Consider the following 144,179-nt stretch of genomic DNA (forward strand, 5'->3'; position numbering starts at 1 on the left):
CATCACGATCCAAGACCTGAGACGTGTAATAATGAGCAGGTTTGGAAGAACCCAAGCAGTAAGGAGGAAAGGTGGCCGAGCGGGGTTATAATGCTGCATGCCTGTAGATGGAGCAGCGCTCTAATCTTGCATGCCTGTAGAAGGAGAAAGGTTTTATTGCTGCATGCCTGTAGACAAAGGCTCAATTTGAGAGTGTATAACAGTCAAGCGAGGGGGGGAGGCTTAGCTCCTCTGTCTGAGTACAGTATAGCGAAATTGGGAGCGTATATTAGTAGGTTCACGAAATTACTGATAAACATTATGGCAGTGAACCCAGACAGAGGTGATGGAAGGCGAACGCGCAGCCAGGGGGTGAGTATGGATGCGAAAGGGAAGAATGTGGCTGAGGAACCGTCGCATCGCATTTACCTGGACATACCGGAAGATTCGGAAGAATTTGATATTCGGGATTATCTTGCCGAGGAGGAACAGCGGCCGACCTCGGGCGGAAAGGTTGGGATATGCAAGCGGAGTAATGCTCCATTGGGCGCCAGGGGAGATACAGAGGAGGATTCGGAAGAATCAGACGAGGATGAGGGTAACCGGCGTGGAAGGAGTCGCGGTCGTCGGGGTCGAGGGAGCGTCAGGAGCAGAGGGAGGCCTGCAGGTAGTGGCGGGAGCCGAACAAATAGAGCAGCGCATGAGGAAGGTTCAGCCAGTGGGGTCCGAGGTAGGAAGAGAGGAAAAAAGGATATGAGGAGGAAGTTGCAGGAGGCAGAGGAGGCCTATATTAATGAGACCAATCCTAACATTCGGAGAATTATAGATCACCTAGAAGAAGAGGCAATGCAGGAACAATCTGAACCTGAAATGGAAGATTGGGAGAGTCTTCTCCCTGATCCGGGACACACTAGAGGGAGAATGTCCCTTTATAAGCAATCATTACATGTCTACTGGGGTATGAAGAGATTACTCGCCAAGGCTATGGAACAAGTGGCAGTTGAAATGGTGGAGCTGGCTCAAGGAATGCCCACCCTTAAAAGAGAACTGAAGAATATACAAATGACTCTTCTCATGCAGGATAGGAAGATGGACAAGCTGGTCCAGCTGTTTAAAGCAAGTGGAATAGAGGTTAAAGCAGAAACTGAGGGCAAGCCTGATGCCATGAAGCAGTAGAATATGCAGATGTCGACAGGAGGTTTTTCTTTGAATCTTTTTTGTATTTTTGATATAGTAAATGGTCTGGTTTCAAGTTATGAACAGTATGTTTTTAGGACGAATAGAAGGGTTGTTAGCATGGTTAGATAGACTGAACATCTACTTTTTTTGGATGGTTGTTATATACTATCGAAGGCCACCCGGTTTCCCTTCTGGGCGGGTGGCGTCCTGCTTATGAATGTACATTCTCTTTTAGTAATAGAATCTTGCCTTAGTTTACAAAAAAAAAAATATATATAGGTAATAAATAATACAAAACTATATACTATAATATAATTGATATGTAATATAATAATAAAATTATCTTCCTATCATAAACATAGATAAATACTATAATATAATTGATATATAATATAATAATAAAATTATCTTCGGATCATAAACATAGATAATAAGTAATACAAAACTATATACTATAATATAATTGATATGTAATATAATAATAAAAATTTATTGCATGTAGATATGAAAAAAAAAAAATCAAATTGATATGTAATATAATAATAAAAATTTATTGCATGTAGATATGAAAAAAAAAAAATCAAAGATAATAAATATAGGTAATAGGTAATACAAAACTACTATAATATACTTGATATGTAATATAATAATAATAATTTATTGTATGTCGATATGTAACTCAAAAAAATTCAATGGCAGATATATATAAACCCATATTGCTTTCCAAAATTATCAGATATATAATATAATAATAAAAATTCATTCAACATATTCAATGGCAGATATATATGTAAACCCCATATTGCTTTCTAAAATTATCTTCCGATAATAAATATACCTAATAGGTAATATAAAATTATAATATAATATAATTGATATGTAATATAAAAAATTCATTCAAAACTATAATATAATATAATATCATAATATAATTGATATGTAATATAAAAAATTCATTCAAAACTATAATATAATATAATATCATAATATAATTGATATGTAATATAAAAAATTCATTCAACATTCAGTGGCATAAAACTAGCTATAAAATAATTGATATGTAATATATAAAAAAATCATTCAACATTCAATGGCAGTGGCAGATATATATGTAAACCCCTTATAAAACTATAATATAATTGATATGTAATATAAAAAAATTCATTAAATAAATCATTCAACATTCAATGGCAGTGGCAGATATATATGTAAACCCCTTATAAAACTATAATATAATTGATATGTAATATAAAAAAATATTATTGAATAAATCATTCAACATTCAATGGCAGTGGCAGATATATATGTAAACCCCTTAACCCTTATAAAACTATATAATATAATTGATATGTAATATATAAAAAAAATCATTCAACATTCAATGGCATATATATATATATATATATAAAAGTAAACCCCTTATCACAAGGATGTAAAATGTTCATTTACCTGCAAATTATACAGGTAAAAAGACCTTGACCTCAGCAGAACTATTCACAAAAATTTCAACCCACTCCCACATCAATAGAAATTCTTGGCTAGTGCTGGTGGTAACCAAGGGCATCTCTAATAGCATTTCAATCTTGTAAAATACACTTAATACTGTTATACATTTTTTACCACTTTCAATCTGGTGCAAAGAACCATACAAGTATCATTCCCTGCACCTTGAGGATAAGCGATCTAAAAAAAGATGATCCACTGTCGAACAGTGTTGCTTTGATCTGCACATGCTACACTCTTTTTCACGAGAGTGTTGATTGTAAACATAAATAGTTGATGCTACACTCTTTTTCACGAGTGTTGATTGTAAACATAAAAAGTTGATGGTTGCCCAATAATATGGCACTATTCTTATCACCGATTTTAGCTCTTCCACTTGCTGAAGATTGCAGTCTCCATGGATTGCCCACGGATCCGTCTTTGTTAAAGGATTTTTATAGAAGCCTTGTTCAGAAACCTGAAATTTAATTGCCAAACATCCATCAATTAAACTAAATATCGTGCATAACAAAGATTACTGTTTTAGTATATTCTGAGAAATTCAATGGAATGCACATCATTTCAGAAATAAATAAATAAAATGGAATGCTCATCACTGTTCTAGTATATTCTGAGAAATTCAATGAAGATTCAATGGAATGCACATCATTTCAGAAATAAATAAATAAAATGGAATGCTCATCACCTAAAGGAAAATTCATGCTTGAAGAACATGTCGGACAGCTATTTACATACCTTTGCTTGAAAATCATCGAGAGCAGCCTCAAAGAAAAGGTCTTTATCAGAATGCAAGGTATTTGCCGTAAGTGCAACAATGGCTGTCTTGACTCCCATTGATCTCAGTTGCCTTGTTGCCTGAATAAACATGTCGGACAGGTATTTACATACCTTTGCTTCAAAATCATCGACAGCAGCCTCAAAGAAAAGGTCTTTATCAGATTGCAAGGTATTTGCTGTAAGTGCAACAATGGGTGTCTTGACTCCCATTGATCTCAGTTGCCTTGTTGCCTGAATTATGGACAGGTATTTACATACCTTTGCTTGAAAATCATCCACACCAACGGATTAGTCCTGATACTAACTCTATTGATTTTTGTGTCTTCCACGAGCAAGATTCTTTTGGGGGAGCTACAAGAATCCTGAGAAATCATGGAACCTTTTGACTGGACAGTTCTAAATCTCCGACTTCTGGTTTCAGTCTGAGATGAAATGTCGAGATCATCCCATATAATGTGTGTTGATCTACAATCTGTTGCATCAATTTTAAAAACAAATTGAAATTGAAACCCATTTCAGTGTAGGGCAAACGATTTGAATGTTATCCAAATAAATGAAAACCCTTTTCAATTAAGTTAAAACAAATGACACCAATTTCAATTAAACAAAACGGACTTTAATGCAATCCAAATAAATGAAGGAATATCACTAAAATTACCTCTCGTATTGTGAAACACATTGGTCATGAATCCTTTAGAGCATTGGGCTTCCTGAGTTCTCTGGCTTGCATCCTCTTCCTGCATATTGTGAAACACATTGGTCATGAATCCTTTAGAGCATTGGGCTTCCTGAGTTCTCTGGCTTGCATCCTCTTCCTGCATAGCCCCACAATATGACCATGTCCTCCTACGTTTCCAAACCATCCCAAAAATACCCAAACAGGCCACCAGACCAACACTCATTATTTTACTTTAATGTAAATGCCCCTCAACAAAAAGGAAGTGAAAATAAAATGCTCTCTCGGAGACCGTGCTAGATGACTTCAAAACATTTTTTGAATAACCACGGTGAATTTGTGGACAACCATCTTCCAAAATATTGGTAACATAATTTCATAATCCTTAGCAGATACAAATGGTGCATGCCACCCATACAGAGGAAGAGTGAAAATTTCGAACGGGCATTTTCCCACCAAGTCCCACTCTTTCGGTTTCACTAAAAAGGTAAAAGCTCTCTCATGGTCTTCTCGTTGATTCTAGCCTCTTTCCAATGAGTATGTTTCAAACCCGCTTTGACTGGATATTGAAAAGTTGATTCCAGCCTCTTTCCAGTGAATATGGTTCACACCCGCTTTGACTGGATATTGACAAGGAACTCCTGAAATTATAACAGTTTATTAGAACTTGCTAATGCACATCAGAATACATGTCACAGGACAAATGCATTGTGAATAATTTTAAAGAGAAATCTTAATTTGCATTTTAAATCTTCCTTACGCAATATACTTTTAATTGGATTCTTATACGAGAAAATAAAATATTTAAACTATTGATGTTATATTCTGATTTTGAATTTTGTCGGTTTACCGTTGGCAAAGTCCTTCACAAAAGGTCAATTGGGATCCTTCCTACCCAAGTTCATTTTCAAATTTCTGATATTTCTGATATATTCGCTCTTTGATAGTGCTGCAACATCAACATTGACACTCATAATTGAGAAAATAATGCCTTACTTCGAATCAGTTCATACATTTTACTTCCAGCTCTAGCCTGCCTTCCCCAAGATGGAGAAAAATTCAGTGTTGATTAGGAAGATTACTGTAGTGCAAATGCCTGGAAACCCTAAAACTATGTTGCAGGAAACGTGGTATAGAGGTCCGTTTCTGTACGGAAACAGGTACGAAATGCGGAAACGCGTTTGGTACGGCCGTGAAACGCGTTTCCGGCCGTACTCCCACGTTTCCTGAAATGGAAACGTGGCCAGTACGGCGGAAACGCGTTTCAGGGCCCGTACGACCCACGTTTCCTCATTAACTTGTGTTTTTTAAATTTATTTTTTTTAATTTGTTTTTTAATTTACTTATAGGGTATGTTAGTGACTTCTTGTTGCTCCTAGATGCGTGTCTAAAGTTATAAAAATGTATTTTTGCCCTAGTGTTGATATGCAGTTCATCATGAAGTTTGAGGGATATGCAGTTCATGGTAATGTTAAATTCTTAAAGTAAAAGTGATATTCTCCTTTATTTTTCATTTTCATCCTTTTACTTAAATTTTTAACATTACCATGAAATGACTCAAGATGTTTGAGAGTGATTATTGCAGAACTTTTGACTGGACAGTTCTGAATCTCCGACTTCTGGTTTCAGTCTGAGATGAAATGTGGAGATCATCCCATATAATATGTGCTGATCTACAATCTATTGCATGAATTTCAAAAACAAATTGAAATTGAAACCCATTTCAGTTAAGTTAAAACAAATGACACCAATTTCAATCAAACAAAACGGACTTTAGTACAGTCCAAACAAATGGAATATCACTAAAATTACCTCTCCTATTGTGAAACATATTGGTCATGAATCCTTTAGAGCATTGGGCTTCCTGAGTTCTCTGGCTTGCATCCTCTTCCCGCATAGCCCCACAATATGACCATGTCCTCCTACGCTTCCAAACCATCACAAAAATACCCAAACAGGCCACCAGCCCCACAATATGACCATGTACTCCGATGCCTGAGAAGGCAACGAAAGATGGCATTTTCTTCGTGCAGCAACCAGAACTTGTGCAAAGCTAGTGAATGGATTTCCTTCTGGTGTAACACAAATGTAGAGATTTGCCCCCAGAAGGAAGATCGTGACAGAAATAAACATCAGACTGGTAGGGATACACAAACCCCAACTCCAGCTTACATCATCTTGAATGTATACTATGATCATGAGTGCCAACATCATCGCTATGGCAAATGAAAAGTAAATGCCAACTGAAGAAGCTGTGTATACTTCTCTTCCCCTTTTCGTTTGTATAATCAAATTGATTTGCTCCAAAATCTATCGAAAATGGCCTGATACCGCCTGCACCTATGGTCATCATTATAAAGGAGGAATATAGCAAAGCATTTTGGCCTCCTGATGCAAGTCAGGACGGGTTCCCTGTATTAGTGTCGCATGGAGGTGGTCTGAACTGTGGAAATATGGCCGTAAAAGAGAGAAGAGCCATTCCCTTCACAAGAAAGACCAGCATATTAGAAGGCAATTACTCAGCTGCAATATATGACTACATTTTGCTTTCGGGACACACAAAGATTTACTGGCTGAAGTCTCAGCTTGCACTATTACAATAAAAACAAAAAGTTTAAACACTAATTTATTTCGAATTGATCAATCGTTGCTAGAATGGATTTCTTGACTGTGCATTTTCAAATACTTATGACTATTGATATGAGCAGAGACAATTGAAAAAGAAGCATACAACAAGAGATGCTACGCAGCCAAGAGCAATAGTCCAGTGTCTGGCAATATAAGAATAAAAAATAAATGCCCCTAGCAGCAGGGAAAGGTTTGTCGTTCCCGTCCACAGGTTGAGTGTCCACAGGTCAAGGATGTATGAAGCGGCCACATTTGGCATGTTGAATTCTTTTGTTAGGTAGACGATCAGAACCGGTCACATTTGGCATGTTGAATTCTTTTGTTAGGTAGACGATCATGTTTGCAAGCAAACATACAGTTGCCAATTTCTCACAGGCCTCGTTTCCTGCCATTTCAGCACAAATTAATAGAATTCTTCTCTTAAAGAGACATCTACTAAGTTAGTAGTAAATATGTACGCTGCCATAATTCTATGTGAAAATAAAACATGCTCGTCTTCATCTGAGGTGAAGAAAGCAAATATGGTACTGCCCATGTTGTGTTGCCATCCTGGTTTCACTGTGTCAAAACAATCAGATCAAAATGGACTGCTAGAAAGTTTACATCTTGGGAACATGGAATGTATAAGGGCAAGCAAATATGGTACTCAAAGTGAAAGATAAACTGCCCATGTTGTGTTGCCATCCTGGTTTCACTGTGTCAAAACAATCAGATCAAAATGGACTACTAGAAAGCTTACATCTTGGGAACATGGAATGTACAAGGGCAATGAAGAATTTCACAAGATAAATAGAGGGGTGGAGACAGTGATCTGGAGGAAGATTTTCCAGTTCTGGGGAGGCAAGAGAGAAGGTTGATTTATTTTCTCTAGGAGGCAGCGCAGGGCCTACACAAAGCCTCAAAGAGGCAGTTCAATTTAGCTAGAGTGGAGGTTGTTTCAATTTCCAGAGGCCGGGAGGATATTCCTGGAAGGTAGGAGAGACACTTTCCCAGTCAGCAACAGGCAGAATGGCTTGAGTAGCATCAGTTTTGGCTTGAGCATGTGATAGGCTGCGCAGAGGATTTGGATAGCTTGCTTTTCAGTTGTCAGTTTGAGTCGGGATTGCTTGGAGACAAGGGTAAATTCTCTCAGGTGATTTTGCTTGTATTTCTCTTAGGATGGATAGCTAGTTGGGCATCCAAATTTATTGCGCTCAGAATTCACTGTTGCATAATAATAAAACCCTCAATTGTTGCACCAGTTTTCCCACATTGGGCTTTTCCGGGGACATTTGTCCAAAAATAACTATGTTAATTTTTATGTGTGTGCTAGCTTTTCTCAGTTCCTATTTTTGTTTCCGCAGTATTTTGGAAGCAATATTGCTAAACAAATACGGTATGCAGCATGTAGAAAACGTAGTTGACATACCTACAAACCCAGATCAGCTAGTGAATTACAATAAGGAGATGGCCAAGGCAAAGCGGTTGATTCTCGGTGGAGTTCAAGATCATAATGTTTCACATGTGGCAGCCAAGAATACGGCCAAAGAAACGTGGGACACTATTGCCTCACTATATCAGAATCCTTTCGAGCAGCGAAAGATGTTCCTAATGGAGAAGCTGAGGAATGTTTGAATGAGGAAGGGTGAAGGCATAGATCCCTTTCTCACCAGAATTCAAGATATCCGAGATGAGCTTGCAACCGTAGGAGAAGCGCCTCAAGCTACAGAGCTTGTGCGCTTGGTCCTGAATAGTGTCTCCGAGGAATGGGAAATCTTCGTCCAAGGCATATTGGGACGAGATACATTACCTGGGTGGGACCGAATGTGGTCAGACCTGCAACAAGAGGAGATGAGGCAATCTCTAGTAAAGAGCTACATAAGCGGCAACAGCATCAAGGGATCAAAGGGTGTGAAGGAGGAAGACAATGTGGCCCTTGCATCAAAAGGGAAAGCAAAAGGTCCCAGTCAGGGACAAGGCTCGCAGGGAGAGAAGAAGAAGAAGGATTTATCTAAGATCAAGTGCTTCAAGTGTGGCGAGTTTGACCACTACAGTATTCAGTGTCCTCAAAGGAAGAAGGACAAGAAGGAGAAGCAAGATCAGGCGGTAGCACCGTGGAGATAGATCAAGTATCCTCCCAGTTGGAGGAACAATTCGCCTTGTATGCAGCTATACCTCTAGGAGAGAGGTGGGGAGACATAGAGTTCTAGACTCCAGAGTTGCGCAGAGATTTGGGCAGGGTCCATTAAGGTGAGCATTGGATGGTGTTTCTTTATGGATCATTACCCTTGCTACAGGGGCCCGCGGTATTCAGTAGCAAGAGGATCAATGTCAGTTGATGCAGTCAGATTCCAGAGTGACAGTTGCATAATAGTAGCAATCAGATGTTGAGAGTCGCAACACAGGAGGCTCAGTGCAGAGTCAGTTGCAACGTAGATTTCCTAGTGGATAGTGCAAAGGCTAGTAACAGTTAGAGGCTCAGGAGACAGTTGCAGCACAGTGACACAGTTGATTTAGTATATTGGATGCTTCTTAGTTACTGTAGTTGCATTAGCAGCAACAACTTCAGAGGGAGTGTTAGATGGATTGCAGTGCAGATGCAAAGATGGAGCAGTACAGGATGTACAGTGCAGTGTCGGCAGCAACACAGATGCAACATGGTTCAGCTACATCAATGGCAGTTGAATCAGAGTTAGCGCAGTGGTTGGTGGACAGTGGCAAGCAACTACAGTTATCAAACATCACCAACGTGGTTAGAGGATGTTATGAAGACAGAGTTGGAGAACACCTTCCTCGCTAAGAGGGAGTGTTAGTTTTTGTAGCATCAAATTGTGTTCTAGTCTCAAAACTTTGTGGAGAGGCTAAAACACAGGAGTTCTCCATAACTCAGAAAGCGTTTCTGGAAATTCCACATAGAGATAGCTCAATTAAATTAATTGACTTAGGAAAACTAATTAATTAATAGTAATTAATTAAGAAAGGTGAGAATTCTCTAGAAATTTTCACATGGATCGACTTGGAGATGATCTCAGCCATCGATTGAGCTTTAATCTTGGACGTTGGAGACCCAACTAGAGATTATAAGAAGAGGTTTATGGGTAGATGGATAAATATAGATCAGAAACACATCACAGTAAGTGAGAGCCAGTTGTGTGAGTTCATTAGGAAGGTCGAGCTAGCCAGCAACAGAGTTCGAGCTAGAGAGGGGATGCAGGGCTAGAGAGGGGTAGAGGCAGTGATCCAGAGGAATATTTTCCAATTCCAAAGAGGCAAGAGAGAAGGCCTAATTATTTTCTCCAAGAGGCAGTGCAGGGCCTACGCAGATCCTCAAAAATGTAGTTCGATTTAGCTGGAGTGGACGTCATTTCAATTTCCAGAAGCCGGGAGGATTTTCCATAAGGCAAAAGAGACACTTCCCCAATCAACAGCAGGCAGGACGACTTGAGTAGCATCAATTTCAGGTTGAGCATGTGATAGGTTGCGCAGAGCCTACGCAGAGGGTTTGGACGACTTGATTTTCAGTCATCAGTTTGAGCCGGTATTGCTTGGAGATGAGGGTAAATTCCCTCCGGTGATTTTTCCAGTATTTCTCTCAAGTTGGATAGCTAGTTGGGCATCCAAATTTATTGTACTCAAAATTCACTGCTGCATAATAATAAAACCCTCCATCGATTAAGTTTTAATCTTGGTCGCTGGAGTCCCAACTGGAGATTATAAGAAGAGGTCAATGGGTAGATGAGAAATATAGATCAGAAACGCATCAGAGTAAGTGAGAGCCAGCAGTGTGAGTTACTTGGGCAGGTCGAGCTAGCCAGCAGCAGAGTTCAAGCTAGAGAGGGGACACAGGGCTAGAGAGGGGCAGAGACAGTGATCCGGAGGAAGATTTTCCAGTTCCAGAGAGGCAAGAGAGAAGGTTGAATTATTTTCTCCAGGAGGCAGCGCAAGGCTTATGCAGAGCCTCAAAGAGGCAATTCGATTTAGCTGGAGTGGAGATTGTTTCAGTTTCCAAAGGCTGGGAGGATTTTCCAAAAGGCAAGAGAGACACTTCCCTAGTCAACAGAAGGCAAGACAGCTTGAGTCGCATCAGTTTCGGGCTAAGAGTGTAATAGGTTGCACAGAGGTGACGCAGAGCATGTGCAAAGGGTTTGGACGGCTTGCTTTTCAGTTGTCAGTTTGAGCCAGGATTGTTTGGAGATGAGGGTAAATTCCCTCAGGTGATTTTGCCAGTATTTCTTTCAGGTTGGATAGCCAGTTGAGCATCCAAATTTATTGTACTCAGAATTCATTGTTGCATAATAATAAAACCCTCAGTTATTGCACCGATTTTCCCACATTGGGTTTTCCTAAGGACATTTGTCCAAAAATAAATGTGTCAACTTTTATGTGTGTGTGCTAGCATTTCTCAGATCCTATTTTTTCTTCCGCAGTGTTTTATTTGGTGAAGAAATTGCAGTGTGAATAACTCAATATTTTGTTGTAAACAAAATAAACTGTATAATTAATTTTCCAGTTAGAAGAATTATTTCCAGTTGTTGCATTTCAAGGAATTTTCACATAAACTGTGAAAGTCTACCCATCGTCTAAAAATGAGGAGACGTTATCCCCATCAACAGGGGATCCAATTGATGCTTTGAAACTTTGAAACCAAAGCTTCAATTAAATTCCTTGATGATGAAATCCAATTAAAGCTTTGAAATTTTGAAGGGGACCAAAGCTTCAATTGGATACCATAATGATGGGAGGGATGTCCACTCAAGACATTGGAAATGTTTCTAAATTATAGCACAGTTTAAAAACCCAAGAATTCTACTTGAATCATTTCACGGGATATTTTTTCAGTTATATGAGAAATGTAGAGATGTAATTCAAATTGTTTAACAAGAAATCAAAATCTATAATATGGACCCACAAAGACATCAACTTAAGTTCAATTAGAATTGTTGGCTTTTTAAATTGTGGAAGTCTACCAATCATCATGGGATCCAATTGAAGCTTTGAAATTTTGAAGGGGACCAAAGATTCAATTTAATTCCCTAATTATGGGTAGGGTGTCCATTCAAAATATGAGGTAATGCATTCAAACTGACCAAAGATTCAATTTAATTCCCTAATTATGGGTAGGGTGTCCATTCAAAATATGAGGTAATGCATTCAATCTTCTCATGCATTTGTTGCTTTTGTTGCTTATATATACTTACTGTCTAGTTAAAGAACATATTTCATTTTAGTGGTTGTATTCCTAGGTTGTTCTAAGGGAGGGTTGGACAAGTGGCGATCGGTAAGTGGTCACATCTATCATGGATATGGGACTTCCACCTCAAACCAAGATGATCAATTAGGTTGAAGAAATGTACTTGACAATGATGAATCTTAACCAAAAAAGAAGGATCAAAAGTTGTTTCACCCTCAGAAGCAAGAATGAGCTACTAGAAGTCCCATTATTCTGTGGAGTAGCAAGATGGAAGAACCATAGCAAGTTCCAAGTAAATAAGGTGTTGAGAATGAAGAGAAATCCATGGCTTCAATCTCCTAAGGCATTTGTTTCTTTTGAGACTCACTTTCATCTCCTTTTTGTCTAGTTAGAGACCTTTTCTTCGATAAATTTGGAGACTCGCTTTCATCTCCTTTTTGTCTAGTTAGAGACCCTGTCTTTGTTTTATCTAGTTTGTGTTCCTAGGGTTTTTTAGGCTTAGTATCAAAAAAACTTAATGTGTGGACTAAGGCCTAGCAGAATTTCACTGAATAATGGCAAAAACATGTATGTAGGATGCAGTGTGAGGCCTTGTCCCAAGACAAGGACCTTTGTGTGTGAATTAAGGCCCAACTAAAGTTGATTGAAGAATTGAAGAATAGCAAAAAGATATATGTAGGATAAGCTCTAAAGGGAGTTGTTGGAGACTGGAGTGAGGTTGAAGTCTATGCTTGTCTCTAAACCTTGCACAAACCAAAGTTGGACACACTCTTTCCCAGATTCTAGGGAGGCCAAATTTCTTCTATTCAATTTATTGCTTACAATAGTAAGTTCCTATTGCACATGCATTCCTCTAAGATAGGGAGATGGAGGGATTCCATGATGTTTTTGGCTCCTTATCCAAGATTGAAAGGTGAAGTCTGAAGAAGAGAAGTGTATTTGGGAGTTGGAGAAGGATCTAAGTAATATGAAGCAACCATCTAAGTAAGATGAAGAAAGTTGTAAATGTCATGGAGCTAAAAGGAAAAATCAAAATGCATTGTGTTTTAATGAAATTGTTGAGATTGAAAAACAAGTGAGAAACCCACACCCTCCAATGGCACAACGTGCCCAATCCCCCTCCTAGTTCTAAATGAAAACTAGTATGTTTATAACTAGGCTTGAAAAAAAAAATCTTGTTTCATCCATATCTACAAATGCTACTCAATTAGAGGCAAGTTTGGCTTATGCCCAAAGATTCCAATTAAAAAAACATAGAACCATAAAATTATGTAGCAATAAACAAGAAAATTCTCTCATACATACCTCCTTCACCTTTGCTCATTGCATCCATGAAATCTTCACCTGCCTTGATTTCCCCGTCCATTAAGTCCCAAACAAAACCATGAAACAAAAGTAAGAAATGCAAGAGAAATCAAACACAAAAAACAAAACACCAAACCACAAATTAGCATGGCCATGCTCACAATGCAACAAAAAACAACTATAATGGTAGAAAAACGAAAGAACAATATCCAATAGCAAAAGATACAAACAGCAACAGCAAAAAGAACCAAATAATAAAAAACAAAAAACCAAATAAACAAAGAGAAATAATAGACATGGACTCTCCTCTACAAGCCCAAAAAGCATCCATGGTCAATCAAGGCCATCCTGCACACCAAAAAATAGAGAAGTATTAAATTGGGACCATCAAATCTTATGAGGAATATTAAATACAACACAAATATCTTATGAGAATATGAAACAGAGGCCATCATGAGGAGAATTTCATAGAAAATCGAGTGGATTAACCGAAAGAGAACTCACCTCTACCTCTACCTCTTCATTATAATATAGTGATTCTGACATAGATATTTCAATAGTTTCATCAAATTTCCTCCATGCTACTTTCTATGCATTGTGTTGCATTCAATATTTAAGTAAATGACAAATAATCTAAGATGTTTCTAATTTAAATTAACACAAACAAAACCATACATACCACATGAGCGCCTTCACCCACTACACTTGCGGGATGTGCATTAGTCGTATATCCACAACATGGGTTATCAAGACCTGTCTTAATTTCCCCACAAACAAAACCCAACAAAAACCATATCATAAAATATTAAATAGAGAACATAAAATTTTATGAAAAAAACTATGAACATACAAAATCTCAACAGAAAAATTAAATAGATATTGAAATATGTCTTGATATCTTAAACAATAGCGAAAATTCTTATGCAAAACTAAATACACTTCATACAAAGACCAAAAATCACAAACCTTAAATAGCTAAGGAGGGAGGAGCATCATTACAATTGAAATGAACATTTCATAGTAAAGCATACATGTGTTTTGCAATGAAAGAGAACTCGCCATCTACCTGTGCTTCTACTACACTAATCTCTCTCTCTCTCTCATATTTTAGTAGTAGCTTCATTAGCTTCATCGACAATGCTCAAAGTATGAAGTATCTCTCTGGGTCTACAATGGGCCTTGTGTTCTCGAATGTTAAAAAATGGAAGATTTTGTTCATGCATCACCTCAATTGGGCAAGTTCTAGGGCATTTTGGAATTGGAACCTACAAAAATAACATAAAAAAGAAAAATCAAGATCTTGAGATATGTCATAGTTGGTAGTGGAAGAGCAGTGTTGTAAGGAACTTTCAAGAATTATGAAGGTGTTACTTCCAAATCCTCCATCATCTCAAACCCGCTTGATGAATTGAACCCGCTTGTCCCAACAAAAAGATATCCATGAATTTATGTTGGCCCTACTTGTATTCATAACTTTGAAAAGTTAGCCCTAATCTATTTTGAGGTCTCAATATAAATGAAACATTAATAGGGGCTTATTTGTGGTAAGTTTATGTTGATGGTTTTTGGAGTGTGGGAGTGCCCATGCCTATTATAGTCACAACATAGAAGATTATCTCAAAACAATCTTCCTCTTGATATCGAACATCTAAGGTTACTACAAGACGTAGAACTCTATCAAGGAATCTACACTTGTAATGCTCTACAACATTATTATTTCGAATATGCCTAGCCTTTGAACTTATCTGACTATTATTCCAATCTCAAATTTGTTTGTTCCAAGCTAGCCCTATATGCATAAAACTTGAAAGGGAGGTTACAAATCTTGTATGCAACATGTAAATGTTTCTTTTCAAGCTACACTAGTGGATATGATCTACATCAAGCATTTGTAGCATTTGGGAATCGTGTTATCCACCAAAAGGCAAGTAACCCATTGGAGAAATCTTTCTCCTCCTTGTAGAGGCGACCAGCTAGCACTTGGCATGAAGCCATGGAACCTCCACATATATGCTTTAGTTAGATTTCTCTCTCCCATCTGACATTTCTTCTTTAAGGAAGGTCGGTCATCCATCGACAGGGACTTTTACCATTTTTTAGCCATATGCTTTTGCTTATTATTTTGAGGCATACTAATATGAATCAAAGGGTGATTGGAATGATTGACCGGTCTTGACTATATTCTTGTTCCCTCACTTCACCTAGGTGGTTAGTCTTTGATCCTAATCAAGTGGGAGCTACTCTGAGGCCTTAGGATTATAAGAGGGACAATACTGGGGAGGCTTTGATTGAAGTAGTATGCCTGGGATATTCCATATTTGCCACTTTCCATCATTCCCTCTAATCCATATCCATTCTTCAAGCAAGTGGTCATTGGTCCTGGCGATTGGCACACTCATCCGCACCCTTGTGTTTGGGCTAGAGAACATTGCCCTATAGGTTGATGCAACTAAAAGAATGATGAAAGCAAAGAAAGCCACAATAAAGGAAAAATGAAAAATGCAAAAACATCTGGGACAAAAATTAGCGTGTGGGAAAAATCTTAGCATGAGCTCTAACCCCCTCATTAGCCATCACCTAATTCCCATAGCACTTCATGCTCCACACATAAAAAGGAACCATGTATTGTCCCAACCCTAATGAGCAATAAAACCACCTCATCTAAGGGATTATAAATGCTAAATCTCTCAAATGCAAGCTTGGGCTCCTAAGCCATGCACCCATATCAAAAAATTATGATAAAGATGTAAAAGGCGCACCAGATGGGTGGAGAAAGCGAGACAAGGAAAGGGATAACTCACACCTCCATGATGGCTTTCCCCCTTGCATCTATATACCCAAGATGTTTGGCCACCATTAGTTGGTCACTTGGTTATGGCCCTTGACCCTAAAGTCTTGCCCACTCCATTACCACACACCTATATGAGAAGACACACCTATATGGGACTTGGTCTAGGTCTAGTTAGATATTTGATGGTGATAGTTGCGTGAAATATTGGTTGTGCCCCTAACTTTTGTTGGAGAATGTAACTAGTGTTGATCTTCATAATGTAATGTAATCTATCATTGATGTATTTTATTATATTCATTTATTATATTTATTTTATTCAAAGCGTGTTCTTCATGCTTATTGAGTCAAAGAAAAAATGTACTTTTTTCAACTGAATCGTGCCTATAGCAGCTCTCATGCATACATAGTCTTACCCGAGATTGGACCACAAGGCCTGTGTGGACCAAACTTCCCCACCTAACCATTGGACCACATCCTCAAGACTCAAAGAAAAATGTTCATGAGTCATGTCCCATTTGGATATTTGTAACAAAAACATTCTAAATTTTATTGTGTCAAGTCCACCAAAATGGTCAAAGTCGACCCTCCTTAGGAACAAGTCAGTTTGGCCTCCAAAAGCCACCTATTTGACCTCCTAGACAACTATATATAAGAAGCTAGTTCAACCCAATTCGACCAACAAGATTCATCTGAAATTAGAGAAGAGTCAAAGCAAGTCAAAAGAGAGAGAAGGACAAACTCAAAAGCAAGAAAAAAATTTCAAGTTTGACCAAAATTTTGACCCTAGAGTAGCTCCCACATGTGACTGTGATTTCTGTGAAAAGGGTCGAATTTCGGCCTCCTACTGCAAGTCTGTAATTTTTGAACATTGACCAGATTTGGACATTTTGACTATCTTTGACTTTGAATAGAGTTGACCAGATTTGGAGGTGAAATGGAGGTCTAGGTCTTGGTCTTGGAAATCTCATTTTGATATGATTCTATAAGAGAAGGATTGTTGGGTTTTCTGCCTTGTGGAGTTTTGCCCTAGCTTGGAGCCTAATTTTTATGTCTCTTGCTTCTTTGTGATCTCTATATTTTTTCTAAAACACTGAATAATTGTATAATTTCTTGATGAAGAAGACATAACAAGTAATAAGAAGAGTGATAACATTCACAAGTAATTATCAAGAAAGAGAAATCAATCATAATCTACATCTACTTGGTTTCTCAACATAGAATTAGAGCTAATGTAAATGAAGGAAGACCACACTCTTAAAGACACCATTGAAGTAGTAGCTCTCCCTCACTTGAAGACATCTTTGAAAGGATATTCTTGTAGTAGCTCTATTTCAAATTAGCATTCCTCCAAGTGACAATGTCTAACACTTCTAATCCAATGACATCCTTTTGCAAGGAAAGCAACAAGCTTGAAGGAGAATCAAACTTCAAAGCTTGGAAAAAGAGGATTGATTTAGTTCTCATCAAAAACGAGGTCAACAATTTCTTGAAGGAAAAGTTCCAACACCAGATAAAAACAATGCTCAGGAAGTAGCCAAGTATAATAAGGGAGAAGTTAGAGCTCAAAGGATTTTATATGAGTCCATCAAAGATCATCTCATTAGCTTTGTTTCATAATTATCTACAACCAAAGAAGTTTATAATACTTTGGTGAAGTTATACTCTATAAACACAATAGGTCACAAGATAGCCTTACGAAATCAACTCTATCAATCAAAGATGACAAAAGAAGACACTATAGTTTCATGCTTCATGAAGATATCAAAGATTAAAGGCCAACTTCAAGAAGTTGGTGAGCACATATTTGATTCAGAAATGATTACCATTGTAATCAATGCTTTACCTAGAGAATGGAATGGTTTTGCTGGAGGCATTTATACTAGAAAAGAAACTCCTACTTTTGAAGAATTATGGGCTCAATGTACTCTAGAAGAAACAAGACTAAAGGCTAGAAGCAATACTCAACCTACCAATGAGGACTCTCAAGCTTTTGCAGCTAGATCAAAGAAGAAATTTGAAAAAAAGAAGAAAAACAAAAATGTTGGTAGCAGAAAGAAAGACATGTCCAAAATTCAATGCTTTGGTTGTCATGAATATGGGCACTACAAAATAGATTGTATTAAGAATCCTAAGAACAACAAGAGGAAGGAAAGACATGTAGCATCAACAGTTGAATATGAGGAAGCTTCAAAGAAATTGAAGAAGGAAGATCCCAAGGATCTCTACTATTAAAAGATCATGAGGATTATGACTGGTGTAACATGCATTAATCCTTACACCAAGTTTGAAGTTTAATTTTTCATAGAAGATAGCTAACATAATCATGAAGACTAGTATATGTCGATTTGCAATTAGAAGTTTGTTTAGAAGGAAACTCCAATAGTAGCATCGTTGAAAAAGGGACTAGCAAAAATATCATAGAAAAATTGCATGGTGGAAACCTTTGTAGAGAAGTCAGTTGATGACAGGCTATCTAGATCTTGGTAGGAATTGGAATTTACAAGTCTAGAATGAAAAAGGAGTAGGTAGGTCGCAGTATTTCTTATCCACAAGTGCATCTCATCATAGTAGATAAGCACAAGACCACAAAACACTAGGAGAAGCCGACTTTGCAAGGCAAAGACGAGTTTGGTGAAGTTTGGTTGGTCGATCTTAGTAGATTTATTCATGGTTTGTTTTGGGCACAAGTTATGCTCCAGTTTTTTATGACATTCTTTATGACAAATGAACTCTTTAATTAATTGAACGAGGAGGTTTGAGACCCTTGTCTGAAGTGGAAAGGGAGGCCTAATTGAGGCCGAGTTTCTTTGCAAGATCCGCAAAGTTCTTCTAGTTGTAGAGGAGCATGTTATAATGGTTAAAGAGTTGAACGAAGGATTAAGGTAACCCTAGGTTATTTTAGAAAATCATAAAGGCAAAAAGATTTTCTTATTCTTGATAATTACTTGCGATGTTTCTTGTTATTATGATTCTTTATATCTTCTTTCTTTTAGTTCATCAAGCAATTACCAAAGCAGCAGCACATAAAAAATAGACACCAGATGTAGGCACTATGCCAGGGCAAAACCCTCCTCGAGGGGAAAACCCAGTCAAGAATTTTTTCGTTTCAGTAGTATTCTTTGAGACTCTTCACCCTAGACCAAGACCAGACCTTCCCTCCACAGCAAGTCAGCCTCCCAGAATTTTGACCCCTTTCCAGCTACCTCGACTAGGCAGCGACTTCCGGCAATAGTGAAACTTGGAAGACTTCAATCTCCCAATCTAGGGCCAATGTTTTAAAACTCCGACTCCGACTCGGCCGAGGATCGACTCCGACTCCGACTCCGAAACGGTAATGACTCGGCCGGCTCGACTTCAATGACTCGGTCGTTGTAAAAAATACATTAAATATTTATTTCTTTTATAAAAAAAAAAACATAATTTTAAAGAAAACCATTTATAAAAGGACTTTAAAGTTAAAATGAGTATTATTTTTCAAAGGATTTTCCCAATTATACCTTCACTTTATTTACATGATGCAGGGCATGCCTAAGGATTATTATAATGGGTAAACTATAGTAGAAAATAACAGTGGAGAATGATTTTAACATGCTTTCTTCCTTTTCTTGTGAACAATTGACAAGTTAAATTTTACTTTTTGTCATAGTTTCCCATTTACACATCCAACCACCAAACGTACTTCATAAAAATAGAAAATTTGGGCCGGTTTGACATCTATCTAATTTTATTATAGTTACCTCAATCTGGCAGCAATTCATTCAGGTCAATGTGTTAGCATCTTCCCTCTCTCGAGTACTAAACATTACTGGAAAAATTCAGTGTCCTGCCTCATTGGCCCTCGTTCACCTATGATTTCTTTCCATGTGATATCTGATTCCTATCTATGTGATGTCTGATTCCTATCTATGTGATATATGCAGCTATCATGCTATGATAGCGTATACATTGATGGGATTCACTCTACATTAATACTCTCCTAACACAGTTGGCATAGGAATTGCAACTTGTTAAATTGTACCTCAGATAGTCTTCTACAGCCCAGACACATATGTGGCAGTCCAGCACACACTTATGAACAGATGTCGATACTTCAGTTACAGTAATTCGAGCTGTGCACTGCAACGATGCACTTCCTCTCTTGTTGACTGAGCACTATAATGCATTATATACGTAGGATTGATTACTGTTCTATTTCCACAAATTTTCCTCAACTATTTGCATGGTATCCTCAGAAGTTTACATGTATTAGTTCAATTTTATTCTAGCAGCTTTCTAATTTTGACTTTAGAGTTCAATCTAAGTTGAGTTAGGTAAGATGTATGCAGTCCAATTGAGAGGACAGATCTCTAGGAGAATGCATGGTTGCAAGCATCAGATCATCTACAGTAGAGATGCACTTACCTGGTTTATAACTTTATCTATGCCCTCAGGACTGACTCGGTGGAGGAAACGGCCGAGTTGGCCGAGTCAGCCATGACTCGGCCAAACGAACCGTTTCCTCCACCGAGTCAGTCCTGAGGGCATCGAATCGGACCAACTCGGTCGTTTCCGTTTCAGAACGGTCGTTTCTTAAAACAAGGTTTAGGGCACAAAATAGAGAGAGAGAGGTACCAAAATTTCAATTTTCTTCTTCTCCTTAGGCTCCACCCAACTCACACTTCCTTTGGCTTCCCGGCAACAGACTTTGCACTTTTCCCAGCTACAAGAGATATCGAACTTCTTGTGAGAGAGTGTGTTCCAAATGAATTCGATGTGCTTGTATTTATAGGCTCCATGTGAGGTCGAATTAGTGTCCTTAGGCCGACTTGATCTCTTCTAGGTCAACTTGGTGTGGAGGATACATAAATTATATTTGACTCAATACTTAACCTTTTTACATGATTCAAAAGCCCAAGAAGGGTCTCTTTAAAAGTACAATGACTCTATTGACTCAAAATAAATCCTAGAAGTCCTCAATGGGGACTTTGACCTAAAACATGGTGACCCGAGCATGAAACCCATGCTTTAATAAGTCACAATAACAATAATAATAATTCTTTTATTTATTCTTTTGAGAAGTACATTACAAGATGACTCAAATACATTAAATGAAGACTGAACCTAGCTACACTTTCCAACAAGTTAGAGGGTCGCAGAGGTCTATAGACGACGCCGAGAACTTCAGTTAAGGATGTGTCCAAGGCTGAGGATCCATTGAGAAGTTCAGCCTCGTTCTCAAGGAGGTAAGGTGTTGTCTTATGTTGGTGATTTTCTATGTGTGGAGGAGGGTTTGCCCTAGCGTTTAGGGAAGAATTTTGATGCCCTATTTTAGGGTTGCTTCAATGAAGGAACAACCACCTAAGTTCTGCCCTATACAACCATCCTCAAGACAATGTCATCCGTTGTGGAATTTTATGCAAGATTGAAGGTGGTTGAGACCTTGAAAAGGGTGACAAAAGTTTTGTTTTGTCACTGTTATGAAGACCACATACCTCAAATATCTAGCAAGCAAATTCAAGAATCGTGTATGGCTGAATGGTGTCTTTGTGTAACGACTAGTGTGAGGAGAAGGGTAGATGCAAAGGAGTTGCACCAAAGTGAAGAAGTTTGGAGTGTTTAAGGGTCATTCATAGAAGTGTTTGAACATCAGTTGTGTGTGCCCTAGTACTGTCAACAAGGAGCAGGCTTGTGACAATTAAGAGGTTACTCTTGGAAGCCCTAGATTAGTCAAGGTGTGGACTATGTGTGAGCAATTTTAAAAGGCCCTAAGAAGAGTGACAAGAGGGTTGATTTGTCACTGTGTGTGGGAAGACATATGTTTGGCTTTTGGAGGTAACCAAGAGTAGTCAATAGGGCTAGTCTTTGTGTCCTAGTTCTATGATTGATAGAGATTAACCAGAAATGTGAAAGCAACATCCAAGTCTTGAGTCTAGTCTTCTTTAGAGCAAAAGAAAGACAAAAAGATTTAGCAATTTGTGTTGTTAGATGACAAGCAGTTTTGGCTCCATCAATTGTTCAAATGAACTATTTGATGACATACTAGAATCAACCATGGTACTTTGTAGTAATCAAAGATGATTGTCAAGAACCATGTCTTCATGGAAGATTCAAGAGCATGGTGTTGATAGGAGCCGAGAAGCTATAGCAAATCTCCACGAAAGAATAGGTACCTAATGTAAGAGAAGTATGAGTACTTCTGACACAAGCTTGGGCTTGTAGATATCTCCTCGTTGTTTGAGAGGGAGTGAGGATGGATTTCTCCTCCCAAGTTAAGAGGGAGTGAGGTTCGACAAATGGTTCTCCTTGTGTCATGTACTATGACGAATACCATGATAGGAGCCGAGAAGCTATAGCAAATCTCCACGAAAGAATAGGTACCTAATGTAAGAGAAGTATGAGTACTTCTGACACAAGCTTGGGCTTGTAGATATCTCCTCGCTGTTTGAGAGGGAGCGAGGATGGATTTCTCCTCCCAAGTTAAGAGGGAGTGAGGTTCGACAAATGGTTCTCCTTGTGTCATGTACTGTGACGAATTAAGGTTAACACCCTAAGTCAAGTACATGGACAAGGAGAATGGTAGACTAGATAAGCATATTGGGCAGAAATTCCATAGTCATGTACTGTGATGGATTAGGATTAACACCCTAAGTCAAGTACATGGACTTGGATAAAGAATGGTCCAGTGGACACACATTTCCATGTAGGAGATGGTCAGGTAGAGGACACACTCTAGTGATCCTAGGTGGAGTATGGGCCTCGGAAGTGTGGTGTCATATGGAATACCTCCCAGCATTGTGCTTTGATCTAGTGGAGAGATAGAGCGGACTTTTCAAGGCCTTCGTAGTTTGACAATGATGGTTATGATGAAGTTATCATCATTGATGCTTATCAATCTAGATCCTTTCTTATATGAATATTTCAACTTGAGATTGTCCAATTGAGTCATTATGAATACCTCCCTAGTTAAGAGGGAGTGTTGGAGAATGTAGCTAGTGTCGGTCTTCATAATGTAATGTAATCTATCATTGATGTCATCTATTATATTTGTTATTAGTCAAAGCAATTTCTTCATGCTTATAGAGTCAAAAAGAAATTATTTTGAGTCAAAGAAAAATGTACTTGAGTCATGTCCCATTTGGACATTTGTAAGAACCAGCCTAAATCCATCTTAACTCTGGATCTACCAAGCGCTGAGAGGGATCAAATCTCTTTTTCCCCTAAAAGAGGTTTGCATATCAAGAGATTTGATCCCCTCCCGACGCTTGGTAGATCCAAAGTTAAGATGGATCTAGACTGGTTTAATTTCCCCCCTTAAAAAAGTTATATTCCACATGAATACCACGGGTCAATACCATGAGTTCTCAATACCATTGATTAATACCAAGGGCCATTTTTATTTTTGTTATTATTTTATTTTTAGAGGGTTATTTTTATTTGTATTTACATTAATGTTTTTATTTTATTTATTTTATTTTATTTTTATTTTTATGAAAAGTGACAAAGTCAAAACGTTAAACATTACATAACAACATCTCTACCATACTAGGCCAGAAAGCGCCTCTCAGCGCAAAAATTTTTAATTTTATTGAGTCAAAGTCCACCAAAATGGTCAAAGTCACCCTCTTTGGGAACAAGTCACCCTGGCCTCCAAGAGTCGAGCCACCTATTCAACCTCCTAGCAGCTATATATAAGAAGTTAGTTGAACCCAATTGGACATCATCCATTTGACCAACAAGACACATCTGACTTCAGCAAAGAAGAAGATTCAAAGCAAGTCAAAATAGAGAAGGACAAAGTCAAAAGCAAGAAGAAAATTTCAATTTTGACCAAAAATTTAACCTTGGAGCAGTTCGCACATATGACTATGATTTCTGTGAAAAGGGTTGAATTTTTTTGAGGTTACAACAAGATCGAATTTCAGCCTCTTACTACAGGTGTGAAATTTCTGAACATTGACTAGATTTGGATAATTTGACTTCCGTCGACTTTGACTAGAGTTGACCAGATTTGGAGGTGACTTGGAGGAGGGTTGGACTTGACATTTTGGTGGCAGTTTTGGGTCTTGGTCTTGGTCTTGGAAATCTCATTTTGATCTGATTCTATAAGAGAAGGATTGTTGGGTTTTCCCCCTTGTGGGGTTTTGCCCTGGCTTGGAGCCTAATTTTTGTGTCTCTTGCTTCTTTGCTATCTCTATATTTCTTATGGAACACTGAATAATTATATAATTTCCTTATGAAGAAGACTTAACAAGTAATAAGAAGAGTGATAACAATCACAAGTAATTATCAAGAAAGAGAAATCAATCATAATCTACATTTTACTTGGTTTCTTAACAACTTTTAAAATGGGCCACTATGATGCATCTATGGTTTTACTTACCTAATGATTGATTGATTTACACTTGATCTTGATGGGGTTTTGTCAGGTGGTCGACATTACAATAGCAAAGGCTTCTTGAGGTGATTGCCCACCTCCTCAACACAGGAGTAGAAGCTATACTATCCAGTGCAAAGAGAGAGATGAACTTTGTTTGTGCATCATTTCCTACCTAGGAAAGAGTGTTGGACTATTTGAGGACTTCACATGATGCTTGACACTTGAAAGAAACCCCAAATGTTGAAATGTTGAGCCCTTGATGCTTAGTATTGGAGACATTGTTGATGTGCATAGTGGACCCAAGATGCCCAGACACTATTTGATGGGCATCACTTGATTCAAAGCCTAGATGATGATGGTCATCCTTGAGATGACAAGGAAGGGCTTGTACATCACCTTGGAGCCCCAACGCTTTGAGATATTTTGATGTCACGTCACTCCTTTTCGTCTTGAGAGGGTGACATACGACACCTTTGGGCATGACCTATTGGCATAGAAACTATTGATGGCTTGCATATGATCCGTGAAGCACTTCATGGAGAATGGAGCACTCCTTATCCCTTACCTCACACTTGAGGGCTTATTGAGCTCATTTGGAAGGTGACATCACACTATTAGAGCATTTATTCCCACACATGTGGGATTTTATGGCACATTTGTCTTGTTTTTGAGCTATGAGGTTGGCTTGTAACCTCTTTCTTGTAGAACACTCAAAAGTGAACTTGTCATTAGTAATTTTAGTGAGTGGAGGAAGGCTCATATAAATAAAGCCTTCCCCTCACTTCTATTTTCATCATCACACATGTAAATTTGGCCTCTCTAAAAAGAGCGTGACTTGTTTTCTTATTCACTACCTGGGCATTTTATAGATGTGACTTGTTCTTGGATGTGATTTTTGCTTGGAGACGTTATTTTGGGATTGAAAGAAGAGCTATTGTGGAATATTTTGTAATTTTATTACTGATTATTGATATTTTGCATGCTTTAAATGCTTTAAATAGGGTTTCTATTGCTCCATGTCTAAATGCTTATCATTGGTGAAACTTTGCTTCATTATTGCATGTAGAATTGTCTTCTTAATAGCCTATAAGGAAACTCCTAGCATGTATACCTTATAATTAATTTCTCCCTTCACAAGAATAGTAGCTAGGGTTTTACAAGTGGATGCCCTAGAGCATCCCCCCTTACTGCATCAAGATCCTTCCTTGGAATTTAACTTCATTAAGACTACATTTTCCCTTGTAGGTTAAGGAGCTAGTCTATAAGTGTGTTAATCGACCTCAAAACTAAATTAAATTTCCCTAAACCCTCTCTCTCCTAAACGACTAGGGCAGCCACTAAGGTTCTAAAAACACATTTGTGCATAAGGTGTTATTTTGTTGCATAAGGGTGGTTATAATTGTAGGATAATTTACATAAACCATATAAAAGCAAAATCTAGCATCATAAGTTGCCTTGCACAGCCTATAAGGGATGACATCATCTCTATTTATTATTGTTTGCACATATCCAACAGCCCTAAAACTATTTTACTTGCATTAACCTTAGTCTCTAATGGAAACCCTTGTTCCTTTCTTGTTGAATATCATTTTAAGGTTTTTTCAAAGGCTGTTATATGTCATTGCATGACCTAATCTTGAACATCATTCAAACCCTAACTTATAGCAGCCTTGTCATTAGTACAACCTTAGAGAGTTTGAACCCTAACTTTGAATATTTTGGCCATCTTAAGCCCTACCAAGGCCATCATGAGCCATAGTATTAGAATACCTTGTCGATGGCATGGGGAAGCCTCCCTTATGATTGAAATCCCATTAAACAACAAGAGGAAGATTGTTGAGGTAACAATGGAAACCATTCCTTATTGTTGCCATAAGCTTTGGCCCTTTACCAATGAGTCCATTAATATGACCTATTAGATTTTGCAGCAACAATCCTAAGCAGTACTTTTTTACACAAACAAGAAGATCAAACTATTTAACGAGATTAAAAGTGTCCAAATGGAAAACATCTAGCATACCTCACCCACAGAATTGAAAAAAAAAATAATTGGTTTGAGGAAGATGGGTTCATGGTACATAGTTTATGTACATTGTTCATGCTAACTAGAGCTACCTATTTTGGCATTTCCAATTGGCACATTGTATTTAGTTACAACATGTTATCGTCCATCATTTACTGCATATTATTCACAGGAAAAGGATTATTTGCACATAATCCCATGCATTCAATTGAAGATTGTCCACTTAAAAGGTTGAAAGACTCACATATCCATGCATATGAAGGAGGCTTGACTTACACATCTTCTCATGTTGGTGAGTTGTCCACATATCTTATCTATCTTGATTAACTCTTCTAGAAGGGCACATTTTAAGGTGGGGTTGTTACTACTATTTGGGATATTTGACTTGGTTTAGGAAGCCATGCTCACAAATGCAAACAAATAAGAGCAATGGTAGTGGAAAAACAAAAACAAAAAAAGAAAGTCACCCTCTATCCCAAAAGATAACTTACCCTCTACACCATGGCCACTACCTTTGCTATAGTGTTCTTTCTCATACAAAGATATTCAATGGCTTCATCAATGCTTCTCCACCTTCCTTAACCTACATTGCATTTAATTTAAACAAATGATATAATTATGAAGCAACAAATGAGTTAAATTAAAACAAGCATGGAACCATATAATTATGTACTAGCAAACAAGTAAATTCCTCAATACATACCTCCATTACCTTTGCTCACTACACTTTTGGAATTAGACCCACAATAAAAGTTGTAAAGACCTGTTTAATTTCCCCACCCATTGAATGCCAAAAAAAACGAACAAAAGTAAAAGAATTAACAAAAAAAAGAGTATATAAAAAAATAAAATATCAAGTCACAAATTAGCATGGCCATGCTCCAAAAAAAAAAACATAAAATTTAAACCAAAAAAAACAATAACAAAAGATGCAACCGATAATAGCAAAATAACAACAAAACTAACCCAAAAAAAACATCAAGGAAAAAAAAAAACAATAGATGGGGACATTGATCTACAATCCCAACATGCGTCGATGGCCAACCAAGAACACCCTGCACACCAAAAAAATATTATGTTATATTAAATATACAAAATATTGTAAGAAACATGAAACAAAAATCAAAACAGCTTATGAAAAATCTTATGCACTAGAAATTACAGGTTATTCAAACACTAAAAATCAACCTTAAATAGATAAAGTGGGAGAAATGGTGTATTTGAAATGAAATAAAGAGGATTACTTAACAAATCATATACAGATTTTGCACCAAAAAAGAACTCACCTCTACCTTTGTATTCTTTGCACTCTACAACAATCTCTATCACATAAAGACATTTTGGCAGTTTCATTAGTGGTCCTCCACATTCCATGATCTGTATTGCATTGTACTCAACAAAATATTATAAAAAAATATTAAACACACAAAATGTTGTGAGGTATTATGAATAAGCACTAGAAAGTACATCTTATGCAAACACAACAAATCATAAACCTTAAATAGATAAGGAGGGAGGATCATATATAGGTAAATAGTGGATCATATATGGATATTTACACCAAAAGAGAACTCACCTCTATCTTTGTGTTTACCTTTGCACTCTATTGCAATCTCTCCCTCACAAGTACATTTCAGTAGTTTAGCCAGTGATTTCTCCACATTATATTACCTACATTACATTGTGGTGGAGAACTAAATATAAAGAAATCGATAACGAAGCGGATGGCGACCTCCCGCTCCTGGACGCGGCCCTGATCTCCCTTGCCCGAGCTTGGCAGCTCTGCTGCTGGGCTGCAGCACCTGCTGCGGGCCCCTTCCGCCTGTGACCTCCTGACTCTCCCTTTCGGGCCCCCTGCCCTGTCTTCGCTTGGCTGCGCTGCAGCCGCTGGCAGCTCATCGCTGCTACCCTCTTCTCAGGGCCTCCTGCCCTTCCTCCCCTTTCTCGCCTATCGATGAGTGCCCCTGGCTCGATGGATCCTCCTTCTCTAGAGCAGGCTGAACTGGAGAAAGCCTTTGCAACTCTCATTCCAGAGAATAACTCAGAAAGGATTCGGCCTACAGCCTCAAAGTTTGTCAAGAAGCTTGACGAAATCCCAGAAGTCCCTCTTCCCCCAGCACTCCCAAGGAGATCCGCTGTGGCCTTGGCTGAACGCGGCCTGGTTGGACAGTTCACGGGGTTATGGCCCTCCCCTCGAACGGTTCAGCGCTGGGTTGAAAGAAACTGGAATGCTATGGTCCAGGGAAAAATCGCAATAAGGTTTTGTGGAAGAGGCTTCTTTACCTTCCTCTTTGAATCAGTGGAGGATCGCAACCTCATCTTCAGGAATGGACCATACTTCATGGACACCAGAGGCCTTTATCTCAACCGCTGGACCCCTGACTTCGATCCAGAAATGGACGTTCCCAACGCAGTCCCTGTCTGGGTTCGCCTCCCGCATCTTCCGCTTCACTGCTGGGCTGATGAATCCGTCCGGGCTATCGGAAACGCAATAGGGAAATACGTGGATAGATCGGAGCCAAAGGAGAATATGCATGCATGCGCAAGGATCTGTGTTGAAGTAGATTTGGGTAAAGGTTTACCACAGGCAATCAAGCTCAGAGTGGATCAGTGGACGCACATTCAGCAGGTGGATTATGAACAGCTCCCCTTCAAGTGTAAGGTATGTCATGAGTACGGTCATTTTGCTAATAGGTGCTCTAAATCTAGATCAGAAGACAATAACAATAATGAATCCCCTGAGGAAGCATGGGAAATAGTCAGGAAAAAAAAGAAGTCAAACCCTTCCCCCGAATCAGCTGTGCCCCCCTCTGAAACTCCTACCCTCTCCACCTATCCTTCAAGCTCGGGCCACCCCATCCCCTCATCCTCCAATCCCTTTGAATCCCTAGCTTCAGAGGAACCCTCATCTCCCCCTCCATCCCCCAAGGGCCCCAGAACCTCCCCCTCTTCCCCCCTCCAGGCCTCCCCTCCTCAAACAGTGGAAAGGATCCTAACAATAAATAAAACTAAGGAAAACATTGCAGCCACGGATCCACCAAGGAAAGTAGGAAGAAAATCGAACAAGGAAATAAGAGATGAGAATGCAGCCAAAGAAATGACTACAGGGACTCAGCAACCAATAGACACATACCTGGACAGGGACAAGGGAAGTGGCGAGAAGATGAGGGAGAAAAGCGGGACTCACAACAAATCAGGTAAATGATGATTTTGGTCTCTTGGAATTGTAGGGGGATGGGCTCCTCCCTGAAATCAAATGCAGTCCGAGACCTTATCAAAGCAGAACAACCAGACTTCCTCCTACTCCAGGAGACCAATCAGTGACCAAGAATTCCAAAATAGCTTGACAAAAAATAGAAAGTATGAAGGAATAGCCACGAGCGCCATAGGAGCCTCAGGAGGCATAGGAGTAATATGGAAAAAAAGCAACTGGAATCTCACAAGCAACAAACAAAACAGATGGTGGATTAGAATTGATATGCAAAGCTCAGATCTGAAGGAGGAATACACAATCTATAACGTGTATGCACCACCTCACTTCAGAGACAAAGCTACTTGTTGGGAATCTTTGACAGCAGATATCGAGACTACCCAAGGGAGGAAGATCTTTCTAGGAGGAGACATGAACTTAATAAGGAATGCAGAGGAAAAACTAGGAGGGAAGTTTTACATTGACCCATTCAGAGAAAAACTGGAAGATATCATTCAAACTCACAAGTTTTTAGACATTCCTCCCCAAAATGGTCGTTATACATGGTCAAATAAAAGGACAGGCAAAAACAATATCAAAGAAAGACTTGATAGAATTCTCGTTCAGGAGCGAACAGCTGCCAACTTCCCAAGGATTCGCAGCACAATCATTCAGGGATTCATTTCTGATCACAAACCCGTGGCGCTGTATCTAGACAAAGAGGAAGACTTGGGTCCGTTACCATTCAAATATAACAAAGTTTGGGATGCCAGCGAGGACTTCAAAGCCATGATAAAAGAAACCTGGAGGTCAGAGATAACAGGCTCCCCGCACTTCGTTTGGGAATCGAAGATCAAATTACTAAGGATTGCCATAAAAAATTGGGCAAGGAACCACGCGAAGGAGGAAAGGATGGCAAAAAACGAATTGCAAATAAATTTGGAGCAATGGAATCAGGAAAAAGAGGCAGTCCAAGAAACGGAAGAAGACCAAAAGAAAGAAGGGGAGATGTACAAAGCACTGTACAACCAGCATCGTAAAGAAGAGGAAGAGCTAAGGCAAAAGTCAAGATGCCTCTGGCTCAATTCTGGGGATAAAAACACCTCGTTCTTCCACAACTGTCTCAAAGTAAGGAGAGCTGGGAATAACATAGAAAAGATAATGTCTGAAGGGAAAGAGATAACGGAGAAAGAGGAAATTAAGGAGGCTGCTTCAAACCACTTTCAATCTCTGCTCACAGCCGACCCTCACTATCAGGAAAACACAGATTTCACCAACATCATTGAGAGGAGGGTTACAGAAGCCCAAAACAGCGAATTGGACAAAGAAATCTCCATAGAGGAGGTTGAGTGGTCAATCAATAGCATGCCTCTTGACAAAGCTCCCGGGCCGGATGGCTTCACGGTAAGCTTCTACAAAACTCACTGGGATATCATCAAGAAAGACTTCCTTAGAATGGTTAGAAATTTCCACTCAAAAAGCAAAATGGGCAGCAGTATCAAATCCTCGCACCTTGCTCTAATCCCAAAAGAGCCCAACCCTCAATCCTTTGACAGGTTCAGACCTATTTCATTATGCAATGTCTCATATAAAATCATCTCAAAGATTCTGGCAAATAGGCTGAAAAAAATCCTTCCCTCAATCATCTCGGATAACCAAGGAGGATTTCTCCCCAAGAGACACATAACTGATAATGTAATTCTGGTTCAAGAGGCGATACACAGCAGTATAGCTAGAAATGAGAAAGGCATGATAATTAAGCTGGATATGGCGAACGCTTTTGACAGGGTAAACCACACATTCTTGAGGACTGTGCTTGCAAAATTCGGGGTTTCAGAGCATTTCATCAACAGGGTTATGGAATGTGTCTCCCAAAATTGGACAGCTCCTTTAATCAATGGTAGACCATGCAGAGCCTTCAAGAGCACTAGAGGCTTGAGGCAAGGCTGCCCTCTCTCCCCCTTCCTCTATATTATAATGGCTGAAACATTAAGTTTGCACTTGGAAAATAAGCGAAGGTTAAAGGAAATAACAGGAGTGGACATCATCCGAGGAGCTAAAGGGATCAATCATTCCCTATTTGCAGATGACACTCTTCTAATAGGCGGTGCTTCAAGCCTTATGGCCAGGAGATTCAAGGCCATCTTGGACCTCTTCCTTCAAGCCTCGGGGGGCAAATTAAACAACAACAAATGCAAGATATATACCTGGAACGTTCCTAGATACATAACCCAAAGGATCTCTATAATTATGGAAATCCCAGCTCAATCAAGCTGGTCACACTTTATGTATTTAGGACTGCCTTTGGCCAAAGAGACAATCAAAAGCGAAGTTTGGGTCAAACTAATTGAGAAGCTGAGAGGTAAACTTCAGGGTTGGGGGATGCATTGGCTCAATCTGGCGGGTAGAACAATCCTTATCAAATCAATCCTTTCAGCCCTCCCTATCTACCAATTTGCCATAACCCTCGCCCCATCAAGCATCCACAAGCATATGGAGCTGATCCTTCGAAGCTTCCTCTGGAAGGGAGGAAAGCAAGAAACGAAAAAATTCAGTCTAGTAAAATGGGAAAAGGTCATCCTTCCCATAGAAAAAGGTGGACTAGGAATCAGAGTTCCCAGATTGGCAAACTTGGCAACGGGATTTAAACTAATCTGGAGAATCTTAATTGAGAAGGGATCCTGGTGGGCTGAGGTTCTCAAAAAGAAATATCTGAGTGGGAGCAATAGCAACATTCTCTCTGATGTAATCACAGAAAGGCAATGCACCCCTGTTTGGAAATTGATCAAAAAAACCTTGCCTCTCCTCAAGTCTCACATCTCTAAAGTCCCAGGTAATGGGAAACATATCAGCATATGGAGGGATAGAATAATGGGTTTGGAAGCCAAGGAAAAGTCCATCAATCTGAGGCCGCTGCAGCTGTGGATGTCTGAAGCTAACCTTAAAACCCTCTTCGACATCTCACTTTGGGAACAAAACAGCTGGAAAGGATGGAAAATTATGCACCTCCCTGAAGAATTAGATGACCTATGGAACGATCTTAAGCTATCACTGGCAGGAGCAGCCCCTTCAAGCAGAGCGAAAGAGGATAGTTACATATGGGATCCAACTGGAGGTAATTATACAGTCAAGGAAGGTTACAAGGCGCTACAAAACCAAGCAGCACCCAACAATTGGCAATCTTACAAGGCAGCTTGGAAAATTGAAAGCCTTCCGAAGATCAAACTTTTTAATTGGACCTTGCTCCATGGCAAAATCCTAACAGCAGAAAATCTTAGAAAAAAGGGTATTCAGGGTCCTTCAATTTGTTTTATGTGCAGGAAGGCGGAAGAAAACATCAATCATCTCTTCATTGAGTGCCCAATAGCATCGTCCTGCTGGAAACTCATAATCAGCCCTCTTGATACAGGGGACCTACCCAATCAGGTCTCTCTTCTTCAGAAAGGCTGGGGGAAACTCTTTCCTTATGCAAGCAAGAACATGATCCTCGCCAAGAGATTATGGACCAGCATCCCTTCTAATCTCTGCTGGCAAATATGGTTAGCTAGGAATGAAAGTATATTCAAAGACAAAAAACCCAGTGTTTCAAGCATCATGGTAAAAACAATTGCGCTCATAACAGAAACTATAGAAGCTAATGGGATCCAACATGCTGACCCGGACTACACAGATGAGAGGGCGAAGGAATGGGTCCGAAGATTCAACTACAAGATAAAAACAAAAAGCAAACCAATAAAAGGAACAGGGCAGAAGGAATGGAAACTCAGAGGGACAAAAGAGGAAGTCAATAGATGGATTCAAGAGCAAAAGAGGTTTACGCTCCACTTTGACGGGGCCTCAAAAAACAACCCAGGCAGAGCTGGAGCAGGGGGAGTTATCAGGGACCCTCAAGGGAGAACGATAGCTACCTATGAATGGAGTTTGGGCACTATGTTGAACAATAAAGCAGAAGCATACAGCCTCCTATTGGGGACCTCAATTGCCTTGAAGCTGGGCATTCATGACCTACTAGTGCTAAGGGACTCTGCAATTCTCATAGCAGCCATGAATACTGGAAAAAACTTCAACCAATTTGCCTTGAACAGAATAAAAGAAAGAATAATGGATCAAACCAGGGGCATCAACAAAGTGACATACAAGCACATCCTCAGAAACTCCAATTCGGCAGCGGATGAGTTGGCCAACAAGGCCACGAGAAGACCCACGGGTAAGGTTAAGGAGAACAATGAAATCTATGACAAAGATATCCCATAGTCAACTTCCTATCCCTATGCATCAGACTACAAGTCACCTCAGGCATTCTCTTCAAGACTATTGGCCTGCGCAAACGCGATCCTCTGTAACCCATATCCTTCTCGACTGCCGAAGCCGGGGAAATAGGACAAGGTATCGGCCTCAGGATTCGAGAAATGCAAGAATAAACAGGGACTCATCATTGTACACCTCAGAAAATATCAGAGGGCGTGATCACGCCCATGCCGGCTTCAGATCTCAAGGACGGGGAAAAATCAACTCAGAGGACCTCACGACAGCCAAGACCAGATTCACCACCCCTTGCCACAAGCGTGAGCAAGCCCGCTTCGCTCTTATAAATCTCAGCAAGCCTCTCAGTGCTTCCACAATCCATTGTAATCTGAGACAGAGGCGAAGAGCTCTTTGGTGTCGGGGACAGCGATCAGAAGGCCCCCTTCAAGGCTGCAAGACTAGTACTGGAGCTAAAAGAACCTCCGAGCCCCTCTCAGTTGGCAGCAATCATCGGACTCTCTCTGCTCACATTGCTCGCTCAAACACCAAGCATCGATTGAAGACGATCTATCCGTGTTGGAACTCAGTCGACATTCTTCTGATCAGGGTAACCAACTCTCCTCATTTCTGTGTTTTTATCAGTGCTAATAATCGGGTTTGTGTTCTCAGCAGCGCCCTCAATCAGCATCAGAGCCCTCCGTCCCATTTTGCTTTGATCAAGCAGCCCGGCAACACCAAGCTTACGCCTTCCATATCTCCTGCATCTTCTCGAGGCAAGGTAGAAATTGTTCCAAACACGATGGCTGAGCAGAACAACCAGCCTGCCAATCAGCCCCAGCCCAGAAACCCTATGGACAACATTTTTAACAACAGGGAGTGTCATATGTGCAAAGCACATGTAGTCATGATCAACGCCCTGAAGAAGCAAGTGAATGAGCTGACTGAGGATTACCACGCTGACAGAAACTCCAAGCGCAAAAAGCTGGAGAAAAGGAAGAAAGAGATCGAAGATTTAAAGGATCGCTGCATCCATATGGAAGCTGTAATAGATCATTTCCGCACCATCACCGAAAGTCAGCAAGCAGAAGCCTCAACTAGAGTAAGCAGGAGGGAACTCCTCCCGGATGACTCGGTCACACAGCACTCTCCATAATACTTATGCACTGCAAATTTAGTTGGCTAGGAGGATCGTTTGTAAGGCATTATAGCCGTTGGTTTTTAGTTTTATGTGTAATCAAGAGAAGCTTTGAGGACTACGGGTCTGCGCACCCAATTTTGAACCTCAGCTCCCGGAGCTTCCCCTTTTTTGTAATAGATTTCTGAACTGCAGTTTTATAATACACAAGTAGACGAATTTGTTAAAAAAAAAAAAAAAATTAATATATTGGAAAAAATGTAAGATGCCTTGAATTTAAATGTACACATATAACCATACATATCAACTCAACATTTGCCTTAACCCACTACATCTATGGAATTATGGGTTGTTAGGACCTACCCTAATTTACCACTCAATGTACCAAATAGAAATCAAAATAGACACTTAAATATATTATGAGAATATCATAAATGAAAACAAAATGTCTTTTGAGCAATATTATGCAAAGTAAATCTTATGCAATTACCAAAAATCATAATTCCTAAACAAGAAAAGAGAAAAGAGAATCGTTGTATTGAAATGAGAAGATATCTTTGATCACATTCTGGCTCTACATTCTCCTACACATCTACAATTCTCTCACACAAAAATATTTTTGTAGTTTCATCAATGCTCCTCCACCTTCCTTTACCTACATTTGCATAGCATTCATTATATAAATAAATCCCAAATAATATAATATGCATTCAATTATACATTTGTTATAATGTCTCACATCACACAAAAATATTCAGTAGTTTCACCAGTGGTCCTTCACATTTCTTAATCTTAATTGCATTTAAATTTCAATCAATCAATATAATTTAGTAACAAACCATATAATTTAGTAACAACCATATATTAAATTGATCATCACAACCATATAATTTAGTAACAAACAAGTAAGTTCCCTCATACATACATCTTTCACTTTTGTTACTTAATTATGTGGTTGTGATGCTCATTTTAATGTAACTCATTTGTCGATTGATTAATATATCATGTGCGTTTGTTGAAATTTAGATGTAATACAGATCAAGAAATGTGAAGGACATGAAACTACTGAATATTTTTGTGTGATGTGAGACACCATAGCGAAGGTATAATTGAATGTTTATTATATTATTTGAGATTATTTATATAATGAGTACTATCCAAATGTAGGTTAAGGAAGGTGAATGAACATTGATAAAACTACAAAAAAAAATTGTGTGAGAGACTCAGATGTGTAGGAGTCCACAAGTATATTGGGTTAAGGCGAATGAGGTATGTATGGGGAAATTTATTTGTTTATGGGCAAAGACAAAAGAGGTATGTATGAATCGACTTGTTTGTCACTTAATTATGTGGTTGTGATGCCCATTTTAATTTAACTCATTTGTTGATTGATTATTATATCATGTGCGTTTTTTGAAATTTAGATGCACTACGGATCAAAAGATGGGAAGGACCATTGGTGAAACTACTAAATATTTTTGTGTGATGTAAGGCACTATAGCAAAGGTATAATTGGAATGCATATTATATTATTTGGGAGTTATTTATATAATGAATGTTATTCAAATGGAAGGTGGAAGAGCATTGATGAAAAACATCTAGATATTAGAATCATGGCAAATGAAACATTGTGTCTAACTCGTATATAGAACCAAGGATGGAAAGGAACCATAAAGAAATTACACAACAAATCCAGGATATAGGTTAAGATGAAAGAGACGAAAAAGGCAGGAAAGACATGGTGATGGAAAGCTTTATGGAAAATCAAAAGCCCTATAAAAACTAGGATAGTTCTTTAGTTGGCATTATGGAATAAGATTCTAATAAGGGAAAATTGCAAAGAGAGAAAATATCAAGAACCTCGTACCTCATTCTATGCAAAAGGATGATGAATCTATCAATCACCTACTTGCACATCGATTGCTAGGAGAGGAAGTTAGGAAGGGAAATTGTATCTAAATGTTTTAAGGGATGGTATAGGGCAACAATAGTTGCAAAACATAAATCCTTGCCCTTTACAGTTGTATTGGCCCCATGGTTGGTGAGAATTTATGACATTTCATAGCAAGGAAATGTTAATTTGGCAGCTCAGTGACAAATTCCAATCATTTGACTAGATGAGAGGACCAAAACTGACCTTTGAAGCACTAAATTTGGATAAGGAAAAATGTATTTTTGAAGTCAATCCCACAGGTACACAAATTGTCAAGGTCAGCCTAAGGACAAATTGCCCCTCCTCCAACGCATATAAATACTAGTGACCGCAAGCTCATTTGGACATCATCTCAAGTTTCAACACAACTCTTCTCTCTCTTTCAATCGGATTAGTTCATACAAGTCTAAGGTAGCTCTCAGGTGCGAAGGGTTTCTTGGCATCTTTGACTTCTACGTTGACTTTCTGAAACAGGAATCTTTGACCAACATTGACTTGGGTGATTTTGGCAAATTCCAATCATTTGACTAGATGAGAGGACCAAAATTGACCTTTGAAGCACTAAATTTGGATAAGGAAAAATGTATTTTTGAAGTCAAGCCCACAGGTACACAAATTGTCAAGGTCATCCTAAGGACAAATTACCCCTCCTCCAACGCATATAAATACTAGTGACCTCAAGCTCATTTGGACATCATCTCAACACAACTCTTCTCTCTCTCAATCGGATTAGTTCATATAGGTCTGAGGTAGGTCTTTCTCTCCACAGGTGCAAAAGGTTTCTTGGCATCTTTGACTTCTATGTTGACTTTTTGAAACAGGAATCTTTGACCAACATTGACTTGGGTGATTTTGGCATGCTTTGACTTCGTTCTTTTGGAGGGATTTCTGTTTTGGTAGGCCACATTAATTGGCACACAAACCGAGAAATTATGGGTTGTTTGACTTGAGTTGACCAAAGGAAAAAATTGCAAACTTTGACCACAAATTTTCTCTCATTTGACAAAGTTTGACTAGATTTTCTTGGATTGTTTTGGGCTAACTTTGACCAACTGTGAAAGCCGAATTTGTGGGTTGTTAACTGAACCCTTGGAGGACAGATTTGACCATTGACTTTGGCTGGTTAGGGCATACTCTAACTGATGTTGACTTGGACAGAATTGTAGATCATGACAATTGACCAGATTTGACTATTTCATCATGGCATATTGGTTTTTGGTTGGTTCATTTGTTGGTCAAGTCAAGGCTGACTTTGACTCTTATTATTGAATTTGTCTCATTGACTATTTCATCATTGGCATATTGGTTTTTGGTTAGTTGATTTGTTGAAGTGAAGGCCTTGACCTTGACTCTAATTATTGAATTTGGCTCATTGTACTCTCTGTTAAACATTTGAAGACAATCTAATAGAACAAGAATTTTCAAAGGTTTTTCCCCCCTTATGGGGCTATTCCCTGGTCTTTGACCAAATTGGTGTCTCCTGTTGAAACACTTGATTGTCTCTTATTGCCATTGCATTTACTGTTCTATCTTCAATTACTATTGATCATTGGAAGAATTAATTGTTATTGAAAGATTGTTAATTGAAGAATTGAATTGGGCTAAAGTAATTGACATAGCATAGAGCAGTGGAAAATTAGCATGGTATAAAAACTAATGTGAAGGATAAGCTCAAAGGAGACGAGCTAGTGCAACCTTTGGAAAAGTTCAAGGAACCTATCTAAACAGGTCAAGATGACTACCTCATACTTCAAAGGAGCTGAGAAGCTAGGAGACTCGTAAAATTTTGTTGCTTGGAAGATTAGGTTGGAAATCATATCCAATGACAATGATGTCTTGGAGTACATTCAAGGAAAAGTTCCTCAGCCCCCGAAAAGCGCTCCCGTTGTTGCCAAGAACAAGTACAAGAAAGGTGAGTTAAAAGCAAAGAAAATTATTGTTGATGGTTTGCAAGATCATTTACTTGCCTATGTTGGAAATTTGAAGAAATCTAAGGATATGTATGATAAGCTAGCCGACATGTATGCGGTCAACAATTTGAGTGAAATCATCTCCTTAAAAGATCAACTCAAAGATATGAAGATGAATAAAGGAGAATCTGTGCAATCTTATATCATGAGGATATCTCGTCTTAGAGATCAATTGCAGAGAGTTGGGGAAATTGTCCCTGATAGGGAGTTGGTGTTGGTAACCCTTAGAGGTCTCCCTCCTATTTGGGAAACCTTCATTACCACCATAAGCAATAACAATAGTTTCTCCTCATTTGATGAACTTGTTGGAAAATACATTCAAGAAGAATCCATAATGATCTCAAGGGGAAGGATTCAAAAGCATGAAGGAGGGCCTTTTGTTTTTGTTGCTCATGACAAGAAAAAGAAAGGAAAGGGAGGTTCATCAAGCTCAAGGAAGCTTGCTCCCCGAACCTCAAATAGAAGGAATGGAAGAGAAAAGGAATCGTTGCAACATTGAATGCTACAATTGTCACAAGAAAGGTCACTATGCTCGAGATTGCCCTAAGAAGAACAATACTCCAAGATACAGCACTCGAAGCAACAATAGCGGGTCCAATAATTGTAGACGAAGAGATAATCGAAGGAATGATCGAAATGGAAGAGATGGAGGAAGAAGAAGAGATGCTTTGGATGATCGTGAAGAATACCACCATCCTTAAAAGAAGTCAAGAAATTCTAGGTATGAAAATAATGTTGTTGCTAGTCAATCTGAATATATTCTTATTTCTGCCCTCTCTAGTTCTTCTCCTCTGAATTCATTTGATAGTTGGCTAGTACATACTGGGGCCTCTCGACACTTCTCCAGGTATAAGGAGGTCCTCTCAAATTTGGTTGAGAAGGAGACAATTTTGAAGATTATTCTCGGAGACAATACCGAATATCCTATCAAGGGTTTTGGATCTGTCAAATTTGATTTGAACTCTAGGGAATTCATTATTCTTCATGAAGTGATGTATGTTCTTGAATTAAAGAACTTGTTATCTATTTCTGCCTTGGCAGACAAAGGAATGAGAATAACCTTTATCAAAGGAAAGGTTCTTACCTGGTCGAAGGAATCCTGAATGAAAGATGCCTTTATATTGGGATATAGAGTGGAAGGACTCTATAGAGTCACTGGAAGACCTCTTCTAGCAATGTTCCACGACACTAATCAGCAAAGTGAGCTACAACACCAAAGATTGGCACATCTACATTATGTAGCTCTTTTGAAATTGAAGAAGTTGGTCTCTAGGATCCCTGATGTTCAAGCTCAACATGATGGAGTATGTCCAGGATGTGCCAACGAAAATAAGACAAGGGGACCATTCCCCTCTAGCAAGAATAAAACTAATGACATCCTCCAACTCATTCATTTTGACCTATGTGGACCAATGCCCATACATTCTCTTGGTGGCCATCTCTACTACATATCTTTCATCAATGATTTCTCCAAGAAGACATGGATATATTACTTGAAGCATAAGGATGAGGCCTTCGATATGTTCAAGGACTTCAAGGCTTTAATCGAAAACCAAATAGGAAAGAAAATTAAGGTCTCCAGGTCTGACAACGATTGAGAGTACATTTCAAATGAGTTCATACACTTTTTCAAGAAGGAAGGAATCAAGAAGGAAACTAGTATGCCTTATAATCCCAAACAAAATGGAGTAGCTGAGAGAAAAAACAAGTCGATTGTGCAAGTTGCCCGAGCAATTCTCCAAGATCAAATGTTCTCAAAGTTCCTTTGGGGAGAAGCAACAAATACAGTGGTATTCGTTCAAAACAGGGTTCCACATCAAGCATTGGATAACAAGACTCCCAAAGAAGTATTCACAGGTATGAAGCTCGACATCAGTCATCTCAAGATATTTGGCTTCCCTGTATATTTCCATCTACCAAAGGACAATAGGAACAAGTTGGAAGCCACCAAAAGAAAAGGTACGTTTGTTGGGTATTGTGAAAATTCTAAATCATTTAGGATATATATTCCTGGTCAAAGGAAGGTTGAGATTAGCAGGGATGTAACATTCGATGAAGATGTTGCTCTTGGAAAAGCAAGGGACCTTCCTCAGCCTCCTCCTCCTGAGAAGAAATTGACGATATAGATATTCTAAAAGGTCCTTCCGTGTTGGAATCTCAAAGAGACATTGTTGATGATCTCATGGAGCCCATGGACCCCTTGGATCGTCCTCCACGTGATCCCCCCGCCTGGAAAAGGCCACTTTGGCTTCATGACACATTACAAGATGCTGAAACTTTAAAGACATGTTGCTGCCTATGGAACCTTTAGAGAAAGCAAGAAGTAGTGTAGGTATCAGGGATATGTTGTAACGATGAGCAATATGATACAAGTTGAGCCTCCCACCTTTGTAGTAGTTGTAAAAGAACAAATTTGGATGGATGCCATGGCCGAAGAATACGAATCAATTATGAAGAATGATGTATGGGATGTCATTCCGAGACCAAAGGGCAAATCCGTCGTGACTTTAAAATGGCTATTCAAAATCAAGCATGGAACTGATGGAAGCATTGAGAAATATAAGGCAAGATTAGTGACAAGAGGATTCTCCCAAAAAGAGGGAGAAGATTATGATGATATCTTTGCTCATGTGGCCCGACATACCGCCATTCTCTCAATAGTTGCCCTTGCTACAAGTCAAGGATGGACCCTTCATCAGATGGACGTGAAGACGACATTCCTGTTACCCACCATTTGAAGTAAAGGACCTGTTAACCACCATTTTATGGGTAATATCCCCAGGAGGAAAATATTCTCCAAGATGGTCCTCAACCGACAGCCAGCAACCCCTTGCAGCCATCAGCTAGCTCATTGTGCCATTTTCTCCACCACCTGAGCTAGCCATGTGGTCCCTCGCCCATCTGCCATGATCGTATGTTTGAAGGTGGGCCTCCCGAATCCAAAGGTATGCCTTGTCATTTTGAAATTGAGTATTGTAGTTTGCTTATCATGGACACTTCTGGGTATGGATTGATAAGGGGATTCAGTGGAAAGAATGGGCTAGGTTTGTGCTTCTGTCCCCTAGACCTATTAGGCATTAACCTTGGATTCTAGTCCCATGGGATCTCTTTTACAAGCCATTTGGTTCCAAGGATGGTATTTCACAGGAAACCCCGATTTTAGTTGCATGGTCTCACTCCCTTATCCACTCATATTGCCCCCTTTCCATTCATTACTACCCCATCCATCATTTCTCCCACCTGGGTCCACATTCCTCCATCGGGTCGACATAGGGTCAGCTCACCCCTTCCCCTTGCCCACACCTTAGGTCATGGCCTGGAATGAAGCCTAGAGGTTGATGCAGCTAAAAATGCAAAAGATGGCCAAATTCAACAGGAAGAGTACAACAAAATGCAAAAGATGGCAAGGACAAAAACATTTAGCACATGGGAAAAGGCCAATACATGAGCTCTACCCCATCAGCGTGGCCATCACCCTGGTTCCAACAGGTTTTATGAGCCTCTTCATCATATAGGAACTCATGATTGTCCCAACCCCTGGGGGGGTGATGAACCACCCCACCTTAAAGGGAGGAATTCACTGCTATATCCTATACATCATGCTCTAACCCCTTATACATCATGCTCTATTGCTCCCTCCTACACCTTATAAACCCAAGGATGGACTTCCCTCTTATTAGATACCCTTGTGCCCTAGCATGTGACCCAGGTCTGCCCCTTTTCATTCCCTCAATGATTCACCTATCTGCCACATGCCACCACCTTCTGACGGATGCACCTTGACTATATTACCCCTTTGGAAGGAGAAACCACTTAGTAGGGTACTTGGTTAACCCCATTGGGAGTTTAGGAGACATTGGCACATCCCAAAGCCCATTATGGAAGGGCGAGCCATTATGAAGTCCACACCTATGGTCCATGATTAGGTAAGCTCATTTACTCGATTTCACTAATGACTTGATGTACTGGAAGCCTAGGGGACGCATTGGATCTTATGCAGGATTGCAGATGGTTTCCATTTGGGGTTTGGTCTCCCTATACGAGGTCCTAACCCTCCAGAGGGCTACATTAGCACATGTAGGGTGAGCGTTGAGAGCCATGGGCCTCCACGGCAGTAGATTACCCCTTCCCATCGCCCACACCTTGGGTCCTGGTCTGGAATGAAGCCTAGATGTTGATGCAGCTAAAAAGAAAGTTAAAAGCATATATGGCCACATTCAACAGGAAGAGTACAACAAAATGCAAAAGATGGCCAGGACAAAAACATTTAGCACGTGGGAAAAAGCCAATACATGATCTCTACCACATCATCATGGCCACCACCATGGTTCCAATAGGTTCAAGGAGCCTCTTCATCATTTAGGAACCCGTGATTGTCCCAACCCCTAGTGGGCGATGAACCACCCAACCTTAAAGAGGGGAATTCATTGCTATATCTTATACATCATGCTCCCCTAGAGCCCCGAGCAGTTAATCAAAGAAAATCATAAAAAGGCAAAAGGCATATAAAGAAGGGTGGAAAAATCAAGGTCAGGGCACCACATGTACCACGATTGCTCCCTCCTACACCTTATAAACCCAAGGATGGGCTTCCCTCTTATTAGCTACCCTTATGCCCCAGCATGTGACCCAGGGCTACCCATTTCATTCCCTACCTCATTCACCTATCTGCCACATGCCACCACCTTTTGACAGATGTACCTTGACTATATTATCACATTGGGAGTTTAGGAGACAATGGCACATCCCGAAGCCCATTATGGAAGGGCAAGACATTATGAAGTCCCCACCTGTGGTCCATGATTAGGTAAGCTCATTTACTTGATTTCTCTAATGACTTGATGTACTAGAAGCCTAGGGACGCATTGGATCTTATGCAGGATTGCAAATGGTTCCCATTTGGGGTTTGGTCTCCCTATACGAGGTCATAACCATCCAGAGGGCTACACTGCCACATGTAGGGTGAGCGTTGAGAGCCATGGGCCTCCACGGCAGCAAATTACACTCCATGGATCCCCACATCCATTCATGGATCGCTCGTGGTTCACATATTGGATGAGGAGGATGCACTTGATCCATCATGCCCAGCCAACCCCAAATCTACACCATACATTTGGCAAATGAACCAAGACTTCCACAATGATGTGGCATCACCTACACCATCATCCTAGCCCTTGAGGGTGGTCACCAAAACTCCTATATTCTTCACCTTCTCCCAAATCTAGCCACATTTGGGTGCTAGGGCATTAATTTCCCAGCCAGTTAGCCACTGGAAAAGTTCGATCTCCTATGGTCTCTTGCATTGGCCTCTTTTCTAGCCCTCCTCCAGATTTGAAGACATTCCGACGATGGAGTTGGGAGAAAGGCCAAGCCCTAGCTCTGGGACAAAACTTGCCCTACCATCCCCAAGGCTAGCACTTCCCAAGGTCAAACAAACACCATTGAGTCAAATACTTTCTTTGATCCTTCCCACCTTGTCTAGGGTAAGAAAATCATTGATTATCCCATACCTTCCTCATACCCTAGACCGGGTCCACTTGGTCTCGTATAGTCCCACTCCTTCAAGGGACTATCCTTCAAGAACCATCCGGGATGCCAACTTAAACAAGGATTTAGGGTGTGGGAAACTCCTTTCAAAGTCTATCCTCATACACCTAACCCCCAAAATCCTCCTCCTTTCCCTAGAAGCACATAGTACCTTGCTTAGAAAGCAAGCAAGTCCCATTATTCAAAACCTTCTCGGAAAGGGTTTGGGTCACCCATAGCCATTAACTTATCATTAATTGGTGACCCCATATATATCGGGTCTCCTCCCATCAGTGAAAGTCCGTAAATAGAAGGGAGCCTTAGTTGAGGTGACAGTGGGCTAAGACTCCATTTGTTGCCCTTTGCCTAGCATTTGCCCTTTAGGATTTCCCTTTTGGTCCCTTGCTAGTTTGAGCAATAACAGCACCGGAAGACACATGTTTGTGGGTTGAATAAGGCATTGTATGGATTGAAGCAAGCCCCCAGAGCATGGTACGCTCGTATTGACAGTTACCTCATGAAGCTTGGATTCACTAGAAGCAGCACTGATCCTAACCTCTTCTTCAAGGTGGTCCAAGGTATGCCTTTGATTTTGGTTCTATATGTTGATGATCTATTCTTGACTGGTAGTGAGCCCCTGATAATCGAGTGTAACAAGGAATTAGCTTCTGAATTCGAGATGAAGGACCTTGGACTCATGCACTACTTTCTAGGCCTTGAGGAGTGGCAAAGGCCCAGTGAGATTTTCCTTTCACAGGGAAAATATGTCGTGAAGTTGTTGGAGAGATTTGGAATGATGGAATGCAAGTCCCTGGCCACACCAATGGAAATGAATTGCAAAAGGCTATGCGGAGGAGTTGCAGCAACCGATTTGGCAAATCCATCAGAGTATAGACAGTTGATTGGGGCTTTGATGTTTCTTTTGAACACTTGTCCGGACAATATGCATTGCAATGAACACTTTTGAGTCAATTTATGATTAAGCCCCTCCATGCACATTGAGTTGTCGCCAAACACATTTTGAGATACTTGCATGGGATATTCTGCTGACGATGTTCGACTTCATGGATATACCGATGTTGACTGGGCAGGAAACATTGTTGATAGGAAGAGCACTTCAAGATGTTGTTTTAGCCATGGATCTGCCATGATATCTTGGATGAGCAAGAAACATAAGTTCGTAAGCTTTGAGTATCGTCGAGGCAAAGTATATTGCCACTGACATGGGTAGTTGTGAGGCAGTTTAGTTGAGGAAGCTCTTTGGAGAGCTTTTGAGGAGGTCTAGACACTATAGTGATATATTGTGACAACAAAAGTGGGATCTGATAGGCAAAAAATCTTGTATTTCATGACAAGTCCAACATATATAGATAAGGTACCATTACATTCGAGACGTGGTGCAGAGAGGAGCCGTTAGACTCAATCACATATCGACAGACGAGCAGATAGCATATATTCTCACAAGGCCTTGCTGAAAAGGAAATTCTTGGTCTTCAGAGAGCAACTTGGACTGATGGATGTGACCCCTCCAGATAAGGGGCTTCACTGATCGAGAACATTGAGCATAGTTCTTCCCCCTTGGTTGAGCTCCCAAGGTGGGAATGGAGCATTGAGGGCTCCTAGGGTTGAGGGATCTTTGGACAATAGGTGTGTGTGATCCCTACTCTTGCAGTAGGTCGGGTATCTCCCCTATTGTCACCCATAGGGTGTGCGTGATCCTTGTCCTTTATGACAAGTCAGGTATCTCCCCCTATCTTGGTCTAGTAGAGTATACCCCAGTTGGCATCATACCCACAAGTCGGGCTTGTTGGGATTGTCCCTCCCCATCTGGCCAATGGGTTGAGGAGGCATTGAGGCCCCTTCACAAAATTTCAGAGCTAGAGCACATGTGATGCTACCCAAAATCAACACTCCCTCTTAGCGAGGAATGTGCTCTAGCAATACTTCCCAATAGAAGCATCACACTGATCCACGACATCGGTCCTCTGTGATGTTGATGCTCGGTCTGTTGCCCTTCATCCCCTGCACTGCTGCCCATGACACTGCCACTGCCATTGCCATTGTTGCATCTGTACTATAGCTCCCTCTCAATATGCTGCATCATAATGCCCATAGCATTGCCACTGCTAATTGTTGCACTGCAACTTAGTTGTTGAGAAGTAAGCAACTAAAAAAGTCACCCAAAAGCTGACATGTTGATTAGTCTAGATGTCCTTGGACGTTGAAACTACCTCTGCTGCTAATCTGTGCTGACCCGTTGATGCTATTGCACTGTTGTTGTATCTACTCTATGCCTCCCGCACTGCTGCAACACTCCACTGCGCTGCTTCAAACTTTGGCACTATAGCTCTACCACTGTTGCTCCATCATCCCTTGCACCAACTAACTACCATCATTCTGCTACTGTCATTAAGGGCTCTCGTAGCCATATGTGATCCAAGAGTTTGGGCACATCAAGGATCCTGCCCCTTGTGTAGTCCTCCTGACTACAGCTCAATATCACCCCACCTCTTCTCTAGAGGTGCATGTGCACTCATGGCGAAATCCACGTCATCGTCCTCCTTGTCAGCTTTTGTTGGAGCAACCTTTGAGTCAGACTTCTCTACCTTGCCCTTCTTCTGAGGGCACTGAGTGGCGAAATGTCCCAGTTCCCCACATCTGAAGCATCTGACTTTGGATATATCTTTCTTTTTCCTCTTTTGTTGCCCTTGTTGTCCCGCTGATGCGAGAGTTGCATCCTCCTCTTCCTCCTTCTTGACTTTGACTCCTTTGCTGCTACTTCCTGCCTTGGTTAACTATTTGATCTCTTCCTGTCGAAGAGTTGCCCACATCTCCTCCCAACTGGGGAGAGAAGCCCTGCCCAAGATGCTCTGGACAAAGGTCTCCCAGTCTTCAGTGACTACATTCAGGGCAGTCCTGACCATGAACTCAGGATCTGGTGTAGACCCCACGGAAGTCATCTGGTCTCGAATCCCTTGCAACTTGAGAAGGAAGGGATCGATTTCTTCTCCCTTCTGCATCTGATATTGTCTCAACTGGTTCTCAAGCAACATCTTTGGTTGAACGAAAGTTCCCTCATACAAAGTGGTCAAGGCCTCCCACATTTCCCTTGTTGTGTCCTTTTCAGCAATATGTGGAACCACATGATCCTTTGACCCTATCCAAGATCATGCACTTCGCCTTTGCTTGAGCCTCCTCGTATTTCTTGAGAGGGTCAGCATCGACCAAAACAACAACCGTCCTCAAAGTATAGTCCTTGATGCAATTTTTGTCCAAGACTGCCAGGATCCTGACCTTCAAGGTGACAAAGATGGATGCTCCATCCAATCTGTCCTAATTACTCAATCCATTTACTGCCTCTCTGCTCAAATGTGTGTCGAACAAGTTCTCTTCTCCCTCTTTTGTTGTTGCCTCAGCAAAACTCGGATCTGGATTTCTTTGGCACTAGAAATCCTCTGAGTCCTGATTTCCTTCACGGAAATCCTTCCGCCAAATAACGTTGAATCACCCCTCTCTGATCCTCCTTTGTTGTTGCTCAGCGACCCAGATCTAGATTTATCTAGCAAGAAATTTGTTAAGGCACTGATTCCCTCTACCTTGGTTTCGTCTCCACAGACACTATTCTGCAACAATAGCAACAGCGTTCCACCAGCACCACAGATCTAATCTACATTGCTCTACTGCGTCACTCCTTCCTGGTCCAGAAAGATGACTTGGCTCTGCATGAGCCCTATCTGCCCCTCTCTGCTTCTCTGCTGGCCCAAAGAGTTGACACAGTCACTGCGTGGGCTCCTCCCGTCTACTGCGTCACCCTCTCCTGGCTCAGAATGCTGACACAGGCACTACGCGAGGCCCTGTACTTCTTCTGCACTACGTCACCCTTCCTTTGCGTTTCAGGCTCGAGAACAGTGATGTCACTCCGGACAGCTGCCTCTCTGCAGCAGATTTGCTGGATCTCCCAGCGAATGGCTTTAGCGTCCTATGATCTGCAATCCCTCTGATACCATGTGAAAATTTCTAAATCTTTACAAACAGAAATCCTAATGCAGTAACTAGTTTAACATCTCTTACTTGTTATTTCATTCAACAAGTTATTTAATTAGATAAACACTGATGTAAACACTACTGCAGACTACATTGACATACAGATCACAAACTGAAACAATAATGAGACAAACACACAAGGGACATCGTTATTTTTGGACAACACGTCCCCGGAAAAACCCAACTTGGGAAAATCGGGGCAGTAGATAAAGGGTTTTTGTATTATTAAGCAAGCAGAATCTGAGTACAACAAGTTGCCTCTCACAACGGCTAACCTTACAAAGAAATCACGGCAGCAAGAAATACATATGAGGGTTTACCTCGTTCCTCAAGTCACAACTGATCCAATGAGCGATCTAGCTCCTCCCGACAAACACTTCGAAGTCCCTACGCAATCACTGCGTGGGCCAGCGTCTTACCTTTAGAAGACTGCGTCACCCCTTCTGCTGGATCGATTTGTTGGATGAAGACTGTTGTTTAGCCCTCCTAGCTCAGAACCTCGCTTCTCCACCAAAATCTCTGACTACTGATGAATACTCTGCACTGCCACTACAAGAGCCCCTCTGGAGTGCGTCAACTCTGCGTGAGCCCCTCCTGCGCTGCATAGGCCTCTTCCCTGCCTCCTTGATGCTCAAGCTGCCTCTCTGCTACGTACTCTTTGGCTCGGAACTTCCTCTCCGATTCAAATCTCTGCGTCTGCCCCTCTCACTGCAACTCAGATAACTTGTTCGATTCTATCAACAAACCACGCCCCAAAAAAATCGAACTGACTGATCAACTTAGTGTGTCTCCAACTGACCCTCAAACCTCCTCTTATACTTTTCCTGTTGATGAATCAATGACTGAGATTAAGTCCCTAATCAACGGCTAAGATTAAATCAGACTTGATCTTTGTCTCTTAGAAGCTTCTCACAAATATTTTTATTAATACCCATTAATATTTTTATTTTCTTAAGTTTAGACTTAGGAATCCCATTAAAAATATTAATTATTTTAATAAAACACAAACCGTAGGAATCCCATTAAAAATATTAATTATTTTAATAAAACACAAACCGGGTGGAATTTCACCAAACGATTTCTGGGTCTTGGAAATCTCATGTATTCTAGCCCCTCCACAAACTTTCGGAGCTAGAGCACATCCGATGCTACCCAAAATTAACATATCAGTGGTTGCGTAGCTGTTGGGTCTCTTATATACAGTAGTGAAGAATAAAACAGTTAAGTCTTACCCAATATGTGATTACCACAAGCTTTTTAGTTGTTGGGTCTGCAAAAGTAAGAATAGATTTAATCTAGTATGAGTTTTGCACAAATAGCAAGCCATTCCAGGGTGGGTGCTGCACCATATTGTCAAACTCACCAGCATAAATGGCTATCCTAATTCTAGATTGCTTACAATTTATGTTACAAGTAATAAAAAAGCTAATCTATGTACCCTGCTCATGATAAATGCGACTCTTGAATAGAGAGGATAGCATGTTGATTATGTTTGCATTACCGCTATGCCTACAATCCAAATTCTCTATGGTTTAAATTAGTTAATTGCTTATTTAAATGCAACCCTTGAATAGAAAATACAGCACGGTGACCAGGTTTGCATTACGGTTATGCTTACAATTTATATTATGAAAGATTTAAATTAGTTTGTAAACATTGCTCATCAGAAATGCAACTCTTGAATAGCACAGACAGCATGGTGACAATGTTGCATTGTTGATTTTATATCTTGATATGTCAGATGCAATTACTGCAATTACATTCTCTTCAGTAAAGGAGTTTGAATGATATAGGAATGCTAGAAATCAAGGGTTTCAAACTAAACCATCTTAACTGCTGTCATTTATTGTTTTGCTTACAACTTTTACTTTCCTTGATTAAATCTAGTTGCCAACTACATAGGCACTTTACCCATGAGAGATAGAAATGTTGCATTGCTGTCATACGTTATTCACAGCACCTGCTCTCAGTAAAGAGGTAGGTTGCACTACAGTCCAGTGAGATCCGACAAAGGAATCTAAGGACTATGCTTGTGAGGCTCTAAGGCAGCCTGCACAGAGGATACACACATTAAAAACCAATTATAACTTATAAGTCATCTTTGGTCGGTCTATAACAAATTGTAAAACACCTAAGGTTCAGCACAGTCAACATGGCAATACATGAAGTTGTATGGTGGGCCAATCTCCTTGCTGTGAGAGTTTTTTTGTCTTATAAAACTATTGGAAGGCAATTACAACCTCCATATATTGAACCTCACGTTCAGTAGCTATGAGACAAAATGTCACCAACAGTGTATCACTCTGACTCATCATCTTGGTAGTATAAACCATTATTGCTGAGGTCACTAAAGACTACCCACTCCTTCAGGAATGCAATGTAAACTCAACCATATAATATTTTCAAGTAATCCCTGGGCTATTTTTTAGTCATTCCTTAAAAGAATAATAATAAATAAATTTTAAGGGGATTTTACAAGAGGTACCAGAGCTCTCAGGTTCAACACTCGGACCTAATGGGCTCTTTCATGAAAAAAAATGAATCTTTGCCCATCAAATTATACTAAATGTGTTTCTGGTCATGATTTAAAGTATATTAGAACTATCCTAGGGGTACTACATTCAAATATCAAAATGGGTCATTGTTAATTTTAGGCTTAACGTGATCTTGCTTAGGACAGACACTTCTTTAGCCCATTATTGATTCCATTATTGTATTTCAATTCGTATTAGCCATAAACTTATAACAGTAACTGATGAAAGAACATCTAATGAAAATGCAGAAGACAAGCCAAGACAAGAGAACACAGGGATTGGCTCAAGCCAGGGAAAAACCCCAAGATGGGGAAAACCCTTTGTCAATTCTTCTTTCATTAATATCAAATGATCAGCAGAGAGAGAGAGAGTACAATGAAGATTAAGATCTACTATCTTCTGTGCATCAATAAGACTGGTTAGGGTACTTCAATAGCCCTAAACCAATATTCAAAACACGGTGAATATTCCTCCCACAGGTCTGCTCCTTTGTATGATCTAGGGTTTGAGATTCCTTCTCAATGCACCCTACAGCAACCTTTTACCGACAGCAGGATGAAGTAGCCCCAGAACTAAAGAAGAAGCCTTTGAACGACTGTGTTGTATCCTTTTGTGACTGCGGCTTGAAGGGAGGAGCCTTCCAAGGCCTTACGAATCTTCAAACAAGTGATCCAACCTGCTGGTAGATGATCCCTTCCTGCGGCCTGAACAGAAACGAAGAGGATACAAATACAAGCATCGAAGACCTTACCTCTTCTCTGAATTGTGGCCTGAGATAGTAAGAATGCCCAGCCCCAAACAGTCTTCAAACAGCCACTACAGCCCTTAAACAATTGCGGCCTCTCTTCCACAGGAAAACTGAACCCAAACAGAGATTATCTTGACACAAACATGGCTCCTCCTTTTGTACACCCAAACAGAGATTATCTTGACACAAACATGGCTCCTCTTGTATGCCCAAACAGAGATTATCTTGAGTCTTGACACAAACACGGCTCCTTCTTTTGCACGCCCAAACCTCAGACCTGCACTTCATTTCAGAAGAATTTTCGCTTCTCTTGATGTCCCAAATGAGATTGGAAGTACCTCTATATATATAATTTGATGGGCGTCAAGAGACATGACCATTAGACTTGATGAGCCAACATATGAAGGAAGCCGACCTTGATAATTTATATGAGAGAAACATAAATTCAAAAATTCATTTTTCCTTATCCAAATTTGGCGATCTTTAGATCGATTTTGGTCCTCTCGAAAAGAGGAATACAATGTCGTAATAATATTTCCCATAGAAGTTGTCCAAAGTGGAATTTGGCCCTAGTTAAAATTTTAACAGGCATAGATATGCATGTAATGAATCTACCCCTTTATGCCAATTTGCATAAAGATTTTATCCAAGGTCTTTGCTATGAAGGTTAATCAGAAGTAGCTGCAAGAGTATACGAACAAATGATTGAAATTAAGCACTCACTAAATTCAATTTTTCATATCGGCTTGCTAAATGGCTATTTATTTGTCGTTGAAACCTAAATTTCTTTGATCTGGATCCAGAGAGAAAATAATAAACTTCTCTATGATGTCATTCCAACTCATCTTCAGCCAAAATTCTGGAAACAATGGAGTAGGGTTTTGTTGGGGTTGCCATCAGGGTTATGCTGGAGATGGAGGAGTTAGTTGACTACTCTGAAGATTCCCTAGTGGGAGGTTCATTTTCATTGAAGGACATTGTTACTGCTTGAAAATGCATTATAAGAGGCATTATTTTCTTAGCAGTCCACCAAATCTCTTCCTAGTCTACTTTGTCAAAGCAGGTTCTCTTCAAATTTCATGACCAAGGCGTCTGACAATCAATATTGGCTTTTACATATGCTTATGCATGTTTCTCAATTTAGGGTACCTCACATTCTCCAGGGCGTCAATGTGGAGGAGTTTGTTTTGGTCACTTGAAGTGTTAATTTCAAGGTTTCATTATCAACAAGTAACCTAAGTTTCAAACCAGCATATGATCAGAGCCTTTTCAGATATTGTAATAGAAGTAAATGGTGCAGATTACTCTCGAGTTTCACCTTGTAGCAGACTAGGATAACCAATAGGATAGACATTGTTCTCAAGGGATTTTCATATTATTTTGTTACTGTTTTAACCCCTGAAATTGGCAATTTTGTTTTCTAGTATATTTTTGTCAATTTTAGCCGATAATGTCAGTCCACAATAGAGCCACATTGAGGACTGATTTGGCTTGATTCACTTGTTACTTTGTTAATTTTTGGTATGTTCTATGCTAGAGCAATTTATTTAAATTTTCATAGTTAGCAATCACATCAGCATTAAGATAAACTGCAGATAGAACATAACTATAAATCGTAGAAAACAAGCCAAGGCAAGAGGACACAAGATATGGCGCAAGCCAGGGACAAACCCCACAATGTGTGGGGAAACCCTTTGATCAAATCTTCTTTTATCTTCAAAATTCAGCAGAGAGAGAGAGAGAGAGTACATTTACAACAGAAGTCAACACTTTGACTTTATCTAGATCTAAGCATAGATCATATCCTATAACGATGAGATCAGTTGAAGACATTTTGCTTCAACTGATACCTATCATCATGCTGCATCTGGTTCTCTAGTTGCACCACTGCATACTACATCATGCGGCTGTCCATGTCCATGATCTTGCTCAAACTAATGTGCATCATCATCATGCTGCTGCCCCTGCTAATGTATCATTGTGCTGCCCATGCACATGATCTCATAGTGCTGCCCACCATGCTGCTGCCTCTGCCTTCTCATTGCTGCAACAATTTGCCTCTGTTGATATCAGCCTTAACTGCTTGCTCATGTATCATGCTGCTCATACTACTGCCCATTATGCAGCTCATCATGCCGCTCATAATACCCTTCTGTTGCTTCAATATGGAGGTCATATACATATCAGCCTTAGCTGCTTGCTATGGCTTGCAGCCTAGCAAAGCAGCTAGGCTATATTATTTCCATATAGGGTTTGCTCAGGGATATGACTGAATCCCATACGTTGAACTGGACAGCATGTTCCTTACACTTGCTGTCTTGACTGCACTCCATATATATATATATATGATGTCTATATGACTCCATGATGAACAGCGTATTCCTTCCTACCTGTGAGCCTTGACTGCTCAGCGTATCCATGATTGCAGCGTATATATCACTGCACAGCTTATCCATGACTGCGTTCCATGTAGAAGACTGTGTTCCAATGACTGCATTTACATGCATATATGTTACTGCGCTCTAATATATATTGTGTTGACTGCGTGGCACTACGTTCCAATATATATTGTCTTTCCATTATTTATGCCCAGCGTATATATTCCTATGACCAGCGTTTCTATGCCCAACGTATATATGTCCATTTGCTGCGGATAAACCAGAGTGAATATTGCTGCCATGACAGCGTTATATATCAGTCCCCGCATATACGAAACAGGGTATTGCCACGACAGCGTTATATATCAGTCCCTGCATATACGAAACAGGGTATTGCCACGACAGCGTTCCAAGATATAATGAGTGTGTGGTATGACAGCGTTCCAATATATATCTTGCGTTATCACTGCATGACATATTATATGACAGCGTTTCAATATATATATTGCATCAAGAACAGCGTATTACATTTCTTCATGAACGTATTTATGCCCAGCATATATTCTGCGTATATAAGTCATCAGAGTGTGCTGCCATGACTGCGTTATCCATTACACTGCATGGTAGGTCCTTTATCACTGTGGCTTCACCAGATTACTGCGGCTACCATTTATTGTTAGCGTATTAGTATTAGGACAAATGTATCAGACTTTTGGACAACGTAGAAGCTTACCATGTTGTGCGTATATATCTCTTCATAAACGGCGTGTCTTAGGGCTGTATGAAGATCTTCTTTGTTGTGTATTAGGACATGAGTTAGGGCTTCTACTAACTGCAGCTATACCTCTTAGTGACTGCGTATAACAGGTTCATTTCTTGCTGCGTATAAGCTTCTCTTCCATGCTGTGTATAGATGTGTGTTAGAAATAGGGCATCATAGGCCAGCGTACATTCTCATGGTGTCTCTCTCCTGCTCCAAAAACCCAAGACGTGGAGAGGAGGAGTTCCCATGGAGAATGTGTTCTAAATGACATCAAATCCTCTCTTATTTATACTAAAAATGTAGAGGTTGAATAGACACGTCGGTTGGGCTTCTAGAGCCTACATATGTGCTGGTCGGCTTGATAATAATTACATAAACAAAATAAATTCATATCTCCATAAATACTTATCGGAATCGGATGATCTTTGGATCAATCCTACACCTCTCGACGAGAGGGATCCAATAAAAATATCAGCTGCCATAAATTAGTTGACCCACATGGAGTTTGGCCCTAGTTGCCAATTTAACACTCCCTCTCAACTAGGGAGAACTCCATCCGCTGATCCATATGTACGACTGTACTACTCTGCCTAGCTCTGCTGGCTCTACTCAGCTCTGTTGGCTTTGCTCTGCTCTGCTCAGCGCTGTTGGCTCTGCTCTGCTCAGCTCAGCTCTGCTAGCTTTGCTCTGCTGGCTCTGCTCTGCTCTGCTCATCTCCGCTGAACTATGAAGAAGAAGAATTGATCGAGAATGAGTCATATCATTCTCCACTGACCTGAAGTCAGTCTCAGAATGCATACCACTAGTCCCAAACCAGTCTCAACTGACCCGAAGTCAGCTTCATAGTAAGTACCACTCCTACGACTGGTCCCAGACCAGTGTCAACCGACCCGAAGTCAGCGTCATAGTATGTACCACTCTCACTGGTCCCAGACCAGTACTACACTGACATGAAGTCAGTCTCGGAGTATGTACCACTGGTCCCAGACCAGTCTCAGCCGACCCGAAGTCAGCGTCATAGCATGTACAACTCCTACCACTAGTCCCAGACCAGTATCATTGATCCCAGATCAATGGAGGACATCCTAGCGTAGGGAGTACGGTAGATACAACGATGTGTCCATCGATACTACTATGGTCCCTAACTTCATTTCCCTGCTCATTGATCAAATGAGAGGTACTTCCCATGAGTCCCAGACTGCATGAGTAGGATGCCTCGACAGGAGAACTTAATCAATCCTGTCCTCACAGGAGAACACATCAATCCTGCTACAATCGCCATGGAGAACACATCAATCCAGGCTGCAATGGAGAACACATCAATCCAGGCCTCACAGGAGAACACATCAATCCTGCTACAATCGCCATGGAGAACACATCAATCCAGGCCTCACAGGAGAACTAATCATCCTGCTACACAAGAGAGCGAATCATCTTGTCCCACAAGAGAGCGAATCATCTTGTCCCACAAAAGAGCGAATCATCTTGTTTCAGTGCGCACCACCAGGGAAGGGTGAGTCACCCTGTGGTCGTATGTTGCTCAATAGAACTGCAAGCCCCCCAAAGCTCCTAGAGCTCAAAGTATGCAGCATGCAGGACCCTTTTACAAAGGTCTCTCGACGACTCCAAGTCGTTCGGGAAAATCACAAATTTGATCTTTCCTCACGGCTCTGTCCTGTACATCATCTCAGTGTGATGGAGCCTCCTTGATCATCGACTTACCATATCCCAGATAAGGCAGTAATTGATATCTATCTGCTGGAGCAATTGTCAAATACGGGATTCCTCAATAATCGAATCCCATCTCTGGTTGTCACAGAGATTCACAGTGGTATTCATCATGTGTACAAACAGCTCACTGAAGAGCTTCAGCAACCAGACTGCCTCAAAGAAGGCCATACTATCAGCAATGTATTCTGCCTTGGTGGTGCTCAGAGTCACCGACTTCTGCTTCCTGCTCATCCAGGATATCAAGGCAGATTCCAAACAGCACTGAGAAGTGCTCTAGTGATCCTCCATACTTCATGCCCACTCATCATTCGAATAATCATGTGGTTTCATGTTTCCGGCAGTGTATCTCAATTCATGAGAGATTGTGCCCTGAAGATATCTTAGAAGATTCTTGGCACCAATCTAGTGAGGCTCAACCAAATATGAGCTCACCATGCTAACTGCAACACAGATGTCCGGACGGAGGTTCTCCAAGAACATCAACACGAATGAGTTTATGAAACTCAGAGGCATTTCCCAAATCTGGTCCGACATCATTACCATATAACTTCTGAAAGTTAAGATCCTCGAGGCAGTCACAAGCTTGCATCTTATCTTCCCACATTCAGAATCCAACTCCCTCTGTCTCCTATAAATGAGAGGGTCTGCACCTGTCAGACATAGGTGCTGGTACGAGAGGTTTATCATCCACAACCTTCGAGTAATGGTTTGGATCGGTTTCACTCCTAGTGAATCTCAGCTGCATTAGATAGCTATCAATCCTCTCATATTATGCTTGAGGTGTTTTTCTTCAAGCCATAGAGGGCTTTCTTCCACCTGTATACATGAGATTCCTTGATCATGATTCTCAAACTCCTCGGGTTGTTCCAAACCTGTGAACCTGCTGCATGAGGGGAATGGTAGCCTTATAATATTTTCCTTTGGTACATTTCAGACATGTACCTTCATGCTTCCTTTTGAATTCAGGCATCCTAGTCACCATTTGACTCACAGACCTCTAGAGCTGAGTTAATGGACATGGTCCCCAGTGGAATTCCTGCAACCCTGAACTCAAAAACATCTTTAAAAGATTTATTTTCAAACATGTACATTTCCATCGATAAGTGCCACCCTGCAACCTTTGACTTCCATTTCCGAGATGGGCATCAGGTTCGATCAGGTACATAAAAGAGATTTTGGGGTTCCTTGCTTTCGTGGAAGAGTCGACCATTTCCTTGATGACCTGCATTACCAGTCATTCTTTTGATCATTGAAGATGTCCCAGGAATGATTGTTATCTTCATCAAGAGATGTGTCTCTGCCATTTGGACACTCCTTCGCATAACGGCCGAACTTATTTCAACGAGGCATTCGCCTTTCCGTCCACCCTTAGATCCGAACTTCCCAATGAAGTGATCTTAAGATGGACCATCAAAATCTTCCGCTGCGCCATTCTGATAATATTCTCTGTTTTGAATTCACCCTCGGTGAATTATGAGGAACCCATTGATCCTTCTATCTTGTCCCAACTGTCTTCGGTGATTGCTCTTTCACTCTTGCTTGGACATTGTCTTCACCTCAGCTCTGATACCATGTTAATTTTTGGTATGTTCTATGCTGGAGCAATTTATTTAAATTTTCATAGTTAGTAATCACATCAGCATTAAGATAAACTGCAGATAGAACATAACTATAAATCGTAGAAAACAAGCCAAGGCAAGAGGACACAAGATATGGCGCAAGCCAGGGACAAACCCCACAATGTGTGGGGAAACCCTTTGATCAAATCTTCTTTTATCTTCAAAATTCAGCAGAGAGAGAGAGAGAGAGTACATTTACAACAGAAGTCAACACTTTGACTTTATCTAGATCTAAGCATAGATCATATCCTATAACGATGAGATCAGTTGAAGCCATTTTGCTTCAACTGATACCTATCATCATGCTGCATCTGGTTCTCTAGTTGCACCACTGCATACTACATCATGCGGCTGTCCATGTCCATGATCTTGCTCAAACTAATGTGCATCATCATCATGCTGTTGCCCCTGCTAATGTATCATTGTGCTGCCCATGCACATGATCTCATAGTGCTGCCCACCATGCTGCTGCCTCTGCCTTCTCATTGCTGCAACAATTTGCCTCTGTTGATATCAGCCTTAACTGCTTGCTCATGTATCATGCTGCTCATACTACTGCCCATTATGCAGCTCATCATGCCGCTCATAATACCCTTCTGTTGCTTCAATATGGAGGTCATATACATATCAGCCTTAGCTCCTTGCTATGGCTTGCAGCCTAGCAAAGCAGCTAGGCTATATTATTTCCATATAGGGTTTGCTCAGGGATATGACTGAATCCCATACGTTGAACTGGACAGCATGTTCCTTACACTTGCTGTCTTGACTGCACTCCATATATATATATATATATATATGACGTCTATATGACTCCATGATGAACAGCGTATTCCTTCCTACCTGTGAGCCTTGACTGCTCAGCGTATCCATGACTGCAGCGTATATATCACTGCACAGCTTATCCATGACTGCGTTCCATGTAGAAGACTGCGTTCCAATGACTGCATTTACATGCATATATGTGACTGCGTTCTAATATATATTGTGTTGACTGCGTGGCACTATGTTCCAATATATATTGTCTTTCCATTATTTATGCCCAGCGTATATATTCCTATGACCAGCGTTTCTATGCCCAACGTATATATGTCCATTTGCTGCGGATAAACCAGAGTGAATATTGCTGCCATGACAGCGTTATATATCAGTCCCCGCATATACGAAACAGGGTATTGCCACGACAGCGTTATATATCAGTCCCCGCATATACGAAACATGGTATTGCCACGACAGCGTTCCAAGATATAATGAGTGCGTGGTATGACAGCGTTCCAATATATATCTTGCGTTATCACTGCATGACATATTATATGACAGCGTTTCAATATATATATTGAATCAAGAACAGCGTATTACATTTTTTCATGAACGTATTTATGCCCGGCATATATTCTGCGTACATAAGTCATCAGAGTGTGCTGCCATGACTGCGTTATCCATTACACTGCATGGTAGGTCCTTTATCACTGTGGCTTCACCAGATTACTGCGGCTACCATTTATTGTTAGCGTATTAGTATTAGGACAATTGTATCAGACTTTTGGACAGCGTAGAAGCTTACCATGTTGTGCGTATATATCTCTTCATAAACAGCGTGTCTTAGGGCTGTATGAAGATCTTCTTTGCTGCGTATTAGGACATGTGTTAGGGCTTCTACTAACTGCAGCTATACCTCTTAGTGACTGCGTATAACAGGTTCATTTCTTGCTGCGTATAGGCTTCTCTTCCATGCTGTGTATAGATGTGTGTTAGAATTAGGGCATCATAGGCCAGCGTACATTCTCATGGTGTCTCTCTCCTGCTCCAAAAACCCAAGACGTGGAGAGGAGGAGTTCCCATGGAGAATGTGTTCTAAATGACATCAAATCCTCTCTTATTTATACTAAAAATGTAGAGGTTAAATAGACACGTCGGTTGGGCTTCTAGAGCCTACATATGTGCTGGTCGGCTTGATAATAATTACATAAACAAAATAAATTCATATCTCCATAAATACTTATCGGAATCGGATGATCTTTGGATCAATCCTACACCTCTCAACGAGAGGGATCCAATAAAAATATCAGCTGCCATAAATTAGTTGACCCACATGGAGTTTGACCCTAGTTGCCAATTTAACATACTTGCAAGCAAGGTCTGCCTTGAATTCAACTCATGAAACTTTCTCTTATGAATGGTTGAGATTATGCAATGAATGAGTAATTGAGTATATTCAGAAATGCCTTCTTAAACAAGTAATCGAGGGTGGTTTGTAGAAGTTAACCATCTATTAGGGTGCTGTTGTAGAAGAGAAGAATCACAGCAATGAAATTTGATAGGAGTATGATGTATTGCCTAACAAGCAATCTTATTTTCAGTCTCCAAAATATTCTATCTTAAACCACTATAGAGTGCCATCAGCAGTGGATTACTTGCCTTTGGTGAATTAATTTTTTTTCTTTATGTCTTTAACAGAGGTTGGGCACCCCTTTTAACCTAATTCTGGGTGCTATTAAGGGATATTTGAGCATTCAGGGAGCCCAAAATTGATCTCACGCAAGGCTTTCTATGAAGACTAAATTCAACATGATATATATATAATCTCAGTTAAAGAATGACATATTCATTGAAGCTGTTTTCAGCTTGCTTGTGGGATGGAATGCTTACCTTCAAGAGTTATCTTGTGTCTAGCATACAAGGTTTTCTGTGGTCTAGTTTCCTGCTGTGTATGGTCCCTTTCCTGAGCTTGCTCTTCTCTGTTTTATGCACTATCTATAACATATCTTGAAGTGTAATACTTTTATGCCATGTATGCATATAAGCTAATTAGAAGGGTTCAGGGGTCACGAATTGGGAACTCTCTACTCTTGGTATAGACACATGGCGCAAATCCCAACTGATCAGTTATGTACATTAGAAGAAATAAGGGGGCAACACTCAAGCATAATGAGTCAAAGTGGTTAAAAGTGGATCTGGGAGGTTACACTCACGAGTCACAATGATGAGATATTTGATCAATTTGTGACATGATTAAAGGTCACATGCACAAGGAATGAGCGGCCAACTTGTGGACATGACATGTGACATTGAAGGCTCATCTATAGCATATGAATTGATCAAAGAAGCTAAGAATAGGGGAGTGTTCCATTTTATGAGGGATAGGGACACTTTATCTCCACAATTCAAGTACTAAATGAGAAGAGTCCTATAGGAGAGGATGACATTTGACAAGGTCAATCATTCCCAAACCCCAAAAATATGCCATCTAGAAAGAGCAAAGAGGAATTTATGAAAAGAAACCACTTCTAGATAGTTAAAACCAAAAGGGATGAAATCATCTTGTATAAATCAATTATGTGCGATGTATTTTTGAGTACCAATCAATTATTTACTTGGCTAACGATAGGATTAAGGTTGTCCTTAAACTTCAAATTCCATAGTGGAATAATTCTCATTGACAATGGCCGGAATATGATTGGATGGAGATTGTGTTTCCTGTGTCATTGAGATCTTGTTTTATGGCAGATTCAATTCAATGGGTACTATAAAATTGTCTTCTACATCATTACCTCTATGTTGTCCTTTTCTCTCACTATGTTGAATTTTCCTGCAAACACCAGATATATGGCTAGGTTACCTCAAATAGAAGCACTTGAATCCTTTGATATTGACTGCTTTAGTTAGGCTCTTGTTAAGAAATTGAACATGTCCATTATTTCTCCATTGCCCGTTTGACAAATCGAGCTTGGCAACTACAGTAAGTTGGTCTTCCTTTCCATGTTGGAGGATGACCATCTTGCTTAAAAGAGTGCTTGACATGTGGACACCTTGACTTGGAGGGCACACCACCTTGGTTGCACAAACCCTATTGTGCCATGTGGCATTTATGCTTAGTGAAGCACTTCACTTAGAGCCTTTGTTGTTGACTTAGCCTAGGGTTTGCTCGTGGACTTAATTCATGTTTTATTGTTGGCTTCACTCACCTATTCTATATATAAAAGGAGGAAAGTGTCCTGGTAATAAAACAAACATAAAGAGCATGTCATAGAAAAAAATCTCGATATGATGCCAGCTATGTGGTAGATCTTGGAAGAAAGTGCACTCACCCCTCTAACAAGGATAGTCCCTATTGAATGCATTGTGCTAGGGTTCTATGGCTTGTGAAATGCAATTGAAGAATATCAAGCTTGTGTGATGCAAGTGCTTTGGTTGGAATTTGGATAGTTGGTGTAATCTAGTGCATTGTTGAGCTCCTTGGAGAGGCCTTTGTAGTAGTGGTTGGATCCCTTGCGATGCCTTATTATCACTGGTTAGAATTTACAATGACTGTAGATTCCCTAGCTAGGGTTTGGGAAGCTTGGGAGAAATCTTTGCTTGAGATGAGTTGATAGGACTTATTGAATTAAATTGGAATGAACTGGGGCATAGTACCTTATTTAAGATATCATGATAATGAGGAGTTCTACCATTGTTGTCCTAAATTCTCTTTTATTGCAGATCTGATATTCATGTGTTTTGGGCAAGTTTCATGGTTGTTTGGATATTCTTGTTGTTGAACCAACAAGGTTGAAATGTTGAGTGATTTGGCATGCCTTAGTTGAAAACTTCAGACCTAGAATGTGTTGTTATATTTGCATACTAGATTAATTACACCCTAAACACTGATGTGTTGATCCAATTTTGAAGTTATTTTTTCGGTTGAACCTACCAAGACTAAGGTCTGCATATGTAAATATTTTAGTACAGCAGTTTTGTGTCACAAAGTCATGACCTCATTTAAAGTGAGGTGGCAATTTGAGAACTAGGCAACCTTCCAAAATTTCTACAAATGTCAATAAGGCACTCGGTTAGACTAATAACAACCCATATAATTTATAGATAAAAATCTCGAGAGGCATGACTTACTCCCCACATAATAGATGTAGAAGGGAGATGTTCCCTAACATCCAAGGGCATTGATTTCCCCACGGGAAGAGATGGAACTAAGGATGCATTGAGAAAATGTGTGACTCTTGCCAATTGGTGATGCATTGGAAGTTTCCATCTAACAATATACGGTGATGTGAAGTAGCTCTAAGCATTCCCTTCCAATTCAAATATGCTTGTTTTGGCCCAATCTTTTTTACAATCTACTCAAGTCACAATGAGTGTGCATGATCATCTCACCTTGTGTGCTGAAGACCAATTTAAACACTGTTGTCTTTAAAAGCCCAATAATGAGTACATTATAAATAAGTTATGGAACCCGCTTGAGGCAAAATTTTATATCACCAAAATCATCTCGACGAGATGAATCTAATCGTGAAGTTTGTTTTTAACATATTTTGTTTTCGGTTATATATGGTCATAGAATACCAAGGACGGTGTTCCCTTCGTGGGGGACAGGTTGTAATGACCCCGGTCATCTTGCCAAGTATGTAGACATTGTGCTAATGGTCCCAATTTTGGTACATGCATGTATATAGTGTAAATGTTGTCTTGGTCACCTTGATATTGTAAATATTTTTGTTATCCTGGTACACATGTTGATGGTTACATTCGTATGGCTATTGTGAACACTTTATTAGTTATCCAGGTATACATGACCCCAAAAAATATTCTTAACAACTAACACAATTCAAGACACCAATTAAGGAAAAGAAACAATGGTAGGGTATGACACTATTTATCAATAAATATTTCTTTGTATGTGGTACACATTAAGGTTATAAGCCCAATTTTGTATCAATCATTAGGATGGAATATAGCGCATATGATTAAGCACCAATTTGATACAGCGCATATAATTCAACAAGCGAGACCTAATAAGCCCTGATATGCTCGCAGGCATAGGATTCACAGGACTGGACGCAGCTAACAAGGGTTGGCAGATATTTTGCAAGTTATTAGCACATGGTGAACAGATTTTTTTTTCCTCCCTCACACCTTGTCGATTCTAGAACAGACCTAGGAAGAGGGCAAATGGCAGACAAGGAGAAAAAGGGAGGCCAAATGGCAGGAAATGGAAAAGCCAATTAGCCAGGCCCTAACTAACCAGAAGCAGGGGGCGAACAGTAGAAAAAGGGGAGAAATCGAGACCAAGGGGAGGGGGAAGGACAAGAAGCAGAAGAGCACAGTGAGAGCAGAGTAAGGGAGAAGGAAACGAGAAGTGAACAAAGGGGAAGGCAAGACAAAGGAGAGGACAAACAAAGGCAAGAAGGTAGCTCGAAGGGCATTGTTGCAAGGAGGGAGTCGCACCTGAACATCGTGGGGTCTGCACCACAAGGACAGCAAATCAAATTACAGTATCAGAGGTAAGCCTCCATCATGCTACTGAACTATGCATTTAGCATTTACTGCATTAGACTGCCATTGTCTCTGCATCCAATTAGCAACTAGATTCTAGGGCATAGCACAAGGGTGAAATCAAGACCATGACTCTCTTCTTAGCACTGCATTTTCCCAAACATCTACAAAAAAATATAGGTGGTGGAGTAACCACTCAATAGTGTTGTGGACTTGGTTGTCCTTACACATCAGAGGGAAAAAATCTTACAATCGTGTCCTCTTGACCTTATAATTGCTTGGTTAGTTTTACTTTCCAGGAGTTAGGGACCTTGCAGTCATGTTTGTGGCTTAGCCACCTTCCAGCAGGTGTGGTTGTAATGTGCTAGGACAATTTTGCCCTAGTTTTACCCTTGAGGGACTAGGGTTTCAATAAACGTTCAGGTATAGATAGTGACAGTATAATTAAATGAAATTATCAATACTGCAATTATTGCTCGTAAATAACTCTACAATCCAACAAATACGATTGCAATGGCATCAGTGATTTAGCAGTCCAATATCAAACAATTTGAATCCACTACATAGACTATAATCAAATATGTCGTGCTCTAATAGTTTATAAGCTGACAACCCTTACAAACTTCAATAGTTCAACATAAGAAAAATCTCATTCAGATCTGATGACAGTCTTCAGCCCTACAGACTTCAATAACAGAATTTATAAGCTAAATTTTACGATCTATAGTTAGCAACAGTAGGAATTATTATGAATCCAATAATCAATCGGATGTTATACTTCGATACCACGCTTGTCAATATCTGCAGCCACAGGAAAGTCAACGATTTGCCTCCCGAACCACTGCAAGGAGAGATGACGTTGCTTGTCCACAAGTGTTTGGTTGACTCAACTTTTGTTCGAGAATCTCACAAGGCCCCAATTCGACTACAGGGATCCACAATCGGAATTATGCCCGAATGATCTAACAGAACCTTCAATAATCTCAGGTCTTGCTACAATTATTATCCTCATGCTTCCACCAGAGTCTTTGATACTCTGTGACAGGAGTCGCACCTTTCGTCAGCACTGGGATCTGTGGAGTTCGGCTCCAGGAAACTCTAGACGCCACAGCTACAAGACTTGCACTTCGTTCCTCAACTTCAGGCCTGCGTAATCTGCTTTAGAATACCTAGTTGGCTACAAAACTTTTGTTCATGTCCCAACACTTCATGTGGACATAGAATAGATGTGTTACAACCGAGAGCCTTGAATTCTTTGTTAGATTGATGCGAGGTTGTCTTACGTCAACAGAACTAAGGTTTCATGGATCTATTTCAGGACAGGGTCCACGATTACGCACAAGCCGAATTTATCCTCAAGATCTCACTTCTTAGCTGAGTCGAGAGTTACCCTTCCAACTCACTTCTTGTGCGCACGTGAGATCCAATCAACCTCAGGAATGCAACCCGCCTAACCTCAGGGATATAGCGAAGGGCTGAGTGGTTGAACAAACTGTGACTTGCTTTGCACTCTCGTATTGTTGAGTCAACGTTTGCTCCTTTTCAATCCACTATGCAGGAAACCCATGATGTAACTCATTGGTTGGAAGATGAGGGGTGATCCTTAATCTTCCTGTGTCCAATTACTGGCCCTAACCAGAATTTTACCACCACAAAATACACTCCAATCAAACCTTTTCTCTTTGTGGATTAACTACCACAAAGAAAACTTGGCCCAAAGAATTATCCTGCCTTAAAACCTCCAAACAGAACAATTGTTTCAGCGAGTCTCCACAACTTAATCCCATAAATTCGTTATTTACCAAAAATCAATTGAAATGTCCCTCTGAGAATTAGGCAAGACAAATGAGAAGAAAAAGGAGATTGACTAGGATGGAATCTTTCACCACCGAAATCAATCAAAGAGAAAAGGGGTCTTAAAACCCTCAAAGCCTCAAGCTCAAAGAACAAAGATAAAAGATTCAATCCAATCATGATCAAAATGAATTCATCCCTCTCATATTTATAGATTTCCTAGAGGGCTCTCTCCTCCTTAAATGATTGAGTAAATTTCACTTCAAACCCCAACTTTGGGTTTCTTTGCCCAACTGCCCCAAAACTTGCCCAAACATTGGGTTTTTTGGGGTTTTTCCCCTTTATTGAGGACTATAGCCTACAGGGATTGATAGGCTACTACGTCCCTTGGGCCAATTAATCCTCTCGGAACATTACAGTTCCCCCTTCCCAACATTGCTTGTTCTAAAGCAATGGCATGTCTGGTTGCTGCATCAATTCCATGTTGTCTGCAGTTGATGGTATCCAATTCTCAGAAATTTGATTCTGCAAGTTTGTCTCTTTTCCTATGAGCAGTAGATTTGATCCTAGAATAAATGATTTTGGTATTTTGGCAGTAGCAAGCCCCTTTTTATACACCTTTAGGCCCATGAATCTTCCAATAGATGCAAAAATTTGCAAAAAAATCTTGTTACGGAGACTGATGAACTCTTCATTAGGTCTCAAATTACCTTGATTCAATGCCTCTATACCTTTTGTAATTGCAGATGATGAAACAAGATTCCTAGAAGAAGGCAGAAGAAAGCGTCCATTTTTGACGTTGATTCCAAGAGTCACACAGCATTGCCCATCAAATTTAATTCTTTCTTGTGAATAGCCTAACATCTTAGCTAGTGCCATATCAAAATCATTCCCGCAATACTTCAAAATAATATCATCCTCAGCTTGGCAAAACTAACTGTTACGCTTGAGCACCCTTTGTACTTCCGACAAACAAGTATGTACGTTCCAAGAGATAACCTTCAACAATAAATACTCTACATCAATACAACTTTGGTCAAGCAGAAACTCAGCTTTATTCCCAGTCTTAGAGTCTAACACAAAGGTATTATGAGAGTAGATAACATGTTGATCTTGTTCTGGGAAAGGTATGCAACCTAAATCTGCTCCAATTTCTTTAATAGAATCCAGCCAACAAATGATTTTTATACCAAGAGTTTTCATGTTAGCTGAAAATGTATGAGCCTTGTAAATAAGATGGTTAGTATTCGCCTTAGCCAAAGGCCTCTTTTTTTGATATATTCCTACTGCCAAGTTACTTTGCACTGTTGGTCTTGAAGATGTAGCAGGGTTCTTAGTTTATGCAAAACGTCAAAGTATTGGACCATGTATCTGCATTTCTATTTGTTTCAGGGCACTTAAATGAGGAGTCACTGGCTTAAGCAAATCTAACATAAGCAAGCCTTTACCCCTAATGGATTGACTGAGATTGCTCTACAAATTTCTTCCACAGTTGTTTAATTCAACTATCCTAAATGTAGAGTTCAGACCTATTGTTGGTTTAGAACCAGATGGTGTAATATCATGAATGCTTATATGAATTGTACTCTTACCATTGCTTAGTAGTAGTGGCAATTGTCCTTGTAACCCCATTTCCTTTACCAGTTGTTGTTCCATGAGTGACAGTCCACTACTTCTTCTCCTTGACTAAATGGGGAATGGTTGGTGATTGTCAGTACCACACAAATTTGCTTGTTGCACCTCTTGAAAAGCAAGCATTATGCATGCACTGGGTCGTGCCCTCATATTTCCTGATATAGCTTCATGTTCAGAAGTCATTGTAGGGTTGCTTAACTAGATTCCTTTTTGCTGGAACTGAGAAAAATGACTGGGAACTTTGTTTGAACCACTAGAATTGCATATAGAAGGTGATACAAGAACCTCAGTCTGCAAGCCTTTGGTCATTCCCAATACCAGAATGGAACCACCCTCTTGCTGAGTAATATTTGAGCATTGAACTTTCAGTATAGGTTGAGTTATCCCATGAAATAAAGTTCCAGACCTTATCCCTATTCTGAGTTGAATTCCATGAATCCTTCCACCCAAAATTTCTAAAATAGAGTCATGTGAAATTGCTCCTACTACATTTTGAAACAATGCCCTTACATGGCTTACAAGCTCCACATTCTCTTGTTTGGAACCAAGTTGAACAACTCCATATGGTGTTGCTACTGCAACTGTCATTATTCCAACTGCAAATTGATTCTTCCATTCAACGAAATACTCTAGATTTGAACATCCATTCTTTGGACCAAAGGAAAACCCTTTCTAGAGGCAATTCTCTTGAAAACCCCAACGATGCTTCCCAGCAGATGCAACATGTCCAATGACACCTTGTCCAAGTGAATACGTTTGGTTTGACATCTGAATCATAATGGATTGCATCTAATCCTCCATAGAACACCCATCTGAACCATGGGCTTCATCATCAAGTTGATTTCCTCCAGTATCCCAACCTTTGAGAAATGAGTCACGTATTGTTAGTGTAGAAAGATTTGAAATGCCTGGGGGTTTTGCAGATTCATAGTAGCCATCTTCCCATGTCATAATCAACTTATCTTTTGAGGGCATCCCTTTATCAATTCTAATGTCCTTTATACTAAGCTCATCATCTTTCGACAGATTATTTGATTCAAATGCTCTAGATCCTTCATTGCTTTGCTCAGTTGATTCATTGTTTGCAGCTTGGACAACCTCATCTTGAAATTGCACAGATCCTTCATCTGGTGTAGAATTTTGGCCAGCATCTGTCTCCTCTACTTGACTGACAGAAAATGCACCTCCAGGTTTATTATTAATATTTGTTGAATTCAAGCCACCACCCACTGTATCTGAGACACCAAAAGTAGAAGCAATTGGTGCATGTCGGCCATCCTTCCTTTCATTTTCCTCATGCCCATTTGTACTTCCAGTTTCAACTTCTAGATTGCGGAGGCTTTCATCCATAGTTGCACCACTTCCCTCACTATGCTGACTTTCAGATTCTATATCCCTATTTCCAGTTTCATTCCCTCATCTCTCATCATCACATCAGGGTCATCTATATTGGCTAATGTAGCAAATCCTGATCCTCTTTGTTCACTATGTTCCACATTAGCAATTCTGCTCTAGTTGTGATGGTTCAACCTTGCTCATTTGTTGTTCACCATTTTGTTGTATACTTACATTGTTCACTGTGAAACGGGTCTGAGCATCAGTTGCCATATTTTGTTGCCCTTCATCACCATTATCTGCACTGGGAGCAACACCTTGCTTGGGCTTATGATCAGTATCGCTTGGTTTATTTTTCTTGCCCCTATTCCAGAAGTCGTTCCATTTTATTTTTCTTAGATGTTGCGGCATTTTGTTGAATTCTTCTAATCTTCGGATCCTTTCTGCTTGCTGCTCTTCTAGCCTCTTCCAAGACTCAACTTGTTACCAAAACTCACATACTTTTCCCGAAAATTTGCTTGCAGTAGTTCCATTTGCACATACCATCCAGGCTGGCAAGATTTTTGATCTAATTCCACTGTAATGTACTAGGGCAATTTTGCCCTAATTTTACCCTTAAGGGACTCTGTTTTCAATAAACGTTAAGGTATATATAGTGACAGTATAATTAAATGAAATTATCAGTACTGCAATTATTGCTCGTAAATAACTCTACAATCCAACAAATACGATTGCAATGGCATCAGTGATTTAACAGTCCAATATCAAACAATTTGAATCCACTACATTGACTATAATCAAATATGTCGTGCTCTAATAGTTTATAAGCCGACAACCCTTACAAACTTCAACAATTCAACATAAGAAAAATCTCATTCAGATCTAATTACAGTATTCGGCCCTACAGACTTTAATAACAGAATTTATAAGTTAAATTTTATGGTTTACAATTAGCAACAGTAGGAATTATTATGAATACAATAATCGATCGGATGTTATACTTCGATACCGCAACTGTCAATGTCCGCAGCCACAAGAAAGTCAACGATTTGCCTCCCAAACCACTATAGGGAGAGATGACGTTGCCTGCCCACAAGTGTTCGGTTGACTCAGCTTTCGTTCGGGAATCTCACAAGGCCCCAATTCGACTACAGGGATCCACAATCGGAATTATGCCCATATGATCTAACAGAAATCTTCAATAATCTTGGGCATTGCTACAATTATTATCCTCGTGCTTCCACCAGAGTTTGTTACTATGTGACAAGAGTCACACATTTCTTCAACACTAGAATCTGTGGAGTTCGGCTCCATGAAACTCTAAACGCCACAAGTACGAGGACTTGCACTTCGTTCCTAGACTTCAAGACTCTGTAACCTGCTTAACTTTTGTTCATGTCCCAGCACTTCGGTGGACATAAAATGGACACGTTACAACTAAGAGCCTTGAATTCTTTGTTAGACTCATGCAAGGTTGTCTTACGTCCAGAGAACTAAAGTTTCATGGATTGTTTTCAAGATGGGGTCCACAATTACGCCCAGGCAGAATTTATCCTCGAGACATCACTTAGTTGAGCCGAGAGTTACCCTTCCAACTCACTTCCTGTGTGCGTGTGAGATTCAATCAACGTCAAGAATGCAACCTACCTAGCCTCGAGGATATAGCAAAGGGCTAAGTGGTTGAACAAACTGTGACTTGCTTTGCACTCCCGTATTGTTGAGTCAACGCTTGCTCCTTTCTAATCCACTGTGCAGGAAACCCGTGACGTAACTTGTTGGTTGGAAGATTGGGGATGATCCTCAATCTTCCTGTGTCCGATTATTGAAATGATGGCCCTAATCAGATTTTTACCACCGCATAATACACTTCAAACCTTTTCTCTTTGTGGATTAACTACCAGAGAGAACTTTGCCCAAAAAATTATCCTGTCGTAGAACCTCCAATCAAAAGAATTGTTTCAGCGAGTCTCCACAACTTAATCCCAGAAATTTGTCATTTACCAAAAATCGATTGAAATGTCTCTCTGAGAATTAGGCAAGAATAATGAGCAGAAAAAGGAGATTAACTAGTGTGGGATCTTTCACCACCGAAATCAATCAAATAGAAAGGGGGTCTTAAAACCCTCAGAGCCTCAGGCTCAAAGAACAGAGATAAAAGATTCCATCCAATCATGATCAAAACGAATCCATCCCTCTCATATTTATAGATTTACTAGAGGGCTCTCTCCTCCTTAAATGATTGAGTAAATTTCACTTCAAACCCCAACTTTGGGTTCTTTGCCTAGCTGCCACAAAACATGCAAAAACATTGGGCCTTTTGGGATTTTTCCCCATTATTGAGGACTATAGCCTACAGGGAATAATAGGCTACTACGTCCCTTGGGCCAATTAATCCTTTAGGAAAATCACAGTGGTATATACACTTGGTAAAGATTTCATGCGGAATATTGTGCAATAAACTTAACCCTAATCTCTGAGTGAAGAACAAGCAATTGTTTGGCCCTCTGAGGGTTTAGGAATGATGGAGGGTGGAGGATTGTATCTCTAGAATCCCTCATCAAATAGTCGGTGGAGGCCTCAGGCTGCCCTAGGCTCACACTCATTTAGTAAACTTTGGGTTCCCAGCTCAGGGTGGAGTTGTTATCTCAAGGTGGAGGAACACCTCTGGAATCTTGGGACAAGTGAGGGTGGAGATTTTGTCTCTGGAATCCCTCATGGTTGTTGGGTGGAGGAAGATTACCTCTAGAACCCCTGAACAAGCCTGTGATTGAATATTCTTAAGCAAGAAGGGTGGAGGTGTGGAACACCTCTAGACTCCCTAGTGCAACTGAATATTCTTAAGCAAGAAGGGTGGAGGTGTGGAACACCTCTGGACTCCCTAGTGCAACTGAATATTCTTAAGCAAGAAGGGTGGAGGTGTGGAACACCTCTAGACTCCCTAGTGCAAGTTGTGAACACCTCTGGACTCCCTAGTGCCACTGAATATTCTAAAGCAAGAAGGGTGACAACTGCATTCCTGGCAATCTACCAATGGTTGGGAAGGAGATTCGTGAGCCTGGTCCCATTGCCAATCCCATGTCACATACTATTGAGTATCTTGGTGAGTATCTTAATGTGTTGGCTTGCCCAATACATCTGAACAAAGCTACAGGATTACATTGTTGTGTGCTTAGGCATGGTTGAAGGAGTGGATGGTGGTGTCTTGCTACATCAAGTATTGGTCTGTTGATACCTCAGCGTGACAACGCACAGCTTCCCTTGATATTGACTTGAGATACAAGAGTCTCAAGGTCTGAATAGTGCCTGGACATATCCCTGTTAACAAAGGATAGCTATTGGTTTAACTATCATGCATTTTAGTGGCTAGTCTGTGCATCGTTTTGTAATCCCTAGGAGTCATGACAAGAGATTTTCTCTCCTGTTGTGTTTGGTCCTATGAGCTACTTAACACTCCGTCGTATTAAACTATCTCTGGTAATCCTTTCACCAGTTCATATGTATGCCACCTTATTATAAAAATAAGTACTGATAGAACAGAAAACTTGTAGGCAACCTTAGTGTGCAACCTACTGTCTTAAATGGGACCTATCGTCCAACAATACCACACCATTGTATGACATAACATCGCAGTAAATAAATTGATTGCCCTCAGCGTGGATGGTATATATGAGGTCAATGGTTCCCACACTGCCCTGCTTTACTACATAGGCATAAGGTAGTATTGCAATATGCAGTCATCAGCGTCATAAACAATTATTAGACTCATCGGAGGCTATTTCATGTGCTGCCACTAGTGATTCTCACCAAGCATCACTGGTTACTCCATGAGTTGCAAGTACAGGCCTCTTGGATAGTGGTACTCTTAGAGATATTGAAATAAGGCATGATGTGTAGTTAAGCACCAGTATGCCACATTCCACTTAACATCAGTATGCCATACTTCTCATACACAACATTATAGATACAAGGCATTTAAGACCTTACTTCAAGCCTAATGAAATGATATTGTGGCTTATGATTGACCTCACTATCTCATGCAACACCCATGTCTTACTAACATAAAGGTCACGGTTCTACTGTGTTTCTGCACTTTTGTCCCTAATCTTTTCCATAATTTAACATGCCCTTATCAGTGGTTGCGTAGCTGTTGGGTCTCTTATATACAGTAGTGAAGAATAAAACAGTTAAGTCTTACCCAATATGGAATTACCACATGTTGTTTAGCTCCTAGGTCTACAGAAGTAAGAACAGATTGAATCTAGTATGAGTTTTGCACAAATAGCAAGCCATTCCGGGGTGGGTGCTTGTTGGACACCTAATCCTCAATGGGTTAGTGTGGAAGCCAAATGGACAAAAGGAGCCCAAGAGACCTTGGGATGTGGAACCCAACGGTCACATAATGTACTATAAATGTATATCTCTTGTTAATAAAAATTGTACTCTCATGATTTATCCTTCATAGTCCTTTGTTGTCCATGTGTGTTTAACATGGTATCACAGCAGGCAATTGCTGGTCCTGCTCCAATTTGAGCCACTTGTTTTGTGGTCTCTATATATATGTCAGTTCTGCCTTTCTCCTAATCAGAATTGAGCAGAATTGCCACCTTATAAAGCGTTTTACTGTGTGCAGACCTGCCAGTTCTACCCATCACCTGTAATGCTCCATTAATTCATTATCTGCTAGAAATTTGTTGCCTCTCCTACCTGACCTGTGGCATTGTATACGCTGCTGCACCTGACTCTGGCTATTTTAAGACTCTCTGTACCTGCGCTCTCATTGTCTGCCATACCTGCGCTCTCTATCTGACATCACCTGCGCTCTCTGTACCTGCGCTCTCATTGTCTGCCATACCTGCGCTCTCATTGTCTGACATTACTTGCATACTTTGTGTTTCAATCACATCGCTTGGGTTTGGCTTTCCATTGACATCGCTTGGATTTTCATTTCCTTTTACCTGCAATATTGAACGTTGTCACATGGAGGAGATGCGGTGAGCGTGGTCCCGTTTGGAGTCTGGTGGAGAAGCGGGATATTGTGGAAAACACTGCTCCAATCCACGCATGAAAAGAATGTTGTCACATTGAAGAACGCGGAAACGTGGTATCGCTGTTACAGTTATTACTAATACGCATATAGTCACCATTCCGTTGAACGCTGTTACGTTTATACGCATATAGTTTTTCAATGAAAACGCATATAGATATGTTAATACGCATATAGTTTTGGGGAAATGGTGTGATTTGAGGTCAAATAAATCAGAATGGACCTGATATGCGTGGTTATAATACCTGATATGCGTGGTTATGTTATTGTTAATGGAAAATGAATTCTCCGAGGAGTGCAGAATTGCGTGGGACGAAGTAGAGGAAGTGAGCCAGGCCAAAGCCCACTTTCGCCTACGCTCCGAGAAACAGGACCCTTTAGAAGGTTACTGTAAGGAGAATCCAGAGACCGATGAGTGCCGTATATACGAGGACTGATGAGTGTTTGAAGTGGATCTGTGTTTGAAGGAACATGCAACCTTCCTTTGCAAGTGTGACTCCTCCCATCTTCAATGTGATATAATCAGGTAATTTGGGTCTCATCCCAAGTGCCTCTTCATCTTTGAAGACTGTATGCTTGACATATATCTTGTCAGTTTGACGCCGAAAAAAAAATCGGGCTGAGTTGGAGCATAGTGGCCCAGACTCGAAGATAAGCTGGAGGTCTCAGACAATTCCTCCTTAGAACTAGCTTTCACAACCTTGGAATACCAGTGGCTGGAACTGAAGGGCGTGCAGAGAGGTTGTAAGCGCCTGGTAGCAGCGCCGCGCAGAATTTGAGTACACAAACCTTTGAGCTTCAGCATTTTCTTCTTCTTCTGTTGGAGATGGTCACAGCGCGTAGGGTTTTTAACTGTGTTTGGGTGCCAAATCAAAGGTGTTGATTTTGGAAGCGATTGATTTGCGAGATATATAATTTGGAGCAGAGAGATTCTCACTGAGGATGACTCTACAATTATATGCAAAGTTATAATGTTTTGTATCGTATATGGCAAATGGATTAAATGCTTAGATTAGTAGTGTTAGGGGCATATTGAACATTGGTGTTACACCTTAAGTTTTATTTGGAACTACAGTAAAATGCCAGTTTGATGGAGATTTTGTTGATGGGAGATTTGATTTCAGTATCAAGGACAACACATGTCAAGTTTGTGCAAGGACGTGTCTGGACCAAGACTAGAGACCAAATCGAGTGGAATATCAGCCCATCTTGCTCACTGATTGAACATGGAAGCTGTTGGGGCAATTTGCATATGACTGGTACGAGTTTCAGAGTTAATAACACTGCTGGACATGGCCAATTAAAGGCTATTATGTATGGTTGTTTTCCCTGAAAGGAACTGATAAGTTAGAGACATCTTTGCTGAAACTACATTACCAGTGAACTATTAACAAAGGTACTATTGAAATTAAGACACCCGTGGAGCTTATTAAGAAAGGAGACAATGTTGGTTCTTCCGAGGCAGTTTTGCTGGCAAAGCTTGGTACTCGGCCATTTTCCTATGGATTGATTGTGTAGTCTGTATACAACAATGGATCGGTATTTGATCATGATCTCACAAAGGATGATTTAATAGAGAAATTTACTGTTGATATTTCTACTGTGACAGCTCTTTCTAGTATTTGAAGGATCCAAGAAAATTTGCAGTTGTTGCTGCCCCAGTTGTGGAACTGTATTTAAAACTCATTATAGTTTGTCTACATATATGCATTGATTCCTTGATTCATTTGCTGCACATTTATAAAGGATATTGCTGTGTACTGTGAGCGGGTATTACTTTTCTGCATTGAGTAGTAGTTGTGATCAGTTTTTTAAGGCGTAAAATCTGACATTGAAAAAAAAAATGGCCAGAATCAATGAAGTATTAGAGTTCCTCAAAACTCTCATATTGTCTACTACTCATGATACATTAAAACTCAGCAAAGTTTCTCTCACAGACATTCAGGTCTGTCTACAAAATGCACAAGAGAATATTGAGTTTTTGCAGCTTGAGACAAAGCTACAGCAGGAAGAATTACAGCAGTGGAGTCATCATTTTGAACATGTTTCTGTTTAGAACATTGAGACTGCAACCTATCAGAAGCAAGTCAATAATGTTACAACTGGTTCAGATTTAGTACCCAATAAAGCAATAGTTGTACATGCAGATGCAGAAACTCAGTCTGCACTTCCCAAGCCTATCATCAGACCTTGGGAACAGCTTGTCCACAACAAGCACAGAACTGGTCTTGGATATGACAAGGACTTGTCCTTTCATATTCCAGACTACTCAAAGCCCATTCAGTTTCAGAGTGCTGGATTCATTCATGACAGTTCACCTGCTCCTCATGACAGTTCACCTCCAGTTGTTCCAGTTCACCTCCAGTTGTTCCAGACTCTGCCCCTCTTCCACAACAACAACAACAACAGATTGTGAAATGCCAACTGATGAGCCCCAAATTTGGTAACATTTTGGGCTCATTTGGCCTAACTACCCTTGCTCAACCCTTCATTTTTCATGACTTATGCATCATTTTTTAGTATATTTATGTCATTTGTACGAATGAGGGCAGTCACTATTCCTAGGTGGCTAACACGTGCTTATTTCAGGTTTTTTTGTCATTTAATGGAGCAAAACCACGAAGATGAGGGCTAGGAAACAGCCAAGATGGGATTGAGATTTTGTAGGAAGGTTGTCCACAGCATTGAATGGCCTTCCTCGTGATCTTCACCCCCAACTCCGAGCTCCAACAGCCACCACCACCGAGTTAGAAGGCAGCCAAACGGATTTTGAGGAAGCAGCAGATCACTCTTAGTTTGGTCAGCCAAATCCCACTAATTTAGGAGGCCAGCTTGGCCCTCGTAATGTATAAATGATGAGGTTGTAGCCTTCGAAAAGGACTTTTGAAACCTTGTTGCACATTCTGGATTATGAGCTGTTAGCTCTGTTTTGCTCTTTTGTAAGCCATTTTTGGCATGTTATTGGACTTATGATTATTATCTTTTAATGGAAAGCAGGCAGATTTGAGTTCAGTTCTGAGTTCTTAAAGGAGCCATAGCTCTCGGGGTTGGGCCCAACCTGAGAGCCTAAGGTCTCCTTCCCTTGTATCGTTACCTTTCTTTCAGCATTGTATTTCTTTTCCTTTACATGTATTTGGAAACGCAGTTTGCTGAGTTGAATTTCTTGGTGTGGTTAAGTAGGTTAGCTTTAGGAACAGAGTTGCTTCAGTAGTTTAGAATAGAGTAAGGAGATTGGAGTTAATAAGAGTTCCAAAAAAGGGTTGACTGCACACTCATTTTCACCTCTGTTTAGGGGTTGGAATTGCAGACAGTGCCACCCACCAAAAACAGTGTTTTACATGTTCATGCAATCTTTGATACAATGTTTTCGCTGTAATAGTTGTCCATGCGTTCAGATCTTGTGGAATGATTCTTTGCTTCAGTACCATGCATGATTTTCCTTAGCAATAACGTTGTTGTTCTTTGGTTTTACTAAACAGTTAGAATAGGATCATGATATTTCGGTTATGTGCAGGACGTGGATGATTTGTTTCGTTTACACTGTGCAGTGCTACTCCCTCACTCCCTTATCCTTCTAAGTCGTGCCTAGGCCATCTACTCATCTCCCAGTTAGACCACTTGCCTCCCAACTCTTCTATTACCCACGTTATTTCACCTTTTCGGCCTTCCATTCCCTCTACCCTCCTTTAGACCAACCAGCTTTGCACACCCCCTCTTCATCTCATCTCTCTGTCACTGAGTCACTACAAACTCCTCCCCTACCTCCCTATCCATCCATGCAGCCTCTTCCACTCATCCATCACCCAAAAATCCGATTATAGGACATCCTGTAGGAATTACTGAACTTCCTGTAGAAATTCTGAACATCCTGTAGAACCCCTGCAGACTTCCTGTAGAAGCTCATAAACACGGTTGCTTGGCACCCAGACTTTGTGAAGCTCTCTGAAAAGATGTTAGGGACTCCTTAGACCCTCTCTGAGCCTTCCTGACCTCTTCCAAGCATTTCTCCCCTTGACCTACCCTTGCACAGTAAAAACCCAGTTAGAAGCACATGCATAATAATTCCAACAACTTGAGCAAAAATACAAAAATATGTTCTCTTCAGATGAAAGTAGTCTAGGCACATGCATCTCACCTTAATAGAAGTAATGGCATCACTTTCAGTAGTTTGCATTCTCACCGTTGCATCAGTAGGACTAGCTGGTAGAATTAGGGTTTGCTAGGATTTTCATTTCTTGTTGGCTTTCAGTTCATTTTCAAAGTAGGTTAATTTCCTTCGAGTTAGCTTTCGTTCATCGGTTAAAAAGCTTCTTCTGAGAGCTCATAGAAGTTGGCTTGAGCCCTAGCGGACTTGTGCTAGCTGACCAAGTGACAGCTGCGACAAGAGCTAGTACTTGTGCATACAGCACCGTCGCTTCCAAGTTTGTTACGAACTACCGGGTTGATAAAATTAGAGAAGGAAGCTCCAGGAGTTGTAGCATTATTGCTACAATACTGGAGCCCACCACCAACACTGTGATCGAGTTGGCCATTTGAAAGATCACTGTTTTGATCTTCATCCATGTAAGCACTGTCATAAAACCAGTCATTCTTCACATAGATGCTTCAGAAATAAACGTCTTGCAAGAACAAAGATTCATCTTGGATGGATCGCTTCTTGGCAATGGGCATCAACAGCCAAGAGGATATTCCAAACACATGTCAGAACTTGTTCCAGAGTATTGAATAGTCTTACAGTTGAGTTTTCTCCATCGTCTCACCTTGTATCTGACAAGGGGGGAAATGATGATCATCTACAAGCTTCAAAGTCACATCAAGCGAGCCTGAGCCACAACCTGCCACACCAATTTCAGGGTTGTAGCTACAGACAAAGATGCCCATGAACATGCCTTCAGTTGGTAATCTGGGACACTTCCTCTAGCAGAAGACTTCAACTTCTTGCCAGTTTCGGAAGAATTCCAGGAACAAAATTGGGAACACTTCCTCTACCAGAAGACTCCAGCTTCTTGCCAGTTTTGGAAGAGTTTTAGGAATTGCAATAATCATTCCAGAGTTGTTGGTCATCCTTAAACCATCACAGGTTGAGACTTCCCCTTTTAGGTTGAATCTCTCCCTTTTATGCGGGGTGAGACCTCCCTTTCATGGTTGAAGGTTTCCCTCTCTAAAACAATAGGAGCACTTCCTCTAGCAGAAAACTTCAGTTTCTTGCCAGTTTTGGAAGAGTTCCGGGAACTGCACTAAGCGTTCCAGTGTTGGTGGTCATCCTTAAACCACCGCCCTTTATACCAACATTTCAGAGAGCACATTCAGCCTTGTGCTGCGATGCATTTTTGCACATTTTGTATTAAAGCTCTCTTCTTGGACTCATACATAACCCTTCGGATTAAGATGGGGAATGTTGGACACCTAATCCTCAATGGGTTAGTGTGAAAGCCAAATGGACAAAAGGAGTCCAAGAGACCTTGGGATGTGGAACCCAACGGTCACATAATGTACTATAAATGTATATCTCTTGTTAATAAAAATTGTACTCTCATGATTTATCCTTCATATTCCTTTGTTGTCCATGTGCGTTTAACAGTGCTGCACCATATTGTCAAACTCACCATAGCGTAAATGGCTGTCCTAATTCTAGATTGCTTACAATTTATGTTACAAGTGATAAAAAAGTTAATCTATGTACCCCGCTCATGATAAATGCAACTCTGGAATAGAGAGGATATCACACTGATTATGTTTGCATTACCGATATGCCTACAATCCAAATTCTCTATGGTTTAAATTAGTTAATTGCTCATGGAAATGCAACCCTTGAATAGAAAAGACAGCACAGTGACCATGTTTGCATTACGGTTTTGTTTACAATTCATATTATGAAAGATTTAAATTAGTTTATGAACATTGCTCATCAGAGATGCAACTCTTGAATAGCACAGACAGCGTGGTGACAATGTTGCATTGTTGATTTTATATCTTGATATGCCAGATGCAATTACTGCAATTACATTCTCTTCAGTAAAGGAGTTTAATGATATAGGAATGCTAGAAATCCAGGGTTTCAAACTAAACCATCTTAACTGATGTCATTTATTGTTTTGCTTACAACTTTTACTTTCCATAATTTAATCTAGTTGCTAATTACATAGGCACTTTACCCATGAGAGAGAGAAAAGTTGCATTGCTGTCATATGTTATTCACAGCATTTGCTCTTAGTAAAGAGGTAGGTTGCACTACAGTCCAGTGAGATCCGACAAAGGAATCTAAGGACTATGCTTGTGAGGCTCTAACGCAGCTTGCACGGGGGATACACACATTAGAAACCAATTATAAATTATAAGTCATCTCTGGTGGGTCTATAACAAATTGTAAAACACCTAAGGTTCAGCACAGTCAACCTGGCAATACATAAAGTTGTATGGTGTGCCAATCTCCTTGCTGTGAGAGTCTCTTTGTCTTATAAAACTATTAGAAGGCAATTACAACCTCCATATATTGAACCTCACCTTCACTAGCTATGAGACAAGAAGTCACCCACAGTGTATCACTCTGACTCATCATCTTGGTAGTATAAACCATTATTGCTGAGGTCACTAAAGGCTACCCACTCCTTCAGGAATGCAATGTGAACTCAATCGTATAATATTTTCAAGTAATCCCTGGGTTTTTTTAGTCATTCCTTAAAATAATAATAATAATAATAATTTTCTAAGGGGATGTTACACTCTGTATCAAAATGGTTGCTCTATAGCTCGACTCATGAAAGATATTAACCATAAGACTGTAAACTATTAAAAAAATTATTGAACACATTATATGCAGAAGTACATCCTAAGTTAAAACAAAAGATCTTCCTTAACCTTTACCTGGCCCCACTGACGCTGTGAAATCTTCCACCCGGCTGAACTTAAGTTCCTCACGCACTGAATCTATAAAAACAGAACCAAAAATATTATGAAAGATATAAAACAAAAACGAAACCAAAAATATTATGAAAAACATAAAACAAATACCAAAAATCTGATCGCGTGATAAGCAAACCTGATGTGTCTCGGCATCGAATCCGGAACTTTGATTCTAGTATGGGTTTACTCCTGATATACTAGCTCCTAGTTGAGAAGACGAGCGGTTAGGGCGCTTTTGCCGATCCTGAAATTCCGGGCGATCCCTTCTCGGATGGGATCTGTTTATTCTCAATTGCCTGGTGCTTGCAAATTGGTTCTGCCATCAATTTTGCCAGCCCTTGTCCTTCGCTAAACTTAGTAGGCTAATATTAAAGTCGCTGTCACATATTATAAAAATACATTAGAAAGAAATCTATAACACTAAATAGGTAAGAAGGAAACAGATTAATGGTCTCTGAAATGAAAATGACCTAATGGTCTTTGGACAAAAAGAAGGCTATCTCACACAGAAATTAAATAGCTCCTTCCCTTTCATTATTCTAAATCACAACATCTGTATCAGCTATCATTATCTGCATCAGTTAAACTATTTGGATTGCCTTAAACTGAAAAGGGAAAAAAATTCTGAAAACAATTTGGACCAAAAGAGGACTCTGCCACACAAAAATTAAACAGCCCCTTCCCTTCATGAGTTTAAATCTTAAAACAAATTCATGAGTTTAAATTTTAAAACAAATTACACATAACTGAAACCAAGCATACCTGACTTCACTTGTGACCATCGTATCTGTGGAATCTGCATTACTTTACTAGGCTATTTGGGCTGCCTTAATTTCCCACTATTAAACCAAAAAGAAAAAACCATGAAAAAAGAAGTAACAGAAAATGCGAGAGGAAAAAAATAAGCAACAGAAAAGACAAAAGGGTAAAAAACATGCTTAAAAGTTAGCACGGCCATGCTAAAAACACACATAAAATAACAATGCAGAGAAAAAAACACCAAAAACAATAGCAAAAGGAAAATGAAAATAAAAATGAAGAACAAAAAGAAGAACAGACGCAGATTCGGACTCTGGTCCGCATTCACAGCCAATTCTAAAATCCAGCCCACAACCATCGGAGTCTCCCATCACATCGCATCGACTCTAAAATCCAACTCCGCTCTGCATCTGCATCCAACTCTAAAATCGAATTTATACTTTACTCGAATCCATATCAAACTTGTTACGCCGAATGTGCTCCTCACGGGGTTGGGCTGGCAGTATTCATATCAAACTTGTTACGCCAATCAGAACCGGGAACTTAACGAAGCTCATCCGACTCGACATCTCTAACAGGTTCGATTCCGGCGGAGCTAGGCCATCTGAGCTCACTCGACTCGCTCTTCCTCTACTTGAAGACCCTGTCGACCCCCAGCTCGGCAATCTGAGAAACCTGAAGTCATTGGATCTTTCATTCAATGACCCGACTGGAAAAATTGGAGCTCACTCTCCTGAATCTGTTCTTTAACAAGCTCCATGGCGGAATCCCCGATTCCATCGGCAACCTGCGGACCTTGAGGTACCGAATCTCTGGGACAACCTACCGGTCACGGGTTCGATTCCCCACCCCCTCGGGAGAAATGGCAAGCTGCTTGCCCTAAACGTCTCGTCTGATAAGCTCACGGGCCTCATACCGCAGGATCTCTGCATGGGTGATGAGCTTCAGAGCCTCATTCTGCTCGGCAATTTTTCTTCGGCCCCATGCCGGTAACCTTGGGGTCCTGCATGTGCTGAAAAGGGTGCCATTGAGACCAGGATGCGGTGTAGAAGATTCATGCCTATGGTTTAGGCCTGCAGCACCCTTCTGATCGCATTGCCCTGGTTTGGAGTGTGTATGAATTGATGGTTTTACAGCGGCCTTCGTCCTCTGCATCCATGCGACATCACGCGCGTGCAGCGCTGCACCTCTCCCCGCCAACCTCTCCATCCAAATTCGCATTAGTGGCATGATGCATTTAATGAAGAGCGGGGATGTTATACTGTTTAGATTTTGTTTAATTTTTATGATTTATATTTTCTGTGTTGTTTCAACAGTTAAATTCGTGGCTTAAACAGGACCAGACACATCATCAAATTCAAATTGTGAGAGGGACAGGACACAACCCATTATTCTTGGGTAGAACAAAGTAAATAATTTAATTTTAAAATAAATTATTAATTTAATATATAAATGCTTTAATTTAAAAATATATTTGTTAGAAAAAAGTATGATATATTAGATAATTTAAAGTATTTTAGTTTATTTTCATCAAATAAGTTTTATTAGGGAAGAATTAATAATTTAATTTTAAAATAAAATTATTAATTAAATACATAAATGTTTTAATTTATAAATTTATTTGTTAGAAAAATTATGATATATTAGATAATTAAAAGTATTTTGGATTATCTTAATGAAATAAGTTTTATTCTTAGGGAAGATTAGGTAAATAAGTTCACTGGTAATAATTTAGGGCGATGTATTTACGATCTTTGTGGTAATTATTTACGATCTCTGCAGTCATAATTTACAATCTCTCTGCGGTAATAATTCACGATCTCTCTGTGATAATAGGAAAACACTCTGGGGCACGTGGTCTGCAGTCCGGCTTGTTCATATCAGGTGCACACATTCCTTATATTTTTCTAATACATATCTGCTCATATATTTTCAAGTATGAATAATTCACCACAATTACCAAATATTACCAAAGGCAGACCTAGCACAGTTACTCTATAGAGCCTCTATGAATATATAGAGTCTTTAGAGAAACGTAGAGAAGAAAGAGAAATCAAACTACAAACAGAGTTAGTAGCCATGCTGGAAAATAAATTCACATCTCTAGAAGACAAGATCCAAAAATAAATAGAAAATAAAATAGAACTATTGGAGAATAAGATGGAGGCAATGGAGACTAGGTTGAAGGTTATAGGTCGTAGTCCTCGGAGAGATCTTTCCAATGGGCTATCATGCGCGTCAAACGGAGATCGTATGCCAAAGTTACGACCCCGGGAAGTTGATGTACCAATTTACCCAAACGGGGCCCATAGTTTGGCGTTTCATCTTCTAGGGTTAGGTTTTGGAATGTTAAGGGTTTTCCATTGTTTCTCAATAATAAAATAGGCCTTCGAGCCTCATTGTAAAGATAGTTCGAAACAGTTCAGAGGCATGTAGCCGACACATCTCTTCTCAGAGATAAGCTACCATCGCCCTAGCTGGGTTATTTCTATTTGTAAGCATATTTCAGTATTCTCCATTAATGAAATGAAGTATTATTTCCGCTGCATCTATGTTTTTATGGTTATCGCATCTCTGTATTTATGGTTATCTCTGTAATCTATTGCGTTCCTGCTTAAATCCAGATCAAGGAATGCCATAATGATAAATCCAATCTCTTTTGTTGCTTTGTGGACTTTACAAAGGCTTTTGATATGGTTGCTATAAACAACCTTTGGAACAAATTAGAAGAGCAAAAGGTTCCTTTTGAGTTGAGAGCTGCCGCAATAAGGTTATACGAGAATGTAATTGCCAAGTTAAAGAGCAATGAGGGGTGGTTGAAAGATATTAAGTGTAATATCGGAGTTAAACAAAGTTACCCCATCTCCCCTACGCTACTTGGAATTTACATCGACAAGCTAGAAGTTTGTTTAGAGGAAGCAGGATGTGCTGGCACGATCTTAGTTGGGATATTCATCATCCTTCTTCTCTACGTTGATGATATTGTTCTTCTCGCAAGCTGCCCCTCTGATCTTGATAAGCAACTTATACTTCTTAAGGATTTCTGCTCTACCATAGGTATGATTGTTAACACTGACAAAACAAAAGTTATGATTATCAAATCCAAGGACACTTACGCTAATTTTATGTGTGACAATAGTAACTAGGAGGAAGTGTCTTCATACAAGTACCTAGGAATTGATATTTATCACAAACTCAACTGGAACTATAGCATTGAGAAAAGGATTAATGGGGATGGAAAGCTTATTTTGGTCTTGAAAATAATTGTAAAACGACAAACCTCGTAATGTGGGATAGAAAGAAGTTCCTCTTTGAAACTTTAGTCACTCTGGTTATGTTATATGGATGTGAGGTTTGGGGTTGTAGCATCTCTAGAGAATCCTGGAGAAAGATTGAGCAAATCCAGAAGTGTTTTATAACATATAACCTCAAAATTAAAAGCAACACACCCTATCCTATTCTCCTTATATAAGTGGGTCTTTCCCCTATCGAGAGCCTGGCTATGACTAGGCTTCTGTTGTACAAGCACAAACTCAATAACATAGGAGACCATAGACTTCCTAAGCTAGCTTTAAATTCCAGCTAAAACCACCTAAGGCTCAAACGAGGTTAGTATAAAGACACCAGGGCCTGGTTAAACCATTGGGAGATCGACGAGAATGTCGCATTGCAAAACATTAATAACATTAAAAATATTGTTACTTCTAAGTTCAAAGAAAAAATGTGGTGTGAGAAAGATTTAACAACTAAAATAAAATTAAGATATTATAAGGAGGTCATCAACCCCACCCTAGAAGATCAAAAGTATCTCTCTGTTTTAACTAGCTCAAAGAAGAAAATTAATATAGCCAAGATTATAACGAACTCTCATGAGCTCCATAGTGAAACGGGTCGTTGGGCAGTTCCTAAAACACCATGGATGGAAAGGTTCTGCCATCTCTGTGAGAATACGAACATCGAGGATGAAAATCACTTCCTCTTAGAGTGCCCCGCGTACAACCACATTAGATCTCAATTTCAAAATCTTTGTTGCAATACTGACCTTCCTAGCCTTTTACGTTGTCAAAATTACAGTGAGCTCGGGAGGCTTCTCTCCAAGCTTTTTGAGCATAAGAATAAAATCTTAAATCAAACTAAATAATTCGTTTCTTTAGGTCCAATAGACCAAAGTTTGATCTCAATGGACTTTAACCATCATCATCATCATCAATTTAATTTTAAAGTAAATTATTAATTTAATACATAAATTATTTAAAAATATATTTGTTAGCAAAAACTTTTATGATATATTAGATTATTAAAAATATTTTTAATTATCTTAATGAAATAAATGAATTATTAACTACATTTTGATAAATCATTTATTACATATTTGACTTGAGATTAAAATAAGGAGTTGTCTTTAGTACGATTTTTTGGAAGCTTTTCACGTGCAGTTTTCTTGGTTTAATTTTTCTGAAATCTGGCAGGAATTTATTGAAATCACAAGTTTGATGGGTAACCCAACATAATCCAAGTGCCCTAGGGGTTTTTCAAGTTGTTGAATCCATATACAGAGTCAAAAACCAATTTAAACAACACAAATCAAGATTTCATCACAAAATTTTCCGCAAACTTCCAACACTAGAAAGTCCAAAAATCACACTAAAAACAACTCCTTAAAATAAAACTTTAACCTATTTTTAAAATAAATTATTAAATCTATTACAAATATTAAATAAATTATAAATATGTTTCAAATAAATTATTAAATATATAAACCCCGAGGGATAGCTCAAATGGTCGAGTTCCCGTTGATAGTACTCTGCCGATTTGGGAGGTCATGGGGTCAAATCTCCTCGACGCCCTCGGGGTTAGGCCTGATATGGCCGACCGGCAGTTCCCTTCGGGTGGAGCTGCCCCGCTTCTCACTGTGGACGTAGCAGCCCACTCCGGTGCCCCGTGAACCACACTTAAAAAAAATTATTAAATATATTTTGTAGAAAGGACTTATAATATAATACCAGCATAGATTTATATTTATTCTAGATCTATCAAGTCTCGAGAGGGATCAAATCTTTTTTCACTCTATGCTAGTTTGCATATCAAGATATTTGATCCCTCTCGACACTTAGTAGATCTTGGGGAAAACCCACTCAACAACTCTTCCTTCAATAGTTTTCCTCAGATAATCCAAGACTCTTGACTTAGACACAGAGTTCCTCCACATCAAGCCAGCCCTTTCCTTTTTCAACAGATGATCACTTTCCAATAATGTCTTCGACTTAGATGCAACATTAGCAGTAGCAGCACTTCGATGCATTTGTAACTTCGACATAGAAAATTTGATCTTAATGTAACAACTTCGACCTTGAAGCACTTAGCTCTTTGATCTTGAAGCAACACTTCTACCTTGAAGCATCACTTCGACCTTTATGTCGTACATCGACCTTGATGCCCTCACATAACTTCTTGATGTCGTAACAAAACTTCAACGTTGATGTCGTAGCCCAGAAAATCGCATGTTTGAGAGAGAGATATTACCCAAAACCTTTGATCTTGCAATTCTCTTTATTCCATTGCAACTTCACACTTTTTCATGGCTTATTCTAGGAGATCGAACTTGTGTGAGTGAATGTCCTCCAATTGAATCTAACTGCTTCAATATATAGGCCTTTGGTGAAGTCAAATTACCCTTCTTGAGGCCAACTTGGCGTGGAGGTTACAAAATTAATTTTTTACTCAAAAATACTTATTTTTACATGATTCAAAAGCCCAAAAAGGGTTTTATTAAATGTACAATGACTCTAATGAATCAACATAAATCCTAGAAGTCCTCAATGGGGACTTTGACCTAAAACATGATGACCCAAGCATGAAACACATTATATAATAAGCCATAATAATAATAATAAATTTTTTTTTCATTATTTTTCATAAGTACATTACATAATGACTCAAATACATTCACGAATATTGAACCTAGTTACATTCTTCAACACTCTGTCTTAACTAGGGAGGTATTTATAACAAGTACAAGGAAGATCTCAACCTATATGAACTATGACGAGTTTATGCACCATAATGCCATGGACTAGATTCCTGAGCAGGCAAACCTATCCAAGGTCCTCCAACAGTTTAGGCACTCATAGTGCCACAAACTAGATTCTTGACTAGGGAAATCTATCCAAGTGGGACTAACATGGACTAAAGCTTTCAGCCTCTCTAGGTACCATCAAGCTTACTTGATAACCATCAACCTAGGGATCTAGGTGTGTATCTAAAGTTAGAGATCTATGACCAACTCCACCCTCCCTACCTTGGGACATAGACATCAACATAAAGTTTCGACCATATGTCCTCCCAGGAAATGTGTGTTACACACAAAGCCTCAATACTCCTGATTGTTCCAATCAATGATAAATTCTCCCCAGTCAAACAGATCGATAACAAATATCTCCCGATCAAACTGATTGATAACCAGCATGTTACAAACCTATGAGAGATTTACATGTACAAACACAACCCCGATCAGTAACAAACTTTCAAATGTGCATAAGTAAACACAAACCTACGAGGTCTTTCAAACAACTGATGTTGCTTCTCAATAGTAAGACTTCTAAACAAATCTTGATAGAAGATTCCTTAATTATACATCTTCCTTTCACATGCAACAACATATTCTCAAAGAGATCATGCTTTTCTTATGTCAACAACTCCTCAAAATGCATTCTCCAATTTCTTCTTTGAAGGTATCCATCATGACTATGTTATGCCCTCCCTCTCAACTAGGGAGATTCCTTTCATCCAAGCTCCCTCTTAACTTAGGGAGCTCAACTTCTTTTCTACGACATCGAAGAATCGTTCATGGCTTCCATCCTTCTTATCAATGTTATCATGACCATTATAACTTTATTCATTATGCTTATCAAATGAACATCTTCACCATCTTGAAGATTATGTACCTGCACAACTTAGATAGCAAGTACAACCAAAGATAGATGTCATCACTGCTGGTTGTTAATTGAGTTATGATAGATTTTCCCACCGTGTAAAAAAACAAAAGTATATATATATATATAAAATTAAAATTATATATAAAAAAGAATGTTTATATAAAATTGGGTTTATGTAATTTTGTAATAATTTTTTTACAATTATCATATTTGATAATAAAAACTTCAAAGTTTTTTTTTTTTTTTTTTTTTTTTTTTTTTTTTTAACAAAGTCGGTTGCTATATTAAGGGCTGAAAAAAGGAGAGGAGTCAAAGCTCCTGAAGTACATTAGATATCGATAGCAGCTTGGATCAGGAGAGTTACAAAATAGGGATCTCTCCTTGATTCTTTTTCTGCTTGTTCTAGTTCTAAAACTACCTGAGCTGCTGTAGATTCTTACATATTGGGATAACCAAAATTGACATTTACAAAGCATTTTAATCTATTTCAATATGGCTAATTTGTTTTGCGATTGATTCCTTTGGATTTGGATCCACTTCAGGCTGTTTGGCACTTGAGGAACTGGGAGCAGCTTTGTTTCGCTTATCCATCATATACTGCAGGATTGAAATCGATTCTTCAGCGTGGCTGCAGCGGTTTGATAGGTCACTGAACTGGTCATGCAGAGAGGCCACCCTGTGCAGGAACAAATCTATTTCAGCCCGGTATTTCTCGTTCAAGATGCAGTTATGATCCTCAAGCCTCGTCTCTAATATCCTTTGTTGATTCTCCAGAATGCGTTGTTGGGCCCTGACTTCCTCTAGCTCTGCTTGCAAGTCTGCACAGTGCAGACAATCTTCGCTGCGTGCCATAGAAACAGTTGCGGGAGATTGGGAGGGTATGAAGATGCGAATGAAGGGGGATGAAAAGCTCACAGCGCAGTGATCCGAAATGGTGGGGATGATAAAGAGTTCAGCGAAGGATATGAGAGTAAGACGCCTGTAGGCAAGGCAATCTGAAGAGGAGTAAAATGAGACAGTCCAGAGGCTCGTGGCAGAGCTTTGAGGCCAGAGGATGGTTAAGACGAGAATAAGCTGGTCCTGATGAGAAAGACGCTTGTAGGCGTAGCAGTCTGAAGAGAAGTAAACTGAGACTATCCTAAGGCTCATAACAGAGCTTTGAGGGCAGAGGATGGTTCTGGGATAGAAGCAGAGAAATCCGCGGGAGCCAAGCGACGAAGGGCGATAACAGCAAGAGAGAAAGGGAACCAAGCGACAGGGGGAAATAGCGCAGGGGAAAGAAGGATGAGTGAAAGATATAGGGGGGAGCAGGGATGAAAAGAGGCAGGAGAGGAGCCATCCAGTCACGGGGTGCTGGAGGGTGGTCTGCTGGCAGACCTGAACAAAATCCGAGTGAATCCATAAGACAAATCTGTTGGGAGATCTGCCAGCGGGCTTAATACGATTATCCCACTTAATGATTATCCGGTGGATTTCGTGCCCTTGAGCTATCTTATTGCAGAGGTCAGTCCCAATGTCAGCCCATGTAATGTGACTAATTTCGGGCCTGTCACCGATTTTGGGCTTGATGTTGATGTTTTCAGCTGAGATCATGGCAGATATTGGAGAGTATCTCTGGAATTGCATCTTAAGGTGCCAACAGGTCTTCCACACGCGTTGTTGGCGTTATCATCAGCCTTCTTGTTAAGGTTTCAGAGTATATGATAGTATTGGATGTCTTCCATCGCCTGATGAAGAATTTGGTTTCGTCTGTTGATTTGTTGGAGCAGAGTGTTGGGGGAGTTTTGTTGATGAACCATTAGGCGAATTACCACTGAGGAGTCCCCAAATACCTGTGCTTTCTTTATTCCCAATTTGCCTAGCTAGGTTAGGCCTTGATACAAAGCAAGAGCTTCGGCTCTGTTATTCGAAACCTTCCCTAGGCTCCACTCGTATTGAAGGATACACTCCCCTTTGGGATTAATAATCAGTCCCCCTGCTCCAGCTATACCAGGATTTGATTTGGATGCACCGTCGAAGAACAAGGAGTAACAGTTGCTCTTTTGAATCCAATTGGCAAATTCCTGTTCTTTTAGTCTGACTTTCCATTATCTAGCTTTTGCTTTGTTCTGAACTTCTCTCCTGTTGCCTTCCAATACTTTATGATGTCTGTCCAAGATGTAGCTTATTAAATCTCGTTCCTCAACACTATATTGAGTTTCATCGATTTTCCTAGTAGTGTTGGTTGAAATAGTTTCCAAAGAGAGAATTTTAGCTTTGTTGCAGGTTGTTCTTGTATTTGTGCTCTTATCTTAGAAAAAAAAATTGTTTCTTGCTAGCCATATTCGCCACATTAAGGTGTGGGGGAGAGCGTTCCATACTCTCTTAACCAAGTAACTTCTTTTTTCTTTCCAAGGACAACATTTTCTCCACTTATAGATTGTCTCAGCGATGGTATGCTGAGGGTCCCAGTTTAAATTGCCAATGAAGGACATCTTTCTCCAGCATTCTACAGCAAATGGACATTCTATGAATAAATGATACATTGTTTCTTCGGCTTTGCAGCAATTGGGGCATCTGGATGGCCCATTGATGCCTCTTCTTTTAAGGTTCTCTGCTGTTAGAATTTTGCCTTTCAGCAGAAGCCATATAAAAAATTTTATTTTTGGGAGAGATTCTGTTCACCAAGCAATTTTCCAATGAGGCCACAAATTAATCTGAAAAGTGCTGTTGCATATGTGTTGGTGACCTGCTCTGACTGTATAATCTGTTCCTGTTGGATCCCAACGAAAGCCGTCCATTTCATCTTCTTTGATAGGAGCCTTGCTGTGGAGAAGAGTCTTTAGGCAGGTGAGACTGGGTTCTAAGGCATTGGGAATTTCTGGGAAGGACCAGCCAATCCAAGCACGGGAATGAGGGTCCCAGTTGGAGATTTGAGCTAGCTTATAGATACCTTTCTCATTAAGGTATTTGATGACAGGAGTGGCTTCTTCGTGCATGCTCAAAGGTTGATGTCCCAATATTTTATCAGTTCCAAAGTTTGTGCTGGCTCCCCCCCTGGGACTTTCGAAATATTTTGGATCATCATAGGAAGAGCTTTCTTACATAACCTCCAGATTTTGGTAGAGTCTCTATTGGGGATATTGGAGTCAAGGAGATGCTGCCTGGGGAAGTTTAGATACTTGGTCTCCAGCACTCTTTTCCACCACATTGGGGCCTTGTTATTAACCTCCATACAATTTTCGCGCCAAAGGCCAAATTTAAAAATTTTGGTGCTCTGATGCCAAGGCCTCCTCTATCTTGAGTTTGAATAACCTGCTTCCAGTTGACTAAACTGAACTTGCTTTTGTCATTCTTTCCCCCTTGCCAAAGGAATTGGCGAAGGGCAACTTCCAATTTATGGTGAAAGATAGCAGGAGCCTGATAAAGAGAGAAGCGATAAAGAGGAAGGGAAGTGATACCTGATTTAAGGAGGATGAGTCTACCAGCTGGGTTAAGCCACATTGTTCCCCATTGCTGCACTTTCCTCTTCACTTTGTCTATGATCCCGTTCCAAGTTTCAGCCTTCAAAGGTCCCAAACTGACTGGCATGCCCAAGTATGAGAAATGGGTCCATTCAGATTTGCATGTGACACCAAATATGTTGGCAATGCTGTGAATAACCTGATTTGTCGTGTTCCATCCGTAAATACAGCTTTTGAGCTGATTTACCAAGCCTCCCGAGTACTCCATAAATTGATCTAGCAATTTCTTGAACCTTCTTGCAATTGTAGTGGAGGCTCCTCCGATTAATAAGGTATCATCAACGAACTGAGAGTGATTAATGTTTTTTACTCCGTTCCCAAATTTGATACCAGTTATAAGTCCCACTCTTCTGTTGTGATCCAGCACTTGACTGAAGGATTCTGCCATGAGAATGAAGAGATAGGGAGAAAGGGGGCAGCCCTGCCTAAGACCCCTGGATGATTGGAATGCTTCACCTGGTCTGCCATTGATCAAGGGGGAGATCCAGGGACCGAATATACAAGCAACAATAAGATTGATGAAGGAAGAATCAAAGCCCATCCTATTTAAAACAGCAGATAAGAAGGAGTGCCTTACTCTATCGAAGGCATTCGCCAAATCAAGCTTCAAGACAAATCCTTTCTCTTTTCTGGAAAGACTTGAGTGAATGGCTTCTTGGACAAGAAGAATGGAGTCAGTGATATGTCTGTTAGGCAAAAAGCCTCCTTGGTTTTCAGATATCAAGGAGGGGAGGAGGGGTTTAAGTCTGGTGGCTAGGATTTTGGTTAGAATTTTGTATGAAGAATTGCAAAGGGAAATGGGCCTGAATCTGGAGAAGGAGGAAGGCCGATTTTCCTTAGGAATGAGGGCTAAAAAAGTAGAATTGGTGAAACCTCCAAGCTTCCCTTTCCTTTGCACCCAGCGAATCATCTTTAACAGGTCTTTTTTTATCACAGTCCAGAACTCCCTGTAGTAGCAAATGGGAAATCCATCGGGCCCCAGCGCTTTATCAGGGTGCAGGCTCCAGATTGCTCTTTTAATTTCTTCTTCTTCAATTTTTTTGCTAATATTATCGTTCATCTCCTTTGTTACTCCTTTGGGCAGATGCTGGAGCAGGTTGGAGTAGTCTTCTGCCCCTTTGACTTCAGTTAGGAGGTCCTTGTAGTGCTTAGAAGCTGCATTCCTTATGGCCTCTTGAGTGCTGTGTCGGTTTCCTTCACTATCCAAGATTGTATTTACATTGTTTCTGAGCTTTCGAGCAGTGGCCTGTTTGTGGAAGTAAGCTGTATTTTTGTCTCCCCCTTGGAGCCATAATTGTCTGGATTTTATGCGCCATTTGGTTTCTTCCTCCCTATTAATATAGCTCAGCTGTGCATATAGTATGCTCTCTTGCTCTTTGCTTTGCTGCGTTAGTCCATGCTCTTCAATCCTTGCCTGCACATCTTCTAACTCCTTTTTAACCCTCTTTTTGTTCTCCTCTGGTTCCTGGTAACTTTCTTTGGCCCAATCCTTTAATGCCTTCTTGGTTCTTTTTAATTTGGTTTCCCAAATGAAACATGGCGAGCCTTCCACATGTTGGCTCCATGTTTCCTTGACAATTTCTCTGACCACAGGGATCTGATTCCATAGAGGACTATATTTAAAAGGGATGGGGCCAAGAGGACAGTGGGTTTCCAAAGTTAGGGTGATAGGATAGTGATCAGAAGCAGAAGTACTGAGGATGTTGGTGTATCCTACAGAAAAAGTTGAGAGGAGCGAGATGTTAACTAGAAATCTGTCTAATCTTTCCATTATATTGCCACTACCAATCCTGCGATTGCTCCAGGTATATTTGCGATTTTTGGGGATGATATCAACTAAATCATGATCCTGAATAATGGCCTCCAGGCGATCTCTAAATGGATCTGGAGCAAATGTGCCTCCCCTTTTTTCATTTGCATGCAATATCAGGTTAAAGTCGCCTGCAACTATGATATTTGGATTTCTTTCCCCATCAATGCTATTCTTCAAATCATCCCAGCAAATTTCCTTTTCTCTATAATGGTTAGGGACATAAACATTATATATGACCACTGTCTGACTACCTGTTCTGCTGTCAAGAGTAGTTCTGATCCAGTTCTAATGGGGATTTGCAGCCGTACAAATCCATTTGTTGTTATCCCAAATAGTAACAATGCCTCCCGAGGCTCCTCTAGATTCGCTAATGCTTCCCGAGTATTTTTTCTGCTGATCTATAATTTTTTTCATTTCATGCTGATCTTGTTTTGTTTCCTGTATCAGCATTATTTCTGGCTTCTCAGTGTAAATTAGATCTCTGAGGGCAGCTGTTTTAGAGGGGTGCCCTAGACCCCTGCTGTTCCATGAAAGGATTTTCAACATGGCACTTTGGGCGTGTGGAGAGGTGCTCGCCTCTCTTGATCTTTACCACTTGTCTCTTTCTCTTGATGTCCAAGGATGAAGGACTCTATAGGAGTTTGTGTGCCCATTGCTATGTCCTTTTGGGCGTTTTCGTCCCTGTGTTGTTTAGCGGATTTTCTGCCAGGGCCTGGTTTTTTGAAAGTATCGCTGGATGCTCCATGTTCTTTAGAGGAGCTTCTGGTAATCCTTGATGGGTGGGGCTCGAGAGGGGGTTGAGAGGAGATGGTCTGAGGATGAAGGGAGACAGGGGGCTCAGTGGAGGGGGTGTCAGGAATGGAATCATCAGAGGAGAGGATAAGAAAGGGGTTGGAGGAGGAGGGGAGGGGAGGATCGGGGAGGAGGGAATCAGACGGGGTGAGAGAGGGGGAGGAAGGACACTGAACAGAAGGACCAGGATTGCCTGAGTCCTTGGAAGGCTTGGGGGGGGGGGGGGGGGGATTTCTTCTTTTTAACAGGTTCCCATTGTCCGTCTTGTTCTTCATTCTCTGCATTTACAATTTTAGTGCATCTGTTAGCAAAATGCCCGTATTCGTGACATACCTTGCATTTAAATGGTATCTGCTCGTAGTCCAGTTGCTGTATATGGCTCCAATCGTCCACCTTTAGCTTTATTGCTTCCGGCAGTCCTCGACCTAAGTCCACTTCGACACAGATCCTTGCGCAGGCTTGCATGTTGTCCTTGGGCTCGCTACGATCAATGTATTTGCCAACGGCATTCGCTATGGCCCATACATATTCATCTCCCCAGCAATGGAGAGGTAAGTGTGGGAGACGGACCCAAACTGGAACAGCACTAGGGATATCCAGTTCTGGATCGAAATCTGGGGTCCATTTGTTGAGGTAGAGACCCCTGGAATCCATGAAATACGGCCCATTTCTGAAGATCAGGTCCTTGTCTGCTTTGGATTCGAAGTGGAATGTGTAGTACCCTCTTCCACAAAATCTGATTGATATCTTCCCTGAGATCTTACCTGACCAATTTCTTTCGACCCATTTCTGAACTGTTCTTGGCGAAGGCCAGAGGCCTGTGAATTGCCCTATGAGTCCTTTCTCGGCAAGAGATAGCGTTGCCATGCGAGGAAGGGTTGGAGGCAGCTGAACTTCCTGAACAATGTCAAGTTTTTTAACAAATTTCGAAATTGTTGGTCTGGGACGCTGGGGAGGGAGAGATTTTACCAGATCCGAGAAGGCTCTTTGAGGATCGTGATCCTCCTGAGGTGGATCCGGAGGGGCCATGGCTGGGGCCAAGGCCCAGGCCGCTGCGCTGCTCTGCTGTGGTCGATCTCCTAGGGTTCAGGTGCGTGCGGCTCCAGCAAAACGCGATTCCTTAATATTATAACTTTTAATTAATAGAAAAAATAAAAACTTCAAAGTTTTTGTTTATTTAAAAATTATGTAATTTTAGTCAATATAGAATTTGCCAAAATCTTTAAGGACATTGTTCCATCATGCAAAGATTTTGGATTGTTCATAAAACTTTTTTCATGTTTTAAATTTCCACTCGATTCATGTAATTTTATGGTTAGAAATGAGGTCATTTCTTCAAGTGGGCTTATCTCAAGTGGTTAGGTAAGAAAAGTTATTTATTGTATCTACCCAAGTTCAAATCCCACAATTGTGACATGTCACTCCTCGAAATGATGGGAAGTGTATTTGGGGTGTTCCTTGGGCACTTATTTCCTAGAAAGGAGAAGAAAAGGTCATTTTGCTACAAGAATAGCTTAATTCTACAAAATAATTAACAAGTCTGAAGTGCCAAAAGAACATGCCATATAATATGCTTACCTTGGAACCTTGATATCAAAAAATCAAGGTTCATGTGGCATGTTTGTTTGTGCTTAATACTTGAGGTTGTTAGAAAATCAGAAAGGAAGAAAGATTTTCTTATACTTGATAATTACTTGTGAGATTCTTGTGTTCTTGTTAACTTTCTTATGTTCTTATTTCATCTTAGTTCATCAAGTAATTACCAAAACAATAGTACGAAGATCAAAGACACCAGATGTAGGCGGACAGCTAAGGCAAAAACCCACTCTTGGGGAAAACCCACTCAACAACTTTTCCTTCAATAGTTTTCCTGAAATAATCCAAGATTCTTGACTTAGACATAGACTTCCTCCACACCAAGCCAACCCTTTCCTTTTTCAACAAATGATCACTTCCCAGTATCGTCTTTGACCTAGATGCAACAGTAGTAGTAGCAACACTTCAATGCAGTAGTAACTTCGACCTAGATGCAACAGTAGTAGTAGCAACACTTCAATGCAGTAGTAACTTTGACCTAGAAAATTTGATCTTAATGTAACAGCTTTGACTTTGAAGCACTTAGCTATTTGATCTTGAAGCAACACTTCTACCTTGATGTTGTACTTTGACCTTGATGCCCTAACAGAACTTCTTGATGTCGTAACATAACTTCGACCTTGATGTTGTAGCCCAAAACATCACATGTTTGAGAGAGAGAGAGATAACCCAAAACCTTTGATCTTGCAATTCTCCTTCTTCCACTACAACTTCACACATTTTCACGGATTCTTCTAGGACATCGAACTTGTGTGAGTGATTTTCCTCCAAATGATTCGAACTGCTTCAATATATAGGCTTTTGGTGAGGTCGAATTACCCTTCTCGAGGCCAACTTGGTGTGGAGGTGACAAAATTCATTTTTTACTCAAAAATAATTATTTTCACATGATTCAAAAGCCCAATAAGGGTTTTATTAAAAGTTAAATGACTCAACGTAAATCCTAAAAGTCTTCAATGGGGACTTTGACCTAAAACATTATGACCCAAGCATGAAAACCATGGTTTAATAAGTCATAATAATATTAATAAATTATTTTTTTCATTCTTTTTCATAAGTACATTACATAATGACTCAAATACATTTATGAAGACTGAACCTAGTTACATTCTTCAACACTCCCTCTTAACTCGGGAGGTATTCATAACAAGTACACGGAAGATCTCAAACTATATGAACTATGAATAGTTTAGGCACCGCAATGCCATGGACTAGATTCCTGACCAGGGATATCTATCCAAGGTCCTCCAACAGTTTAGGCCCTCGTAGTGCCACAAACTAGATTCCTGACCAAGGCAATTTATTAGAGTGGGACTAAGATGGACTAAAGCTTTCAACCTCTGTAGGTACCGTCAAGCTTACTTGCTAACCATCAACCCAAGGATCTAGGTGTGCATCCGAGGTTAAAGCTCTATCACCAACTCCACCCTCCCTACTTTGGGATATAGACATCAACACAAAGTTTCGACCATATGTCCTCCCAGGCAATGTGTGTTACATATAAAGCCTCAATACTCGTGATTGTTCCAATCGATAATCAATCCTCCCCAATTAAACAGATCGGTAACAAATATCTCCCGATCAAACTTATCGATAGCCAACATGCTATCAAACCTTTGAGAGATTTACCTGTACAAACACAACCCCAATCAATAATAAAAGTTCAAATGTGCATAAGTAAACACAAACCTACAAGGTCTTTCAGACAACTGATGTTGCTTCTCAATAGTAGGATTTCCAAACGAATCTTGACAGAAGATTCCTGAATCATACATCTTCCTTTCTGTAACAGCCCTCTTGAAAATTCCATGTAAAAATATATAAATACCATAGATGATGGGACACATATTCCAAGTTGAATGGTGGGCAGGACAACCTAGTGGGTGTTCATTTGGTTGTTTATGGCTAAGGAAATTGGCAAAAGGCAATGGCTAAGGTTTTGGGAAGGCATGAGGCATTAATTGGCATTTTATTTATGAAAATAATGGAAATTAGGAGAAAATGAAGGTGAAAGGTCACAGGTTGCACGTGAGGAGGAAATTGAAGGAAAATAATGGAAAATGAAGAAAATAGAGGCATCACTAATAAAAAGGCTTCTAAGGATCAATGGTGGAGGCTTAATCAATTTAGTTTTGAAGCTCTCTCATTATTCTCTCTCTCTCTCTCTCTCATACTCTTGGTTACTTAGAGTTTTCTTGGAGCACTCTTGGAGAGTGTGGCATACTGGGATTCTTGGAGCAAGAAGGCAAAGGAAGAGCAAGAAAGTGCAAGAAGGCATCAACATCAGCAACTACGTCATATTTACTTGCAGGTATCGAGTTCATGTATGATTTCTTCACTAGTTTTGGCATGCATGGCACATGCATGTGGTTTCTTCGTTATGATCTGTCATTGGCATGGAGGATGGTCGGGATAGATAGTGGATTGCCTAGCCTTGCCATTTCCTGGATAGTCATGGTGATTGTGGGTTTACTTTCATTGATTGGTTCTCAGGTTTCCATAGCTTGGGTTGAGTTAGTAGTCCTGGAAGCCTTGGTTGAACAAACGCTCTGGAAGCCTTGTAACATATTGGGTTGAGTTAGTAGTCTTGGAATCCCTGGTTGGAAAAACTCTCTAGAAGCCATTGGTGGGTTGAGTTACTGGTCCTGGAAGCCTTGGCTGGACAAATGCTCTAGAAGGCCTGTATAAGCTATGGGTTGAGTTACTAGTTCTGGAAGCCTTGGTTGGACAAACGCTCTAGAAGCCCTGGAAGGCTTGGATGGAGACCAATCTGATGATGGTTTTGGTGATGTCCGACGTTGAGGTGGAATCACTATTTGATGGATTGAGGTTGATGGCCTTTGGAAGCCCTGGATGAGTTTTGATTGATGTGTTCTATGAGATCCCACATTCATGCTTGGAATATGGCATGGGGGTGAATGCCTGAAGAGAGATTTGGCTCAGCCATTCTACGGTCGAGTGGAACGCGGTGATCCCATCTCCGGTTGGTTCACTGCATTCATTAATGAGAAATCCATTCCCTTGATTTTCATGTGTAAAGGTACTGATGTATTTATGGATTCGATGGCTAATATGTTTATTGTATTTATGTTCCTATTATGTTGGTTATATGCACATTTCATGACAACAACTATGTATGGCTCGCAGCATGTTTTTACTTTATATGAGTGGATAATGTGTTTGTGAGTTAATGGAGGATAATGCAGCGAATGACATGAGGAAACGATGGTTCATAGTGATTCTCAGATAAGTATGAGATCCCTACACTTAATTCTGTTATTTACACCTGTAGGTTACATGTTGATGATATGCTTGATGGAATGCCTGTCATGGCTAGTAGGTGTCTGGTGATGGTCTTGTTCATATTATTTCTTTTGCATCATTTTTTCCTTGCATCCTTACTAATTCTAAGTGATCATTCCATTTTGGGTAGTGTCCCGGGCTCTGGGCTGAAAAAGGTGGCTCAAATCCTAGAATGCTAACATTAGTGCTGAGACTAACTCACCTGGGCAGTGTCTGGGAAGCGTTATAAAGCACCTGGGCAGTGTCTGGGGAGTGTTAGTCCTGAAACTAACTCACATGGGCAATGTCTAGGGAGTGTTACCCTACCCTAGAGTCTCTCAAACAACAACAGGACCCAGGGACAAGTAGTCTGAGTGGTTGGCTTGTCTCCTGAAGGTTATTTGGATGATGTTGGATGACTGTATGTGATGTTCTGTCGATTCCATTTCCTTAAAGTCACCAAGGAGGTTGAATCTTATCATAGTGGCCTCTCGTCGCATGTTTACCCTGGCTGGCCGGTTGCTTGGGTAGATGTGGGAGGAGGGTGTTACAGAGTGGTATCAGAGCGTGGTTGCGCTCTCCTTGGGCTGTATGTTGGTCATGCATTCATGTCGATTGTATGTGTGTCTCTTGTGTTGTAGTCCATGGGCTTGTTTCCCTTGCACGGTGTTGATCATGGTTGTAGTGATGTAGACATGTGAAGGTTAAAGGTGTTGTTATGGAGTATGTTTTCATGTGTGTATGGTTGATCATGCATTGTTATGCATGTCAGTGGTCACATGTTGTTAAGTGCACGTGATGTGGTCGTTGTTGTCATGCATGAGGTCATGGTTTGTGTGGTTGATATGGTCATGCATTGATGACTAAACTCTAGCTAGAATGATGTGTATATGGTTTGGTACTCATGTGTTATATGTATATATGCATTTGTTATGCATGTATGGTCTTGGTTATAGTTATGCCTGAATAATAGGTCAAATATGCCTTGTGAAGTCATTGTATACAATTTAGGTCATTGTGATGCTATTGTCTATTATGATGCTAATGTGTTGGTTGAGATAGAGCAAGAATGTAGATCAACATAATGATGTTGCAGCTTTAGACCTTGGGAACGAGAAGATTGTCATACAGGAATTGTATGTTGGCATGCAGGTATGTAAGTTAAGGATTATTATATGCATTAGGGTTATATATATTAGGTTTATGAACATGTATTTAATGTCATGGTTACATTCATGATAGATGTTAGACGATTAGTGTGGTTATATGCACATGTGTCAGATAGTCAAGAATGATAGTAACCTATAGTTGTATGCATTACTGTTGTTGTTTTTATATTAGATAACGTGATGATTATGTTGTATGTTGTTGATGAGCATGATATATAGCTTACTGTTGTAATATGCTATTAATAAACTTGATGATTAGAGTTATTTCATTGAGATCTTGATGTTATATGTATTGTGTTAACCTGATTTGAGCTATGCAGATGGTTATGGTTTCAATATTCATGTATGAGTTGACATATTTTGATATGGCGTTGTTCTAATCTAGATTGGTCATACATATGTGTTTGTTATGCATGAACGACAAATGCTTATAAGCTTATGATGTGAACATATTAGTTAGTTACTGTTATGGATATCATGATTTATTTTTGAATTGATATGTTGTGAAGTTATATCATGCTAACTAGATTGATTGTGCAAACAAGATAGCCTCCCCTGAGATACATTAATGTACGAGCTTGATTATGCCATATATGTGGTGCTTGACTGTTTGATTAGGTCATCTAGTTAATTTAGCTAACATGGTATGTTTGAAAGTGGTTGAATGATTGCTTAATATGAGTATGTTTTCAAATGATTTTGTTTTAAGATGATTGTACTAACATATATGTGTTGAGACAATTGATATGTACTTGAATGTAGTTGATAGTTGTAGTGTTATGTCTAATGACTGTGAGTTGATTATGGATTATGACATGATGGTTAGTCTTGGTAAAGGTTGAGTTCAAATTAGTAGATATGATTGTCTTGATATTTGGAACATGTGGTTGACATGTGTGAGAAGTTGTAAGGTAGCATGCTTGGCATTAGTATAACAAGGTAATAATTGACCTGCTTACATAACTAACAGATGGGCGATGTGACATCACATAGTAAGCCTTGATTCCAACAAGGTAAAAAGGTAAAAGAAAGGAATTGGGGAAAATTCTTTTGGCTATGTTTGGAAATTCTAATTTCAAACGAATGAGTGCTTTACGCACAAAAAGCCTTCGTAAACTTGGTTTTGTCTGACACTATGTGGATATGTGCTATATTCATGAACATGTACTTCACAGGCATATTAGCTATTCTTTAGCTACAGTTAGATCTGTTAAAGGATTGGAGTCCCTTGAGAGATGGCATGGATGTGTTCAGTTGCAAGCAACGTTCTTCGCACAAAAGATGAGGTAATTGGTGTATTGTTATGTTAAATTATGCACTACTAGTTATGTGTTAATGACAATATAATGCAGGGAGTTGCATGGCAAGAGAGATTGCCATGAAAACTTAAAGAAGGCTTGGGTTGAGCTTTCCTTGGGAACCATGGGGATTGAATCATGGTGTTTGTTGTTTGTCTTGTGATTTTGGTCTTTTCTGATTGTCACGCTTGATTTGCAATTTTGATTCTGTCTGGTGCATAGCTATGCCACTTTGTTGCAGTGTCGTATTGATCTTCTTCTTGTTTGTTTCTTGACTTGACTTTTGTGTTTAAGTCTTGGGAATTGGTTGGGAAAGAGGAAATTTGATGGAGCTCGGGGAGATTGTGTGGTACCCGAAAGGTAATGTAAGATTCAGATGAAGCTCGGTGCACAAGTAAGCGCAACAGAAGGTAAGACTATGACAGTCGGTTGGACTCGCTGGGTCCATTGTGGTAAATGGATTATGGCAGTATAGTCATGAGAAAGTTAACAACAAAAGGTAAAGTAAATGGATTTGAGGTATCATCCTTGGCTATGTTGGGAACTGTTTTCCTCAATGTTGCACATGTGTTGCATGAATAAAGGAATTTCTCTTAACCTAGACCTTGTGTTATCTGGATGTTTTGTTATGATCATGATTATGTTGATGTTTATATATTTATACATGTACGTATGTATATATGTCGTTGTTTGAGGGGATGATGATTGTTTTAAGCTAATGATTATATACGTATGTATGTATGTATCTATGGTACTATCTGACAGGGTCGTCAGGGATCATCCTTGTGGAGGAATGATTGCTTATGCAGGAGAATGACATGAAGAGATTCTTGGTTCATGAGAAATCAATTGGGAAGAGTAGTCACCACAAATATACAAGGTCAGTATCATGTGGATATGATTTGGTATTGTATACTTGTGTTATGCCTATCTTTCTGTTATGACAGGTAATGTTGAAGGATTCATCAACAAAGCGAAAGTATTGTAGTTTGCGTCATGTTAGGGTAAGCATGGATAAGACACGAGAAGCAAGGTTTCTTGGTAAGGACAGTATGGTTTTGGATGTGTGGTACTACTATTGTGCATATACTGTATATGTTGTACATGTTTCATATATGATGTGTGCACATGCGGTGTTGTGTATATATAGTGTGTGTACATGTTTATGCAGTGTTATGTACAGGATGGTACAGATAGTGTTGTATGAATGTTACATATTCAATATTGGGTATAAATGGTGTTATGTACATGTTGGATATGTGGTATTGTGTACATATTATATTATGTGCATGATGGATATGTAGTGTTGTGGGCATATGGTGTTATGCGCATGTTGGATATGCAGTGCTGTGTACAAATGATGTTATGTACATGTTGGATATGCAAAGCTATGTGCAAGTGGTGTTGCGTGCATGTGGTACATTGGTACTATGTACATATGGTGTGGTGTGCATGATTGTACAAGAGGTGCCATGTGTGTGTGGTGATGTGTACACATTGTACAAGTGGCATTGTGTGAATACACGTTGTGCAGGTGGTGCCATGTACATGTGATGTTGTGCACATGTTGTGTAGGTGGTGCAATTTACTGGTGGTACTGTGTACATGTTGTACATATGGTATTGGTGTACGTGTGGTATTGTGTGCATGTCATCCATGCTGTGTCATGGGCATATGGTATTATGTATGTGCATCATGTAGTCATGGCATTGCAGCGTGTGTACTCATTGTTTTGTACTCTGTGTAGGTACATGTATTGGTTGGTATTGCACATCGGGTATAGATGGATGCACTGTGTTATACATTGGCTATAGGTGTATGTGTTATATGTCAGGTGTAGGTGCATGTATTGCATGGTATTGTGTGTCAGGTGTGGTTGTATGTGTGTGATGCACACTATGTATCTATGCACATGGTTGAGGAAAAGGCATTGGGTGTTTGTTGGGTGTAGCAATCGATCCAGAGTGCGTACGAAACAAAGACGAAGGTAGAAGCTAAGGATTAATGAAAGTATAAGTATCAACATTTTATTTTAGTTTTATTATGCATGTCATTTACGACTATGGTATATGATGATTATATGTGATCTATGGTTTTGGTTTATAATGGTTACATGTGATTTATGATTTGATCTGTGATGGTTGTGTTTGAGCTAACCTGATGAGATATCTTTATATATGTTGATTTGGTCAAATGTGCTAGTTTGACTTGTTGTGATAGGAAGCGAACATGATTGAAAATGTACCTTATTGACAAGCTACCAATGAGGTATGATGTGAATTTATTTCAATTTATTTTGAATCTAATGGAAGTTATGTGCTTGGTACAGGAATGCATGAAATGCCCGATTGGGTGATTGAAATCGACTGCAAGAATTAGCAGCAACAACAAAGGAATTGAAACAGGCAACAATATGTTGGTAAAGCACTTCAGGAATAGGGCCATTATGGGACACTGGTACCCAATAGTGTCCATTGATTTCCATGAGCATGCTATGACCGATATGATGGTTTTAAGGTAGGGATATGCCTTGGTTGTTGTATCTTTCGATGCGAGGAAGCCTTGCTAAGGATGGACTGCCCGAGATGGGGTGCCAACGGAACTTGGAAGGTGAGTGACTGCACGGAAGGGGTGATCGAGTTCTCGAGGGATTGTGTAGCAGAGAAGGGAAGGTCACAAATGGATTTGTTTTGGTAATTAGCATTGCTAGATGGAATCAGATGCACATTGGGAGTGCGCCCTGGAATAATGAGTCGATAACTATTCACTGAGAGGACAAGTGGCGCAGGATTATAGAGCTGGACATTGGATGCAGATTTGACTTTGTAGTGGATTTTGGACTTCCTGGGAAGGAGGTGAATCCTAGTATTACTTTGAGGGTGGAGGTGTGAGCCTCTGGATTCCCTTATTGATTGATATGGGAATCGTATCCTTTATTTGTTTGTTAAGAAAATGTGTATATGTGTATATCATTGGAAATGTCGTAATGAGCTGTGTTATAAAGATCCAGTATGCGGTATGTTATCGTGTTGTCATAAGGTTTTCATTCAGAGCAGGTCTTTCATTGTAAATACTGCAACAAGTTGTGTTATAAAGCTCCATGGGCAATATGTTTTGTTTTCAACAATTATTTTCTTATAGGTGTCATTGAACACCGAGGACAGTGTTCCCCCAAGGGGGAGGGTTTTGTAACAACCCTAGTGAAAATTCCATGTAAAAATATATAAATACCACAGATGATGGGACACGTATTCCAAGCTGAATGGTGGGCAGAACATCCTAGTGGGTGTTCATTCGGTTGTTTATGGCTAAGGAAATTGGCAAAGGCAATGGCTAAGGTTTTGGAAAGGCATGAGGCATTAATTGGCATTTTATTTATGAAAATAATGGAAGTTAGGAGAAAAGGAAGGTGAAAGGTCACAGGTTGCATGTGAGGAAATTGAAGGAAAATAATGGAAAATGAAGAAAATAGAGGCATCATTAATAAAAAGGCTTCTAAGGATCAGTGGTGGAGGCTTGTTCAGTTTAGTTTTGAAGCTCTCTCATTATTCTCTCTCTCTCTCCTACTCTTGGTTACTTAGAATTTTCTTGGAGCACTCTTGGAGGGTGTGGCATACTAGGATTCTTGGAGAAAGAAAGCAAAGGAAGAGAAGGAAAGTGCAAGAAGGCATCGGCATCAACAACTACATCATATTTGCTTGTAGGCATCGAGTTGCATGTATGATTTCTTCACTAGTTTTGGCATGCATGGCACATGCATGTGGTTTCTTAGTTATGATCTGTCATTGGCATGGAGGATGGCCGGGATTGATAGTGGATTGCCTAGCCTTACCATTTCCTGGATAGCCATGGTGATTGTGGGTTTACTTTCATTGATTGGTTATCATGTTTCCATAGCTTGGGTTGAGTTACTAGTCCTGGAAGCCTTGGTTGAACAAATGCTCTGGAAGCCCTGTAACATATTGGGTTGAGTTACTAGTCCTGGAATCCCTGGTTGCACAAACTCTCTAGAAGCCCTTGGTGGTTTGAATTACTAGTCCTGGAAGCCTTGGTTGGACAAATGCTCTGGAAGCCTTGTATAAGCTATGGGTTGAGTTACTAGTTCTGGAAGCCTTGGTTGGACAAACGCTCTAGAAGCCCTGGAAGGCTTAGATGGAGACCAATCTGATGATGGTTTTGGTGATGTCCGACCATGAGGTGGAATCACTATTTGATGGGTTGAGGTGGATGGCCTTTGGAAGCCCTGGATGAGTTTTGATTGATGTGTTCTATGAGATCCCACATTCATGCTTGGAATATGGCATGGGGGTGAATGCCTGAAGAGAGATTTGGCTCAGCCATTCTACGGTCGGGTGGAATGCGGTGATCCCATCATTAGTTGGTTCATTGCATTCATTAATGAGAAATCCATTCCCTTGATTTTCATGGGTAAAGGTACTGATGTATTTATGGATTCGATGGCTAATGTGTTTATTGTATTTATGTTCCTATTGTGATGGTTATATGCACATTTCATGACAGCAACTATGTATGGCTCTCATCATGTTTTTACTTTTATATGAATGGATAATGTGTTTATGAGTTAATGGAGGATAATGCAGCAAATGGCATGAGGTAACGATGGTTCATAGTGATTCTCAGATGAGTATGAGATCCCTACACTTAATTTTGTTATTTACACCTATAGGTTACATGTTGAAGATATGTTTGACAAAATGCCTGTCATGGCTAGTAGGGGTTTGGTGATGATCTTGTTCATATTATTTCTTTTGCATCATTGTTTCCTTGCATCCTTACTAATTCTAAGTGATCTTTCTATTCTGGGCAGTGTCAGGGGCTCTGGGTTGAAAAAGGTGGCTCAAATCCCGAAATGCTAGCATTAGTGTTGAGACTAACTCGCCTGGGCAGTGTCTGGGAAGCATTATAAAGCATCTGGGCAGTGTCTGGGAAGCGTTATAAAGCATCTAGGTAGTGTATGGGGAGTGTTAGTCCTGAAACTAACACGCCTAGGCGGTGTCTAGGGATCGTCACCCTACCCTTAAGTCACTCAAACAGCAGTTGGACCCAAGAATAGGCAGTCTGAGTGGCTGGCTTGTCTCCTGAAGGTTATTTGGATGATGTTGGACGACTATATGTGATGTTCCATCGATTCAATTTCCTTAAAGACACTAGGGACGTTGAATCTTATCATAATGGCCTCTCGTCGCATGTTTACCCCGACTGGCTGGTTGCTTGGGTAGATGTGGGAGGAGGATGTTACACTTTCACATGCAGCAACATATTCTCAAACAGATCTTGTTTTTCTTATCTCAACAGCTACTCAAAATGCATTCTCCAATTTCTTCTTTCAAGGTACCCATCATGACTATGATATGTTCTCCCTCTCAACTAGGAGATTCCTTTCATCCAAGCTCCCTCTTAACTTAGGGAGCTTAACTTCTTTTCTACGACATCAGAGAATCTTTCATGGCTTCCGTCCTTCCTATCAAAGTTATCATGACCATTATAACTTTCTTGATCATTTTTATCAAATGAACATCTTCACCATCTTGAATATTATGTACCTGCACAACTTAGATAGCAAGTACAACCAAATTTATAGAAGCATGAAGGTAACCATGTCAAATTCATACAATAATGGAAGCATTAGACTTTATAAACATAATGAGCAAGAGAAATTACTTTTATACTTCAACTTCTTTCCTAGGTTTTGTTACAAACCCTAAATCACTTCAATAACTCAATCAAGTTATCAATCTCATTATATCAATGGCTTCAATATTTCTTTCATACATATGACAAACTCTTTTATAACATATAGAAAACTCTAAAATCAATTCAAACTAGTATAATTTCAACAAATCATCTAACAACTTTCAGAATTCATATGTTAGACTTCCTACTAGGATTTTGTGCAAACCCTAAATTTGAAACGTGAGCCATTAAGGTTCAACAATCAAAACCAGTCATAGCTCAATTTTGGATTTCAACAATCTTTCAACAACCTTAGATTTTCACATTTGAAATAATGTCATCATATATTAGACAATTGAGCTTCTACTAAGGTTTAGTTACAAAACCCTATAATTCACAAATATTATCATCCTAGAGTATCAAACTTCCACTACGGCTTAGTTCCATACCCTAGGACTTATGTCCATCAATAATAGGTCAACAAATATATCTAGGATTCCATCATCATAGCATAACATAAATTAGTCGAACACGATGGCACAAACACGTTCGAACATCTAACATATTTGATTAGATGGACATATATATGCCTAGGATTTCATTCCTATGACATTATCTAAAATAAGGGTCTTGCTCATAAACCCTACCAAACCCTAGGGTTTCAAAAAAAAACCTAATTTACCAAAACTTCAACGGTTTGGGATTTCTGACATCACCAATCAACCCTAACAAGTTAGGGTTTTCATAACCATACCAAAACCCCAAACATGACATCATCAAAGTATTAAACATTTTCTTTAGACTTCATCAATAACCCTAAGTAGGCTAGGGTTTCACACATTATCATCGACATACCCTTAAGTTATGGTTTTACATAGAACCTTTTTAGGGTTCCATAAGGATAATCAAAGATGTGAGGGGGGTGTATTTATCTAATGATGAATCACCCAATCAAGAATCTCTATGGTTCAAGAGTGCTAGACACAACGATGTTAGTAATGTATAATCGGTTACCAAAAAGAATGAATATACCTTGATCATGAAGAGAACAAAGCTGATGGTTTAAGGCATACCTTCGTTTCTTAACAAAACTTGTAATCCCAATGCTTTGCCATGGTCTGCCTCTTCATCTGGTCCTGATGATGAACCACACTTGTTGCTTCGAAACGCGTCGGCCAAAAAAAATAAAAATAAAAAATTCTCTCATGTGATTTCTATCGAAAGACTTTGTTTAATTCATTATGGATCACCTAAGCTTGAATACAGAAATTACTACCCTATACGGAAGGGCCACTGCTATTAAAGTTCCTCACTTTGAACGGTCTCGTGTAAGGGTTTCGAAGTTGAAGACAGATATGGATTTTCTAAAATGATGTAGAGACTCTGTTACTTGAAATTATGTCTCTACATTGCTCTCTATTTAAGCCTTTGCCATGGTCTACCTCTTCATCTGGTCTTGATGATGAACCACACTTGTTGGTTCAAAACGCGTCGGCCAAAAAACAAATTTCTCTCTTGTGATTTCTACTGAAAGACTTTGTTTAATTCATTATGGATCACAAAAGCTTGAATATAGAAATTACTACCCTATACAGAAGGGCCACTGCTATTAAAGTTCATCACTTTGAATAGTCTCGCATAAGGGTTTCCAAGTTGAAGACAAGTCTAACTTTTCTAAAACGATGTAGAGACTTTGTTACTTGAAATTATGTCTCTACATTGTTCTCTATTTAAGCCTTTGCCATGGTCTGCCTCTTCATCTGGTCCTGATGATGAACCACACTTGTTGGTTCGAAATGTGTCGGCCAAAAAAAAAACTCTGTCATGTGATTTCTACCGAAAGACTTTGTTTAATTCATTATGGATCACAAAAGCTTGAATATAGAAATTACTACCCTATACGGAAGGGCCACTACTATTAAAGTTCATCACTTTGAACGGTCTCGCGTAAGGGTTTCGAAGTTGAAGACAGATCTGGTTTTTCTAAAATGATGTAGAGACTCTGTTACTTGAAATTATGTCTCTACATTGCTCTCTATTTAAGCCTTTGCCATGGTCTTCCTCTTCATCTGGTCCTGATGATGAACCACACTTGTTGGTTCGAAACGCGTCGGCCAAAAAAAAAATTCTCTCATGTGATTTCTACCGAAAGACTTTGTTTAATTCATTATGGATCACAGAAGCTTGAATACATAAATTAGTCCCTATACGGAAGAGCCACCGCTATTAAAGTTCATCACTTTGAACAGTCTCGCGTAAGGGTTTCCAAGTTGAAGATAGATCTGGTTTTTCTAAAATGATGTAGAGACTCTGTTACTTGAAATTATGTCTCTACCTTGCTCTCTATTTAAGCCTTTGCCATGGTCTTCCTCTTCATCTGGTCCTAATGATGAACCACACTTGTTGGTTCGAAACACATCGACCAAAAAAAAAATTATCTCATGTGATTTCTACTGAAAGACTTTGTTTAATTCATTATGGATCACAGAAGCTTGAATACAGAAATTAGTACCCTATACGGAAGGGCCACTGCTATTAAAGTTCATCACTTTGAACAGTCTCGTGTAAGGGTTTCCAAGTTGAAGACATATCTGGCTTTTCTAAAATGATGTAGAGACTCTGTTACTTGAAATTATGTCTCTACATTGCTCTCTATTTAAGCCTTTTCCATGGATTGCCTCTTCATCTGGTCCTAATGATGAACCACACTTGTTGGTTTGAAACACGTCAACCAAAAAAAAAAATAAAAAATTTCTCTCATGTGATTTTTACCGAAAGACTTTGTTTAATTCATTATGGATCACAGAAGCTTGAATACAGAAACTATCATGATCTGTTTTTACCTTGAAGTGTCTTCCCATTAGGTAGGGTCGCCATTTCTTAAGTGCCCATTTCTTAAGTGCATGTAGTATTGCCAACATTTCCTTCTCATAAATAGCTTTGTGTAAATACTTTCCTTTGATTGGATGACTTTCGAAAGCAATGGGTCTTTCATCTTGCATTAAAACAACACCAATTCCATTTCCTGGAGCATCACATTCCACAATAAAGGTTTTTGTGAAGTCCAGCGTAGCTAAGACCGGTGCTTGACGCATTTCCTCTTTAAGATGTTCAAAAGCCTTTGTTTCTTCTGGAGTCCATGAAAATGCATCTTTCTTCAATAATGTTGTTAGAGGTGCTGCTATTCTTCCATAATTCTTAACAAACTTGCGATAATACCTTGTCAACCTGAGAAATCATCGCAAATGCTTTATGGATGTGGGGATTTTCCATTCCTTAATGGCTTTAATTTTGCTAGGGTCTACTTTAACACCTTCATGAGATACAATATGACCTAGATATTCCACCTCTTGTACTCCAAAGAAACATTTGGAGATTTTTGCATATAATTGTTTCTCCTCTAATAGTTTGAGCACCCTGTCAACATGTTGAACATGATCCTTCCATGACTTGTTGTAGATTAGTATATCATCAAAAAATACTAACACAAATATTTTAAGGAAGGGTTTGAAAATGGAATTCATCAAACCTTGAAATGTAGAAGGTGCATTGGCAAGGCCAAAAGGCATGACCAAAAATTCATAATGACCCTCATGAGTTCTAAATGCTGTTTTTGGAATGTCTTTAGTCTTCATTTTGATTTGATGATATCCTGAATGAAGATCCAAATTGGTGAAGTAAATTGATCTATGCAATTCATCCAATAATTCATCAATGACAGGAATGGGAAATTTATCTTTAATAGTGAGCTTGTTGAGCTCCCTATAATTCAGACACATGCGCCATGATTCATCCTTCTTGTGCACCAATACTACTGGAGCAGTGAAAGAAATTTGACTAGCTTGAATTATACTAGCCTCTAGCATTTCTGCAACCATACGTTCAATTTCACTCTTTTGGGCATAGGGATATCTATACGGCCTAATGTTTGGAGGAACACTTCCTAGAATCAAATGAATAGCATGATCATGATCACAAATAGGTGGGAGGCCTTTAGGAGTCTCAAATACCTTGGAATTATTGTCCAAGACTTTTTGGAGATATGGAGAAATAGATTATTTCAATGTGGGAACCTCTAGCGAACATAATTGTGCAATTACACCTCGTTGTTCCTTCTTTAGAAGCTTTGTCATACCGTTAGAGCTAATTATCTTTCCCGGTTTCCCTGCAATACCCCTTAATTCAACTTCCTTTCCTTCCACACAAAATTTCATGAAAAGTTCTTGAAAATTAAAAGCTATTGTACCCAAGAATTGTAGACATTAGATTCCTAGTACAACATCAGCACCACCCATTGGAATGGAAAGCATTGGGCTATTCAATACATATTCTCCCATGGATAGCTTGATATTATGGCACTTTCCAGAGCAATTTATGGTTCCTCCAATTGCAACCATCACTTGAAACTCTGTTGTTGGATATAGGAAGTAATTCAATTCCTTGGCTATCTTACAATGAATAAAATTATGGGTACTTCCTGAATCAATCAACACTATTACATTTTTCTTCTTGATATGTCCTTCTATCTTGATACTTTGAGGAGTGGTAATTCCAGCCAATGCATTACAAGATATGGTCAAATTCATTTCTTCTTTCTCTAGGGTTTGTTCCTGGTGTATATCCTCTTCTTTTGATGTTTCTTGTTCCTTTTATTCCTCCTCTTCACAATCTATGTAGAATAATTCTTCTCAGCACACTTATGACCTTTAGTGTATTTGCTATCACAACTGTAACAAAGCCCTTTTTCTCCTTTTTCTTCCAATTGTTGTGGTGTCAACCTTGTAGGTTGTGGAAGGCCAGGGGCAACAACACTTCCATCTTTATAGTTGTGAGTGGTAGGCTTCCTGGTAGCCATAATTTTGCTTTCCATTTTTCTTGCTAACCTGAATGCCTTCTCCAATGAATTAGGTTCCCAAAGGCGAACCTCATGTTTGATGTTATCCTTTAAAGTCCCTATGAACACATCAATCCTATGCTCCTCTAGAATATCTTTTACCCTTATGTTCAATTTTTGGAAGTCCTCAATGTGCTCCATCGTTAAACCCGTTTGTTTGAGATTTATCAATTGGCTAAAAAAGATGTTGCTTTTTGTATCCTCAGAATGTGCTATAATTTCTTCCGTAAAAATTTCCCAAGTGACAATTTGTTTACGAGAGCAAATCCATCGATACCATACAAACTGATTTGGTTCCAAATATAAAGTTGTAATACGTACATTTTGTGTGTTTTGCACATTATGGAGATCGAAAAATTGCTCCATCTGTAGTATCCATGTTCTAGGATCCTTGCCATCAAACTTCCTCATATCGATCTTTGGAACATGGCGGATCTTCAATCCAGTGTTAGAGTCTATGAAATCATGATTGACATTTATTTTGTTCTCATCATGAGTTTCCTTTACTGCCTTTTCTCTGTTCGTAAACATTTCTTGTAGAAACTTTGTCAAATTTGTCTTCAAATCGTCCATTTTGTTTTCCATCTTAGCTTCCACGACATTCAACTTAATTTTCATGCCTTTCTTTAAACTATCCATTTTATCTTCCATGCCTTTCCTAAACCATCCATCTTAGCTTCTGTTACTTTTTGTGAGAGTGAACTTTGTTGCACTTGGTCTCGTAATTTTGATATATCATGTTGCATTTCTTCCTCTTCTTTGTGAGTCATGCTAGAGCTTCGAGGTTGCTTACTAGGTGTTTCCATTTTATTTATTCAGGGCATAAATTAATGCTAATAATTCTTCACTATGCCCTTTGAAATCCTTCAAACTAATTTTTGAAACGAATCTTATGGAAAATAAAAAATAAAAAAAAAAACTACACACCTTTTTTCACTTTGTAAGAGCTCGCTATTGAATCTATTGTATCTCTGTAATTATGGATCTCCAAGACCTTAAATTGCGCCCTATAGTAGCCCTCTGAGTCCTCTTTCTAACCCCGCAAGTCTGATCAATATTGGATTCTCCAAGGAAGAGTTATGCCAAATCTCCCAGGGTGACCTGATTATAGACTAGTTTAGTAGAACGAACTTTTACGAAGCTCCACATGGCACAGTTTTGACCTTAGTACCTGAAACTGATATACAAAAAACTATAGTCTGTCCTCTTTCTGAAACTTCTTACGAAATTTCAATCTGATGCTCAGAACAAAAGTTATGACGATTTTCCCTAGGTCACCTGTTTGAGATATAATTCAGGATCCTGCAAAAACCCTAACTTCCTTGGATCATATCTCTGAAAGTATAGTGAGAAAAGATATGAAATTCGAACTTGAGGTTCAGAGCAATTTCGGCTCAAATGGAGTTTTTTTGTAGCATCTGAAAAGTCACAAAAAAATGTTATAGCGAAAATTCCACAATGACCTATTAGGAGCAGCGAAACCCTAGAATCCAAAGCTTTGATACCAAATGTTATGAAACCAGCTCACAAAAAGATAGAAAATATAGATAAACACCTTTAAAATAAGCCTCTTCGAGGGGGCAACCTCCTTTACACAACACAAATGAACAATTTTTGTCTGATACAAATGACTAAACCTCCTTTCTATATATAGGAGTCTAAGGGGTCACAATATAATCAAAGCCGACATAACAGTAATAACATAAGGGCACAACAATAACAATAGTGAGTTTCTATGGGGCACACTAATAACACTATGGGGACAATAGGGGCACAATAATAACAATAAGGGCTGCAATGACAATAGTAATGGAGGAATCACTAGTATTATAGGGACCTAACACTCGCAATATCACATTTCGCATGTTTCAACATGTATTCGTGAGAGTGCGCCCTTTGTGAATGGCAATATGCGATACAAGCTTTTGTTTTAATAGGAAATGCCTTAGGCCTTAGTTTTAAATGAAAAAGCCTAATGATATTTAGGTTAAGCATGGTGATTCCTTTTGATTGCTTATCGCGTGTTTTGCTTGTTAACAAGGCCTTTGACACACTTGGTCTAGCAGTATGTGAAAAGGCGAGTATTGCTAGCTTTCAAAGGGTTTTGGCTTGATATCTTGCTTTATTCTGAAAAATCTCAAAGAAAGTGTCTAAAGGCTAAATTTGTTTTTTGAAGGATTTTATCAAGGGTTCCTATTTATTAATAGAATATTAGCTAATATATTAATAAATGGGGGGGTTGTTGAATAGCACAACAGAGTCCAAGAAGAGAGTTGTAATACAAAATGTGAAAAAATGCATGGTAGCCCTAGGCTGAATGTGCTCTCTAAAATGTTGGTATAAAGGGAGGTGGTTTAAGGATGACCACCAACACTGGAATGCTTAGTGCAGTTCCCAAAACTCTTCCAGGTCTGGCAGGAAGCTGAGATCTTCTACTAGAGGAAGTGCTCCTCATGTTTTGAAGAGGGAAACCTTCAACCTTAAAAGGGAGGTCTCACCCCGCATAAAAAGGGATAACCTCAACTTGAAAAGGGAGGCCTCAACCTGTGATGGTTTAAGGATGACCAACAACTTTGGAATGCTTAATGAAATTCCTGGAACTCTTCCAAAACTGGCAAGAAGCTGGAGTCTTCTACTAGAGGAAGTGTCCACAATTCTTTGAAGAGACATCACCAACTAAAGGCATGCTTAGGGGCATCTTTGTTTTTGGCTACAACTCTTAATCTAGTATGGCAGGTTGTGGCTCAGGCTCGCTTGATGTGGCTTTGAAGCTTGTAGATGACCATCATTTCCCCCCTATTAGATACAAGGTGAGATGATGGAGAAAATTCAACGGCAAGACTATTCAATATTCATGAACAAATCCTGTTGTATGAGTGAAATATCTTCTTGGCTGTTGAAGCCCATTGCCAAGAAGTGATCCATCCAAGATGAATCTTTGTTCTTGTAGGAGGTTTTCTTTTGAAGCATCTATTTGAAGAATGACTGGTTTTATGACAGTGCTTACATGGATGAAGATCAAAACAATGATCTTTCAGATGGCCAACTCAGTCACAATGTTGGCATTTCACAATATGTTGTTGTTGTTGTGGAAGAGGGGAAAAATCTAGAATAGCTGAAGGTGAACTGTCATGAAGGAATCCAACCCTTTGAAAAGGGATGGGCTTTGAGTAATTTGGAATATGAAAGGACATGTCATTGTCATATCCAATACCATTTATGTTTCTGTTGTTGATAATCTCTTCCCAAGATCTAATGATGGGCTTGGGAAGTGAAAATTGACCTTTTGCATCTGCATGCACATCTGCTCTTGGAATGGGTACTGCATCAACTATTTCTCGCTGCTAATGGGAGTCTGTCTCAATCTTGAACAAAGGATTATTTTGGATAGAAAATGGTTCAGGATGACAACTCTTCTGTTGAATCTCATCTCGCTGGAATTGAGACTCTAGTTGCAAAAAATCAATCTTTTCCTTTGCATTTTGCAGACATATTTTAATGTCGGAAAGATTGCCCTTGCTGATGTTTACCATCTCATCTACAGTGGAATGTATTAGGATATTCAATAACTTTAATGCATCTTCAAGTTTGGCCATTGTCTCAATAGATAAACCCTGATATGCAAATGATTTTTGCCACAATGTTCTCCACTATGGGTGATTTTCATAAGTTTATTCACTGTACAATGCTTTTAAGGCTTCCACATGCACTCACAGTCTCCAAATAAACTTGTATTTTTCAATAGAAACTTCAGAAATTAAATGCAATAGCCATTAAGTGACCACTCCTACATAATGGATATTTCTCATTCAAAAACTTAACTGTACAACAAGAAGATTGGAAAATAGAACCTGATAATTAAATGAAAGCCAACACAAATGAGTACATATGCAATTATCAATCCCTAGAATGGCACCTCAGCCTCTGTTTATGATGTAAGCTACCCAAGAAATGGAAGCACAGGTTCCTCTTCACCACAGTCCTTGTATCTTCAAGAGACAAAGGAGAGCCCTTTACTTTCAAGCTTGGCCAAGGCCAAGTTATCAAAGGATGGGACCAAGGCAGAACATGCACTATTCATGATACCTCCATCATTTACATAAAACTCCATGCCTTCTTCTTGAAATTTTGCCACGAGCATTTCACTTTCGAAATGCCAACATTGCCATGCCTTCAGAACCAAGAGACCAACAATTATGAACAACTAAATGCAATAGCAAGATGGCATAAAATTCTTGGAAGAACTACTGTGTTTCTCCATCAACATCCCATTATTTTGTTTAAGCTTTACTTTCACAACTGATAATCCTAAAATATAACTTAAATGTGATGATCATAAACTTTTGTCTGCAAAACTATTTTTTTGACAAATCCTCAAATCAGTTGACTTTTGCTTGTAGAGGCGTCCTATAATTCACTGAATGCTTTTATATCGTAAACGAAGAAGTATGTATTTTATTCTGCGGTCAACTTATCCAAACCCTAGTAGCCTCAAGAGATCCTTCACCTTGGATGCATGTTATAAAATTTTCAAACCGCGTATTCTTAAGAAGGTTTCGAACTGCAAGTCTGAGCTCTGAAATTAGATTGCAGACACTATAAAGGAAAACTTGAACGAGAACCTCGCAAATTCACAATTTCGCCACAGAAACTCTCTCCATTAAGTGCGAGTCCAATAAATTGGACATGAAAGCTCTTCTATCCACCAAAAATCAGACAAATAATCTACATTGTACCAATTCTTTCTTTTTTTTTCAAGAAAACCTGCAAGATCCACTAGATTCTCCACAAAAACATTCTCATAGATTTCGCTGAAAATTTACAGACAGAAATCATGGCAAGATTTCAGCATTCAGGCACCTTCCAAATTTGGACTCCAGTAAAAGAGGCTTGATACTGAGGGATGCCCACAACATATCACAAAAAACAATGTAAACTGATGTGAGACACTCAAGGGAGAGGAACTGACAGTTGTGGGTTCGCCAAACTAGAGTCAATGCATTTGCAGAGTGTGGCCACTATAAAATGCAATGTGGTGCAAGTATAACGTATGGAAAGGGTAGAGTATACTGGGTTGTAGAGTGTGGCCACTGGGTTGTATGGAGCTTTATGCTTGGAGGAAACTGATGGAATAGTGGGAGATCAACCACATTAATTAACAGTAATACATTAACATGAAAATTGGTGTAGAGAAGTGTTAAACACAACATTCAATAGAAAGCTGAAGGCAACATTCAACAAAGATGGATTCCGCTGCGCAGTAGGAAGAGCAAGGAGTCAAGGCATCGGTGTGAAACTTTCCAGGGAGGCAAGAGTGCGGATGCGTTTTTTTATTTTATTTGAGACATAGGATAAAGAAGCCAACATGAATCTAGCTGAGAGAGGTCAGTCGGATAGTGCGCAACATGGAATAGGCACGCATACAATAATGGCAGTTTTAATGCAGAACTGACATAGGTCACAATGAGTGGCTCAAATTTGAGCAGGGCAGGAGATCGCCCACTCTCATACCATGTTAAACAAATACATGGCAGCAACATAGTATGAATGATAAGCATGAGAGTATGTCTATTATTGACATGATATGCATTTATAGTACATGGTGTGACCCTTGGATTCATATTCCAAGTGGTCTCTTGGACTCCCTTTGGCTGTTCAGCTTCCACACCAACCCTTAGAGGAATAGGTATCCAACAACTTCAAAGGGTTTCTGGTTCTAATAGAATTTATATGTTACATGGGTTTTCTGGATACAATCAAATTATGGTGAGCCCGGATGATAGAGAAAAGACAACATTTACAACTCCTTGGGGTACATTCATGTATGCAGGTATGCCTTTTGGACTAACAAACACTGGAGCTACTTTCTAAAGAGCCATGGAAGATTAACATGTTTGTTGTAATTTATCTAGATGATTTAACTGTATTTTCAAATTCAGATAAAAAACTTTTAAAACACTTGTGAAAGGTTTTTGACAAGTGCAAGAAGTTTGGGATATCACTAAATCCAAAGAAGTGCTTGTTTACCATTAAAGAAGGAAAATTACTGGGTTAGATTATTTCAAAGGAAGGAGTAGTCATTGACCCAAAGAGAGTTTCATCCATCCAAGCACTTTCATTACCAAGGAATAAAAAGGAAGTTCAAGCTTTTCTTGGGAAAATCAACTTTTTGAGGAGATTCATACCTAACTATGCTGAAATAGTTAAAGATATCACTGATATGCTGAGAAAGCGCCATGAGGGAAAATGGACAGTTCAAGCAATATTTTATTTTAACCAAATTAAGAAAGCCATCTCTAAAGCCCCAATATTAGCTAGTCCAAACTATTCTAAACCCTTCAACATTTTTTCCTTTGCTTCTGAAAACACCCTAGCTGCAGTCCTTTTACAAAAAAATGAAAAAGGAGATGACCAACCTACTTCCTTTTTCAGTAAAGTCATGAGATATTTTGAATTAAAATATGACATTATTGAGAAACAAGCCTATGCCTTAGTTCAAGCCTTGAAATCTTTCAGAGTCTATATCCTTCACTCTTCCATTATTGCATATGTTCCAAACAATGATGTTAAAACTGTCTTATCACAACCTGATATAGATGGTCAAAGATGAAGATGGATCGCTAAGATATTAGAATTTGATCTCATTATCAAAACTACAAAGGTGATAAAGGGTCAGGGTTTAGCTAAACTTTTAGCATAATCCAATTGTAAAGTTTTGGGGATAAATTATGTGATGTAGATTTCAACTGAGAAGAACCCACAAGAACCTTCTCCAACAGAGAAGAACCCACAAGAACCTTCTCCAACATAGGATAATCCACAAGAACCTCCATCTTCAGTTGAACCCATTCCCCTTCCAATTCACATCAATGACAACTTCCTTTTTTTTAATGGTACACTGATATTGTGTATTTTCTTCGAAATTTTGAGTATCCACCTGGATTCATAAAAAACCAATGCAAAACCCTCAAGTTAAAAACCATAAAGTATTGCATCATCAATGCAAATATATATTGGAAGAATGCACTAAACATCCTTTTTATTATGCTTAACAAAAAGTTAGATAGAAGGAGTTATAGATCAGTTTCATGCAAGTATTTGTGGGGGTCATTATGCTTGGAGAGCAACAGAATACAAAATTTTAAGAGCTGGGTTTTATTGGCCCTAATTGTTTTCACAAGTAGGTGAAAAGGTTAGGGCTTGCATACCATGTCAATTTTTTGTTGGAAAGAAAAAAATTAGCATCACTTCCTCTAGTTCAAGTTCTAGTTGAAAGACCTTTCCTACAATGGGGATTAGACTTTATTGGGGAGATTCACCCATCCTCCAGTAATCAACACATATGGATTTTCATTGCAACATACTATTTTACAAAGTGGTTAGAATCCATACGAGTCAAGAATGCTGCTGCTACTGTTGTTATTAAATTTATTGAAGAGAACATTCTATATATATTTGAATGTCCTCAACAAATAGTTACAAACAATGTACATGCATTTAGTAGTGTCAAAATGATTGAATTTTTCCAAAAATATCAAATTCTTCTACATCATTCTACTCCTTATTATCCTCAAGGAAATGGATTGGCAGAGTCATCAAACAAAAGTCTAGTCAAGGTCATTAAAAAGGTACTTTCAGATCACAAAAGAAATTGGGACAGTCATCTCAAGTATGCAGTCTGGGCAAATAGAATTTCACCAAAAAGATCAACAGGTAAATCACCTTTTCAACTTGTTTATGGCACTAAGGCACTTTTTCCTACACAAGTAGCTTCTCCTATTGTAAAATTCTTACAAGAAGCAAATGAAGAGCCTGATGATTGTTCTAGGAGAATCGATCAGATCATAGAACTTAATGAAGACAGGGATGAAGTCCAATATAAGCTTAGGAAATATCAAAACAAAATGAAAAGCTTATTTGACAGAAAGGCTAGAGAAAGGGACTTCAAGGAAGGAGGTTTAGTACTAAAATGGGATTCTAGAAGAGAAGAAAAGGGAAAGCATGGAAAGTTTGACAATCTATGGTTGGGACCTTTTAGCATTGCACGGGTTAAAGGCAACAATACTTTTATTTTGCAGAACTTAGAAGGTCAATATTCTTCATTGCCAATCAATGGAAAATATTTGAAACACTACATTCAGTACTGAGATTGCTTTAATCATTCATCATCTATACATTACCAATTTGTTACATTTTTCTGCAAATGTGATTTTTTTTTTTAGCAAAGACTCCATTAGCCTGAGGAGAAGGCACTTGGATCTGCATGTTCTCTGCATCCTACAGGAGGAACCAATACCCAGTTGGAGCCGATGTTGTAACATTATTTGTTTTGATAAGTTAGATGTTTGACACACACACACACACACATTATAAAAAAGGGAGAAAAGAAAAATAGAAACATAGAAAATAAAAAAATAAAAAATAAAAATCCCAAGAAATAAAGCGTGCTAGTTTAAATGTTGCTCATTTTTTTTAATTGTGTTTAAATTATTGTAAGCACGATTAGATTAAACCTAAACTAAAGTTATGTGTAAATAAATAACGACATGCGACCTTTTGTCGTTTCTCGTTAAAGTGTTTAAAGCTTTCGACGGTTGGAGATCCCGAGTGTGAAGATCAATGGTTCTACAGTCACTCTGCACCACCCTATCCCCTCCGATGTTTAATCAGTGGAGGGGGGGGTGCGAAAAAGTGGTCCGCCCTGAGACCACTTGTGCCACATGCCCTCTCTACAGTCACTTCGCACCTCCCCACTCCAAAACCATATACCACCCACTACCCCCCCGAAATCCACCTTTCTACATTCAACCAACCGTTACACCTCCACTCCTGCCGTTTTCAAACTAAACCTCGTCCACTCATATTCTACCACTTGTTACTCCCTCATACGCCGATTATGAAACCCATTAAAAAAACCTCGTTGCAAATAAATGCTTCTCCCTCTCCATTTAACGGGTATTACCCAATAAAAAGATTTAACCAACTAAAGGCTCTTCTTATTTTTTTCTTCGAAGCTGACTGGATGACTATTGGCCCCTACCTTTCTGAACCATAAATGAACCAATTGAAACCAATACCAGACTGAACGACTGCCCAAGTCATCGACAAAGATTTCAACACATTGCTACCTATCAGTCAACAAAAAAACCATCAATTTTCCTAGTAATTGATGTCGTTTTCACCCTTCTTTTTTGCCGTCATGGCTTCTAAAAAGAAATCAAATGCCATGGAAAACCCCACACTCCCCCCTATGATTGATTTAGATCATCAACCTTTGGTCGATAAATACTTTAAAATTGCTAAAACCAATTGTGAATTCGATGTCTATGAACTCCACAGTTGGTTAAAACATAAATTCATTGACCAAAGTGATGAAATAAACCTCTGGCAGTGCTCCTTACTCCAATTCAGTATTCCACAGATCCACCGTTTCCCAAATTTTGTTGTATGGTGTCATGATAGGTATATTCCCACTCAAAGAGCAGTAGTTTCTAAAAACAATGAAATTCTCTTTACCATTACTGTTGAGTCAATCAACCAAATGTTGTAGATTCAAAACACTGAGCCCTTACATTCATTTTCTCCAGAATCCCTCATGGACATTTATAAAAGTTTGGACTTTCCCCAAAGAGCTAGAATTTTTGAAACATTTTTACTAGAAGATGTCCAATTACTTAAAACCAACCCACCTTACCAGTCATCTATGTTTCCAGAAATGACCAAGTAAATTATATCCATTGCCTCATGTCTATTAGGTTATCATTCTGATCAGTGGGTCGATGAGGTCTTAATAGGTTTTATGTCAGTTTTCTCCACAAATGAAAAGCCTTCTTTGATTTTCAATTACAATGGATACTTAGCAGAGTCAATTCATGATCAGTTCATGAAATTGCCTACAGAAGGAGTATTCAAGTATGCCTCTGTTTTAGTATACTTGTTTTTGTTTAATCAGTCAGAGAGGTTTTCCTTTCCTCTACAGAAGATGGACAGTCAAGGGAATCCACACTCAGTCATCCATTGGACTTCCGTGGTGAGGAGGAACACCGCTTAATTCACATTTAGTGACTTTGTAGATCAATTCCTATATGTTGCTACATGTTTATTCAACAGTGATGCAGAACCAAGAATTGGGACAAAGATAAGGAAAATCCTCCATCTTAGTGATTAGATCAAAATGGGAGATTGATATTTATACCAAAATTATTTAGAGATTAGGATATATGGATGTTAGCTACCTCCGTTAAAATTACCTAAATTTGTTCCTATTCATATATGTGCACTAGAGTATATTAGACAAATGATCAACTACATTTTGTAGCAACAAAGAAAAAGGCTCAATTTAAGATTAAAACTCAAGTAGGGCCCTTTATTTGTAATTCTAGAGTAACAGGAAAGGAAGCAAAATATATCCTCAGTTAGATGAACTTTAAGCTTAGTTTCACTTGGTCTTATGACCCCCCTAGGAGTAATTTCAAAACCATAAGGGTAGAAACAAAAACTACCCCATATAGTCATACTCCTACGCCTGAGATAGAACAATTTATGAACCAGGATGAATGGCAGGAAAACACACTTAAGGAAGCAAAGGAACACGTTATAACATCCACACCATCATAGACTCCTCTAAGAGAAGAAAGACATGATAAAAGGCCCACAGATAGTTCTTCTCTTATGGAAACAACAACTTCAACCAAGGAATTCAAAATTTATAGTAAAAGGCATAAGACAGCTAGTACAAGTGATACACATTCAGAAGATACTACACAGTAAGGCCCAATTTTCCTAACATGCCCATTCATATCATCATCTTCTATTAAAGAAGAAATGGTTATAAGCTCTCCTTTATCTTCATCCAGTCCAAATGTGTCTTCATCTCAGATAAGAGAATTGCAGCAGAAAGAGAAGAGTATCTTCACAGTTTACAAAGAAATCAAGCAAAGGAATGAAGCTTTGAAGGCTTCCACATACACACAGTTTTGGAAGCAGACATCATCTATTCAACATAGGTTACTTTCTGTCTTCAACATTGAGAATGGAAAGATGAAAATAACTTTTCTAGATCCCAAAGTCACTCATCCTAGGAGTGTTGATGATTATACCAAGTATATTTTTACTTTTGATATAAATTTGATTCATCTTATTGATCAGATTGACCTACATGAGAAATATGGTAGAATGATCTATTCTTCCCTTACAAGTTCAACCATGGAAACATAAAAAATTCAACAATCATTACAAAATGTACAAAAGTTTCTTCCTCAACAAAAGATACCAAAATCAAATCCTTAGAGGATTTAGTGATAAAGTTGTGATATGATCCCATAGATGTAAAAGCAGCAGAAGAACTTGTCAAGACTAAAATGCAGACATAACTACTCTGAGAAATCAACTCAAGCTACCATCTACAAAAGATCCAAAAGCAAAAGAGATAAGCCAGCTAGAAATGGAGAAAGAAAATATGTTCAAGATCATAATTGAACAAAATGTGCAGATTGAGAAAATGGAGATTGAGATTGAAAAGCTCCTAAAGGAAAAAGAACAACAGGTAACCCCAACACCTGATACAACACTGACATCTACATCAGCCACTACACCAACAGAGAGGACTACATCTACTGATCCAACAGCAGAGCTGGCAAAGGTTATGGAAGACTTCTCAATTAAGGGGCAAGAGGTCAAAAAACTAAGGAGTCAGCTCGACACTTTACATGAATAGAAACTAAAGATTGATAATGCTTATCTAATTGAGTTGCAAAATTCATACAAGCCAACACAAAGAGTTCGATTCCTAGAAGGCCAATATGTTATGATTGATACTATTATACAAGCTAGAGAATGTATTGTGATCCAAATAAATGAAACCATCACCGAGATATGGCCTTCAATTGAAATAATCTTTGAGCAGGATGATCTAGTATAGAGGGCCAAGCAACCCATAGAAGATGTAAAGAAATATTTGGCTTCAAATTTAGGAAAAGCACATGCATTTCTAAGGGTTTTGAATTCCGAACCAAAGATGAAATGGAGGAATATGATATAGAGGACATGACAAAGACCATACTGGGAGTGAGAAGAGTTCTCACTAACAAGAATTTGATGCTGCAGCTGGAAAATAAGTGCCATAATATCAAATCAAGTATCTAGAGGTTTCATAGGAAATTTTCAGTTTTACACCAAAAGGGATTGCCTGGATTACAGGGAGTGACAGATAAATTAATTGATTTAGAAGAATATCAAACTAAAATATGTTTAATTGCCAATGATAAATACAGGTTTGCAAAGATCAAAGGTACCATCACAGGTAAAGCATTTATTGAAGGCCTCAGTTATGATTTACTCATCAAGCATATACTGAGGTAGATGAAACTTATAGAAGATTAACCAAATACCAAATTCCAGATGAAGAAAGATGGGAAGAATTATGCAAATTACTAAAGTAATGAGTCAAAAACAGTCATCAGCAGATTCAATAGCAGAATAGCAAGTTTATTAGCCACAACACCAAAATCCTCGAACTTAGAGACAACAGCTTCAACACTTTCATTTCTCTATATTTATGTACTATTTTTGTAGAAACAAATCTCGATATTTTTTCAATGTATATATATATTTTACTTTAGATAATTTGGGAACACTTTGTATAAATAATTCCCAATTCAAATTGTAAAGGGTTGTACCCGTGGACTAAGTTTATTTGAAGTAGAATTACATGTATTTGAAGTTGTCTGATATCAATAAAAGGATTTTGAATTTGTTTCAAACAACTAGTATCTCAGTGTGTTTTCTACATGTTTTTCATTCCATTATGTTATTTCAACATGTATTTAGTTTTATGAAGAAATCTGAGTAATATATAAATTGAATTGTAGGTTTTAACCCTGTACAGAAATTACCTGCATATGAATTCTAAAAAATAGAAAATAAACAATGATGAGAGCATAAAACATAAAACAAATATACACAGATATTTTCCCCTAGATCACAAAATCGGGACTACCAGATTGATTTTTCATTATGTTCCTTTCAATGTTACAATACATATATATACATGTTTAAGCATCCATAAACCCCAATCCGTTAACCCTGGATTAGAACATAACCGTAGTTCCCTTGATTGGATATACAAAATACCATGGAAATAAAATCATCATGGCCAAAACCATGTGCGAGATCCATGCACAAAACCATAGGTAGGTTTGCGCACCTAATATAGGGTCTAATTTTTTTTCTTGGGGCGCTGCCCCAGACCTCATGCAGGGGGGCTACTCCCCCCCTGTGTACCCCATGACAGGGGGGCAACACCCTGGCACAAGGTATAGTGGGAGCTATTGCCCCCCTTGCAGTGCCCCGCGCAACATACAATGGGAGATATCGCCCCCTCAGTGACCTGCACGTGCGGGGATAGTCGTGGAAAGAATATAACAAAACCCAACATTCTCCCAGTTGTTGTTTCCTTTCCATAGGGGGCCACAGGAGAGCTTAGTCACTGATCAAACCCTACAATGCCCATTGTTTCTCTTCACCAAGAGAACTTCTCAGTGCTCACAGAATTTGTCAATGCATTAGTGTATTCTTCAAAGTGTCCACCTTTACTAGAAAACATCCTTTTGTCCTAAACCATATCCCTCACAAAGTGATACTCAACAATAATGTGCTTTGCCTTTGAATGATAAGCAGGGTTATTTGCCAAGAAAATTGCACTTTGGTTGTCACAGTCTATACTTATAGCTTGTTGTACAAACCCCATACTTGAACTCAATCTCTGCAACCAAACTGCTTCCTTGCTTGCATGAGTGGCTGCCATGTATTCTGCCTCCGTAGTTGAAGGTTCCACTACATATTGTATCTTACTCATCCAACTAACTGCACATCCAAATAGGTTAAACACATACCCACTTGTAGATATTCTCTGATCCAGATTTCCAGCCCAGTCTGCATCAACAAAGACACAGATGTCCAAAACTCTGTCCAATCCTAGTCTTCCTTGGTAGCACAAACCATAATCACTAGTGCCACACAAATACGTGAAAACCCGCTTCATCGTTGTCTAATGCTCCTTCCCTGGTTTTGACAAAAACCTGCTCAATACTCCCACTACATGTGAAATATCTGGTCTAGTACATACCATTGCATACGTCAGGCTACCGATTGCACTTGAATATGGAACACGGGACATGTCACCTTCCTCGTCTTGTGTCTTGGGACATTATTCAACAGATAAATTTACACCTACAGGAATAGGAACCTTCACCAGTTTACTATCCTCAATATTAAACCTCTGCAATATTGTCTCGACATACTTACTATGGTTTAACCAGAGCTTGCTATTTGCCCAATCTCGTTTAATTTCCATGCCAAAAATATAGTTTGCAGCACCAATATCTTTCATGTCAAATTTGGAGGACAATCGGGTCTTCAATTCCCAGATGATTTCTTTGTCATTTCCAACCAACAACATATCATCCACATACAGGACCAGATAAATAACACGGTCACCAATTAATTTAAAATACACACAGTGATCTGCTTTGCTTCTGGTGAAGCTAAGTCCTCGTATATTTTGTATCAAATTTTTGTTACCACATCCTTGGTGACTCTTTTAACCCATACATGGACTTTTTTAACTTGCATACTCATTCTTTCTTACCCTTCACCACAAAGCCTTTCAGTTTCTTAATGTAGATCTCTTCTTCCAGATCTTCGTGAAGAAATGTTGTCTTCACATCCATTTGTTCTACCTCAAAATCAAAAGCAACAACAATAGATAAAAGTAATCTAATAGAAGCCACCTTGGCAACATGAGAAAAAATATCACAAAAATCAATTCCTAGCACCCGGGAATAACCTTTTTCTACCAACTGAGCTTTGTATTTCTCCACCTTTTCTTCTGCATTCATCTTCTTCTTAAACACCCATTTGCTTCCAATGGGTTTCCTTCTAGCTGGCAACTCTGCCAGATCCCAAGCCTCATTTTTATGAAAAGATGCCATTTCATCAACCATGGCCTCTTTCCAGAGTTTTACATTCTCTGAATCTTCTACCTCCCTTTCTGGCTACCATCTTTCTCGAACTGATCATCTCACAGCTGGAGTTTATGGCTCCTCATCTTCTACTTCCTCTTTTGTTGTAGAGTCTGATTCTTCCTCCTTTAGATCAAACTCTATCTTCTCAGGTTCCTTTGGTAGGATTTCATGTTTAATAACATCTTTCACCTCTCGAAACACCACATCTTGGTTGTACACAACCTTCCTTGTTTCTGGGTTCCAAAGCTTATAACCTTTTAAACCATCCTTATATTCAATAAAATGCACCTTTCAGATTTACTATCCAATTTGGTTCTTTTCTCCTTTCTAACATGTACATATGCATCACATCCAAATACCCTCAGATGTGAAAGAGAGGGTTTCTTACCAATCCATACCTCTTATGGAGTCTTATCCTCCAACGCTGATGAAGGTGATCTATTGACAAGGTAACATGCAGTCTCCACTGCCTTTGTCCAGAATTCTTGTCGTAACCCAACACCACTGAGCATGCTTCTTACCTTTCCCATCAACGCCCTATTCATTCTTTCTGAAACTCCATTTTCCTGAGGTGTGTATGGAGTAGTCTTCTTCCATGCTATACCACAATTCTTACAGAACTCTTCAAATTCCTTCTTGCAAAACTCTTCACTGTTATCTATCCTAAGCACCTTTATCTTCTTCTCTGTCTGGTTTTCCACCAGAGCCTTAAATTCTTTAAACCTGTCAAAGACTCCAGATTTCTTGTTGAAGAAATATATCCATGTATTCCTTGAGAAGTCATCTATAAATGATACATAGTACACAGACTTTCTCAAGTGATGGAACTGACACAGGTCCAAACACATCACTATGCACAAGCTCTAATATCTGTTTCGCACTCTTACCACCAGAGGGGAAGTTCACTCAATTCTGCTTCCCATATACACAATTTTCACATAAATCAAAATCTAGAGAGAAATTAGACATACCTTCTACCATACCATTACCATGAAGTATTCGAAGGCCCTTCTCTCCAATATGTCGAAGCCTTTGATGCCATAACATGGTCTTTTCTCCAGAGACCACTAGATTTTCGTCTCCACTTTCAGGAACCACATAAATGTTGCACCCATCAATAATAGTGCTACCCTAAAGCTTGTAAAAAGTTCCAATCTGAACATTCTGCATCAATACCAGTGCTCCCCAAACCACATTACATGTACCTTTCTCGAACACTGTTTTTACAGTTGCATCATCCAACTTGCTTACATAAATCAGATTTTTGGCCAACGCAGGATATACAGAACACCCGGAAGTGTTCTAATCCTTCCACATTGTAGCTTCAAATTGACTTTTCCGCGACCGACGATTCTAGCCTTCCTGTCATCCCCTAAGAAGACATCACCACCATCATATTTCTCATACTCGTAAAAGCACTCCCTATGGGGAGTGAAGTGAAAGGATGCACCTGAGTCAATCAACCATGCCTCATGATCTACATGTGTACTTGAAGACGAGTCCAAGTACACATCCCCACCTTCGTCTGAGGTGTTTTTCGCCTCTGCAGAAGGAGCATCATCAGATCCACTTCCTTTCTTAGGAGCTTTAGGTTTACAGTCCCTTTTGAGGTTCCCTTCCCTTCTACATTTCCAACTCACCTTAATAGGTTTTCCTGGAGATTTAGATCTCCATCTAGATTTAGATCTCCCACTCGAGGAATTATTTTTGTTTCTGTTCTGGGGCCATCCTCATATAGATAAGGCATCACCATTCTGGCCCTCCATATTTTTCCATCTCATCTCCTCCAACGGAAAGGATGCGACTATTTCATCAAACTGCAAGGCAGTTGCGTTGCTACCTATTGCAATAACCAGACTGTTCCATGAATATGGTAGAGAACAAAACAAACTGATGCACTTATCTTCATCTAAAATTTTAATATCAACAAATAATAACTGGCTTACCACAGTATAAAGGCGTTCAGATGCTTTGTCACAGAGTCTCCATCTTTCATCCTCAGGTTATACAAATCTTTCCGTAGGAATAGTTTATTCACCAGAGACTTAGATTGGTACAAATTCGCTAACTTGTCCCACAAATCCTTCTCTAAATCTTCCCTAACCTGACCTATAACATGTCGGCTACCATCATTCCCGTTCGATCACTCTCTCTCACACTATTTATTCATTCCGTTGAGATCTAGCTTATATATTTTTTGATCTATCGTGATGATGAGCCATAGTGGATGGCTCGAATCGTCGATTTAAATAACTATGGGTGCAATAATCCTGGAAGAAAACACTACACATTCAACAATATTGAATCTGAGGCACAATCGTATTGTGCTCTTTGCCTCCTAATCCAACTTCGGTCAGTCTTCTACTGACATTGTTGTTGGTTTAGTACCTAGATCTATCACGATCCACTGATCTTTATCCACTAGAAAATCCTCCATCTTGAGTTTCCACAACTCAAAACTCTGGTCATTGAATTTCTCAATCTCTATCTTTCCACTGCTCGCCATCTTCTTTCACCATGAGAATCTATCCCGCAGATCTCCCACTGAGCAAGGTCTACCACAGGCTTGAGAAAAACCCCTCAACAACAAAGGTGTCCCCTTGAAGCCGAAACAACTCTGATACCAAATGTAGGTTTTAACATTGTACAAAAATTACCTACATACGAATTCTAAAAAAACTGAAAATAAACAATGGCGAGGGCATAAAACATAAAACATATATACACAAAGGTTTTGCCCTGGATCCCAAAACTGGGACCACTAGATTGATTTTTCATTATGTTCCTTTCAATGTTATAATACATATATATACATGGCGCAACATCCATAAATCTCAATCCATTAACCCTGGATTAAAACATAACCATAGTTCTCTTGACTGGATCTATAAAATACCATGGACATAAAACCATCATGCACACAACCATATGAAAAATCCATGCACAAAACCATAGGTAGGTCCGCCCACCTAATATAGGGTCCAACATATTTTTTCCCCCTGTGACCCCCCAGCAACACCCCACACAATGTACAGGGGGAACATTCACCCCCCGCGCATGGGGTAGTCGTGGAAAGAATATAACACAACCCGACATCAATATCAATCTATCTTAAATCTCCTATGAAGTTATAATCAATTACAAAGATTAGTTTATTATACTATTTGTCTAAATAGGCTCCTCTACATTATTTAATTGTTAATTCTTCATGAATTTAGATGTATTTTTGTTTGTCAATGAACATAGTTTACTAGCATTCGTCTTATGATTATTTTAAATATTCTATATGAATACTTAAAACTCATATTTTCTTTGAATTCTTCATTCCAAATCCTTTAAAACTTAACTATTGTTTAAAAGTGAAGAAACAACCCTTTCCATGTGTTGAGAGAAATTAAGATACAATACTTGTTTACATAAGCTTCAACATTGGTCTTCCACAAATTTATAAACAACCAAAATATTTTAGATGCTCTCGCATAATTACCTAACCTAGAATTATCTTGGAGGACAACAAATGGGATAACATTGTTATTGCTTATAGTGGTAATGCATGTTTCCCAAATAGGAGGGAGACCTCTAAGGGTCACAATCACCAATTCCCTGTCATGCACGGTTTCCCCAACTCTTTGCAATTGATATTTAAGGCAAGCTATCCTCGTAATGTAGGATCACACAAACCCTCCTTTATTTATCTTCATATCTTTGAGTTGATCTTTCGAGGAGGTTATTTGATTCAAATTATTAACTGCATACATGCCAACTAGCTTATCATACATATCCTTAGACTTTTTCAAATTTCCAACATATGCAAGAAAATGATATTGTAAACCATCAACTATAATTTTCTTTGCTTTTAACCCACCTTTCTTATACTTGTTCTTGGTGGTAGCAGAAGCATTCTTCGGAGGCTCAGGTACTTTCCTTGTATGTATTCCCAAGCATCATTGTCTTCAGCTATGATTTCCAACATGATCTTCCAGGCAATAAAGTAAGGTGAGTAACCTAGCTTCTCATTATCCTTGAAGAAAGAGCAAGACATCTTGACTTGATTAGATAGGGTCCTTCAACTTTTCAAAGATGATAGCTTCATCTCTTGTCTCGTTTGGTCTTGTCCTTCACCTTAGCTCTGATTCCATGTTAATTTTTATACCGCTCTATGTTGTTTCAATTACTTTAAACCCAATTAATTCTTCAATAGAAATCCGTCAATAACAATTAATACTTTTTATCAATCAATAGTAACTAAAGATAGAATAGTAATGCAATGACAATAGGAGACAATCAACACATCAACAAGAGACACCATATTTGGTCAATGATCAGGGAAAAACTCCAAAATAGGGAAAACCCTTTGTAATTCTTCTTTTATTGTATTGTCATAAAATGTTCAACAAAGAGTACAATGATATCATACAAAAATATCCAACACTATCAACCAAACAATATAAAAAATATGATCCTAGTAATAATAATGATCAAATTTAGCTTTCTCGATCCGTGATCAATTGCGGTCAACTGTTAAACTAAAACCCTCGACCCAAACCACATGGAGGAAGAGTTATGTCCGCGGTTGATATGCTCCAACCGCATAGATGAGATTGTGTGCCTGCGGTTATAACTGAAAATTGCTTGAGTTAACCTTTTGGTTGGATCCCAAAAACCCTAATCACACATGTGAGCTTCAAACCCTACAATTTCTGACCTGTACGAACAAAACTCCACAAACGAAACTTCGGACCTGTGAAAACCAATCCAATGAATAGATAAGAAGATACTTGATGGTGGTGTCCAAATGAGGTTCACTTGACTTGTGTTTATAGGATTCCAGGGGTGACTAATTTGGTTTAGGGCCAACATGATCAAATGTGACATTGTGGGATTCAATTGAAAAAAACACTTTACCTTGTCCAAATTGAGTGTTTTAAAAGTAGAAAATGGTCCTCTCGAAAAAAGGAATCTACTCCTATGATTGAAATTTTCGTTGAGCTACCAAATTAACAACTAGTGGGTTAATCTTTGACCCTAGTCATGTGGAACCTCCCTTAAGGCCCTTTGGGTTTTAGGAGTGACACCACTTGAAGATCCATTATTTAGATAACGTGTTCCATTCTCCCTATACCATAACTTACATCCCACATTACAAGCCCCATATATCACCTCCATTCTTCGGGTACAACTTTTCATCGATTTTTGGGTATTTTCCACGCATATGTTCAAATACCTTGAATAGGGTATATAAACTTTGCCCTGATAGGTTGATGCAATTAAAATAAAATAAAAAGAATATCATGGACACAATGAAACAAAAGAAGCAAAATCAGAATGCAAAAGATGGTCGGGAGGTAAAGATTAACATGTGGGCAAAAACCTAGCATGAGCTCGACCTACCTCATATGGCCATCACCTAGTTCCTAATCACATGAAGCTCCATTACATAAAAAAATGACCATTTCATGTCCCAACATTGTTTAACAATAAAGTGACTCCTTTAAGGGGTGATAAACTTGTTACATCATAAAAAAGAAAGCTCTAACACTTGAGCTATAAGTGGTAATACAAGGAATAATAAAAAATAAGTAAAAGGAAAACAAGAGGGGTGGTAAAATTTGGCAAAGCTGATAACTCATGCATCCATGAATGCTACCTTCTCACATATATACACTCAAGATGTGGACACCCACATTAGGTAGTCCCATTTACCATTGTGCTTGACCATAAAGTCTTCTCCCATCCATTACATCATTAAACACTAACACCTATCAGTTAAAGGGTGGACCAAGAAAATTTTACTTCCCCTTAGGGACTAGAAGCACCTAATAGGGTTGACCATTAGGTACACCTACCAAGGGAAAAAACACCTTTGCAAGATCCTGGTCTTGATTTTGGAATGTGATCTTTATTTGAAGCATTAACATGCCACAAGTATTATTGATCTTAGTCTCTAATGGATGGTTGCTTTCACTAGAATCGATGTTGTTTTTGTTAGGTGGGTCATTGTAACCTAGTCCTTGGACAACCACTCCAAAGGTTCCTAGGCCCTTGAGATGTGAACATGGCCTAAGCAAGTGTGGCATTGAGATACTGGATCGTCTTGACAGTGTGAGCATATGACGCATGTCCTAGAGTACCTTCAAGACCGAATATGTTAGTAAACTTTGACATAGTTTTAGGATTATTCATGATGACCCAATATGCCCCTGGGTTTGCCTTGACACAGGATAATGGGCAAGAGATGATTCAAAGCTCAGATGAGAATAATCTCCCATGGAGAGACTTTAAATGGCTTGTTGCACCAAGGGAAGACCTAACGCTAGAGTGGAGGCCTTATTTGACAACTGGAGACCCTTGAAGACCACTTGATGGCACCCCAACTGGCACTTGAGACCCCATAAGAGATATTGAGGTGGATTTGAGGGCCAACCCTATAATTTTGGATTGTACATGCATCTACACACATTTGCACACTACATCACACTTTGGCATGGCCTTCTAATCCCTAATTGGGCATGAAATTAACAATTTAAGATGTTATGAATTGAACGTGTGGGCTAATTTGGATTGTTTTGTTGTTAGCTAATGGGTTGTCTTATGACCCAAGGTAATTTGTTGCCAAACTTAATTTTAGGGGCTTCATTAGGCTAAAATAGGAGAGCTAAACTCATTTAAATATATGTTAGTTTCAATTCATTTTCATCATCATTTGTGGTCTAATTCGATCCTCTTAGAGAACTCAACCTAGCTAAATTGTATCTTGTATCTTATGGAGATGTGATATATTGAGGATTTTTGCTTATGGAGCTATTCTTTGGCTTTGGAGATTTCATTTTGAAGCAATAAAGAGTGGATTCATGCATTCTATCTTGTAAGTGTGCCTTGTATTTAATAAATCTTTGTATTTTTTGGCTATTGTATGTAATGGTTAATTATTTAAGGTTTCTATGTGTTATTTATTGTTTAAAATCAATATATGGAATATTAGTAATGGTAGTGCATGCATTACCCACTTATAGAAGTTGTGTGACAATTCCATGGGCGAATCTTTTGACTAACTGTCCCCATTGACTTTGCTCCCTCACAAAAATGATAGCTAGGGTTCGAAACCTAGGGTTTCATACTTCCCTTGTTCCTTGATAGGGTTTAATTTTTTTCTCCTAAATTAATTATCCATATACTCCATCACCCAAGTTCAAGGCACTGGCCTTGGTCACATTCTTGTTCACATTGAAAACTCACATTAAATTATACTTTTCTTCCCCTAACCTGGATTTTGGCCTCTTGAGGAAAGTTGTTAGCAAGGGTAGGGGATCAATTTAAACTAGGGTTGACCACAGTTCCTTGTGAAGGGATTCAACACATAGGTTGTGACATATTTGCCTCAAAATAAACATTTTCTCGTGGCTAGTTTCTTCATTTTAGGGCTAACGTCCTTTTCGATAGGTAAATTGTGCCCTAGAATAACCCTAATTTGCCCTAGGCTTCAACTCAAGGTTTATTGGAGCCTTTTTGTGCCATAAATTGAGATTATACACTTATTGTAAGCATTTTCTTAGCCTTGTTATCTTATATAGGGAAATTAACCTTGCTTATTAACTAACCCTAGGTCATGTTGTGCCCTAACTAGGCCTTTTTAACAATGTGAATTACCCTAATTGTGTTAGTTGAGCCTTGTTCCTAAGTAGGGCACCCTTATTTAGCCTATCTTGTCACCTTTTCCCCTCTAAATAGACATATCATTAGGTGACCTAATATAGAGAAGCCTCCCTTGTAGTGAAAGCCCGTGAAAGAGAAGGAGGTAGTAGTAGTAGTGACTGTGGGTCACACCTCATATTGTTATCGCTTAGTCTAGTTCTTGTCTTTTGAGTTACCCTCAAAAGACCTGCTAGATTTTCAGCTAATAGGATCCATCCACTAATTATCACATAAGGGGAGGAATACATCAAAATATACCAAAGAATGGAAAAGAGATTCTCTCCTTTAAGTATGCAAAAGTAAAAGGACAAAACGTCAAGGGAAGCTCAATGTTGGAAGGTTTGAGGAATGAATTAGCTCATTACCAACATTAGTAGAGGTGGGGAAGGGACCAATCCAAAAAACATTTTGTTCAGGAGTTTCAAAAAATGAATTCTGGCCCTGTTATCAAGTGGCACGGAGGAACATAACAAGAAAAAGGAAAATTGGGAAAAACTAGAGAGAAAATGTAAGAAATAATGCATCAAATCCAAAAAGGAAAATGTGAGACTAATATTAGGGAAGGACATATGAATGGAAGAATCACTTCCTAAATGGAAAATATCTAAAAGGGAAATTCATGGGAAAACAAATTTTCAAAAGGAGCATTGCATGCATGGATATAAAGAACTTGGAACAAAATATTATGGTATACTATAATGTTTAATTTTCTCATTCAAATTTGGTTGGTATTTGAGTTTCATTCTAGGGCATGTGGAATTTTTTTTTGAAGAATAAGGTGGTATTAGGAATTATCCTTACTCAAACTTAAGAGGTGGAAACCAAAGTTTCATCCCTAAGAGGAAACACTGTATGTGCATCTTGTACGGGTGAAAATGTCACCATCCCATGAATTTTACTCAAAACCTTCATAACAGAAGCATTTCATTTAGGTGTGCCAATTATAATGAAATAAGACACTTACAGAGAGACTACAATAAATATAACACAAGATAGGTTTGGAAGACATAATAATGATTTCTAACATGTAATAAAAGATAAGATAACTTTATTGATGTCGAAAAAATGATCATAAATGGGTCAAAGGATCCTCTAGGTATAATAACACAAGATAAAAAGTGAAAGCACAAAGGAAACTCCAAGCAAGGAAAACCTTATTTGACAATTGGAAGACCTAACGCTAGAGTGGAGGCCTTATTTGACAACTGGAGACCCATGAATACCACTCTATGGCACCCAAACTAGAACTTGGGACCCCATAAGAGATATTGAGGTGGATTTGAGGGCAAACCCTAAAATTTTGGATTATACAGGCATCTACAAACATTTGCACACCTCATCACAATTTGGCATGGCATTCTAATCCCTAATTGGGCATGACATCAGCAATTTAAGATGTTACAACTCAAACGTGTGGGCTAATTTGGATTTTTTTGTTATTAGCTAATGGGTTGGCTTGTAACGCAAGGTAATTTGTTGTCAAAATTAATTTTACGGGCTTCATTAGGCTAAAATAGGAGAGCTAAACCTCATGTAAATAAAGGTTAGTTTCAATTCATTTTATCATCATTTGTGATCTAATTCGATCCTCTTAGAGAACTCAACCTAGCTGAATTATATCTTGTATCTTGTGGAGATGTGATATATTGAGGATTTTTGCTTATGGATCTATTCTTTGGCTTTGGAGATTTCATTTTGAAGCAAAAAAGAGTGTATTCATGCATTCTAACTTGTAAGTGTGCCCTGCATTTAATAAATATTTGTATTTCGTGGCAATTGTTTGGAATGGTTAATTATTTAAGGTTTCTATGTGTTATTTATTGTTTAAAATCATTCTATGAAATATTAGGAATGGTAGTGCATGCATTACCCGCTTATAGAATTTGTGTGACAATTCCATGGGTGAATCTTATGGCTAACTCTCCCCATTGACTTTGCTCCCTCACAAAAATGATAGCTAGGGTTCGAAACCCAGGGTTTCATACTTCCCTTGTTCCTTGCTAGGGTTTAGTTTTTTAATCCTAAATTAATTATCCTTAGACTCCATCACCCAAGGTCAAGGCACTGGCCTTGGTCACATTGTTATTCACCTTGAAAACTCACATTAAATTCTACTTTTCCTCCCCTAACCTGGATTTTGGTCTCTTGAGGAAAGATTATAGCAAGAGGTAGGGGATCAATTTCAACTAGGGTTGACCACATTTCCTTGTGGAGGGATTCAACGCTTAGGTTGTAAGGTATTTGCCTCAAAATAAACCTTTTCCCGTGGCTGATTTCTTCATTTTAGGGCTAATATCCTTTTCCCTAGGTAAATTGTGCCCTAGAATAACCTTAATTTGCCATAGGCTTCAACTCAAGGCTTATTAAAGGCCTTTTGTGCCATAAATTGAGATTATACACTTTTTTTTTTTTTTTGTAAGCTGGGGTGGGACTCTCCGATTTACATGTCCATTATGTACCCCTCTACGGGGGAAGGGTAGCCCAAGATTTGAACCCAAGACTTCCGGTCGGTGAGACTTCATTTCCACGGCCCTTGCCACTTGAGCTACCCCATGTGGACGATATTATACACTTATTATAAGCATTTTCTTGGCCTTTTTAACGATGTGCATTATCCTAGTTGTGTTAGTTGAGCCTTGTTCCTAAGTAGGGCACCCTTATTTAGCATATCTTGTCACCTTTTCCCCTCTAAATACACATATCCTTAGGTGACCTAATATAGAGAAGCCTCCCTTGTAGTGAAAGCCCATGAAAGAGAAGGAGGTAGTAGTAGTAGTGACTGTGGGTCACACCTCATATTGTTATCGCTTAGTCTAGTTCTTGTCTTGTGAGTTACCCTAAAAAAACCTGCTAGATTTTGAGCTAATAGGATCCATCCACTAATTATCACATAAGGGGAGGAATACATCAAAATATACCAAAGAATGGCAAAGAGCTTATCTCCTTTAAGTATGCAAAAATAAAAGGACAAAATGTCAAGGCAAGATTAATGTTGGAAGGTTTGAGGAATGAATTAGCTCATTACTAACATTAGTAGAGGGGGAGGGAACATTCCAAAAAATATTTTGTTCAGTGGGAGTTTTAAAAAAATGAATTCTCGCCCTGTTATTAAGTGGCATAGAGGAAGAGAAAAAGACAAAGGAAAATTGGGAAAAACTAGAGAGAAAAATGTAAGAAATATTGCATCAAATCCAAAAAGGAAAATGTGAGACTAATATTAGGGAAGAACCTATGAATGGAAGAATCACTTCCTAAATGGAAAATATCTAAAAGGGAAATTCATGGGAAAAAAAGTTTTCAAAAGGAACATTTCATGCATGGATATAAAGAACTTGGAACAAAATATTATGGTATACTATAATGTTTAATTTTCTCATTCAAATTTGGTATGTATTTGAGTTTCATTCTAGGGCATGTGCAAATTTTTTTGGAAGAATAAGGTGGTATTAGGAATTATCCTTACTCAACTCTTAAGAGGTGGAAACCAAAGTTTCATACTTGAAAGGAAACAATGTATGTGCATCCTGTATGGGTGAAAATGTCATCATCCCATGAAAGTTTACTCAAAACCTTCAAAACTGAAGCATTCATTTAGGTGTGCCAATTATAATGAAATAAGACACTTATGGAGAGACTACAATAAATACAACACAAGATAGGTTTGGAATACATAATAATGATTGCTAGCATATAATAAAAGATAAGATAACTTTATTGATGTCGAAAAAATGATCATAAATGGGTCAAAGGGTCATCGAGGTACAATAACACAAGATAAAAAGTGAAAGCACAAAGGAAACTCCAAGCAAGGAAAACCTTATTTGACAATTTGAAGACCTAACGCTAGAGTGGAGGCCTTATTTGACAATTGGAGACCCATGAAGACCACTTGATGGCACCCCAACTGGCATTTGGGACCCCATAAGAGATATTGAGGTGGATTTGAGGGAAAACCCTAAAATTTTGGATTATACAGGCATCTACACACATTTGCACACCTCATCACACTTTGGCATGGCATTCTAACCCCTAATTGGGCACAACATCAACAATTTAAGATGTTATGACTCAAACGTGTGGGCTAATTTGGATTGTTTTGTTGTTAGCTAATGGGTTAGCTTGTAACCCAAGGTAATTTGTTGTCAAAATTAATTTTATGGGCTTCATTAGGCTAAAATAGGAGAGCTAAACCTCATGTAAATAAAGGCTAGTTTCAAATCATTTTATCATCATTTGTGATCTAATTCGATCCTCTTAGAGAACTCAACCTAGCTGAATTATATCTTGTATCTTGTGGAGATGTGATATATTGAGGATTTTTGCTTATGGAGCTATTCTTTGGCTTTGTAGATTTCATTTTGAAGCAATAAAGAGTGTATTCATGCATTCTAACTTGTAAGTGAGCCTTGCATTTAATAAATATTTGTATTTCGTGGCAATCGTATGGAATGGTTAATTATTTAAGGTTTCTATGTGTTATTTATTGTTTAAAATCATTCTATGAAATATTAGGAATGGTAGTTCATGCATTACCCACTTATAGAATTTGTGTAACAATTCCATGGGTGAATCTTATGGCTAACTCTCCCCATTGACTTTGCTCCCTCACAAAAATGATAGCTAGGGTTCGAAACCCAGGGTTTCATACTTCCCTTGTTCCTTGTTAGGGTTTAGTTTTTTAATCCTAAATTAATTATCCTTAGACTCCATCACCCAAGGTCAAGGCACTGGCCTTGGTCACATTGTTGTTCATCTTGAAAACTCACATTAAATTCTACTTTTCTTCCCCTAACCTGGATTTTGGCCTCTTGAGGAAAGATTATAGCAAGAGGTAGGGGATCAATTTCAACTAGGGTTGACCACATTTCCTTGTGGAGGGATTCAACACTTAGGTTGTGAGGTATTTGCCTCAAATAAACCTTTTGCTGTGGTTGATTTCTTCATTTTAGGGCTAACGTCCTTTTCCCTAGGTAAATTGTGCCATAGAATAACCCTAATTTGCCCTAGGCTTCAACTCAAGGCTTATTGAAGGCTTTTTGTGACATAAATTGAGATTATACAATTATTATAAGCATTTTCTTAGCCTTGTGATCTTATATAGGGCAATTAACCTTTCTTATTTACTAACCCTAGGTCATGTTGTGCCATAACTAAGCCTTTTTAACGATGTGCATTACTCTATTTGTCTTAGTTGAGTCTTGTTCCTAAGTAGGGCACCCTTATTTAGCCTATCTTGTCACCTTTCCCCATCTGAATAGACATATCCTTAGGTGACCTAATATAGAGAAGCCTTCCTTGTAGTTAAAGCCCATGAAAGAGAAGGAGGTAGTAGTAGTAGTGACTGTGGGTCACACCTCATATTGTTTCTCACTTAGTCTAGTTCTTGTCTTGTGAGTTACCCTCAAAAGACCTGCTAGATTTTGAGGTAATAGGATCCATCTGCTAATTATCACATAAGGGGAGGGATATATCAAAATATACGAAAGAATGGCAAAGAGCTTCTATCCTTTAAGTATGCAAAAGTAAAAGGACAAAATGTCAAGGCAAGCCCAATGTTGGAAGGTTTGAGGAATGAATTAGCTCATTACTAACATTAGTAGAGGGGGGTAAGGGAACATTCTAAAATTTATTTATTTATTTATTTTCTTCAGTGGGAGTTTCAAAAAATGAATTTTGACCCTATTATTAAGTGGCACAGAGGAAGAGAAGAAGAAAAAGGAAAATTGGGAAAAACTAGAGAGAAAATGTAAGAAATAATCCATCAAATCCAAAAAGGAAAATGTGATACTAATATTAGGGAAGGACCTATGAATGGAAGAATCACTTCCTAAATGGAAAATATCTAAAAGGGAAATTCATGGGAAAACAAGTTTTCAAAAGGAACATTGCATGCATGGATATAAAGAACTTGGAACAAAATATTATGGTATACTATAATGTTTAATTTTCTCATTCAAATTTGGTTTCTATTTGAGTTTCATTCTAGGGCACGTGCAAAAAAAATTGGAAGAAGAAGGTTGTATTAGGAATTATCCTTACTCAAACTTAAGACGCAAAAACCAAAGTTTCATCCCTGAAAGGAAACAATATATGTGCATCATGTATGGGTGAAATTTTCATCATCCCATGAAAGTTTACTCAAAACCTTCATAACTGAAGCATTTCATTTAGGTGTGCCAATTATAATGAAATAAGACAGTTACGAAGAAACTACAATAAATATAACATAAGATAGGTTTGGAAGACATAATAGTGATTGCTATCATATAATAAAAGATAAGATAACTTTATTGATGTCAAAAAAATGATCATAAATTGGTCAAAGGGTCCCCTAGGTACAATAACACAAGATAAAAAGTGAAAGCACAAAGGCAACTCTAAGCAAGGAAGACAACTATATACAAGCAAAACTAGTCTATGATGTAAAACACCTAAAGCATACATTTCTTTTTGGTATAATGGAAAAATTGAAGTCATCTTTGAATCCTCAAGGGCATAATACCTTGCTATAAAAGTGGCTAAATGTGGCTTGGGAGCTACAAAGGAACAAAAAATGACAATAGCATGAACATAACAATGGTTAATTGGGTATAACTTGGGTGGTTAGGATGATTTGAATGGGAAAGTTAGTGTTTGCTATGCTAGATTCCAATTCAGAATAGTAAACAAAGTGCTTGAGGATTATGAGGTAAATTGCAAGTTTTACATTAGTTTTTATGTCTTTATATGTAATTCACGATCTTAAAACATGAGTTAAAAAAAACTATCAACAACAACATAACAGTAATACACTCAACAATTGATAAAGAAGTTCACCCCTCCTTGTTTATGTCTCCTTCGTCCAACTTCCAATGACTTGACCCAATCTCATTATGCTCAAAGTAATTCAGTGATAAAGAGTACATAATGTGTGCTAACCAAAAGAGTGGATAGTTTCCCCTTCAAGGACACATTCTTCTGCAAAGAACTCTCACTCTAAAAACATGACAACCTATAGTTAGTCATGAAATAATCAACAAGAAAAGGGTTCTCAAATCAAGACCCCATACTCCATCTAACAATGAGCATAACAAGTACAACAATTCACTTAAGTACTAAAAGAGAGCTTTCCTCACAGACAATGAGAAAAGAGAAACATGAGATACACCATAGATGTCTCAGCTACTGCAAAAAATATATGAAGGTTGGAAAACCCCTACAAGGTCCTCTTCATTCTCAAAAGCCTTCAAAAACTGATTCAAACCCCTGGTTGATCCTAGCACCCATAGAATTAAACATGAAAAAGTATATTTAGACATGCTCCAATCGCTTTGAAACTTATTCCATTAGCTTCAAAAGACCCAAAAATTCATGTCTGGCCTCTTCTTGCTCCTCAATTGGATCAAAACCTAAGAAGTTATTAGTTTTCCAAGTTTTTCTGCTTGTTAACCCACAAATTCGCCAAGTCCGGCTAATCGCCCTACAATTTCGCCCCATTTTTCACTAATGGAGCAACAACTTAGCACAATCCTGGCGCAATTTGTGGGCTCATTAAATTTCCCAATGACACCTGTGCTCCCCCTCCTGGTTACATGGACCCCCCACGTGCCCTCGGGCTGGCCCTCGTGGTCTAGCTCCCTTCGAATAGACCCTTCATTCCTAAGTTATGGTTGCATGCTATATTGTTTTAAGGTTGGGGAGACCTGGTCCCGCCCCATGTCCTTTTGGGCGCAGTGACTAGAGTTGGGGCTAGCCCTCGACCCTCACCCCATATCCGCCCCCAATTAATATTCAAATAAGGTTTCGGTGGGCATGAGGTCTATAGTTTGAATCCTGTGAGGTGAAATTCAGACTCTTAACAAGTTTTTGGTGGCCCCCATGCTGCCATGTGGCGGCCTCCGGTTAGGCCACGTGGCAACCTGTGGTTGGCCACCAACCCAACAATGAAAATCACCCAAATCAACGCCAAAGTTATTCAGACAAGTGGAAAGACATGATTGGCTTGACAAAGCCTAGTCAGCAGGCCCAGTCAGCTTGCCACGTCAGTAGTACGGGCTCCTGACTGGGTTGTCAATTTTTTTGTCCAAATTCGCCTATTTTGGAAAATGAACATAACATGTTTCTGAGAGCATACAAAGTCTGTTTCGTGCGAAACGAGTTGCGCAGGATTCAGAACGACGAGCACTAAGCGGTCGTTTAAGTTCTACACCGATCCGACAACTTTGAATTTTGAGCAAATTTTTGAACTCCGAATCATAAGAGAAGTGTTATTGTACCCACCCAAGTTAAATTCCTTCAAGTGACATGTTGAGCTCTTAAGGGTTATAATGTTGTAATGGATTTAAGCCATATTGTCGACTCAACCTTATGCCCTAAGAATCTAAGGTTTACCCTAAGTACTATTACTCACATACATGGTGCAAAATTACCTTTAATAATTTTGCATGTTGAATCCATGTTGATCCCCAATCTATGAGAATTGGTCAAATGAGAAAATTCCTAGGTAGATTGAAACATATGATTATGAAGAGTTACACATCAAAAATATGGAGATTACATTAAAATGGTGGAA

General features: G+C 39.2%; 1 protein-coding gene and 1 long non-coding RNA gene across 5 annotated transcripts; both read right to left on the reverse strand.

The window, feature by feature from the left end:
- Positions 1-2,579: 2,579 nt before the first annotated feature.
- LOC149164522 (uncharacterized) lies at positions 2,580-5,214 on the reverse strand. Its single transcript, XM_089430931.1, has 4 exons — positions 4,965-5,214; positions 4,097-4,755; positions 3,397-3,910; positions 2,580-3,118 (listed from the first exon to the last, which is right to left on the reverse strand). The coding sequence occupies exons 3-4, from the start codon at positions 3,646-3,648 to the stop codon at positions 2,813-2,815; spliced, it is 558 nt and encodes a 185-aa protein (XP_089287057.1). The 5' UTR covers positions 3,649-3,910; positions 4,097-4,755; positions 4,965-5,214; the 3' UTR covers positions 2,580-2,812.
- An 892-nt stretch (positions 5,215-6,106) lies between these two features.
- LOC149164523 (uncharacterized) lies at positions 6,107-83,142 on the reverse strand. Of its 4 annotated transcripts, none has more exons than XR_016260697.1 (4): positions 81,941-83,142; positions 81,315-81,555; positions 81,140-81,202; positions 6,107-6,596 (listed from the first exon to the last, which is right to left on the reverse strand). It is a non-coding gene; the product is annotated as an uncharacterized LOC149164523 (long non-coding RNA). The 4 variants fall into 4 exon arrangements; XR_016260698.1 differs by lacking the exon at positions 6,107-6,596 and adding an exon at positions 13,839-13,970; XR_016260699.1 differs by lacking the exons at positions 81,140-81,202; positions 81,315-81,555; positions 81,941-83,142 and adding exons at positions 6,846-7,127; positions 13,218-13,678.
- Positions 83,143-144,179: the final 61,037 nt, after the last annotated feature.

Source organism: Pinus tabuliformis, chromosome 5_1 (assembly GCF_031772625.1).
Source record: "Pinus tabuliformis cultivar Carrire ecotype Pingquan chromosome 5_1, CPIR1, whole genome shotgun sequence".
NCBI classification, from domain to species: Eukaryota; Viridiplantae; Streptophyta; class Pinopsida; order Pinales; family Pinaceae; genus Pinus; species Pinus tabuliformis.

Excerpts from the sequence above, each read along its gene's own strand:
- LOC149164522 (XM_089430931.1), bottom strand. The coding sequence starts at position 3,648 with ATGGGAGTCAAGACACCCATTGTTGCACTTACAGCAAATACCTTGCAA. Across the intron at positions 3,119-3,396 it reads TCGATGATTTTCAAGCAAAG|GTTTCTGAACAAGGCTTCTA; the intron begins GTATGTAAATAG and ends ATTAAATTTCAG.